Below are 144,179 nucleotides of genomic sequence, written 5' to 3'. Positions count from 1 at the left end.
GAGCCTGGTGCATGAAATTTCATGCAGGGGGGAGTCCCTCAGCCTGGCCTGCACCCTCTCAAAATCCAGGACCCCTTGGGGGATGTCTGACTGCTGGTTTAGGCCCGATCCCAGACCCTGCAGATCAGGCCTAAACCGGCAGTGGCATATCCCTCACAATCCAGGACCACTGGCCCCTAACTGCTCACCTGCCTGCCTGATCGCCCCTAACCACCTCTTGCCTGCCTGATTGCCCCTAACCCAGGGGTGGGCAACCCCTGGCACGCGTGCCAAACATGGCATGCCAGTAACTTTTGCTGGCATGCAAAACCCTCTCTTATAATCTTCCATTTACATTTTTTTCTTAACATCGACTTTTTTATTTTTCAGATAAATTCAGTGTCGGTACATCTTAGATAAATAAATAATTTTACATAACAAGTTATCTTAAAGACCATAGACATGGATTGACAAGAGAGGGGAAGAGCAATTTCTATGCCTCTGCCTTAACTCTTCCTGCCTTCTTAGATCCAACCAGTGTTTTGGTTTCATCCATATACGCTTGTGAATCTTTGTTCTCAGTGATGAATTTTGTTAAATCTCGTAATAGGAGTAGCCTGACAGATGAAAGTAGTAGATTGTGCATATCTCTGAAGGTCATGAAATATAAACCTGATGTAAAATCTGTCATCAGTGATGCAGCAGCAAAAATCCCACTGATAATATCAAATGGAGTCATAAAGTTTTTTGTCGGACTATCAGTGTACATGTATACATTAAAAAATAAATGTATTTTTCATCATCATATACTTTTTGTCGCTTGAATGACTTTTATTATTTCTTCAAGGTTCTTCACATACGTGTACACCTTAAGAGTTATCAAGTAGGCGTAACATGTTCTCAAAAAATTAGGGTTGGCACGCAGAAGAATTTTGAGTCAGAGATTTTGCTGGTTTTGGCACGCACTCACAAAAAGGTTGCCCACCCCTGCCCTAACCACTTGCCTGCTTGCTTGATCATCCCTCACTGCCTCTCCTTGCCTGATCACCCCTAACTGCCTCTGCCTGCCTGCCTGATCACCCCTAACCACTCACTGGGGGACTGCAGGCGGGGGTGAGGGACCGTGGTCATTCTGGTCTCTGGTCGTCCCGCCATTTCAGTTACTGGGCTTTTATTATATAGGATTCTCTAATCTCATTAGCTGCCAGCTAATGGCTTTAATAGAAGGAAATTTTTTTTAAAAAAATTAATTCTCTCAATCTTCAGTTAGTTTTTAAGTTTTTTAGCAAAATTACTTCCTGGCAAAGATTTTGTTGAAAATTATAATTAGCAAACAAATTTATGGTCAAGTTATTTTCTCAATTAATGGAATTCATTTCGATATCAGTTTTGAGACAGCACCAGTCATTTTCTTTGTTTCCCCCCAAATGTACTTTAGTTAGAACTAATTCTGTTCCCTCTGCATTTCTCTCTGATGCCTTGCCAATTGCCTATTTACCATGTGCTTCTGTCTTGCCACCATCCCAACCCATCACTCATCTGCTCTATTTGTGTGCCCTCATAGCAAGTGTCTCTATCAATGTCCAAACTTCTGAATTCACTCCTGGCAGCCTCTGCAGACCTCTGGGATGAGGACTCTGTCTTTAATCATGATCCCTATCTTCCCCTAATAATGCCTCTACTGTCCAAATTCTGGGTAGACCTCCCTGACCTCTTTTCTCCTCTGGTTAGGTTAGGCATGAGCTCTCCTAGCCCCTTGTTCTTAGGAATCTTAGCACTTATTATAAGACTAGAGGCCCGGTGCATGGATTTGTGCACGACTGGGGTCCAGCTGGCCCGCCCCGTTGGGGGCCCATCATGCCAGGCCAGGGGGGGGGGGGCGGGGAGGAGCCGTGGGCAGTTGGCCAGCTGGCCCCACCCCCAACTGGGGTGTTGGGGGCCGATCTGGGGCTGGGCTGGCTGGCGGGGGAGGGCTAATCGAGTCCCGGGTCAGGCTGGTTGGCTGCCGCAGTGTGTGTCATAGCCACTGATTGTTCTGACGTTCTGGTCACTGGGAACTTATATGGAGAAATTGAGTGCAGAGGCTGTCATTTGTTTTTTATCTTTAGGGATTTAATTGTTTTCAGCAAACAATTGGTTCCCCAATAAAGATAAATGGAATGGGGGGAATAAAAAGGAACCACAAGGAACCATTTATTTGTATTTGTTAAAAAATGTGTTTTAGAAAATAGACTCAGATATTGTTATTGAGATAGTTATAAGTTAACTTAATTTTTAGTCTTTTCTCAACTCCCCTTTCCAAGGCTTCTTTCTACAACACCAATCCACCTCCTGTTCTGCACACTGCTGAAGTTTACACTGGGACGGGGTAGTTATTTGGGGGCAGTGTGTATTATAACATTCATCTTTTAGCTGCAATCTCCAGCTCCCCAGACACTGTGGGTTAGAGCTCAGCATATGTTAATGCCTAAGGGAAGCCAGGTTCCTCTTCAGGCTCATTACTTTCAATTTTCCTCTTCACTCTCTATGCTCTAGCCTCACTGGCTTTCACTTACTTTTGTATGTACAGTCATGCCTTTTTCTAGCCTAAGAATATGCTATCTCTTCCAAGATATGCCATCTTCCTCCGGCTCACCTACCTAACTTCTACTCATCTTTAAAGCCTCCACTTGAATATCACTTTCTCCTGGAAGACTTCTCTTAAGTTTTCTAGGTTAGATTAACTTTTGTCCCCCCATGTGCTGCCATATCATCTTGCTCCTCCTGTCCTAATCCTGGGTAGAAAAGGCACAGGCAGCATAGCACATTAGGGACTGAACTTGAGCCAGACTACCTGGGTGCAAACCCATTTTGCTTATTATAGCTGTGTGAACTTGGGCAAATTTTATTGAACTTCTCTATGCTTTAGTTTTCTCATCTCTAAAATGGAAGTAATAGTGCTTATCACATACGGTTTTTTAGAGAATCAAATTAGCTAAGACATAAAGGATTCAGAATAGTGCTTGACATGTAATATATAATACTAGAGGCCCGGTGCATGAGATTCGTGCACTGGGGGTGGGGAGGATCCCTCAGCCTGGCCTGGGCCCTCTCTCAGTCTGGGACTCCTTGGGGGATGTCCGCCTGCCGACTTAGGCCCGATCCCCCCATCCCTCTTGCAGTCTGGAACCCCTTGCTTCTTACCACCCACCTGCAATGGAGACAGGAGAGGCTCCCGCCACCACTGCTGCGCTCACCAACCATGAGCCTGGCTTCTGACTGAGCGGCACTCCCCCTGTGGGAGTGCACTGACCACCAGGGGGCAGCTCCTGCATTGAGCTCAGTGCGCATCATAGTGACCAGCTGTTCCACTGTTCAACTGATTTGCATATTAAGCTTTTATTATATAGGACATATTAATAGAAATATATTATTTAAAATATCCTATCTAATAATAGAGAAATATGGTAATTAACCATAACTTCGCTACCCTTCCCATTGGCTAATCAGCGAGATATGCAAATTAACTGCCAGCCAAGATGGCGGCCGGCAGCCAGGCAGCTGAAGCGAACATGAACATGAGGCTTGCTTACTCCAGTGATGGAGGAAGTCAACGTTCCCTGCCTGCCGCAGCTCAGCTCTGAGCTCCGGATGAAACAATGTTGCAATTATAGAACCTAAACAAACCCCAGAAACCTGCTTTCAGCCAGCGTGGCCTCAGAGCTTAGAGCGGCCAGTGATGGCAACAGAGTTTCAATTATAGAATCTAAACAAACTCAGGTACCTGCTTTCAGCCAGCAATGGCCTCAGAGCTGGAGCCTGCTCTCAGCTCCAGTGACAGCTATAGAAGGTAAATTAATCCCAGAATAAAAAAAAAAAATTAAAAAGGAGAGGCTGGGAGTTTCAGTCACCCACCAGCCTGAAAACAGCCCTCAGCCCCTCACCCAGACTGGCCAGGCACCCCAGTGGGGACCCCCACCCTGAAGAGGGTGTGACCAGCTGCAAACAGCCATCCTCCCCTCATCCAGGCTGGCCAGGCACCCAAGCGGGATCCCCACCCTGATCCGGGACACCCTTCAGGGAAAACTAGCCGACCCCCACCCGTGCACCAGGCCTCTATCCTATATAGTAAACGGGTAATATGGAAACTGACCCTAACGGTAGGACTGGGAATGACTGATCACTATGACACACACTGACCACCAGGGAGCAGATGCTCAATGCAGAAGCTGCCCTTTGGTGGTCAGGGCGCTCTCACATGGGAGGAGCTCTGCTCAGCCACAAGCCAGGCTGATGGCTGCCAGTACAGCGGTGGTGGTGGGAGCCTCTCCTGCCTCCTCAGCAGCGCTAAGGATGTCTGACTGCAGTTTAGGCCTGCTCCCCGCTGGCAAGTGGACATCCCCTGAGGGCTGCCGGGCTGCCAGAGGGATGTCTGATTGCCATCTTAGGCCCAATCCCCTGGGGAGCAGGCCTAAGCCAGCAAGTGGTCATCCCCTGAGGGGTCCCAGACTGCGAGAGGGCACAGGCCGGGCTGAGGGACCCCCCATCCCCCCGAGTGCACACATTTTTGTGCACCAGGCCTCTAGTATAGCATAAATAAAAATGTTATTTTAATATGTAGATGTTATTTATATTATGGGATGTGGTATGTACACAGACATATGTATTTACATTTATTGTTTTTATAATTATCTTGTTCCCACAGGGAATGAGTTTTTATGATAATAGTTTAAGGACTGTGACTTTTTTCTCACTATTATATAGCTAAAAACTTGTGCAATACAAATAGATAAATGACCTTCACAGTTGCTGCTAGCAACTAAATTCAGCTGCTAGCACGGCTTAAGCATAGATCCTGCCAGTGGGAGGCATCCTGTCTGAGAATGGGAGGTGAAAATGAGTTAGAACTTTTATGAGCTTTTGCAGTTGTGGAGGCAAATAACCTGGGCATCCTTCTTAGGAGTATTCCCCTATAGCGACAGGAAATAAAGGCAGACTTCTGCTTGGATGCAAGTCAATAGCGGCCACATCAGTGCCCTCTGTTGTGGTGCTGACAGTAGCTTCCTGCAATTCCTGGTTTCTGTAGAATATGCCTATTCCTTCCATGGCCACCCATCCCATTCCATTTTTGTTCCTATTTCCCTCAAAGTTTTTTGTAACTGACTTGTAAGAAGACTACCATCTTGCATTGAAATGCCTAGACTGGTGTCTGTTTTTTCTAGCTGAATCTTGACTAACACATTATTACAGGAAATTACGTAGACGTTACCTAGAATTTTAAAAAGCAGCCAGATTAATGTGTTGTATTCATTCCCAAGGAAGGAACTATATGTTCTTTTACTAAACATTCACAGGTGGGTAAGAAATGTTATTTATTCAATAATATTTATTAAAAAGGCACCCCATACCAGACACTATTCTACATTATGATGGAATTATATGTAATTTTTTTGGTGTATGAGCATTTGATTTCAGGTTATTCTGGATTATATCATAAACAAAACAGCCCATATATCTTTATCAATAATCCCATACAATTGTAAGATCACTGTGAAGTTACTTATGTGAAGGAATTCTATATTTCTATGTAATGGAATATATCCCTCTCTCCTTTTCTGTATTTTCTTTCACCTGCAATGTCATACTGTCCAAGCTGATGGGCATATTCGAAACTTTTTTCAGAAAAAAATTACCTACATTTCTCATATGATGAAATAGCAATATTTTATGGTGGCAATGTACCAGCTTTGTCACTGCATTATTGGAATGTTATTATGTTCTTGGAAACTGGTAGCTTGTATTACCAGCAGTTAACTTAAGTCTATAAATATGTTAGGAACTTCTCTTCCCTTACAAAACTAACACAACTAAATATTATTGCTCCCTTCCTTTGAAAGACAATTTTCCATTAAATCAACCTGAATATCTCCTCTGAGTTCTAAAGAAAAAGTCTGCCTCTTATTAAAGTAGCTAATTTTCATTCTTGTCTCCACTTCTTTCCAGCTTATTAAGTCAGCTTCTTGCTCTCTGTCTTGCCCTTAAAACTGACAGGATGGCTCCCTCCTATATGCCACCTTCCTGGAAAATGCTATGCAGAAATTTCAATTCTTCTACCTGAGAAAAACAACAGCAATGATTCACAGACTCTAAGAGAAGTTTCAACCCAGCACTGACCTGGAGGGGAGGAAACTGAATTACAATCTTGTATTTACTCCTTACTACCTATAATATCTTCACCAAGTAACCTCGCTGAGCCTCACTTCCCTCATTTGTAAAAAGCAGGTTTGAACTGGATTGTTCCTAATGTTCCCTAGGGCTCTATTGTTCATTTTGTGTGACTTGACTTTAGTTTTGCCATAATGTGGCATGGTAACCTCACAATATCATCAAAGACGCAGACTCCTTCTAGTTTATCTATCAACATCCACATAAGTGCAATATTCGATACAGGACAAAGGAGAAAGAGAAAAGACAAAGACAGGGGAATATAGATTTTTACTGTGTTGATGCCTCAAATACAGTTGGGATTCTGTTTGTAAGGAAGAGCACAGAATGGATATTGAGTGGGCTTTCACATGGGACTAATATTTCCATCTAGTTCTTCAAATATTTATTCAGTGAGCAAATCTTTATTGAGGGCCTTCTTTGTGCCAGGCATTCTCTTTAGGTACTGAGCATTTCATGGTAACAACAGACATCACTTTTCTTTCATAGAGCTCAGTAGAAGCTATTGGAATTAGTAGGAGAGCTATACATTAAAAACAAAGTAAAAAATAAATATACAACTACACTTTAAGATATGTGATCTGATGGAAAATAATTAATCATTATAAGATGGCAACATATCAAATTAAGATTAGAGGGTCAGATACCTTTAGAGAAAGTGAGACTTAAATAGGAGTTGGGTTCTCAGAGTAAAAGATAGGTTGGGTGACAAGAATCCTCAAAGAGAGGGAAGAGTGTGGCTAAAGGCCTTGAAGCCTTGAGAGTCCATAAAGGCCAGTGTGGCTGGAACATGTCGATGGAGGGAAAAGAGTAGCAGGAGATGATTTTGGCCAAGCAGATGGGACCAGATTACAAAAGGAGAGAAAAAGGAGTGGGGCATCCAGGGCAGAGGGTATTGACTATATGGACCAATGTATGGCGGTATCAGCTTTCATGGAAGTTGAACATTGGTGGTTCATAAAGGTTGCGACATGGGGGACCAGAGTTGGGGCTGGAAGATATGATCAGGTTACAGGGCATTTCGAATCATGCTCAGATAATCAGGTTTTATCCTAATTGATGGCAACTTACTGAATGGTTGCCATAGAAATGGTGGGTGCTAGTGGTGATGGATGTATGAGATGCTGTATGGAAGATGGCTTAAATGAGAGGCAGGGAGACACAAAAGAGACTATTAAAAAACACTAGGTAAGTCTAGATAAAGGCACAAACTTAGAACCATTTCCACATTTTTGTTTCTGAACCAAGGGACCATGACAGAACTTACACAACAAAGAGCACAAAGCAGAACATAAGTGTAGTAACAATACCTGCCATTTATTTGAGGCCACCATTAGCTGGGCATTGTTTTAAGGTCTTCCTTGAGTTAATTTAATTAATCCATTCAACAAGTTTATTATCTTTTTATAATTATACTGTTATGCCATTTTACAGAGAAAATAGTGTAAGGGTAAGATCCTCCAGCTTTCCTTGTTTAATAAAGTATCTACTCCTTTTTTTTTTTTTTTTTTTTTTTTTACATTATATTGACTGAAGTAGAATTTTGCAATGAGTATGTCATTATGTTGACTACTCTGATTAATCTGACTAACAGATGATGGGATCATGCCAATTCAATATTTCTCATAAAACATGTAATTAATGTTTTATCAAATATTGCAACCAGTAAGATCAGGCCATGAGGCCAACCTGCCATACTGACCTTATCCATACGATCAATGTTCTAAACATAATTAGCTGAACAAATCACTTAAACCAAAGGGTCAACCTAGAAATCCAGGTAGTTTTTAAATTTAAGTTTATGCTTTAACTTCTTCTAATGGCACACGATATTAAGCCAAGTGCAAAATAATGTATTTATGATTATATGGACTCTACCTTGGTCTATAAGGAAGAAGTCTAGGATGATTCTATAATTTAAAACAGCCCTGGCCAATGAGGTTGACCTGAATTTCTTCTGGGGCTGATGTGGTATCGTTGATTACTTTAGGTAAATTAATATCAAGGATAAATCTCATATATGGTCAACTAACTTATGACAAAGGAGCCAATAATACTCAAGGAAGAAAAGCCAGTCTTTTTAATAAATGCTGATGGAAAAAAATGAATATTTAAATGTAAAAGAATAAAATTAGACTCTTATCTGACCCCACTCACAAAAATTAACTTGAGATAGATTAAATACTTGAATAAAAGATTGGAAATAATAAGACTCACTGAAGAAAACATAGGAAAAAAGCTCATTGGTCTAAGCAGTGAGTTTTTGGATAGGACACCTGAAGCACAAACAACAAGTACAAAATAAGTGGAACTAGTCAAAATAAAAAGCTTCTACAGAGCAAAAGAAACAATCAACAAAATGAAAAGACAACCTACAGAATGGGAGAAACTATTTGCAGACCATATATGATAAAGGTTAATATACAATATATAAAGAACTCGTATAACTCAATAGCAAAAAGCAAAAAAAAAACAATTTGACTTAAGAAAAAAACATGGCAGAAAATCTAAACATGAAAGGAGCTCAACATCACTAATAATAAGGGAAATGAAAATCAAAGACATAGTGAGATACCACTTTATGCCAGTTAGAATGACCATCATAAAAAATACAAGTGTTTTTCTCCACATTCTGCCCTCTATTTCATGTGTAATTTAGGAAATTGTTTATATTTTTATATGCAATTTAATAACTCAAAACTCAAAAGATGTGTGGAAACTATTTTTGTAGTAATTGTTTATGAATACTGGCAGGGATGTGGAGAAAAGGGAACCCTTGTACCACTTTGGTGGGATTATAAATTGCTATAGCCACTATGGAAACGATGTGAAAGTTCCTCAACAAATTAAAAATAAACTACTACATGATTAAGGAGTTCCACTTTCTGGAATATATCCAAAGGAAATGAAAACACTATGTCATAAAGGTATCTGCATGTCCATGTTCATAGTAGCATTGTTTATGATGGTCTCTTATTTTTAGAATAAAATATTTTTCTTTGTCCTTAGCCAGTGCTTCTCAACCTCTGGCCCTTTAAAACAGTTCCTCATGTTATGACCCCCAACCATAAAATTATTTTCGTTGCTACTTCATTAACTGTAATTTTGCTAATGTTATGAATCATAATGTAAATATTTGATATGCAGGATGGCCTTAGGTGACCCCTGTGAAAGGGTCGTTCGACCGCCAAAGGGGTCGCGACCCACAGGTTGAGAACCGCTGCTAAGACAAATAAATGGGAGAACTGATGAAAACATAGATGACATGAAAAATTAGTTGATCTCTCATTGCAAATAAATTTTAAGGGAGGGGGAGACTGGATGAAAGAAGGTGAAAGGATTAGCCAAAGAACATATATGCATGACACAGTAGATACAGACAACAGTGTGATGGTGTCCAGAGGGAATTGGGTAGGGCAGGGCTGGGTGAAGGTGGACAAAGTGTGTGTGAGTGTGTGTGTGTGTGTGTGTGAGGGGGGTGGGGGGGTGCGGGGTGTGCAGGGGAATGGGGGCATCTGTAATAGTGTCAACAATAAAGTTTATTAAAAAAGTTCTCAAACTTTTAAATTCCATATTAAGTAAAGTATTTTATCTCCCAAGAAGATTTGATCTTAAGGAATCTGAAGTTAAAATCCTATCTAATAAAAGAGAAACATGGTAATTGGCGTACGACCACTACCCTTCCCATTGGCTAATCAGTGAGATATGCAAATTAACTGTCAGCCAAGATGGCGGCCGGCAGCCAGGCAGCTTGAAACTAACATGAGGCTTGCTTGCTTCAGTGATGGAGGACTCCAACGTTCCCCGCCTGCCGCTGCAGGCCTCTGAGCCTGCAGTTTCAAACATTGTAACAAATACAGACACTAAACAAAACCCCAGAAACCAGCTTTCAGCGAGCAGGGATCTCAGAGCTGGCGTTGATACAGAGTTTTGATTGTAGAACCAAAACAAACCAGATACCTGCTTTCAGGAGCAGAGGCCTAAGAGCTGGAGCCTCAGAGCTAAAGTTGGCCCAGAATAAAAAAAGAAAAAAAGAAAAAAAGTAGCAGTGGGAGCTTCAGTCCCAGCCTGAAAACAGCCCTCAGCCCCTCACCTAGACTGGCCAGGCACCCCAGTGGGGACCCCCACCCTGATCCAGGACACCCTTCAGGGCAAACCAGCCAGCCTCACCCATGCACCAGGCCTCTATTCTATATAGTAAAAGGGTAATATGCCTCCCAGCACCGGGATCAGCAGAGCTGAGAGGCCTCCTGGCACCGGGATCAGTGTGACAGGGGGCAGCGCCCAAACCCCCTGATCACCCTGCAGCTCTGTGTGTGACAGGGGGGCGAGGCCACAACCTCCCTATCGGCCCTGCTCTGTTCATGATAGGTGAAGGCGCCCCAACCCCCTGATCGGCCCTGCTCTGTGCCTGATAGGGGGGAGCTCCCCAAACCCCTGATCACCCTGCAGCTCTGTGTGTGACAGGGTGCGGCACCCCAACCCCCTCATACCACGGGCCTTGCTCTGTGTGTGATGGGGTAGAGCCATAACCTCCCCATCGGCCCTGCCCTGAGTGTGAGAGTGGCAGCGCCCCAATCCCCTGATTGGCCCTGCTCTGTGTGTGACAGGGGGCGGTGCGCCAACTCCCCTATCGGCCCTACTCTGTGAGTGACAGAGGGGAGCTCCCCAACCCCCTGATTGACCCTGCTCTGTGCGTGACAGGGGGTGGCGCCACAACCTCCCCATCGACCCTGCCTTGAGTGTGACAGGGGGCTGTGCCCCAACCCCCCAATCAGCCCTACCCTGAGCGTGATGGAGGGTAGCATCACAACCTCCCAATCCTCCCTGCTCTGTGCATGACAGGGGGCAGCGCCCCAACTCTCCAATCGGCCCTGCTCTGACCCTAACCAGGGGCTGCACCTAGGGATTGGGCCTGCCCTCTGCCACCCGGGAGCAGGCCTAAGCCAGCAGGTAGTTATCTCCCAAGGGTGCCGGGAGCCGGTCCATCCTTGTTGTTTCAAGGGACCTGGCATATATGGCATACTGTTCTTAATATGTTTGCTCACCTTCTTGGCACTATGTGTTTTAACCAAGGTCACCTCTCTGAGAAAGGTTGTTTCCCCAGGTAGGGATTTTCCCCTGAATTTAGGGAGGGAATAAAACCCCTTAACTAAGTGCCAGGCGGATAATTAATCACTTTAACTACGAACAATCATGCTTAAGCTACATAATCTTTACTCCCTGGAATGGAGATAAGAAACGCCCTAACCTTTGGAATAGAGATTGATAGGATTGGAATCAACTGGTATAAATACAGATGTAACAAGACAACAGGACACAGAACCTAGACACAGAACTTAGACACAGAACCTAGACACAGAACCGACACAGAACCTAGACACAGAACCTACACACAGAACCTAGACACAGAACCTACACACAGAGAACTTCGCTGGAGAGAACATGCAGAACCTACTGGACAGAACCTAGCCACAGACCTAGAGACAGAACTTGCTGGAGAGAAATGGCAAAAGATCCTCGACAGAAACTGGCCACAGAACCTAGAGACAGAACCTATCGAGAGAACCTGGCTGAAGAACCTAGAGACAGAACCTGGCTACAGAACCTGGATAGAACATGGCAAGAGAACCTGACTAGAACCTGGTGACTGAACCTGGCTGGAGAACCTGGACAGAGCCTGGCTGGAGAACCTAGCGAGGGAACATGGCTACAGAACCTGGCTGGAGAACCTGGAGAACCTGGCTGGAGAACCTAGCAAGAGAACATGGACACAGAACCTGGCTGGAGATCCTAACCAGAACTTCGCTGGAGATCCTGACCAGAACTTGGCTAGAGATCCTGGCTAGGCTGCTGATCAACTGTATGCTGTCTCTGTGTCATTCCTTCTTCGCCGACTCCGTCCACACCTTTGGGGACCCCTGGACCTGCTGGGGTTGGACCCCAGCACAAGGGGTCCCAGACTGCGAGAGGGCACAGGCCGGGCTGAGGGACACCCCCCCCCCGCCCCCCCAAGTGCACAAATTTTTGTGCACCGGGCCTCTAGTATAAGATATAAAATTTCTATCACTGAAATACATTATTGAAACCCAGTTCCATTAAATATTATGAATAACTATAAAAATGGTTTCCACACATCTTTTAAATTTTCAGTTATTAACCTGCATGTAAAAAATAGAAACGATTTCCAGAATCACACATGAAATCAATGGCAGAATGGGGCCTGGGATCTTGTTCATCTTACTTTTGAGCCAAGACCTTAACCATTATGTTTTAGAGAAAGCCTGCAACTTGAATCCTAAACCACTTCAGGGGAGATTTTCACACAGGTCCATTTTCATTTGGGGTAAGGCAAGGCAGCTCTTGTATTCTCTTGATTTCTTCTAGCACAGAGAGGGGGGGAAAGCTCTATTTAATTCATAAGTCCTTTCTAGAATATTCTGCCCTCTATATGATTGTGCTAACTCTGCTTTATTAAGTGTAGCATGGTGTTAAATGGTTAAAGGCAACTTTTCCAGCTGTCTCAGAGATTACTTATATGCCTCTAAAGCCAAAAAGACATATCCGTAAGCCATGAAGCAAAGGTAGAGTTTAGACCACATACATAACACTTTCTGAGTGACTGGGAAGCCTTCTCTGTCAAACTTCACCCACCAGCCACATCCACCATACCTAAGAGAGGTTGCAGAGCCTATGACCTTTTTCAAGTGAAGCACAAAAAGACCGTGATTTGAAAATCTTAATTGGGAAGACCCGGGGACTGGTGCCAGGAGACATTCACAGACAAAGGCATCATTTGAAATGCCTATTTGGTGACAGAGAAAAAGGGCTGCGTTGGAAATGAGCTGTAATTTCACTCATGGTGGGGAAACGGGACCTATCTCTTGGGTATAACATGTGCACCCAGCAGGAGTGGAAGCCATATTTAAGAGGACTCCATGTAAGAGTACCTTAATAAAGCCAAGTTAGCACAATCATACAGAGGAGTGGTGAAATGACTCCAGCAGTGGGAGAAACTGCTGGAAGACAGGAAGCAGAGAGAGTCTAAGTCAGTGGTTCTCAACCTTCCTAATGCCGAGACCCTTTAATACAGTTCCTCATGTTGTGGTGACCCCCAACCATAAAATTATTGTTGTTGCTACTCCATAACTGTAATTTTGCTACTGTTATGAATCGTAATGTAAATATCTGATATGCAGGATGTATTTTCATTGTTACAAATTGAACATAACTAAAGCATAGTGATTAATCACAAAAACAATATGTAATTGTACATTCAATATGTGTCTTAGGCGACCCCTGTGAAAGGGTCATTCGACCCCCATAGGGGTCGCGACCTACAAGTTGAGAACCTTTGGTCTAAGTGGACAATGGAGGAGACTCTGCCAACATCAGGGGAATGTAATGAGTCTGAGGAAACTCCATTTTAGGTTCCTGAGCCGGGAGTAGGCTGAAGCAGGAAAACTGAATTTGGAGTACTATAATTGGGCCAGAATTATATTACTTTTTATCTAAAAAACTAGAGGCCCAGCATGCGAAATCACACAGCCTCATCCACCCGCATGTGCCCTGCCCATCGCCTGCCGCCCTGTCTTGACACCCTAACTTCTTCACCCAGAGCTCAAGTGCACCTGGTCCTGTCCCCGCCCCCGACCCGTCTGGCCTTCTCTGGTAGCTTCAAGCCCAGCCCTTGTTCCTGTGAGTCACCTTGGGCTGATTCCACCTCCTCCAGGTGCCTCCCTAGTTCTGCCCCGTCTCTGGAGCAACATGGCAGCTCCACCCCATCATGGCACCGGAAAAGAGCATGGAAGCCTCGCGCCTGCTGCAGAGTTTCGAGTGCCGCTTCCTGGCAGCATGTGCGCTGTGCTCCTTCCCCTGGTAGGTGGCGGACGAGCGCTCTGAGTAGAAGGGGTGGGTAGTGAAGGACTGGTGAGGGAGGTGCTACGGGTTTTCACCCCTGCCCTCCCCACCATGGGATGGTCCTGCCTTCTCCGGGGGCTTCCCTGCTTCCGCCCCATGTATAAAGCAACATGGCGGCTCCGCCCCACCGCGAACGTAGCCTCCTGCTGAACGGTCATTATGGCGTGAGGGCATCATGACCATTAGCATATTAGCTCTTTATTATATAGGATTATATAGGGTATAGGACAGTCATGGCGAACCTATGACACGCGTGTCAGAGGTGACATGCGAACTCATTTTTTTGGTTGATTTTTCTTTGGTAAATGGCATTTAAATATATGAAATAAATATCAAAAATATAAGTCTTTGCTTTACTATGGTTGCAAATATCAAAAAATTTCTATATGTGACACGGCACCAGAGTTAAGTTAGGGTTTTTCAAAATGCTGACACGCCAAGCTCAAAAGATTCGCCATCACTGATATAGGATATAGGATATAGGAGGACTCACTGCGATTTCATTCAGAGGATTGAAAAAAGCCCTTCAATGGAATAAGTTTAATAGAGAGTGAGAGAAAAATAAGGTTGCTCTCTCCATGCTTTCTAACAATTAAACCCATTTGTGATGGGGAAAAGACAGAGATAGACACTGTGGAATGACACGAATTGCCTGAATATTAGTTGTAAAGACTGGCCTCACTAGTCACCTAATGCAAGTATATGAGAGACAAATATCCCAACAAAATATATGGAGTTAAATGAGGTGATAAATTGTGATGAAAACTCCCTATTGCAATGAGTCTTTATACGTGATAAGGTTATGGAGCAATCATATGTCAAATGATATGATAATTATACAAATAGGTTAATTACACCCTGCCCAGTATGGCTCAATTGGTTGGAGCGTCAGCTTGAAAAGTGGCAGGTTCGGTTCTCATCAGGGCAAACACCTAGGTTGTGGGTTGTGGCACATATGGGAGGCAACCAATAGATGTTTCCATCTAACATTGATGTTTCTCTCTCTCTCTCTCAAATCAATAAAAAGCATATCCTCGGGTGAGGAAATTAAAAAAAAAAAGGTTAAATTATATGAGATTAATATAAACTCTGAATAGAAGATGGGCACCACATGTCTACATAAAGGCAGAGAGATAATGGTGCAAATGAATTTTTAGAGGGAACCCTTTGGGAATTATGGGAGCAGTGAAACTATATAGACCTTCAGACAACCAAACTTATTCAGGGTTAACATATAACCTCAACTGCAATGAAAGAGATCACTTTCCTTGGCCAAAGAAATGTGAGAACTCAATTTCAACTAGATATAGATTTAAGTTGAAATTCAGAAGAAAATGCTGAATTCTCACTTAGAAAGAGAATGAACAAATACTTCTGCTAATAAGGTGGCCTTCAGTGGGCTGTCAGAATTATAGTAAATAGACCGTAATTATTGTTGCCACATGGATGGCAAATAGCACCCACCTCCTACTCTACACTCACCCAAAGGAGGTTTGAACGTTGAGAATGATATCACACGTGCACAATGAGGGTATGAAAAGGTTTATTATCTGCACAGGAAGCTTTTTAGGGAGAGTGGGATAGGTGCCCATGTTACTCCCCAGTAGCCTGAGTGAAGGGGGAAGTGAGTGGCTTTGGTTGTTTACTAAGGTTAAAGGGGAGACCCCGAGTGGGACAGGGTTTAAGTAGTTTGAAGTTCCCAAAGAGGGAACTGTAGGCTTTTATTTTTAATTTTTGTATCAGTTTGTCCACAAGTAGAAATGGGGGAGGGGGGGCTGGGAGAGAAGGGTGGAACTTTAAAATTGTCAGCAAACATCAACTGTGGAGTCAGACTTTTTGTAAGACTATATTTTTATTGATTTAGAGACAGAGGAAGTGAGGGGGAGAGAGGAAGAGGGGGAGAGCAGGAGAGGGGGAAAGGGGAAGAGGGGGAGGGGTGAGGGAGGGGGAGGGTGATGGAGAGGGAGGGTGATGGAGAGGGAGAGAGAGAAACATTCATCAGCTGCCTCCTGCACGCCCCCTACTAGGGATTGAGCCTGAAATCCAGGCATGTGCCCTGACCCAGAATCGAACAGGCGACCTCTGGGTGCATGGGATGGTCCTCAATCAACTGAGCCACACCAGCCAGGGCTAGACTTTTTAATACAATAACAAAACCTGTCTTTTAAGTTTTATACACTTAATGTTCAAAATATTTTTATATTTAAGATAATAGAGCTGAGCATGAACTATGAAGAAAGGAAAGGTCATAACATAAAATTGTAGCCCCTAGGAATAACCTGGAGCTCCTGATGGTAGTAATTATGGCAGAGGGCTTGGTGTTTCAGACTGAAGAAACAAAATTTGAACATCCAAATATTTTCCTATATTAACATAAATTGTATATTATTATATGCTTATCTCTTAATTTTGCCACTTCACTATTTAAAATATATGTGCTTTTATTTAAATTAAGCTGCTTTCCCTATATTGCAAATTTCCTGTGGCTTACTCACTGCAGGTTTTCTAAGACTGTTTATTACCTACATTGTCCAACCCCTCTCAAAAAGTACTTTTGCTAAAGATATCACAGAGAAAAGAAGATGGAACTTTGAATGGAAAGGTCTCATTTGTAATTTTAATCATTCACTAAATTAAAGTAGAAGAAATAATGTGATTAGGATAGATAAGGGGAAGCTAGAAAAAAACAAATGATGACTGAGAACATGTAAAAGAAATATTTAATAGATTTTATGACTGGGTTTAAAAAATGATTGTCAATGGAATTTTAGGTAACAAGGATGTTGTGCTGTAGGGCAAGTGACAGAAAACTAGATCCAGGAGGCTACATCCAGACTACTGCCTGTTTTTGTACAGCTCTTGAACTAAGAACAGTCATTACATTTTTAAATGATTATATTCTAATCTATATATATAAAGAGCCAGGGTCCGTAATGTCCAAAACGACCGAAGGGATGACCGAACACCAGGCTATGCATGCAGCAGGCTCCGGTGGGTGAGGACTGGTGAGCAGGCTGAACTGCTGACTTCTGAGAGAGAGAGAGAGAGAGAGAGAGAGAGAGAGAGAGAGAGAGAGAGAGAGAGAGAGAGGTGGGGCTGATCAGCAGCCACCCCAGGCTGCTGGCAGGGCCTGGAGAGAGAAGCAGGGTCTGACCTGCTAATCAGCCCTTGCCTCTCTTTCTCTCCGGACCTCGCCAGCAGCCACGCTTCTCTCTCTCTCTGGACCTCGCTAGCAGCCTGGGGCAGCTACTGATCAGCCCCAGAGATAGGCCTGAAGACACTGACTGGCATAGAAACCAACCAATCAGTACCAAATCTGGGTGAAGTGCCAGGAGCCAATGGCTGCCTAGGAGGTGGAACCTTTGACGCTGACTGGCATAGAAACTGACCAATTGGAACCTAATCTGGATGAACTGAGAAGGCAGAACCTAAGGTGGGGGCTGAGGAGGGGTTTTAAGGGCAGCAGCTGTTGGGTGTAAGGTGTAAGAAAGCAGTTCAATTTTTTAATAACTGGTTTGGCAGTATAGTGCATATGGCTGGCTATCAGTTCAGATATAGGGATTATGTATTTTTGTCTGCCAAGAGCATCTTTTCCTGATGAAAAAGACCTCCCTCCCCAACATTTAAGCAATCCTATCCTATATAATCTATTTATACTAATAAAAGGGTAACATGCTAATTAGACCAGGTTGACCGGCCATCTTCCAGACGTCCGACACGTTTCCAGACAAAGCCATGGTGGTGGGGGCCGAGGCAGTGGCAGTTAGGAGTGATCAGGCTGGCAGGGGAGGACAGTTGGGGGCGATCAGGCAGGCAGGCAGAGGCAGTTAGGGGCAATTAGGCAGGCAGGCAGGTGAGCATTAGGAGCCAGCAGTCCAAGATTGTGAGGGGGATGTCTGACTGCCGGTTTAGGCCTGATCCCACAGGGGTCCCAGATTGGAGAGGGTGCAGGCCAGGCTGAGGGACACCCCGCTCCTCCGTGCATAAATATTGTGCACCAGGCCACTAGTGGTTATATAAATATCTATATAACATCCTTGATTTTGTTTCTTGTCTTGCAAATTCTAAAATATTTATTCTTTGACACTTTTACAGAAATAAAATCTGCTGGCCACACTTTAGGGAATAGATTTACTTCAGGGCTCATTGGGCTAGAATTTTGAAAATAAACAAAAACAGAATTTGGGGACCAAAATAACAAAGGTAAAATCTGTTCAGAGTAGTGTGTTTACAGCTTCCCTTTAATATGATCTATGTACTTATGAAATGTATATGTGAAATGTGATAATCTTGTTATTATGTAATGTATGAAAGAGAAAAAATAAGAAATAATCATTTGTTTCCTCAGCTCCCTACTGTTCTTGAGAAGCAGTTCCCTGGACAGACCTATTCTTTTTTTTTTAATATATTTTTTATTGATTAAGATATTACATATGTGTCCTTATCCCCACATTATCCCCACCCCCGCTCATGCCCTCATCCCCCGCCCCCCATTGTCTGTGTCCATTGGTTAGGCCTATATGCTTGCATATAAGTCCTTTGGTTGATCTTTCCCCCTTACCCCCACCTGCCCCTACCTTCACTCCAAGGCCGGACAATCCAATCAATTCCTCTCTGGACAGACCTATTCTGTGATGTGGTTCAAGTAGTTATTCCTGGAAAACCATCCTAGAAACTTCTCCTGCACCTCTTAAAAGAATTTTAGAAGCACTTAATTCCTCTTGGCCTTTTATAGTGAGGGACTCTCTATTGCTTGAAATGGAACCCTGAATGATAGCAAGAAGGAAGGGTTTCTTTTACTCTTTCAGATATGACTGTAAGGTGTTGATACTGGAACCAGTGATCAGAAATTCTTCCTGGGATCCTGTCTCACGGAATTGAAGAATGAAGCCAAGGACCAGAGGAATTCAAACAAGGCAAGAGTTTATTGCAAGCAAACACTGGCTCCTCACTCGGGGAGAAGATCCAAATGGGTTGCCACCAAAGCAATCTGCTCTTCCCCTTATATCTGCTAAAGGCCCTCTCATAGACATATCTGTGCTGCTCTCTGATTGGTTCCTGGACTTTTGAAAACATTTTATTTTTCACGTGCAAGAAAAACATCCTTGTCTCAAAATACCCTGTTTTTCTGCTATCCTGTTTTGCTGAAAAACATTTTGTGGTTTCAGTTAGCTCCACAATTCTTCCTTCTTCCACCTCTTTCCCTGTCTGCTTAATCCTGCTTCTAACTTCTCTCAGTGTTATCTGACTCTGTGCACTTTGAAGCCAATCCAAAGACCTTAAAGAAAAAGGAAAATAGAAACTTCTAAAGAGGAGGAGGGGTGACCTTGTATTTAAATACATGGTCTAACATGACAATATGCAGCATCAAAGCTCACGGGAAGAGAAAAACACTTAAATTAATAAACTCTCATTTCAGAGCAAAGTAAAAAGAAATCTTACAAGTGTGAATTCACGAGCTTTGGACAAAAAAGAGAATTTTTTTGTTATGCCACAACATCCTCATGACTATTTTTGGTCTAGATTTTGGTCTTCCATACTCTTCTTTAAATAGACTGAAGAGCTTTTTAGAGACTAGATGATTCCATATTTTGAATGGGAATACTCTTCAAAGCCTACAACACCTTATCATTGTCAAAAACAAGAATGCTTTCATAATTGCTTTTGGGTGGTGCATGAAGGGATAAATACACAAGTCTGAGGACAAACTGCTAGCACATAGGTAATGATACACTGAACATCTCAAGAAAAACAGTGATTAAATTAGAACTTGTTGTGTAAGATGTCCACAATGATACTTAAAGAAGACAAATATTGATTGTATTAGAGAAAAGCTCATCAAGAACTGTGAAGGCTCTTAGACTGTAACCCTTTACAAGTTAAAGTAGTCTACCACAGTTTCCCAGGTGCTGGCTGAAGATAAAGGACTAACTCAGAGACAAAGGACTTTATTACTCCTGCTACAGCAGGCAGCATGGTTTTCATGTTTGCATGAGCTCCCTTTTACTCCAGGTGCCCTGGGGGCAATGCAGAGGCAGGCCCAGGTGGATGCTGCCCACACAGTGTGCTTGTGCTACAGCTGAGCAACTCCAAGATTAGGAAACTCTAATCCTTTAAAAGGTCTGCTAGCAAACCCGCCCAACGTTCCCCCAGAGGGAGACATTATTTTAATTATCTTGGTCAGGAAAGAAATCTGTCCTCTGTCCCACACCAGCTACCTCTATCTTCCACATCTGTTCGTTATACAATTATCATTACAAGATACTTCTGAACAATAGCTCAGACAAGACATGCAAAAATGTCCTGGAGAATTTCCAAACAGGGTTGGGTGGATCATTTGGCATGGGAGCAGGTAGAAGAGTTTGAAGCACCATGAGAATGCCAAAGTGAGCTATTGTACTTGGTGGAATCATTATTGTCACCCTACATGGCTGTTAACATTGGAAGCTCTACCGCTGCCGTGAATACCCAGGACTGGGGAAGTCAGCACCTCCTGAGGGCACTTTCTTTTGCTTTTAGATCTGTTTAATCATCACCATAATTTCCATATTCTTTGTTATCAACATGACTTTATATGCTCTGATTGTATCTATAGCCTCGCCTTATAATTATTCACAGGATAATCCTATTGTGTTACACTACATTCTTCAATTTGTAGTTCTATGTGTATTTCTTGCTATTTTGTACCTGCATTCCAATTCAAAATATGAGAATATTAATGTAGTGACATTGTAATAAATCTCTGTTTTCCTATTCTCTTTTTTACCCCTTTAAGGCAAATATAATAAATTTTCTGTTTACAGATGATAACACTGCTACTCTTTACTTTCTAGTGAGATTCTTGATTGCATTCAGAACAAACACCCTCCTACAGGAGTTTGATAAAAGCATATTTGAGAACTAGCAGAGAAAAGAACTCAATTTTATATTATATTCTCTCTCTAAAATAAGTCCTAATGTGTAACTTTACAAAAGACTTAATATTTAACCTCATACACAAAACATTTCTTACATTCCTTACATACGTTTGCAGATGCAGAGACTAGGTTTTAAAAGATGAGAATGTGAGCATTATCATACAAATGTGACAAATTAATCTAGGTTCTCACTTGTTGTACTTGTTGAATGTAAATTGAAGAAATGTGTATAATGGTATCCAATATTAATGACAAGGGCTATAGAGAGGAAGTAGAGCATTGTGGTCAAGTGCATATTGTTTGTAACTGGGCTTTCTGTGATAGAATTATTGTTCCACTGCTTATATAATATGGGCTGTGAACAAGTTACTCATTTATTATATACCTCAATTTCCTTGTCTGAAAATGAGCATATATATATAAAAGAATATGTACTTATTGGTTACAATGAGGAATTGATAAATCTTTGTCAGATAATCAGAACAGTGCTGGACTTATGTTTTTGATAGAATATTTTTGTTATGTTCACATTTAAAAATTTGGAATAGATATTGATTCTGGGATGTGGGGATGAGAGTCTGGATATCTGTTTTCAGAAAAAGATGTGATTTTCAGAGTATATTCTTACACTGTTTACATTTCCTACCAAATTTTTCTACCAATCATATAACTTAATTTGAAAAGACACAAAATAAATGAGAGTACAATCATTAGAATTTCACAACCATAAATTACATTTGCCAGTACAATCACAGAAAAGTAGATGGCAGATACCTGTGATTTTATTTTGGACATTTAATCATATTGTTTTACACTATGAGAAAACTGAAAAACCGAGAAAACTGTTCATTTCAGAAGCACTGTCCTACACTTTAATATCCTATATAATTTTCATAAGATATCCTTCCTTTTAAGTAGTTCAAATATTTTTGGATAATATAAATTTAAGATTTTTCCCTTATATAACTATACTAGAGGCCCGGTGCATAAAAATTTGTGCACTGGCCGGGGGGGGGGGGGGGGTGTCCCTCAGCTCCACTTGTGCCCTCTCACAGTCTGGGACCCCTCTGGAGATAATGACCTGCTGGCTTAGGCCCACTCCCAGGTGGCTGAGGGCAGGCCCAATCCCTAGGTGCCTGCCCCGCAGAGCAGGGCCAAGTGGGGAGTTGGGGCACCGCCCCCTGTCATGCACAGAGCAGGGCGATCAGGAGGTTGGGATGCCACCCTCAGTCACGCTCAGGGTAGGGCCGATTGAGGGGTTGGGGCGCCGCCCCCTGTCACACTCAAGGCAGGGTCGAGGGGGAGGTTGTGGTGCCACCCCCTGTCATGCACAGAGCAAGGCCAATAAGGGGGTTGGGGCGCTGCCCCCTGTCACTCACAGAGCAGGGCCCATCAGGGGGGTTGGGGCTCCGTACCCTGTGCAAACAGAGCAGGGCCGATTAGGGGGTTGGGGAGCTCACCCCTGTCACTCACAGAGTAGGGCTGATAGGGGAGTTGGGGCACCGCCCCCTGTCACACACAAAGCAGGGCGGATCAGGGCATTGGGGCACCACACCCTGTCACACTCAGGGCAGGGCTGATGGGGAGGTTATGGCTCTACCCCGTCACACACAGAGCAGGGCCCGTGGGGGGCGGTTGGGGCGTCGCCCTCTATCACCCACAGAGCAGGGCCGATCAGGGGGTTGGGGCACCGCCACTGTCACACTCAGGGCGGGGCCAATGGGGAGGTTATGGCTCTACCCTATCACACACAGAGCAAGGCCCGTGGGGGGGGGCGGGGGTTGCGTGCCACACCCTGTCACACACAGAGCAGGGCCGATCAGGGGGTTGGGGCACCGAAGCCTGTCACACACACAGCCGCAGGGTGATCAGGGGGTTGGGGAGCTGCCCCCTGTCATGCTGATCCTGGTGCCGGGAGGCCTCATGGCTCCGCTGATCCCGGTGCTGGGAGGCATATTACCCTTTTACTATATAGGATAGAGGGCTGGTGCACGGGTGGGGGCCGGCTGGTTTGCCCTGAAGGATGCCCTGAATCAGGATGGCTGTTTGCAGCTGGTCACACATCCTTCAGGGTGGGGGTCCCCACTGGGGTGCCTGGCCAGTCTGGGTGAGGGGCTGAGGGCTGTTTTCAGGCTGGCAGGTGACTGAAGTTCCCAACCGCTCCTTTTTTTTCTTTTTTTTTTTTATTCTGGGCCAGCTTTAGCTCTGAGGCTTGGCTCCAGGTCTTAGGCCTCGGTTGCTGAAAGCAGGTATCTGGTTTGTTTGGGTTCTATAATCGAAACACTGTTTCAACTCCAGCTCTGAGATCCTGGCTTGCTGAAAGCAGGTTTCTGGGGTTTTGTTTAGCTTCTATATTTTTAACAATGTTTCAAACTGCAAGCTCAGAGGCCGGCAGCAGCAGGCAGGGAACGTTGGAGTCCTCCATCACTGAAGCAAGCAAGCCTCATGTTCGCTTCAAGCTGCCTGGCTGCCTGCCACCATCTTGGCTGGCAGTTAATTTGCATATAGCCCTGATTAGCCAATAGGAAGGGTAGCGGAGGTATGGCTAATTACCATATTTCTCTTTTATTAGATAGGATATTCAATTGTCAGTTTGATCCCTTTTGGAGAGTCTCCTATTTTGGACAATAGGAATGGATTTACAACAGTGTCTCTACAACCTAAATACTAAAGATGAGCTCAGAAAAAAAACAAAAAGCTTTGCACACAGAAATAAAGATAATATAGTACCAGGACAGCTGTGTCTATGACATTATGATAATATTTAAGAAGGGCTATAGTCTATTTGACTGTGGGACCCCTGTGCCCACAAGAGGATAGAATGTTAGGATCAAGCATAGATTTGTAGTACCTTCAGTGGGAATGAAAAGGAGTCAATCCAATTCCCAAGATTAGCATTACCCACACACAAAGCTGAACTATGAGAGAGAGAGAGAGAGAGAGAATGAATGGGACATTGTATTTCTAAATGTTGAATGGTAGAGACTGCTGAGTTGGAAGGAATGAGAAATACAGCAAACTGGAGAGGGACCACACTATGAGCCTCTTCCTCAGCAAGGCAGTTGTCATTCTCAGGGGAAGGAGTGAAACACAGAATTAGCATAGTGGAGAGCTGAAAGCAGGATATTCTCATTCTTGCCTACAGGTTTATTATCTTGCTATCCTTGTGATTTAAGTCATCCATTGAATTACCAATATCTCTCTCTTTGGCATTACAAAAGCTTTAGAACCTCTTGTTCTATTCCAGACTCCCCCCCCCCCCCCCCCCCCCCCCCGCCACACACACACTTTGGCACTAAGCATAAAATATTCCTTAATGGGATTTTTCTTCCAAATACCTCAATGCTTTGTCTTCATTTTCTGGTATCAGACATTTTGCCAAATAGTGTAGAGGAAATGCCCTTCCCTGTCACCCCAGCATGCCAGGTGCTAAATGTTTACATTTTTTTCAGATGGCAGCCTCCAAGAGAACTACATGTTGGTCTTTGAGCCACAGGCTAAGGGTGCCTGTGTATCTTTGCAGTAAGCTCCTAAGGATCATCCTGGTGGGGTTACAACTTACTTTCCTTCCCATCCCCAAGGTTTTGGTCAGTAGGAACAAGAGGTGTTCAAATCTTAGGGAATATGATTTTCTGACTTTTTTATTTGGTTAGCTACTAGAAAATAGGGATCCAAAGTAAAGACACGTGACACAAGTAATAGAAGTGTCTCAGTCAACTTCCAAGGGACTGCTATAACTCTCTATTATTTTTATAAATAACATATGTGAATTGAGTTAATATTTCATGTAATCTAGAATCTAAAATTAGTGCCTTCTAGGCTTCAGGCCTCTCTTACCTTCACCCCTATGAAGCTATATACCCTGAAACTTCCTTCTGCTACAACAGCCACAGCAAAGCAAATGAATGAAACCTGCCGCTGTCAGGAAGTACTTCTGTGGTGACAGTAGGTGACGAATCCCTTCTTTTTGTTATAGGGATGACTAATATGGATTTGCCTGGGGACCACTGGCTATGAAAAGGCAGTAATGCACAGCATTCAGGACATCTCATAGCATGGACTCCCATGTAACTGAAGTGGCAAAGTGGGTCCTATAATTTAGGATGTGGAAAGTGTATCAGAGAATCCAAATTCCTAATTCACCTTCTCTTTAGATGCCTGTTCAGAATCACTTTATTTGAGAGCTTAGTTTATACATATTTAATGTCTTAACATACCTTAATATTATGAAAACTAGAATTCTACTTGCTACAGAGATGTTTTCAGCTTCTGACAAAAATAAGAGAAGGGAAGAGAAAATAGGATGGTGCTGTAGGCCCCAATGGAGCTAACATGAAAAATATATCAGCTGGAGTTGCTTTGGGGCTCGAAATACGGTGAGTTCAGAATTCTTTCTCTATAGACAACTACCTCCCTTGCCTTCCCCTAACACAGAATTATATGGATTCCACAGCACTGTTCACAACAGAGCTCAGGGATTTTCTTTTAACTCATTTCTTACCCACAAGCATTTAATAGCCTACTGCCATACTAGGTTCTCTGGGAACAGCAAAAAGGGAGGCTATAGATGTGGTTCCAATATTCATCTAGTGAAATGTACAATCAGAAAAATATTTTGGATATAGAAAAGAAAGACACAACAGAGTTTTCTGCATAAAAGAGGTTCTGTCATAAATGAGGATATAGCTTATCATAAAGGAGACGGCTGTATCTGGTCTTTTTCAAGGATAGGGGAAGAGAAAGAGATGAACTGGTAACTTTTCCCTAAATTATATGCTTGGAGTTCTTGTATAATTGTAAGAAAGAAAAGACCAGTCCTTAAAAAGAAGAGAGGAAGCAGAAGCATGCTGCCTCCTCCTCTGAGTTTGGGAAGCTCTTTCCATGGCAGGGGTCAGCTCCACGTTTCCATGGTGGCCAGGAGTTTGTTCCTGGTGATCTCTGGCTAAAGGGCATTGACATAAGCTGATATATGGGAAGTGCTTAGGCAGTTGGCACTCTTATTATGCTCAGCACACAATACAGGGCTTGGAACATCGGTAATCAGTATGTATTTGTTAAATAAATAATTCAAGACATGCTGGGCTCATGTATCATAGATGTTCAAAATATGTGAATCCTGGGTTGCAGATGTATAATCATGGAAATGAACTAAGGAAAGTAATGGGTCAAATCTGTAACTGTTAACGTATGGAGCTGTGTGAAAGGGAAAATTGAGAATTTAGAGTCTTTCTGGGCTGAGAATTTTAGCTCTATTTTGAGATAACGAATATGCAAATAACTGTAAATAAACTCTGAAACATAATATTTACAAAGGTTTTAAAAAACAGAATACAAAGTATGTTTGATTTTACAAGTGAGCCTAGATGAGAGATATAAAAAAGTAGGAGTAAAATAAACACACACATAGTAGTATATTAATGCTCACTGGGATATGTACTGTGTTTTTAAATGCTCTGGAAATATTAATTTTTTTAATTATGCAGAGTATATGGAAGATTTGCAAATTCATATGGAAACAAAAAATGAAATGTAGGTCAATATAATTACAAGAAGGAATTCTCCTTTTCAAAAGGTCAGAAAGTGAAGAGATAAAAAATATAAAGCAGGGAGAATTACCATGCAAAAGGATAAAACATAAGGTTTAAAGAGCAAAAGTTGATATTCTTTACTACACGCTCAATTAATTAAGTTTTAGGCTAGAAAATTAAAGGTGAAGATATTTAGACAAAATAGCAAAATCACAGAATAAAAGAGTAATTTTGCAGAAAGGTTTAAGGTTATGAAAATAGCAGATCAAGAAAGATTCAATATTTAATGATTGTCCAGGACAACTTCCGGGCACAATTAAAATGTGGTAAGATATAAAACTGTAAATAGGTTGGCATGAAAAGTAAAAGAAACAAGAATAATGAACATTAATACATTAGAAAGGGGAAAGAGAGGGTATAAAAATTAGTATGATTATAATATTCTATTCAAGAATGTTTTGGGCGACAAAAGTAGCCCAAATCTGAGCAACCAAGGTCCAGCAATACATAATAGACCCCAAATAGATGATTTCCATGGGAACTTAAGGAAAATGGATCAAAGTATGGAGTGGGGACAATGTTTAAGTTTAGATCACCAAAATGCTTCTGCTTCAGTAAGTTTTGGTATTCTCTTTAAGATCATGATATGCTAGTTATGTTAATGGAAAATTAGATTTTTTTTACTAAAGTAATCCTCTATATCATAGTACATGTTACTTTGATAGGCAAGGAACATAATGGGATAAACTGAACCTTATGTTTTGACATGCCTGGCTTAAACTCCCACTTCAGCAATATTTGAGGTAAATGTGTATCACTATGTGATTTGGGGTTAAGTTCAATTTTTTTGAGGTTATAATTTTTTTCACCAAAAAAAGGTTACGAGGAGTAGAGATAAAATATGTAAAATAAATTGCACAGAATCTGTTCAAGGTATTCAATAATTTTTTCTTCTTTCCTCTCTTCCAAATTGCACATTTTTCTCTACCTTCTTTCTGAAATTGGGATGTATCTTAGAAATGTCAAAAGAAATTTGCTGGCCACCAGGACAAGGAGTAAGTTTCTATTGCCTTTGCTTGTGGTGAGGTTTCTTTTTACAGAGGTTCCTTTGATTCTCACCTCAATAGAGTCACTTAAATTGATAACTAATTCCACAGGCAATAGAATAAGTTATTTCTAAATTCCTAATTCTTGCTTAAAGTGTCTTTGAAAAGACTGCATTGTGATGCCGCATTGAAATGTAAAGTTACATTGTGTACAGAAGATTACTTGTCACAAGCCAAGTAATTTAATGACAGAAGAAATCTCTCAGAATAGAACATAGAAATTTTCAAAGCTAGAAGAGGTTGAAGTGACTGATTAGTGTGTCACAAAAAACCCTATCACTCAGATGCTATCAACGATCTGTCAAAAATTTCCAGGTGACTAATGAGAAGTGTTTAACTTCCATTGATACAGACTTCAATTGATGAGAGAGAGAGAGAGAGAGAGAGAGAGAGAGAGAGAGAGAGAGAGAGAGAGAGAGAGAGAGAAACTTAATAGGAATAACAGGGAGAAAAGCCCAGAATTTTTCAATATGCCTTATTGTCCAGTAAAAACAAAACAAACAAAACAAACAAACAACAAAAAAACAGAACCCCCAAAACATAAAAAACAGGAGCTACAATAACTATGAAAATCTGTAGTCTCCATGAGGACTTTTGTGTTAATTTTAAATTTATTTTAAAGTTATGTTTGTAATAGTTACTATGAGCCAGGTACTTCTATATATTATCTTAATTACAAACTAACTTATTTAATCACAAATTAACTCACTTAATTCAGAAATATAAACTCAATTTTTCTAACAAATCCATTTATGAATGAGGAAGTTGAGGAATAGAAAAGATGAAAAGGTCACAGAATGAGTAAGTGGTGAAGCCAGGATTCAAACCTCCAGAGTCTATGTTCTTATTCTCTAAACTGCTGTTTTTGAGACCTGATAAATAGGGAAACTTTAGTCTCAGTCTATCTTAACAGGTTCTGTTCTTAACATTTTTTAAAATGTATACATAGGTTTAAATCTTGCAAGTTCAGGAGGTAGATACAATTTCTTAGAACTACACAGAGGTGAGGTAAATTGTCTTAACAATTAGGCTGAGATTTGTACTTAGGCAGCCAACCTGGCTTTAGACACATGCCTCTAAATTGTAAAGCAAGTTAAGAAGAACTTAAGTAATTAAAGATGCATTACAACTCTAGTTATCCAAACCTCTGTTTATTGCCACAAGGTCTTCTCTGTACAATTGATTTTCTTCACAAAATGGAAGCATGACAGTGGATTACTGCATATACTAGCCCTAAGTACTATGCTCACACTAGTATATTTATTTATTTATCAACTCTGCTATGAAGAGGAAAATTTATCTCACCTCATGATCTCCTTTTTCATCCTTCAAATGTTTGTTATATTATTGGCTACTTTGAAATAATAAAAGTACCCCTATTTTGTGTTTAATCAACATTCCTCAATATCTTGCCACAACTCGATATAAAATAAGAATTATCTGCTGTAACCAGTTTGGTTCAGTGGATAGAGTGTCAGCCTGAGGACTGAGGGGTCCCAGGTTCGATTCTGGTCAAGGGCATGTACCTTGGTTGTGGGCACATCCCCAGTAGGGGGTGTGCAGGAGGCAGCTGATTGATGTTTCTCTCATTGATGTTTCTAACTCTCTATCTCTCTCCCTTCCTCTCTGTAAAATATCAATTAAAAAATATAAAAAAGAATTATCATATCTCCTTTCTCTATTTTTACTTCCTACCTTCTGTCAGTTATACTTTTACTTTTATGTTGCAAAGGCTACCAATGTTTACATTCTATTCTGCAACCCAAACCAAGGATTAGTGCATTGTCCACAGGTTGACTTTAGATGTTGAAAATTGATAAGCACACCATTTATTTTATTACTAGTAGCCCTGCGCACAAATCGATGTGCCAATAGCTCATCAGTAGCTCGCTGAGGCCCTCCAGTAGCTCTCCGCCCACTGTCCTACCCTCCTGTAGCTTCCTCCGCCCCCCCATCCCCCTCATAGCTTGCTGCCCCTCCTCCTCCTGTAGCTCTCTGCTTCCCGCCTGTAGCTCACTGTCCCACCCTCTTGCTGACTGTGATCTGGTCTTTACACTGTCGGTCTTACGCTTCACAGCGTAAGGACCATTTTCATATTACATGTTTATTATATAGGATGACACCAGATATGTTTTATACCTAGAACAAGAAGTATTTATTCAGTATTTACTAAGTGCCTATCATGTGTCAGGTACTGTTTTAGGCACCAAAGATATAACAGTAAACAGGATAGGTAAATAACCTATGTCCTTAGAGGACTTGCATTTCCTTGAATTTTTCAACCCTGTGGAGCCAATGTCACTGTCATTGCCTACTTGAAGGAAATGTTTCTAACAAGAAGGTTTAAAGTTTTCTTTCAATTATATCCCATTACTTACTTCAAATCATACCATATTTTATTTATTAGTTTATTTTTAATGGAAATGATGAGTAACTAATTTAGCACTTAATATATGACAAGCATTCTGCTAAATATTTCATGTATATTTTTATAACATCTCTATGAGATAGGTATTGATATTATCATTATTTTATAGATAAGGAAAAGGAGCTATAAAAACGTTAAATATGCCACAGAAGGGATGTTGAATCTATAATCACTGAACAGAATCGCACTGAAATAAATGAAAAAAAATTCGTAAAGATATAGGGAAATATTTTCAGAAATGTAATCATATGGAGAGCTTTTTCAAGCTTTAAAAATAAATCTATAAAGCATGTCAGAAAATAAAGGTGCTAAATAAAAAGGTTTATTTGAAATCTATAAAGAAAAACTCATAATTTATAGGGAATATAACCTTTCCCATGTAGCAATGGACTAATTATAAACATTTTATATCGTTTTAATAGTGATTTAAAATTATAGAACACAAAAATTTATAAATTCCATTCAAGAGTTATTGAGACTATATAAATTGATTCTTTTCCCTTCTAGCCTCCTTTCCTGCTGTTTCTTTCCTGGAATAACTAAGCGATGACCAGGCCCCAACATCCATGTTGGAACACGAGGACACTGAATTGAAAGTCACCCGCTTAGGATGGACAAATAGAAACATAGACACTGACGACCAAGAAACAGTAACATCAGTCCTGGCCTCTGTTTCGGGACTTCTTTAAAACGGAGAGAAAAACAGCCCCACATACCTTTAGCTAGTAGTACTGCTGGATTCTGTTGTTTCTGTTACATGCAGCTAAATCTCATTCTCACCGATAGATAATATTGCTGTCATTTTTCTTCTATTCCCAAGCTCTAACTAAAATAATCTAAGGCGATATGGCCTATAGCTGGTATTACCTTTCAAGTAAGGTCTTGATATGGGAAACAAAAGATAACTCTAGCTGCTTACCCACTGCTTTGTGTAGACTTATAGGGGAGGTCACTTAGATGCATAATTCCTCATTTTTACAATTACACTCCCCCCTCCCCCCATCTATGGGTAATATGTTCCAAGACCCACAGGAGATGCTTGAAATTGCATAGTACTGAAATATATATATATCCTATCTAATAACAGAGAAACATGGTAATTGGCCTACAACCGCTACCCTTCCCATTGGCTAATCAGGGCAATATGCAAATTAACTGCCAGCCAAGATGGCAGCCGGCAGCCAGGCAGCTTGAAACTAACATGAGGCTTTCTTGCTTCAGTGACAGAGGACTCCAACGTTCCCCACCTGCCGCTGCAGGCCTCTGAGCTGCAACTCTAAGCAACTATGTAACAAATATAGAAGCTAAACAAAACCCCAGAAACCTGCTTTAGTCCGCCGGGCTTCAGCCAGCAGGATTGCAACATTGTAAGCAAAGGCCAGAAACCTACTTTCAGCAGCGGAGGCCTAAGAGCTGGAGCCAAGCCTCAAAGCTAAAGCTGGGCCAGAATAAAAAAAAAAGAAAAAAAGGAGCGGTTGGGAGCTTCAGTCACCCCCAGCCTGAAAACAGCCCTCAGCCCCTCACCCAGACTGGCCAAGCACCCCAGTGGGTACCCTCACCCTGAAGGATGTGTGACCAGCTGCAAACAGCCATCATCCCCTCACCCAGGCTGGCCAGGCACCCCAGTGGGGACCCCTACCCTGATCCAGGACACCCTTCAGGGCAAACCAGCCGGCACCCACCCGTGCACCAGGCCTCTACCCTATATAGTAAAAGGGTAATATGCCTCCCAGCACTGGGATCAGCGGAGCCATGAGGCCTCCCTGGCACCGGGATCAGCGTGACAGGGGGCAGCGCCCAAACCCCCTGATCGCCCTGCGGCTCTGTGACAGGGGGCGGGGCCACAACCTCCCTATCCACCCTGCTCTGTTCTTGACAGGGGAAGGCGCCCCAACCCCCTGATCAGCCCTGCTCTGTGCCTGATAGGGGGGAGCTCCCCAACCCCCTGATCACCTTGCTCTGTGTGTGACAGGGTGCGGCGCCCCAACCCCCTGATCGGCCCAGCTCTGTGTGTGACAGGGTATGGCGCCCCAACCCCCCTCCCCACGGGCCCTACTCTGTGTGTGATGGGGTAGAGCCATAACCTCCCCATCGGCCCTGCCCTGAGTGTGACAGTGGCGGTGCCCCAACCCCCTGATTGGCCCTGCTCTGTGCATGACAGGGGGCAGTGCCCCACCCCCCTGATTGGCCCTGCTCTCTGTGTGACAGGGTACGGAGCTCCAACCCCCCTGATGGACCCTGCTCTATGCGTGATAGGGGGCAGTGCCCCAACCCCCTGATTGGCCCTGCTCTGTGCATGACAGGGGGTGGCGCCACAACCTCCCCATCGACCCTGCCTTGAGTGTGACAGGGGACGGTGCCCCAAACCCCTAATCGGCCCTACCCTGAGCGTGACTGAGGGTGGCATCACAACCTCCTGATCGCCCTGCTCTGTGCATGACAGGGGGGCGGTGCCCCAACTCCCCAATCGGCCCTGCTCTGAGCCCGACCAGGGGCTGCACCTAGGGATTAGGCCTGCCCTCTGCCACCCAGGAGCAGGCCTAAGCCAGCAGGTCGTTATCTCCCGAGGGGTCCCAGACTGCGAGAGGGCACAGGCCGGGCTGAGGGATCCCCCTCCCCCCCGAGTGCACAAATTTTTGTGCACCGGGCCTCTAGTATATATATAATTTTCCTACACATACATACCTATGATAAAGTTTAATTTATACGTTACACACAGTAAGAGATTAATGACAATAATAAAATAGAGCAATTATAACAACATGCTGTAACAAAAGGTATCTCAATGTGGTATCTTTCAAAATACCTAACAGCACTGTCCTCACCTTCTTGAGGCGACACGCGATGATAAAAGGCCGGAACAATTCCTGAATCTGCGGGACCAGCCCTTCCTGTGGTGGAAGGCTCCCTGTTCCCTCTCCCAGGGGACCCAGTGGTGGAGTCCTGGCTCGGCGCTTCCTGGCGCCACCTGTTGCCATCACCCAGAAGCGTTTTCTGCTCCTGTCCTCCAGCCACAAACGGATGCCTTCGGCACCGTGGCTGTCACTTTGGCAGCTTCAGGTGAGACACGAATTTCTTTTTCCTTCTTCGCAGGTTCATGGACAGACAATCCCCCCTGACCATAGACCTCAGCAAATGACGTTGTTTCCTAATTACATCGAGAATGTTCACAGGAGAGCAGCGCCCAGGGCTCCCCTTCACATACTGGCATCGAGCACCACTAATTCGCGCTTTGGGGCCCTTGTTCAGTAAAGTAAGCGTTACCTGAACACAGGCAGCGGGAAGCCTCGCAGCGAGAGTTCACCAGGGGTTCTCAAACTACTGCCCGCAGGCCACGTGCAAATACAAATATTGTGTTTGTTCCCATTTTGATTTTACTTCAAAATAAGATATGTGCAGTGTGCATAGGCATTTGTTCATAGTTTTTTTTAAAACTATAGTCCGGCCCTCCAACGGTCTGAGGGACAGTGAACTGGCCCCCTGTTTAAAAAGTTTGAGGACCGGAAAAAGGACCCCGGTCCAGGCCATCCAACAGGCAAGATGGCGGCCGCTGTGCGTGCCTGCGGGGTGGGAGGTGTGCGGGTTCCCGTCCTGGGAAACCTCGAGAGAGTTCATCCTGTGGCTCAGAATGGTGTGCAATTGAAAACGCACGAATTGCTTATTTACGAAATGTTCCACGTCATATTTTTTGGGCCACTGTAGACTGTGGGTAACTGAAAGCACAGCCATCAAAACTGCAGGTTAGTGGAGATTGCTGCTGTCATAACCTCCGCCCACAGCTGCTGAAAGGGCTCAACTTCGGCATTACCTCGGCTTCCGTAGCAGAGCCAGTAAAACAATTTTGAGGAAAGGGGGTCTGAGCAATCTCTGTGTGACTGGAAGTTATCTGGTGTTTAATGTGTTTCACAATAGAACTACAATTAACCTTAAATAACTAGGTTTCTGTCAGAAGTTACACGCAATAGAAACATATGTTTGAGAGGTAAATGGAAAAGAAATATGGTACTTATTCAGGATCCGTTTGGGGGAGGGGTACATGTCGCCATCTCACTTAACCATGAGTATTTTGTTAATCATTAAAATAGTCTCAGCCCTTAGCCGGTTGGGCTCAGTGGATGGAGCATGGGCTACAGACCAAAGGGTCCTGGGTTCAATTCCCGTCAAGGGCATGTACCTCCCCAGCCCAGGCTCTGGTCAGGGCACGTGCAGAAGGCAACCAATCCGTGTGGTTCTCTCACATGGATGCTTCTCTCTGTATTTCCTCTCTCTAAAAATCAATGGAAAAACATCCTCAGGTGAGGATTTGGAAAAAAAAAAAAGTCTCAGTATACATGAGCATTTATATATTTTCAGACCACGGTAGACTGTGGGTAACTGAAACACAGAAATCAAAACGGCAGATAAGTGGAGATTGCTGCTGTTACAACCTCTGCCCACCGCTGCTCAGAGGGTTCAACTTAAGCATTACCACGTCTTCCAAAAGTAGAGCCAATAAATATTCTATCCCCTCAGTGCTCTTGTTTTCCACTTGAAAAACAAAACAAAACACGTATTACAGATTACTCATTTATACTATAAAAATACACACTTTACATAATCATTTTCCTACTTAACACATTCAAACACACTACTGCAAGACCGACTTGAATGAGAAGGATAAGTGAATAGATGTGTTGCTGTGATCTTTTTGACAGGACTGCAATTAAGCTTTCAGCAGCTAGGAGAGAGAGAACACACGTGCACTCTGTGTTTGACTGGAGAACGCTGCTCGAGCAGAGCACATTAGGTGCAACAGATTCACGGAAGCAGTCCGCATAGCTGACATACAATGGGTGGCGGGCGTGAGATGTGAGTCCCTGGAAACAGCTCTACCGTAGAGCTTACTCGCTTCACATAGTCTGCATGTATGCATGTTGACCTTTTATATCTGAGTAGAATGAAAATATAAGCACATCTAAAAATTAACACTGTAATGAATAGGCTGAAAGGACAGAACAGGACTGATAGCTGTGTTCCTAACTCCTCTTCCAGCAAAAGCCATAGAATGTATCAGTTACTCAGCCTGCCCTTATCTCAGCCAATGGGAATGCAAGGGAAAACAAACTCAAGGCCGAAAGTATGCTGAACACCCCCCTGTCTTTGTGTAACCAGACCCTAACTGCACCCTGCCCTTGCGTCACTAGCCCCCGGCCCTCACTCAACCAACCAGAATTGGCCAAATCAGTGGTCCGAGTGTGCCCCCACCCCCCGACCCCAAGCCCTATAAATTCTTTGTTCTCCTGGGACTCCGGGCTCTCTCTCTCGCATCCAGTAATGGAGGCAGAGGGGGACCAAGCTAGCTTGAATAAAAGACTCTCTGCTTTTGCATCAGATTTGGCGCTCCCTGGTGGATCTTTGCGGGGTCTTGAAATCTGGGCATAATAGGCTTTAGGGTGAGTGATGATTTGAATGAGGACTTCCTTATTAGGTCTCCTGCACCTTGTAGTGTGTGTTCAGGCACCAGAAGGCTGTCATATTTGACACCTCTGAGGTCTTAAAGCAGCTATCTTTTGGGGCAGGATAACTGTTTCTCATGCTTTCTTATTAGTATCTTTGTAGGCTCAGAGCCCAATAAAAGTTATAAGATTTTATTTTTCAATGGAGATGTTAGCAGTTTGTATTATCTGAGAAGGTTGCTAGTTCTATATACTCAGGCCCTGCAGGTGCTCCTTTACTATAAGCCATATTTTGTTCATGAATATAAAATATCTATGGAAGATTTGGAGGATAAAACAGATCTTATAGAAAAGTGGGAGCAAAATCAGCCTACCCTAAAGTCTGTCTTCAGTAAAACTTAGACTTCTTTTTAAGTTTTTATATTTTTCCTTGATGACATGCCATTGCTCACCTATTGTTTCGGCTTCTAAAGGACTCAACTGGAATGAATGTGTTCAGTGCCTTCTTTAGAGATGTGTCAGCAAAGTCATTAAAAGATGTAGGTTCTCTTATTTCATAAAAGATGAGCTTAAAATGTAAAAGTCATGAGTGTGAAATATCTAAAAACTCTTTAAATGCAATTTTGACGTGAGAGGCTTTGGAAAAGGCACATGTGGTAGTTAATTCTATGTGTCAACTACAGTGGACTATGGGGTGACCAGATATTTGGTCAAATATTCTGGGTGTTTCTATGACGGTGTTTTTGGATTAAATTAACATTTAAATTGGTAGAGTGAGTAAAGCATCTTGAACTGCCTCCCTAATATGGGTGGGCCTCATCCAATCAGTTGAAGGCTTAAATGTTTTTAAAAAGGCTGAACCTCTCCTGAGTAATAGAGATTCTTTCTTTCTTGATGGTCTTCAAACGGGGACATGAGTTTTTTTCCTGCCTTCAGACTTGAACTAAAAACATTGGCTGTTTTGGGGTCTCTAGCCTGGTGGCCTTTGGATTGGAACTACACCACTGGTTCTCCTGGGTTTCCTGCTTTCCAAGTCACAGTGTAGGTCTTGGGACTTGCCAATCCATGATCGTATGGGCCAATTCCTTAAAATAGTTCTTTTTATATATCTTCCTATTGCCTCCATCCTTCCTGTATCTCCCCTTCCTGTCTGCCTAATTAAGCTAGCTAGCTAACCCTTATCAAAAGGCCATTGAGAACCTGCAGATGCTGGAAAAGCTCTAAAAATAGGATACACTTTACTTTTGTAAAAAAAAAAAAAAACATTTAAAAAGTAAATTTCTAATTGTATAAATTTATCAAGAAGAGGAGTCCTCTTCAATAACTCTTACAGTGGAAAAGACAGGGACTTACTATGCATAATAAGCCTTATTAAAGCAATCCTTGTTTCCATACTTTCCCTGATCACCTTTCCATAATTTGTGTACTTGGTGATGGCTACTGCCCATGCAGCCTGTGAAACTGTCTTACAAAAAGATGTCTAGGTGCTGGAGAGAAGAAAGAGCACAATGCCAAACCTGTCTGAGCGGCCAGGATGATAAACTCTTGATTTTGCTGCTTCTGTACCAGTCTGTGGATTACCATCAAACCTTCTTTTATTTCACCTCAGAATTAATGTTTGCTTTCTTTAAATGGGCTAATAAATATGCCAGAGTCACACAAAGAGACGGGCAAGTGTAGAAGCTTTTAAAATGGTTGTACCTGAGATGATTTCACTCTACACTTCTAATAAACCTCCTAGGACAGCAGTTCTCAACCTGTGGGTCGCGACCCCTTTGGGGGTCGAACGACCCTTTCACAAGGGTCGCCTAAATACATCCTGCATATCAGACATTTACATTACAATTCATAACAGTAGCAAAATTACAGTTATGAGGTAGCAACAAAAATAATTTTATGGTTGGGGGTCACCACAACATGAGGAACTGTATTAAAGGGTCGTGGCATTAGGAAGGTTGAGAACCACTGTCCTAGGACATCCTACTTAGTATTAGCACTGGTAGAATGTTTGTCTCTGCCAGGAAATTGTAAATCCCTCCAGAGTGAGACTCATTTTGTTATCTCACAACTCCTCCATGGTACCTTATTCTGGGCCTTATTTAGTCTGTATTGCATGATTTATTTATGTGTTTTTCTCCCTTTTACTAGATTGTGAATTCCTGGAGGACTAGGTTGTGTCATCTTCATCTTTGTGTTTCTCATAGCACCTAACACTACTTGATACGTAATAAAGCTCAAAGGTTGTTTTGTTAAATTTGAGCAGTATCTCCTTAGGGTAATTTCATTTATAAAACATTTATACTTGAATAGGACTTGTTTTATCAAAATGATTTACTTTGAGGATTAAGATGATTGTGAATGAAGCTAGGAGACATGGAAAACTTTAAAGTATAGCTTCAGACTTCATTAGGGTTTAACAGGGTTATACGGTATAGGATGGCAAGATGAACTGATGCCTTTTGGTACCTAGTCATTTTCAGATTGTGTTTCTTATGAGAAGGTAGGTAAGGTATCCCTTGGGGGCTTTTTACAAAATGGGGAAGAAGCCCTAAAAATCATATTCTTTAAAAGACCTGCATTCTTTGTATACAAATTTTAGCAGTGATGAACTTAAGTTTAGACTATTCAATAGAAAAGAATAGCCAGGAAGCTATGCTAAGCACTCCACTCAATCAATAATTGAGTTCTCAGAGAGAAATGTTTACTTACTTAATCGGTTGTCTGAAGCTGATGTTTGAGGCAGAAAACCTTTTAGTCAAAGGTAGAAGGACAATGAAGGAAGTTCTAAAAATGACTTATATTTTTTAATTCTTTTATCTTCAGTTCTATTAAGATTTTTTAAATGCCCACCTGTTATTTAAAATATACTCATTCATATATATAGATTATGCTTTTTTTCCTATTTTGGAACCTCTGCTTTAAAAATATCACTCTGTATCAATTTGTAGATATCTATGAAGCCTTTATTAATTTCACTTCAGAATTGATCATTGATTTGTTTGACCATTCTATTAAGATAACACTTTGACATCATTGGAATTATCAAAATTAGTCCTTGAAGTTGGAGAGAATCAGGATTTAAATCTTATTCATTGTCTCACCCAAAGTCCAGCTGGTCCCCTGGGGGTCAGGAAAGGCCCAGCCTAGAATAAATATCACCAGCATTCAATTGCTCTGAACTCAGAATGCTTGAGGACTTTGGTATTTGAACAGGTGAGAGAGTATGCAGTTTCCCAAGGGGCCTAACTAATGTTACAATGTACAGGAATCTTCTTTTAATAGTAGCAGTCAGAAGTTAGCCTACATCTCCCCTGAAGAATTTCTCCAGTGAAAACCTGCTTATTATGAAGTCCTGTGGGTATAGACCACCTCTGTCTTTGAAAAGAGACTTCTCTCATGTTAAAGTTAGACTTCACTCTGCTTTGCTGATGGATATGGCAAACATAATTGCCGGGGTCCAACCCCAGCAGGTCCAGGGGTCCCCAAAGGTGTGGACGGAGTCGGCGAAGAAGGAAGGGCACGGAGACAGTGTTCAGTTGATCAGCAGCCTAGCCAGGATCTCTAGCCAAGTTCTGGTCAGGATCTCCAGTGAAGTTCTGGTTAGGATCTCCAGAGAGGTTCTGCTTAGGATCTCCAGCCAGGTTCTGTGTCCATGTTGTCTTGCTAGGTTCTCCAGCCAGGTTCTGTCCAGGTTCTCCAGCCAGGTTCAGTAACCAGGTTCTAGTCAGGTTCTTTTGTCAATTTCTGTAGTCAGGTTCAGTCCAGGATCTTTTGCCATGTTCTCTCCAGCGAAGTTCTTCTGTCTCTAGAGAACGTTCTGTGTAGGTTCTGTGCCTAGGTTCTGTCTCTCTTGGTTCCGTATACTAAGTTCTGTGTTCTAACTTCTGTGTTCTAAGTTCTGTGTCTTGCTGTCTTTTTACATCTGTATTTATACCAGTTGATTCAATCCTATCAATCTCTATTACAAAGGTTAGGGCGTTTCTTTTCTCCATTCCAGGGAGTAAAGATTATGTAGCTTAAGTATGATTGTTCATAGTTAAAGTGATTAATTACCCGCCTGGCACTTAGTTAAGAGGTTTTATTCCCTCCCTAACTTCAGGGGAAAATCCCTACCTGGGGAAACAACCTTTCTCAGAGACCTTGGTTAAAACACATAGTGCCAAGAAGGTGAGCAAACATATTAAGAACAGTATGCCATATATGCCAGGTCCCTTGAAACAGCAAGGATGGACCGGCTCCCGGCACATAATTTCTCATCCAAATTGAGACAATGAGAGTGAAGGGCACACCGATACTACACCCAGGAATCCCAGTCATAAACCAGTACTGTCTCAGGCCGTATATGGTCACCACACCAACAGAAATTCTTATAGTATGCTTGGTTCTGTTACTACATGAATCAGATTGTTTTCTTTTTTTACTTGTTTTATTTTTGGGGGATTGGATACCAGATTGTGACTTTATCTAGACTGGTATCTGATTGGGAGTTTCTCAAGGCAAGACATTATCTTAATTTCATTTTGAATAAACTGCAGAGGAATCTTGTTTGTTTGTTTTTTTATTCCACATACATCTATGTCAGTGGTTTTCAACCTTCCTAATGCCGTGACCCTTTAATACAGTTCCTCATGTTGTGGTGACCCCAACCATAAAATTGTTTTCGTTGCTACTTCATAACTGTAATTTTGCTACTGTTATGAATCATAATGTAAATATCTGATATGCAGGATGTATTTAGGTGACCCCTGTGAAAGGATCGTTTGATCCCCAAAGGGGTCGTGACCCACAGGTTGAGAACCGCTGATCTATGTGCTAGTGTAACCAGACAATCAATGTTTCCCTGCTGCCTGTCACTACTTGAGTCAATTAAGCAGAGACAGGGTTGAATCATATGAGCATTTATTCCAATACTGCCAGCAGTATGGGAGAGCAGCAGGTCATCCACAAAAATCTGCTCTACCCTCCCCATAAGCCAGCTGCTTATATTGGGTAGAGGACAAAGATTACAAAGGGCATGCCAAATGGGAAGTTAGGTAATGCAAAGACCCGAGGGTATGCAAAGGGCTGGAGGTCTTCAAAGAGCTGGCATCTCTGGTTTCTGCAACAAGGTTGTTAATCTTTCCATGATAATAGGCAGCTCCCTGATAGGGAGGATGGGCTGCATTTCCAGGTGAGCTTGCAGGTCCTACATGCAACTCCCAGCCAGGTTAGAATGTGTCTTCTTTAATCAGAACAAAACAATCACGATTAACAGAGCATGATTAATATTTCTTATGATTATAGCCTGCCCCCAATATTCTATTTCTGCCCCTATCAATGGGAATAAAGGAACATTTCTTAGAAGTCTTTTTCTTTCCTTTTTACCTCCATCTCCTCCCCAAACTTGTTCTCCCATTTAGCCCAGGTTTCTAAGGAGGAAGAATGACTTGTAGCTTGGTCAGCTAAAAGTCTTGGTTGTGCTCACAAGACTCTAAACATACTGAATATAGGAGTAGGGACAGTTGAAGAAACTGAGAGGATATAATGATCACCAGTACAGGAAATACCAAAGAGAAATTTATCTGAGATTGGAAGTCAGGGGCTTTGATAAATTTTGCAAATAGGAATGCTTTAGAGACTCCAGTTGCTGCTATTTAAAGTGACACTTAGAGGGAGTTGGGAACGTTTTACTGTTTAATGTGGAAAGTAATTCCAATACATTTTCAACTGAACTGTAATAAAGGTCAGCAATATTCTTAATGTTTTATGGAGCTGGACTTCTATATCTTTATTTTATTTTTTAATATATTTTTATTGACTTCAGAGAGGAAGGAAGAGGGAGAGAGAGATAGAAACATCAATGATGAGAATCATTGATTGGCTGCCTCCTGCATGACCCCCACTGGGATCGAGCCTGCAACCTGGGCATGTGCCTTTGACCAGAATTGAACCTGGGACCCTTTAGTCCGCAGGCTGGTGCTCTCTCCACTGAGCCAAACTGGCTAGGGCGACTTCTATATCTTTTGAATGTGATAAGATAACATAGTTTTGTGTATTATATCTATTAAGCACATATCAGATAGCAAGCAATCTATTTGAGGAGGCAATGTTGAATAAGGCATATGTAATAGCGGATGTTTGTTGAGTGAATGAACAATGAGTGCATGAATAAATGACCCGCGTGGAAGATCAGAAAGTTTTTCTCCTCTGGAAAATTTAAGGCAAAGTTGCATACATTATGACCCTCTACCCCTAGTGTATTATTTACTGGATCTTCTGAGAAGTTTTTCTAAATCTTAGTAGACTCTATTGGTAGCTCAGGAAACAATAGGAGGTCTAGACAGATTTAAATTGGTGTGAGCTTCCGAAGGTACCTAAAAAGAAAATTTGCAAACTCATTACTGACAGGTCAGATCCAAGATGCAAGACTGCAATTCCTTGCTGCTTATTAAAATTTTGATCCTTTCAGTTAAGTTAAATAAGTTTTTAATTAGTTATTAGCATTTAACATAGAGATTCTGGCTGCTCTTTAAAATATGGAAGAGGTCAACGGGGGAAAAAGAGACATATGTAATGCTTTCAACAATAAAGAATTAAAAAAAAAGATATTCATTTACAAGGCAACAATCTGCTGCTATAGCTAATAAGCTGCTGACCTCTTTAGATGAAGTATATGATTTGGTCCCCCCCTCACCTGTTTCAATCATTTATATTCCCTGCCTGGCTCTGGGAGGCATTTGAGTTTTTGACATCTCTTTTAAGGGCTTGGAAGCAGCCCGTTTCAGGAGGTGGAAACAGGGCCATGCCAAGGTGATAATTGCCCTCAGAGAACACACAGAACTCGGGGTGTTTCTTCTGTGGCTCCTTTGCCTTGTCCCCCGCTGTGGGTGATATTTTCTTGAAAAAAGGATGGATTGACGGACTGACCTCAAGAGTCACTGTGACTCCTTAATTACAAACCCCTGAAAACCTTTCAGCCTCGTGGAGCTTACGCTGTCTGTTCAACTGGCAAGGCTTCCATTTGCTGCTATTGGACTGGCCGTTTCCTAAAAGGGGACCAGTAGAGTTAAGGAATAAACATGGAAGCCACTGGGTCGATCAGAAATATAAATGGCTTCATGTCATGATCTTGACTAATACTCTTTGGATTCCTGTTGCAAATGAGTAATGTCTACACCCCTCTTTAGCTGCTCCCACTGCTCCTGGCCCTCTCAGTCGTAGCTCCATTATAATCTTATGCTACTTTATCCCATTCACTTTGCTTCAGGCAACAGCTGTAGGTCTCCTGCAGGTTTTGGATGTCTGCATTAAAGGTTTGGAAGCAGTCCCTTTGGAGAGGTGGAGAACAGGGCTATTTCAGTGTAATAATTTGCTCTGAAAGGACATTGATCCCAGCGTGTCTTCTTCAGGTTCCTCCAGTCTCTTCGTTGCCTATGGGATTGGCTTTTACTGTCGACTTTCATCTTAGCTGTCTCTTGTTCTCTTCTTATCTTGTAGGTCTCGGCTTAAATGTGCCATCCTCTAAAAGGTCTTCTTTGATTATCATATTCAAAGTGGGTTCACTCATTTACTCCTCAACATATTGATATCTTTATATTTAACCCAGCTATTAATTAACTGGAAAGAAACAAAGGGAAACCCAAATATTATAGGCATTCCCAGTAAAGTCTGGGTGACTCAGGAAAGATAGTTGACTTTTGGCCACATCTAGAAGCAGGTCACTGACCAGAATGGGTGTGGCCACTGCAAGGGTGGGAAATCTGCGATACATAAGCTCTTGAACAAAGGTCCCTCTTTTATACCCTCGCCTGCTCTTGCTGCTCAGCCTGACTCCTGGCTTGCAGTGCTCTCACACTCTGCACTCACCCACAGGGCCCACAGCCATGTGGACCCCACATACAATGGACTGATGGACTCGAACTAGCCTGGTGCTGTGCAAGGTCCTCCATGGAATGGAAACTTTGGACTCTGACTCTACTTCTAGCTCTGCTCAATCCCCAGCTGCACCTTTCCCAGGACTGGTTTAAGGGAAAAGGGACTTTGCAACTTGAGGAATGTAATTCCACGCAAATAAAGCTTCCTATCACATCCTATTCTCCTGTGGGGGCCTCTAAGAATTCATATTCTAGTGGCACCCCATGAATCCTACTCCCACTAACAACAGAGAAGGGCAATCCACCCCATTCTCTGATAACAATATCACCTTATTTATTTTTATCTTAGCATTTATCACAATCTGGAATTATCTTTGTATTTATTTTTATTGTCTATCTCTCTACCTCAGATCTGTATGTAAACTCTCTGACCACAGCAACTTTATGTATCTTCTTACTGATATATTCTTAGCACCAAAACAGTGCCTGGCTTATAGCTGTCATTTTGAGAAAGGTAATAGAATGAATAAATATGTACCACATGTTGAGTCTTTTTTGTTACTTTGTAATTTCTGTCTCCAATTTCTAGAAATAAACTATATTATTGGAGGACATTATATTAAATATTTTCACTCTGGGTATAAACTAAACTGAGAGTGCCAAAGTATGGAAGAAGATTATCATTTACTCGAATTAAATACTGATTTAATGTTCTTAAAATAGAAATCAACAGTGCCATACACTTCTACTTCTCCCATGATTCCTTTTGAAGGTCATAAGTTTAAAAACACGAGAGTAAACTTTGTGGATAAGATTGTGTCAATTTAATTTGAAGCACATTTATTTGAGAGGCATGTCACATGAACACTATAATTACCAAATAGGTTTTAATATATAATTAAAATTATTTTAAGTCAAATGCTGAGATTATAACAGCCAGTACTTTATTTTCTACATTCATTGGCATTCTATAATTCTAAAATAAATTTATTCTTTTTAAAAGTCAAGTTGACTTTCAGAGGATGTTGTAGGTCTTGAAATGCTCACCTTTACATTTCTCTAAACTGAATCTATTCAACCTCCTCTGTAGGTATAGACATACTCCATACTTAAGGATAGAAAAATTTAGGAATCTGTGCCTTTGCATATCCACTCAGTATTGAGTCAGCTTTTGCTGTTTCCAATATAACATGAGATTCCCCAAGAGTTAGTGGTAAGATTTACCACCCCAATGCCATGGTCAGTCGGCTCCTTTTTTGGCTGTGTCCATCTTTTGGGTCATCTATCCTTTGCCTTCCCCACTATTGTTCTAGATCTTAGTTTTTACTCCAACTTATATCAGTTTTCATCTTACTCTATACCCATAGGACATGCAGTCATGTATATGGTTGGTTTTTCACACTAGTCTACTTTTATTGTGTTTCACTTGTTTTTAGTTATTATATCAAGCTTTGAATTTCTCTTACAAATAATCCCAAATGAAAAATACTAGATATCATTATATTTATATAATGGACTCTGACTTTCAAGTTGAGTCTCATTAGAAACAGAGTGTTAACGTTTTCAGGTGTCCTTATATTGATCATGATTCCCCTGGTGAGTTAATCTCTAGTCATCTCATTTTGATCATGGTTCCCTTGGTGAGTTACTCTGTAGTCATCTCATCTCTTATTGACTTAGCTTTCTTGTTTCTAATTTTCTTAGGTCCACAGAAATGCCATTGCCTTCCTTATTTATGCTCACAGCATTGCCCGATACAAGTTCCATAGGGGATCTCATCTAAAATCAGACCAAACACCAGTGTTATTCTATCTCAAAGTATTTTCCTTCACTTCATTATTGGTTACCTTGAGTTCTAGTTTTAGCAAATCTTTATTCCCTGCAATAGTGCTTGTTGACTATCAAGCTGGGAGGGTTATTTCTGTGATTAAAATTTCATAGTTTCTTACATCTAAGTTCTTTGCTAGAGAGAACATTGAATATTCTCTGGAGGAAAAAGAAACAGCACAATAATTTTTTTGTGTGCAGAAATTTACCATTACAAATTCTAAGGCATGCTCTTTCATTAGTTCTCTCCAGGTGAATCAGAGTAATGGTAATAAGCTGCTTAGCTAAAATCAGGTTTGACAATTTGTATTTATAATAATGAAATGCTCTGTAATAATATTTTTGATATATGCAGGATGATTTTTTTCATTCAGATTTTAATTTTCTGGACCAAATAGAAAATAAAATCGAGACAATTAAAACAAGAATATGCTATATGAAAAATTTAGTCCTACACTATGCTATTTCTAGCCTTTCTATGGTTTGTTGATTCTGCTAAAATGATCATGTTCCTCAGAATTTTTTCTTAATTAAACCGAAGATATTTTGTGCAATTAAAAATTTGGAGGAGGAACCTTAATTGAATTAAGAATTGACTATAAGGACACATATGTAATACCTTAATCAATAAAGAAAAAAACTTTTTTATAATCCTGACATGTGCCTAGTTCTATATTGTTTACTACAGGAGTGGGCAAAAATAGATTTATGGTTGTGAGTACACAAAACACAGAGTTTATTCTTGTATTATTATTGTGAACAACTATAAACCTACATTTTCAAACCCCTGTATGAAGAAATTCATGGTCTTTGCTGCTGTAAATTTATTAACCATGACAAGGAAACAAGTAGAAAGTGCAATTCATTATAGATATTATTAAGTTCTAGTTTATAACATAAAAGCTGAAAGATTTTTAAAAGCCTGCATGTTGGAATCTTAAGGGGACATTAATTAAGGGGTGTGTGATTTTGATTATCTTTAAAGGGATGTAGGAATTAAATTACTGGATGGGTGAGGAGGAAAAAAGAGGATGTAGTAGAAAAGAAGCCAGTTTCCATCAAAGGGTGTGCAAACTTTTTCCTTCTGGGGCTGTAAATTTTTGTCTAATCCCCAAAATTCATTCGACCAACCCTCCACAATGTGTATAAATGCTTCCTTCAGAACTCTAGGATTTCCAGGTTTCTTGCTGTTCATAGGAATGAACAGGCTTCATGGGGTGATTTATACCAACTGAATTAGAACACCTTCAATGTTTTTCAATTTTTCCACATGTGTTGAGACACAGCCTTAGCTCTGGAAGTTATTTAGATTTTATTTCAATAATAGGAGGTTAACTGGTAAGGCCACATTGTGACTCAGAGAGGAAAGACAAAATGTTCTGAGCCAGATAATGAAATAAAGTGAGACATATGGTCAGGATTGTTTCAGGTACTAGCATCTGAAACATATTTTGTATTTTGGAGAAAAACAACAACAAAATTTGGTGAAATATGTCATACGAAAGAAGTAACATGTGATGCTGACAATTTTTGCATATAGCATGCATCAAATTTTAAGTAGCTCCAAAGAGGAGGGTTTTTTAAAAAACATATTTTTATTGATTTCAGAGAGGAAGGGACATAGAGAAACATCAATGATGAGAAAGAATCATTGATCAGTTGCCTCTTGCATGCCCCCTACTGGGGATCAAGCCCACAACCCGGGTATGTGCCCTGACCGGGAATGGAACAGTTACCTCCTGGTTCATAGTTTGACACTCAACCACTGAGCCACACTGGCTAGGCAAGGAGGGGGATTTTAATATCAAATAGAAATATTTAAGATTAGTGGCTTCTGGGAAGTTAGGGAAAATGATTTAGGACCATTTAACTTGGAATTTGTTCTCTTGTTATCAAAATTCAGAAGCTGTAGGACCTTCCCAGTGCTATGTTGTATATATGAAAGAAATGGAAAATAGAAATGCAGAGGTACAAAGAGGATTAAGCTAACTAGAGACAGAGTGAAGTGAAATCTGCTGCTTGGCATGCCTGTGGTTCTAGACAGCCTAGTCATTCTCAACCACTTTCAGGTTCACATTCTCACAATGCTCTGGGGCTTCTCTGCTATTCTAGTCCCTCACACCTTTCCCTGTGAGTGCCATTTGCTGTTCCTCATCCATGATCAGCAAAATATTGTATAGCCTCAGTGTCTTCCACATGTTTGCCTTAAGCTGACCTCCTCCTGGTTGCTCATCCGCTCACATTCATCTCTAGGTCAGATCATATGAAACACTTAAGCTACTATGCCTCGGCCACCTGCCTGAAGTGGTGTTATTTTGTCCACCTGAGAGTTCACCTCCCCATGTTCATCCTCTACCTTTTGTTCAACCTTAAAATAGCTAATTTAGAAATTTCACTTAAGGCCACGACTTCTTATATTACTTGTAAGCTTATATAGCCTATTGGCATAATTGTTTTTCCCCAATTTGATTAAGATATAATTGACATATAATGTTGTATAAGTTTTAGAAGTATACTGTACCAATTTGATTGATAGGTGTAGATATTACAAAATGATTACTACAATAGGTTAGTGAACACATGTAACTTTCTCATGTTCTTCAGTAACTATTTTAGAATTTTCCTCTATATCCTTAAGCACCTTACTTCCATCTTACTCTCAGCAAATGATTTGTACTACTTGCCATAGACATTTAGATCTTTCCTTCACCTCAAACCGAGTATGAGGAAAATATTTTTTAATCTCCCCTCCTCCATCAAAAATACCCCCCCTTCAGTGTTCTCTGTTTCACTCTTGTATCCTTACAGTCTATTTTCTCAATATTTAAAAAGTGTAAACCTGAAACTCTCCTGTCTGTGGGGATCCCATTTTCCTATTAGAAAGTCCAAATGATTAGTAGTCATACCGCTGCATAAGCTGGCTCCCACCTCGCTATCTCTCCAGCCTCACTGCTAATCTTTTTGTTCCATCCATAGTCAGCATCTTTTATTTCTTCTAATATACTCAGAGTCTTTGCACAGGCACTACTCTCTGTTTTCCATCACACCTACCACCTTTTCAGACTTCATGACTCAACTAAAATATCCCTTCTTCTAATGAAATTTCCATTGACCAAGCTCCAGCAGACTAGGTTAGGTCTAGTTGTTACACAGTATTAAAAAGTTGCATGTCTCAATTAGAAGTATTGATTAAAATCTCTTTCCCACCTCAACTTATGCTCTATAATGGTAGAGTCCGGATCAATTTTGTTTACTCATATATATGATCAATAACATCTGTGAAAAAAGTGAATGGCCTGGTTGGCGTGGCTCAGCAGTTGAGTATTCATCTATGAACCAGGACAGGAGGTCATGGTTCAATTCCCAATCTGGACACATGCCCAGGTTGTGGGCTGGATCCCCAGTAGGGGGCATGTAGGAGGCAGCTGATCGATAATTCTCACTCATCATTGATGTTTCTATTTGTCTCTCCCCCTCCCTTCCTCTCTGTGAAGTCAATAAAAAATATACACTTTTTAAAAAGTGAAGGAATGACTTTAAATCAGCCTGTTTACTACACTTTAAAAATTGCAAAATATTTAAAGAACTCATACAACACAATAACAAAACCCCAACAATCTAATTAAAAAATGGGCAGAGGACCTGAACAGACATTTCTCCCAAGAAGACATACAAATGGCCAACAGATATATGAAAAGATGCTCAACTTCCTAGATTTTAGGGAAATGCCCAGCAATCATATTATATTTCCCCGAGGCTGATCACCCTCCACTCTCCTCTTGATACCACCCCACACCTGCTAGAATGGCTATTATCAACAAGATAAATAATAGCAAGTGTTCAAGAGGTTGTGGAGAAAAAGGAATCCTCATTGACTGCTGGTAAGAATGTAAAATGATATAGCTGCTATGGAAAAGAGTATGGAGGTACCTCAAAAATTAAGAATACAGTTACCATATGACACGATAACCTATTTTCTGGGTATCTACACGAAACATTTGAAAACATTTATTTGTGAAGATATATGCACCCCTAGGTCATTGTGGCATTATTCACAGTGGCCAAGACATGGAAACAACTGAAATGTTCTTTGATAGAAAGTGGGATAAAGATGTGTTACATACATACAATGGAATACTATTCAGCCATAAGAAAAGATGAAATATTGCCATTTGCAACAACATGGATAAATCTTGAGACTATCATGCCAAGCAAAATAAATCAGACAGAAAGAGTAAAGAACCATATGATTTCACTATGTAGAGCAGGGGTCCTCAAACTTTTTAAACAGGGGGCCAGTTCACTGTCCCTCAGACCGTTGGAGGGCCGGACTATAGTTTAAAAAAAAAACTATGAACAAATTCCTATGCACACTGCACATATCTTATTTTGAAGTAAAAAAACAAAACGGGAACAAATACAATATTTGTATTTGCATGTGGCCCGTGGGCCATAGTTTGAGGACCCCTGATGTATAGTATAAAACATAAAGTTACAAATGAACAAACAAGACAAACAAACAAAAAGTCATAGACACAGACAACAGTATGGTGGTTACCAGAGGGAAAGGGGAGTGAGGGGGTATTAATGGTAAAAGAGGTCAAATATATGGCTATGGAAGGGAATTTGACTTTGGGTGGTAAACAGTGCAATACACAGATGATGTATCATAGAATTGTACACTTGAAACCTATATACTTTTATTAACCAATATCGTCACAATAAATTTAAAAAAACACCCCTACAATTATTTCCTTTTTATTGTGACTAACAGCAGTATAATTTTCTTTTCTCATAGAAGACATAAATAACTGCAGCCCTTCTATTTTCTCAATTTCATGCCTTGCTCTTGGGTCACTAGCTCCTATTTTTCCAGCTTACTTTCTTTGTTAATCATATTCCATCAAAATTCTGTGCCTATACCCCTGAAGCTGAGCATGACTGGAGAAAAGCACACAGCCATGCTGACTGTTCCTAGTTTAAATTCATGGCCACAGACCTTGAAGTAAAGATTAATTCTGCCCAGCAATCATATTACATTTCCCCCAGGCTGCTCACCCTCCACTCTCCTGGAAGATTTTCTCATCTCGTCCTTTCTCAGGATTTAAAAAAAAATCTTTACTGTTGAAAGTATTATATATGTCCCCTTGTATCCCCCATTGATCTCTTCTAGCCTGCCCCCTCCCCCACCCCCAGCCCCAGCCCTTCACCACCCTATTGTCAGTGACCATGGATTATGTATATATGCACACCAGTTCTTTGGTTAGTCTCTTCCCACCTACCCAACCTCCCTTACCTTTCCTTTGGGTTTCCACAGTCTGTTCTTTGCTTCTATGTCTCTGGATCTATTTTGTTCATCAGTTTATTTTGAATACTTACCTGTGGACTTCCCCCTCAACTGACATCCTTGCTTCCTTCTCCCCTGAGAACACTGAAGCATTCAAAGGAGTGCTTCCCTATGTCCCACCACCATATCTGCTAATCTACCAACACCTGTAGCTAAAAGCTCTGACAACACATTGGTGCATGAGCTGCCCCTGCACCTGATTTAGGTGGATCCTTCCTCTGGTGCATTTGACCTCAGCTCCTCTCACTCAGGTAAAGACATTGCTCCAGAAATCTGCCCCCCACTTCTTGTATTATGTTTTCCCGGTTTACACTGTTATTCTCAAAAAGTGTGATGTTATTTTTCCCATCTGAAAAAAATATTTAAATCTTTGATCCCACTTTCCCCACCAAATACAGTTCCATTCTTCTGCTCTTTACAGAATCTCATGTTTACTGACTCAAAATCCCTCACTTCTAATTTATCTCTTAACCCCCTGCTTTCCCTCTCCCAGCCAGATGTTGGCCCTTCCATTGTCTGACTCTCTGGCTAGAATTTAATTCCCTTAAGATCACAGATTTTGATTATTTTTGATCATTTATGCATTTTACAACTCAAGAAAAATGGCTGTCAGAGTAGCTGCTCAGTAGGTATTTATTGAATGAACTAATGACTAAAGGATTTGTGTTAAGATTTAAGCTACAACAAGTGTAAAATATTTTTTTTAAGTTGAATAAATATTAGTTTTCATATTTCGTGATATGTAGAGACTAGGATGTCAGACTTTGGAATGAGTTAACCATGTGTTCAAAGCTGTGCTCTAGTATTAACTACATGTATATCCACTCAATTAATCTGAGCCTCAATTTTCACACCTTAAAATAGTCATCATAGTACATCACAGGGATTCTGTACAGATTAGGGATAGGTTTGCAATGAGCACAGTGCTAGGTGCATGGTACATGTTCTGTACGTTTTAGGCAATATGTCCAACTTAATAAAAATCTAATTATTGACTCTACCTTTCAATTACAGCTTCTGGGTAAGATGACTGTAGCTTTCAGTACTGCTTCTCCCTTATTATTCAGGTAATAGCATTTGTGTATTCTGGGAGGCATCATTATGTAGGCTATAGTGTGATTGATGCCTCTAGGAGTTGTGCAATTTGGTGGCTTGTTTGTGTCTTGCGTTTCCATAATGATCCTTACATATTAGGTCTTTTACTTTCTGGTTTGTGTTCCCGTCACTGACTCAGGTTTAGTTTCCCATTCAAAGTAACATTTTCAGTCATATATGAGCTGAAATTTATCAAAGAAAAATAGTTGATCATGAAAATACACATAAGCTAAGCAATTAGACTCACTAAATGCATTCACAGTGGGAACTGATTCTGTTTAAGCAATATACACTTGCATTTGGAACTTTGGATGATTATTTTTTTATTATTTGGGAAGAAAGTGAGTTCAAAAAACATGAAAACTGTCAAGTGTCTTATTTGTGGTTACTATTCAAATTTTTGGTTGTATTCTCTGTAGACATTAATGAACATGCCTTCCCTTTGTTCTGTATTATTTTATGTGAATAGAAGAAAAATATTTAAATATAGCACAAAAAGGAATTTTAAACAATCCACACTAATAAAAGACAAAGATGCTAATTGACCGTACCTTTGCTATGCCCACCAGCCAATCAGAAGAGTATGCAAATTAACCAAACAAAGATGGTGGTTAATTTGCATACACAGGCGCCCAGTGAAGACCGAAGACAGTGTAGAAGGAAGCCAAGCACTGCAGAAGGGAGCCAAGCGGCGGAGAAGGGAACGGATCGGAGGTAGCAGAAACGGGAGTGGAGCCGAGGTAGTGGACATGGGAGGGGGCAAAGTGGGGGAGAAGGGAGGGAGCCGAGGCAGCGGAGACGGGAGGGAGGGGAAGCAGAGGACACGGGAGGGAGCCGAGGCAGCTGGGAAGGGAGGGAGCCGAGGCGGCGGGGAAGGGAGGGAGCTGAGGCGGCGGAGACTGGAGGGAGTGAAGGCCGCCTCTGGCTTCGCTCCCTTCTCTGCTTCGCTCTGGCCTCAGGAAGCCCTGTCCTTGCAGGAATAGGCCCGAAGAAGCCCTATTCTTGCAGGAATCTTCCTGCAACAGGCCTCTAGTAGCATAAATAATGACTTATCCATGAATTGGATGTTTTTCAAATTCTTTCATATACACCAGTGGTGACAGCCCAAAATTACCTAGAAAATTGTCAGTATAACAACTCATACATTTTAAGAGTTCATTAATTTTTAATTACATTTGCTTTCTACTTCTCACATGTTTTTCAATGTATACATTTTTCACTCATCTATAGTATAAATTGTCTTTACAGATTATAACCTAATATTATACCTTCTGCTTTGCAGAATGGAGATCAGTTTGAGAGGTGGTCATAGAAAGAATTTGTCTCAATTAAAAAGAAAACTAGAATAGAAACCTCTATAAATCAATTACGAAGACAATTCTAACAGAAGAATGGGAAAAAATCTTAAAACAATGAAATCCAAATTGTCAATCAATATATATGAAAAAATGATCAATACCACTAGAAAAAAATTTTAAAACACTGATGAGATACCATGTTTGTCATGTGCAAATTGGCAAAGATTCAAATAATAATGCCATGTATTTATCAGAGTATTTAGAAACTCATGTATTGTTAGTGGGAATATAGATTTTTATTATAAATATATACATACATTTTATTATAAATATACACATATATTTACAATATGTATTATTGTAAATATAAATGTATACACTTCCTAAAAATTAAATATAAATGCTTCCTGGGGAAATATTTAGAAATATTAACAAGAAGTGACCATGTGTTTTCAGAAGCTTAGATTTCAATCAGGCTCCCCCATTTTTTGGAAGTAAAGACTTAAGCAAGGACTGACAAGTCAGATCATCGACTCTTCTTTACCCTGCATTATTCTATACAGATTTATTTATTTGCTTCTTTGAGCTATATTTCTTTCATAACAATGATTCTAGGTACAGAACATCTGCTTTTTCAACGAATATAACTTCTTTGAGCCAGTGCTGTATTGATTACCTAGTTGCTACAAACATTCCTTATGAAAATATTTTTTGAAAATTTGAGGCAGAGCAGAAACAAACAAAAAGTAACCCCAACTAATGGATCACCTGCTAAGGTATTTATAGGGACTTTTTACAGATGAAAAAATGTAACTAATATGTGTAAGTGGTATTTACCTCTTTTAACACTTGACTAATGATTGTTTAATTACCCCTTAATGGAAATTATCCAGGACCTTAAATTAATAATTTTCTGAAAAAATGTATGTATTAAGTAAAGTATTTAAGACAGTGGTTTTCAACCTTCTGGCCCTTTAAATATAGTTCCTCATGTTGTGACCCAACCATAAAATTATTTTCGTTGCTACTTCATAACTGTTATGTTGCTACCATTATGAATCGTAATGTAAATATCCGATATGCAGGATGGTCTTAGGCGACACCTGTGAAAGGGTCATTCGACCGCCAAAGAGGTCGCGACCCACAGGTTGAGAACCTCTGATTTAAGATACAGACAGTTGCTTGAACTGTTGAAATATTGATACATGGGTTACACTGCTCTCTCCTGAGTGCCAAAAAGATGACTAATAAAGAAACACTTAGCAACACAGATGTCTCAAAATTAGATATGAAAAGTTATTTTCTTCAAAGACAGACAAAAATAATTTATATTCACTTTATTTATTTTTTCAAAATACATATGAAACAGTAAAATTATATTTCAAGTGCTTTTCCATTTTCTTTTACAAAAGTAATCATAAACTGTACACTTCATAACAGCTTTGAGGTTTCATTGTTACATAATTCATCTGAACCTGACAAATATGTTCACACATTCTAAAGAAGACATTGTAAAAATACTGAAATGTGTACATCTTTTAAAGGTGGTTGCAAAACATTTGTTCTCAGAAATACAATTATATGCTGTCAAGTTTCACAAATGGCTGGTTACTGTGTACAAAAGCCAGAAACACGAATTTCAAACGATTTTAAAATTTTTCTTCTATAATACGGAAGTCAACGATATTGATTTGAACAATGGTTACGTATTACATCACAAAATTCAGTTAAAAAGTCACCTTATGAACAATGACTGAAGGATACAAAGCAGGATTAAATATGATGGATCCAAATTATTCAATTTTCATGGTTGCTGTCAGTTTAGAATAATTGGAAAATATATTGTATTATTCATTAGTGAAATCACTACATTTACAATGTCAGGCAGTTTTTTTCTATTTTGACTTCTTCATTCTTCATAATAAAATGAAGGTCTCACTTCATTGTAATCCATAATTTATCCCTATTTTGCAGATAAACAAAATCACATTTTTCAGTTGAAAAGGTCAATAAAAAGTTAATGCAAATGATATAAACCTGGGTTGAACTTTCTGTTTACAAAAAATTATAAATGCAAATATTTTGTGTCTGGTCTACTTGCTTCTTTCTTATACAATTATAGAATTTATAAAGCTAGTCACACTGGGGGTTATTGTGTTTTTTTAAAATAGAAAGCTTAGAGGGTCTTTTTAAAGAAAAAAAAGCAAAGATTTATAATAAAACCCACAATCTATATAAATATAAAAAAACATGCAATATTTATAGTAAATGATTCTATGGCCAATTTGCACATAGCTTTAGGAATGATAGGGATATTTTTGGTTCACAAACTTTATTCTATAGCAAAATTCTAGTTAAACATAATTTCATGTATTGGTGTTCAAATGGGGAAAATTTTCTTTGAAAGACAGAAAAAGTCAAAAATCCAATGTATTTATCTTTCAACGTTGAGACTTCTCTTAACAATTTCGACTCATTTCTATAACATGCATTGTTTTCTAACAAATTAGTTTTTGAGGGAACAAAACATGAAATTGAATAATTGAAATCCACCAACCTGTACAGTAAATAGGGATTCTGTGCATAGCAGATGCAAATCACAACATAATTTCCAAAGAAAATGGCCTATTTTTACCCTTTCATGACAAGATCAGGCATAGTTTGCTCTTTGGAGAGGTTCTCTTGACCCAGGCGAGCTTAAAAGTTATTGTCAGTTTGAGATGAAAGTGTTTCCATATAAATACTATCTCCATCTCTAGATCAGTCAATATCAAGTTACTTCCAGTGTTTCAGCATAGATAAAAATAGGATTATTCTCATCAATTCCTCCTTGTAGGGGTATATTTAAATCATTTCAGGCAGGAAAACATCTGTTTTTCTCTTAAACATCTTCCACTTTTTCTTCCAATCACCATTTCTAGTATTTAAAATGTTGGCATTCAATAAATCATTAAATCCCATCTCAAACCTTAATTCACTGATTTTTTTAAAGTCTCTATGGCATGAAATTGTCATCCCATCAAGTCAAACCCTGGTTACCTATCTTCATGATGAACAGGGCAAAAATAAAAACAATTCTTTACTTTGATGAGAAACACTTGAACTGAAATTAGTTAAATGCCTCTGTTCAAATATACATATTTTTGGTGAACTGTTAATGGCAGAAGACAATGCATCTTTTATTAAATTACAATTCACTCTAATTAATTTAGGATTGAGTCAATGTAGGAAATCTTTTAATGAAAGCGAAAATTCTTACTTTAAAGAGCATCACTGAATAACGTATTAGAAACAGCATTTAGTTTAATTAGCTCTGCTGCCTATGTAAAATTCAAATTCACTATTTTCTTTACATAATGGGTCATAATAGGTTCAGATGAATCATATCCTGAGCCATTTCACTAACTAATGAAATACTGTGTCATGGGTTGCTGTTTTTGGAATAATATTAGAGGATTCACTTTGCATTAAAAGTTAAAATACCAAGGAGTTTTTTGTTTTGCATTCAAATGTGTTTATTTCCATATGCTATAACGCATTCGTTTACCACTTATTTATATAGATTCTTACTTTATTTTATGTTCCTTGCTTTTGTATAATTTCTTATTGGCAGCAATACATTTTTAGCCTGGAAACTGAGTGTATCAATTGAAGTACCTTGGAATAACTGGAGTTGTTTCAGAAACAAGTTGTAAAGAAAACAGATCTCCACATTTTCACTTAGATTTAAGAGAATCTCTTTGTTACATCCTTATCAACTCTAGTTTTCTTTTTAAAATTATCGGGTTATTAAATTACCTGATCATAGTCACAACTAAGGTAGCAAAAAAAGAAAAAATTCACATGGAACTCCAGTCTATGAAAACATTCATTCTGAGATAATAATATCAAGTACTCTTTTTAAAGAAGTAATTTAAGAAATTACCACGTGTTCAATGTTAAGATTTTGTATCTTTTTATTTGTAATAGTCCTTTGGCTCTTTGGATAACTCATTCTGAAATAACTTACAATTTGTTTTATGGATAGTAAAATTTGATAAAACAGCGGAAGTTTGGCGTTTTCATTTTTGAAACAGTTAATCATTAAGTGAAAGCCTTAAAGACATTGATAGTTCTTTACCGAGTCTGCAAAATGTTTAAATAATAAACATCACAGGAGAATAAACACAGGTGAAAATGTCAATTAAATATCACAACCAAACAGGTTCAAATATATTTGCTTTTATCTAAAACCTGAGTCAGTATTGATCAGTGTGATCTCCCTGCAGTAACTAGAACATGCACTCACTCCCCAAAACAGCATAAGAAAGTGGGTGCTTGGCTCTGCCTTCCTGTGTCTTATTCCCTGGCAAAAATCTGGGTGAAATATTCACTCAACTGTGAATATTAATATCATGAGTTTTGCATGTAAATAAAGTACCAGAAACAGAGCTGGTCTGACCAAAAAATTAAAATTGTCAAGAAAAATATTTTTAAGGAGCCAGTGTAAAAAAAAAAGTCCATTGTTGTGAATTCTGTGAGATTACATATTCCACAAACACTAATGCTCTTTTCATATTCAGTTTCCTCATTCTTCTGATCACTTAGTGAATCAGGTAAAATAAATAAATAAATGACCCCAAAAGAACATCGGTGTTGTTATGCGAATGAATCAACATTGGCTCCTTTTTCCTAGACTTAAGTTTGGCAAGTCCCTGAATAAATCCCTGAAAATTAGGTATTCATTACATACCTGAACTGCAACTTCATAATGTGTCAGTGTTATCATTAAAATGTGGTATCCCACACAAACTAGTGGAGGAAATCTGTAACATCAAACCTTATTTTAAACACATTTCCCCTTCAATCACAAGTAGAAAGAGGATACATTCTGGTTGTATGAACACGTGGCTGTGTAGAGTGAGGAGGTGTTGTATTGAAAAGTGGTGGGATTACAATTTTATAATATGAACTATCATTTTAAATGATTATGCTTTATCAATATGAGTGTAAACCTCTCTCATGTATTGCATGAAAGACGACTTGTGGTGAATTTTCTCTCCTTAATCCCTCTTGCAGAATTAACAAATCCTCTGGCATCAAAGATTTAACAAATCCTTCGGCATGCTGAGTTTATTTTAATCCATGGGAAATATTTCTTAAAAATTATCTTTAAAACTTATTTTAATCTACAATCCTGTTTGGCTGATGGCATCTTATTTGTCATCACAAGCACTGGCTTTTTCTTTATATGAGGCAAAGAAAAGCATGAGCTTTAAGAATGAGTATACAGTCCTGAAAATATCTTTGCAGATGAAAATAATTATTATACTCACTTAGGAAATATGTTTACTAATTAATTGTAAGCTTCAGCTACATCTACTAACAAAACAAGTGCCTCCAAAAATGTCATTTTATTAAGAGGATAACTTGTCTTTCCATATGACAATTGTTATTTCCCAGTAAAATAAAGAATTCCAAAATGGGAGTGTCATATTCAGTGATTCTGTCTACAGCAATGATTCTTTTAGGCTTGATAAAATAGCCAGGTATTTTCAAACATGTTTCTTCTATAGTTTTCAATTAGAAAATTTGGCTAGAAATACTCGTTTTCATTAGGATGGTAGTTTTCATTAGCATTTGAAAAATTTTAGGAAATTGTGTTTGCCTTTAGAATGTTAAAAGTGTAAATTCCATCTTAATGAACAGTGATGCCATCATTTATGAGAGATGCCAATAAACAAAATTTCAAATCTTTTAAAACTTTTTATTTTTTAATATTTAGAAATATGGGATAAAAATTTTATAATTCCTAGTACAAATTTCTCATTTTGATGAAGGTGTTTTAATATATTAAGTACAGATTTTCTTGCCTTTTTGTTGTATTCTTTTAACCTCCTATCTTGGTATAAACTTGAAATATGCACTATCCACAGTACAAATCTCAAAGCAAGGTTGGGTTGTTCAATATAGATACCTTCCAAGAGGGCTGAGAAGTACGACAATAAAAAGTTGACATGATGTAAAAGAAAGTTCTGTCTTGTAAAAACATTTGCATAGTTTTTACCGCTAGTGGCCTGATCCTTGATCCTTATTTCAGGCAAATGCCTTTTATGAAAGGACTGTGGGTCTGGGCCGTCAGAATTTATTTTTATTAAATGTTGAAATTGTATTATTTATGGTATATTTCTATAATTTGCTGAAAAATAGGTCATCCTTTTCTTTAAGAAAATACCCAATTTTAACAATTAGCTTCTGATTGGGTTTGAAAGTCACCAGTACTGTGTGCAACCTAAATGACGATGAGCACAGACATTTATTGTACCTTTGGTGTCTGTTAGTATGGTCTGTCAGAAACACAAGATCTACACGAACGCTTCATGTCACAAAATATACATCACAGTACTTGAAAACCTTACGAACACAAAAAATGAACAAATTCTAATTCTATTCTTTTAAGAATACTAGTGCTACATTTGAGATTAAGATTATTAGAATTTTAAAATATCAGTTAAACAGTGTAACAGATGTGTGAACTAATGTAACATTATGACGGTATAAAATGGTAGCCCAAGTGGCTCAACCTCCACTTTCCAGTTACTAAATATTACTTTTTACATTTATATTCAAAATGTTTCTTTAAATTATAGCTTTAACTGTATGTTTTAAACAATATGCTTGAGAGACAACGTTCTGAGTTTAGCAGAGCCAAACCTCATCAAGAAAATAATTTTTCTGAGAATGAAAGATTATCAGAAAAGTAACATTAATTTGATGGCACAAGGATTTAATCCTGTGCAAATTACGTTCAAAATTTCCATTAAAGCTTATATAGAAATATGTGCATAATGAGAAATGAACAGCTTAATAAAATCCAAACCATACATATGTGATGTGCTACTTTATATAATAGCAGCATAGACTATATTAAAATTTAGATAAGTATCGATTCTTTTTTAAAATGTATTTCTTTGCTTATTCAAAGAATTACAACTTAATAAAACACTCTGTGCTAATAGGCATGTGACAAGAAGAATAAAACGCCTCGTGGAAGTAAGGACTATCTGTTTTCAAGTAAAGTATATCAAGATGTCCAAAGTTAATACACAGACAAAAAGTAAATGAAAAATTGCACAAGTTCGTTTACTACCAGGATATATTTTAAATGAGGAAATCAAACCTTCTGCTTTTTTTTTGATCTGATGAGCACATGTCCTGGGTCCTCACGACAACGATCTTATTTTGGAGGCATTATGGTGTGGAAGGTGGTTTGGGAGATGAACAGGATCCTTGACTATCAAAACTGTTTGCCCGGCCAGGTAACTGAAAGACAATAATTTCATAATGTATGACCTAGTATAAAAATAAAGTGGATAATCATTGCTACCTTTTATTTATTTTAAAAAAATTATTTTTATTGATTTCAGGGAAAAAGGGAGAGAGAGGGAGGGAGGGAGACAGAGACAGAGACAGAGACGAGAGAGAGAGAGAGAGAGAGAGAGAGAGAGAGAGAGACAGAGAGAGAGACAGAGAGAGAGACATCAATGATGAGAGAGAGAGGTAGAAACATCAATGGGCTGCCCCCTGCACTCCTCCTACTGCAGATCAAGCCTGCAACCTGGGCACATGCCCTGACTGGGAATTGAACCTTGACCTCCTGGTTCATAGGTCGACACTCAACTATTGAGCCACACTGGTCGGGCTGTTGCTACCTTTTAACAGTGAATATTCACTCATGATATGCAAACCTCTGAAGAGAAAATATACATAACGCCCCCTGCCCTCCACAACCCAACTCCTCAGGGCACATGAGAGGACACAAATATCATAGAGATGTAGGCAGGGTGTGGTACACAGATGGTATGCAGAGCAGCCTGGCATGGACAACTATTCCTTTCACATTCTATGACAGGTGCCTAGTTCTTATTGTAAAGTAATTATTGGTCTACTATAATGGGGAGGGGGCAATTGCTAGGTAAATGCAATAAGAGATTCTAGACACAAGAGACTGCATTTCGCTGGCTCTAAAGCAGGAAGTGACTTTTATAGGAGCAATTCATGAGATGACAGGGACTAAGTTTGGCAAATGGGAGCCAGAAGTGATGAAGAATAATTTCTCTCAGTCCCCAAATATTATGTGTATTTTAAAAGTTTAGTTACAACAGAATAAATTCGTGATTATCTTGTAGAAGTAACCAGATTTTCTAAATGATGCTTTAGTCTCTGTCCCACCAACTTACCCAGCTCTTGAATTATTCCCTTCTAATTTTAATCCTTTCTCTGGCAACAAAACACATAATTACACACGCATCACTTTCACACAGTGCAAAATCCAGCCAGTTCTTAGGACTCTAGTCCATATGTTCTGTTTGACCATTGAATGTAGGTACAGGAGTTGGAAAAAAGGTGCTGTTTGCTGGAGAAAGTATATTTACATAATATTTTAGTCCACTTGTCCTCTGATACTCCACTGCTAGAAAAATATCTGGGATTTTCTGATATCCATATTGCAGCTTATTTTTCCTGTATATCTTACAATGACTGACACAAACACATGCCTAGTCCATAGCTCCCCTTCATCAGATAAATGTATAACTGCTTATTAAATAGTCATATGTCATTATCATATGCCCTGGGTTGCACAACATATGCCCTTTCATTAAAGTTCTTGCTCACGTTACCTCATTTCTCCCTACATAATGCCTGTGAAGTCTGAGGGGCATGCATTTCCATTTTCATTAACTCTGGAGAAATGCAACTGTTGGCAGAGTGAGTGGTCTGCCCAGGATTATCCAGCCAGAGGAGCAAGGATTAGAATCCACGTCTCCCCTTCAGTGTGGTTCTCTGCCCAGCAAATTTTACTCCCATGTCGAGATTCTTAAAATTAATATATACTTTGCACCCAGCCAGTGTGAACCAGGGATCACTGGTTTGATTTCCACTTGGGGCACATGCCCAGGTTGTGGGCATGATCCCCAGTGGAGGGTGAGCAGGAGGCAGCCCGTTGATGTTTCTCCCTCTCATCAGTCTTCCTATCTCTCTATCCCTTTCCTTTCATCTCGCTCTCTCTTTAAAAAAATCAATAAAAACATATTTTAAAAAAGAAAATAAATTAATATTCACTTTTCAATCCTTAAATAAAAACAAAGATGAAAATCAGGAAAATGATCGTAAATGTACAATAAGCAGTAGAGTATACTTTAGACAAAAACACTGTTGAAATAAAATACAACCTTCCCAAGGCTCACTGAAATATTTAGAGGATATATTGTCTATCTTTCTGAACCACTCTAGGGGAAAGTGCTGTGCACATGTGTATTTGTGTAAGTGTCTGACTTTTAAATGATGATGTGAGGCAAACGTGTGAAACACACACATATAAGCAGATATCTATGATGGCAGTTCACCTCTGTTATCTGGGCATGCAATATTCACACCACATTCATCCAGTTTTCTCTATCATGTCCTGAGTAACATGGCCAAGGTCACATTTTTGTGACTAAGCTAAGATTAGAACCTGAGCCCGTTGACAGTTAATAGTTAATTACACTGCACGCAGTGCCAGAACAAGAAGCAGAATTGTAACCACAGCGAGACAGCAATACATCATCTACTTACCATGTGGTTATCATAACTGTTCTTTTTATTGAACTGCATAAATTCCATCATCTGCCACAAATCCTTTTGCCAACATGCATCACCTTTCAGTTAACTAGGCCAGATCAATGACTTACTCTGTGACTCTCCCAGAGGCTCCGGCAATTGCCTTTTCATCTAGCAACATTCAGTGTTTCCAGTAGACTGATAATTAACTTTACGGCTAAAAATCCGGATAGAAGCCGGTATCGATATCCATTCTGGTTAAATAACCTTTTATTATAATCAAAGCTAACACTGCGTCACACTCAGGGCTAAGAATTCAACATTCGGCCTTTCATTTAGTTTTACTCTCTCAGTTTACTACTATTACAGAGTCATAGCGGAGCTTAGGTTAAAGTAACTCGCCCCAAGCTTCTCCAATATGTAGTCACACAGCACAGGCACGCTTTGGTCTCAAGCAAGCTGACGCCTCTATATTTAAAAAATCTGTGAGCACTTTTACTTCCTGGCCAGAGTTGGGGTAGATATACCTGTCCTTTTACATAGATGAGTGGTATTCATTGACAGGACCTCTATTTAGGGTTTCTGGAGAAGTTTAGGTGAGGTGGCAGTTTTCACAAAAGAAAAGCACCGACATTCCTTTTCCAGTTAGGAATGAATTTACTGGAGCGCCCCACCATTCAGTGATGTAAGTTTTCCCACTATGCAAAGAAAATAATAGACTTGCAGTTTTTAGGGGCTTACTGTCCAAAGGAATTTCAAACCCAGAAAGTTGAGTGTTTTTGGGGAATCCAACAAGACACACAGAACTTTGAATACTGGATGACAGAGTCTCTGGGACAAAGCAAGAGCAACATCGGTGTGGTGTTTTTTTAAAAAATAGGTGAATATATAAAACATCAGAGAATGGTTAGAGATAACATATTTAAGCAAAAGAGATTTTAAATAGAGAGTAGGTGTCAGGGAATCACGCTCACCTCCAGCAAGGGGTGCCAATGTGTTATTGGTTTTCGGTGATAGGCCAGCATTTCATTCCAGTGGTCTCGCCCAAGGCCCTCAGCGTCCAGTCCTGTTCTACACACCCCTATGACCTCATTGTGTCCTACCCTGCAATTCAGAGAATGTTACATTTTCATTTCCATATTCAAAGATACATGGAATTTCACACATCTTAGCAGAATTTTAAACATATGATTAAAACACTAGATTTTGTGGCAGGTTCTAAATGATTTTGCAAATCAAATTACTTAGGGCAAGTAAAAAAAAATTAAGTAAACTGAAAGTTACTAAACAGAAGCAGCATTCGAAAATGAATTTGTAAAGGTGCACATACAAACCATTTTAGTGCTCCGTAACTTGAGCACGTTGCACAATAATAGACGTCGTGTGAATGAGGAATGACAGCTGGTCCTTACCTATATGATGAGTTTCTTTCTTGGAAGCAATCCAATTAACATTAAGTGATGTGAATCACAATCTTGTTCTTTCCACAAGGCTTAGTGTTTTGTAATGATGCTCATATTTCTCACCAAGACCTCAATATCCACTTTTTTTGGTATAAATGACCATATTTAATTGACTAAATGATATGTCAGTGAATGTTATACTTGTACTATAATTAAACAGGGCAAGGCTATGTTCAATACCACAAAACTTGATTTATCATTGCATAGCAGCAGAGCATACTGAACAACATTCCTATTTTCCATCCATGTCCTGTTTTTACAGCAACAAATCAAAATAATAATGACGGTTAATAATTTGGGAGCTTATTATATGCCAGACACTGTTCTAAATAATTTAAAGGTACTGCCTCACTAAATCCTCCCACCAAGACAACGAATATCATCACCATCATCTCATTTTACAGACAGAGACAAACACCCCGAAGTGCAGGGACCTGCCTGCCTTTACACACTTAGTAAAAGGTCGAGGCAGCATTTGAATTGAGACAATGGACGCAAGTGTGCAAGTGTTTAGGTTGCTTCTCAAGAATGGAGTATAATTTAAAGGCATTTCTAAAGGTTATTTTGACAGACATCTCTAAGAAGACTTTGAGATGATTTTTTAGGACATTTCATTACTTTCTTCCTGTCATTGATATTGATTTTTATGTTTACTATCATTTTCCTCAATATTAAGTTTCCCAAACAAACATACTTTTTTAAAAAATATATTTTATTGATTTTTTACATAGAGGAAGAGAGAGGGATAGAGAGTTAGAAACATCGATGAGAGAGAAACATCGATCAGCCTGCCTCCTGCACACGCCCCACCGGGGATGTGCCCGCAACCAAGGTACATGCCCTTGGCCGGAATCAAACCTTGGACCATTCAGTCCCCAGGCCAATGCTCTATCCACTGAGCCAAACCGGTTAGGGCCAAACATACTTTTAAAAATAAGTTGTTTTTTTTTCATCTTCCTGTTTTGTATATTGTCAGGATCCATTTCCCTAAATTTGTCTGAATGACAAATTCTCAATTGGATCTCCCTGCAATCACTGTGGTGAGAAATCAATAGGAGTCATTTTCTCGGTAAAGCAGGACAAGGGCTACCAATGAAAACAGCACAACATGTTTAGCTTTTGAAATTTCAACGACTCAAAAGCGCTCTCTTTCTTAGGATAGCTTTCTTTGTAAACTGTGATATAATTTAATTTCAAATATTAGATGATACAGGTCATTTTATTTTTCACTGCTTCATTTTGTTAGCTCTGAGCCAGAAGATAGCATATTAATTTCTCAAGGTTATAGGGTCCTGGTTACTACCATTTTCATGGTCCTATACAGATGACATTCTTTTAAAATATTTATATATGTGTGTTCCGTTCCACTTGTGTTATTATTAGAACAAAATAAATGTAACAAGATACTGTCTATTGCTGATAATTTTGTAGGTTAAACATACAATAGTCCTTTCCAAAAAGAATTTATAAATATGAAAAGCAAAACAATAGAAAGAAGTATAGAGCAAGGACCAAAGAAGAGTTACGAATGTTTAAGGTGGGACAAGAGTTCAGAGGAAGAAGAGGCAGGTTAGCGGAGAAAGACACAGAAGTGGTGACTTGAGCAGGGCTGTAAGGCATGGGTGGCATGAGATACACAGAGCAAGGTGATACTATCTCAGACACGGGAAGGGTGGGAAGATAAAGGTTAGGGCTGCAGTAGGAGGAACCTTCAGAGCTGTACCTGGGAGTTTGCAATTTCTCTCATGAAAGGACAAGTGACTCCGTGTGTGTGAGCTGGAAGAGCTGTCCACAAAGCAATGTTTTAAGATAGATGTCAGAGCATCAAGGCTGCATTCCTATGGCCGCTATTCAACTTCTCCTCTTAATGCTCACTGTTCACAGTTCCATATTATGCTGATGTTTTACAAACGGGAAAAGCAAATCCCCAAGAGATTGCAAAACTCTCCCTTTCACACAGCCAGTTAATGATAGAGCTCTGATAAGAATCATAATATTCATATTCCAGCCCAGTTGGGAAAACAAACTCCGTTGATTTTAATTTCTGTTGTCACTGTCAAAAGGCTTCACACAGTGCTTTCTATAATGTGCTCCATACTGCGTCTGTCTGTACCCATTCTTTCACCAGCCCCAGGTGTCCCATTCTTCAACTTAACAGTGACTTCTTTTGGAGAAGAAGAAAAAAAAAGAAATATTATAACATGGAATAAATGAGTTTTGAAGGAATAACTTTTTCCTCTTCCAATTGACATTAAAACCGCTATAGTGGACTATGGTTTGCATATAACTAAACATGACTGTTCATCAGTGAGTACACAGATACACGTACCTGTCATAATCCATGACCGCGATGGAGAGGCTGACCTGCTCCACATTCTCCGGAGGGATGTCAAAAATAATGGCCTCATTGTACACAGGGTTTAGAGTGTTTTTCTTTGTAGTTGTTTTCCTCTTTTTTAACCTTCGACCCTCACACATCAGAGACACTTTGACATAAGGATCTAGGAGTGGGAAGGTCATTTTGTTAAAATAAAAGTAATGGTACGAAGTAGAAATAAAATTGCTGTTAATGGTTACTAAGAAAAGTGGCATTTAAGCTATTTAGTATTACCAGTTTTAAATTCAAATGATTTACTTGGGGGCAGTAGACTCTCTAGGACTTCTTACTTTAAATAAAAGCACTTATCTTGAACGAACTTGAAAATAATTAACTTGATCTCACTATTCGTACCATAACAGAGAAAACTCACTCATTTCTCAAGAGCCAATCCAGAGCTATAATGTCACAGCTATTTGCGGACACAGCTTGTTAGAAGTGATTTCTAAGGAATGGAATCCTAACAAGTAAGGTTAATTATATTAAAGTTAATTTCTTTCAAAATAATTTATAATAAGAATACTAAAACGTATGAAAGAGCAACACTATCTAGACCAGTATATATAATCACAAGTTGAAATTAGAAAGCAACAACTACGATAGCTGGCATTTTCTTCAATCGCTGGAAAAGATACTACAATCAGAGGTCTCATTTTAATCATAGCAGTAGTGCTTAACAAAGAGCTCAGATTGAAGAAATGATTACTACACATAATTATTAGGTGCTCAAGAGTATACAAAAAGAGGGCAATATGTGCCTTAAAGATGGCCACAAGGCAGGTTTCTGTTATGACATTGTTTATATGATGCCAACTGGAAAGAGAAAAATTTAGTTGGGTTATATCTTTATGGGCCAAGGGATCTTAACAAGTTTTGCCCAGCTGATTGTGTCTACTGTCTTACTCCTGACGCCTTATGTAGAACAACTGTTACAGTACTATAGAAAGCTATGTAGTATTACACAAAAGTTTCTTTAAAAGCCTTTACTTTTTTATAAAAAGGAGGCATGGCTTTGGGAAGGGGTGTTGGCATGGTAGATGGTTAAAATAATCCATTTCTAAGCTCTATCTTTATGTTTTTATTTTCTGGTCATCCTTCAACTATATAGCACCACCACCTTTTCTCTTTCCACCAATGTAATAATACATCTTATTTCCTTAGAATAGGCCAAAATGATGGCAATATTAATTTAGTTGAGCAAATTAATGTTTTTTGAGCTCTAGAAAAATGTATCTATGTATTTTATAAGCATATCCTCCAAGGGTTAAAAACATATTTTGTGGCTAGAATTGAGGTATGGAGAAGAAAACAAGGTGAAAGGACAATGTTCAATGGCTGTTTTCACTTATTTTTATCTATTTATTTTGCAAAAAATAATAATATATGTGTATATATTTAGATTTTTCAATAACTGGAAATATGTTCTAAGAAAAAAGTCCATTTTTTGTGATCTATTTTTGTGTATGAGCCCATAGGCCTAGGCATTTCATTAACAATGGGAGCAAGTCCTGATTTATCCTTCCATGCCCCCATCATGTCTCTGATGACATTTCTCTACTCTACTCATGACAAAGATAATTTACCGGCTCCTGAGTTGATTCACAAGCCTTTTGTGAGAATTAATGAGGTGGTGTTCTCAAAGCACGCACTCATCTCATAAAAAGCCTCATATAAATAAAAAGTAATCTTGTACTTAATTACAACTTCGATGCTGTTTGCTTGTCTCAAAATTTGATCTCTTTTGATTCATGGTAGAAAGAATAGAATAAACAATAATTTGTGAGTACACTGTTTAACTGAAGTTCTTCAACATTTGTTGACCCAATAATTTTTCTTGGGTTATTTAAAAATAAATGTGGAATTTACTTACTTTCTTTCTACATTTATATATCAACTATGTATTGCAAATTTTGAAAAAATGAATAGGCCCATGAACTCAGACAGTGGGCTGGTGAGGGCCTGGGGTGGGTAGTGGGAGTGGGCTGTAAGGGGTCAATGGGAGAAAAAAGGGACATATGTAATACTTTCAACAGTAAAGATTAGAAAAAATAAAATAAACATGAACAATAAAATGGCAACAAATACAATAAATAAATAAATAAATAGTAAATCATGACATAGCTCAAAAGTCAAGTTGCTAGAAAAGGATGTGCAATAAGAAGTCTCCCTCCCATCTGTCTCCATACCTCTCAACTCCAACCCCCATTTTTTTGTGTACCACTCCAGTACTTATTTATGCAAATTTAGCAACATGAACATATATCCTAAAAATTCCCATTCTTACATAGAAGGGAGCATGATATCCATACTTACATTTGCATCTCATTCTTTTAATTTACATACTAAATCCTGTCCCTCTTTCCACACTAGAATTTAGAGTTTCCTCAGGCTTTTTGTAATGCAAATTTAGGGGGCATTTTTGTTCTTAAGAACCACAACATTATAAATTGCCCATCCCCATGTCATACTTTACTGTATCTCCATTACTATTTGTTATTTCTGTTCATTTCAACAAATGGTTACTGACCTCCCTACTCTGCTCTCATTTTTCCTCCCCCAGAGTATGCCAAAGGTCACATATTTAGCTATAAATAATCCTCCAGAACTGCAGTGATATAAGTGAAGGGATAAAAAGAGCGATGTGGCTTTAACACTAACAAAGTTAGCACACACAAAAATTTCCTTCAAGAATGTTTTTAAGAAACTTCAAGAAGCATTTATTTATTTTATTATTTCTTTCCATCCCTTAGAACATACTTCCAATTATTGGCAAATTTTTAGTTAGGTAGTAAGAATGCAAATGCAAATGGTGGTCTTGAAACCTGGTTATTCCTCTGCAGATCAGGTTGGGAAATAAATTCAGTCTAAATATGTTTTCAAGTGGCCCCCAGTCATAGACTAATGCAAGTTCGAAGTGCATGCCTTCAAGTCCAAGATTCTTCTTTTATAAGCAAGTGATTAGCTGAAAGTAGGGAAGTGGATGGTAAATCACATACTTTTCAGAAAGAGTTAATCAGTAGAGGAAGAAATAAAAATAAAAACCCAAGTTCAAAGTCAATCTATTTGGTAATACCTTTTAAAAATTTTGTGATGATAATGCAAATAAAAGAGGTGATTTGGAGCACTTCAGTTGGTAATCTCTTTTTCCACTTTTATAGTACCCCAATACAGACAAATGAACTCATTAATTCCATCACTACACATACTTTTGGGTAGGTACATGTACTATTTTATTTGGGAATGTATCCTTCGCTCACTAACCACTTGTGTGCATACCTGATGCGCCAGTAATATCCATAGCCTTCAGATTTCTGCACTTGATGACTGTCAATGTCATACGTCCAGCAGTTGGCAAATAACAAAGGGAAAACATGATTTCACCCAGGTCTACGCTTTCCTAGAAAGGCAATTGGTAATGTTAGCAATTTCAAACACCAGAGAGTGAATACAAAATGTAACTAAAGGGGTTAAGTAAAAAATCACTTTAATAGAATATTTGAATGTCAGTTTAAATTGTTTTATTGAGGATACAAATAACATTGTGAGAAAGCTGTTCCATGTGGAGAAAGAAAAGAGAATATATCCTATCTCAGATACTTACTTAATATCTCTACTTGTATTTCTTTTTTAAAAAATATATTTTTATTGGTTTCAGAGAGGAAGAGAAGGGAGAGATAGAAAGATCAATGGTGAGAGAGAATCACTGATTGGCTGCTCCTACATGCCCCCTACTGGGGATCTAGACTGCAACTGGGAATGTGCCCCCACCAGGAATTGAACTATGAACTCCTGGTTCATAGGTTGAAGCTCAATCACTGAGGCATGCCAGCCAGGCTCCACTTGTATTTTTAACAGGAATCTCAAACTTAATAGAGTCAAAACCAGACTGGTGATTCCACTCATTCCCTATCATCTTCTGAAACCAATGCCTCTGTCGGTCTTTTCATAATCAGCAAATCCTATCTAATAAAAGACAAAAAGGGTAATTAACCTTACCTCTACTACGCTTCCCACTGGCTAATCAGGGTGATATGCAAATTAACTCCCAACAAAGATGGCGGCCGACAGCCATGCAGCTGAAGTGAACATGAGGCTTGCTTGCTCCAGTGATGGAGGAAGCCAAGGTTCCCCGCCTGCCGCGGCCCAGCTCTGAGCTCCAGAAGCAACAATGTTTCAATTATAGAAGCTAAACAAACCCCAGATACCTGCTTTCAGCCGGTCGCGGCCTCAGAGCTGAGAGCGCCGGTGATGGCAACAATGTTTCAATTATAGAAGGTAAATAAATCCCAGAATAAAAAAAAAAAAAAAAAAAAAAAAAAGGAGAGGCTGGGAGCTTCAGTCACCCGCCAGCCTGAAAACGGCCCTCAGCCCCTCACCCAGACTGGCCAGGCACCCCGGTGGGGACTCCCACCCTGAAGGGGGTGTGGCCAGCCTGAAAACAGCCATCAGCCCCTTATCCAGGCTGGCCAGGCACCCTAGTAGGGACCCCCACCCTGATCTGGGACACCCTTCAGGGCAAACCAGCTGGCCCCCAACCCATGGACCAGGCCTCTATCCTATACAGTAAAAGGGTAATATACAAACTGACCCTAACAGCAGAAAGACTGGGAATGACTGGTCACTATGACACACACTGACCACCAGGGGGCAGATGCTCAATGCAGGAGCTGCCCTCTGGTGGTCAGTGTGCTCTCATATGGGGGAGCTATGCTCAGCCACAATCCAGGCTAACGCCTGCCAGTACAATGGTGGTGGTAGGAGCCTCTCCTGCCTCCTCAGTAGTGCTAAGGATGTCTGACTGCAGCTTAGGTCTGCTCCCCACTGGCAAGTGGACATCCCCCGAGGGCTGCTGGGCTGCCAGAGGGATATCTGATTGCCAGCTTAGGCCCAATCCCCCGGGGAGCAGGCCTAAGCCAGGAGGTGGTCATCCCCCAAGGGGTCCCAGACTGAGAGAGGGCACAGGCTGGGCTGAGGGACACCCCCCGCTGAGTGCACAAATTTTTGTGCACCGGGCCTCTAGTAGTAACATAATTCATCCAGAAGCTGGATCCAAAAACCTAGCAGTCACTTTTATTCTTATCTTCCCCTCATGCCTACATCCAACCAATGTCTTATCTACATTATCTACAAAATGTATCCCAAATTACTGAGTTTCTTTTCAACTATATCACTACCATTCAAGTCAGTATCACCTCTTACCAGGATTATTTCATTAGTCTCTAAAACTGATCTCCCATTTCAGGAGTTAACCTTCATACAGTGGTCGATGAGGTTATTTATAAATACAAATCAAATTATTTCACTTTCCTACTTAATACCATCTAAAGGCTCATGACTATATTGTAATAAAATTAAAATGATTTACCCTGGCATATAAGTGGGGTAACTATAAATCCTGGTGTACCTGGGAAATTCTGGCTTTCTACCTATTGTCTGGTGTAATTATTAAGAACATCCCCTTTAATTCTTATATATGTCTTTGTTTGGACAATGCATTACAAGGTTGTACATGTAGGGCCCCGTGTGATTTGGACCATGCCTATCTCTCTAACTCTATCTCTTGCCTCTCCCCTCAGCTCACTCTGATGCAGATACAAAAGCCCTTTTTGCCTTTTTTTCTGTTGTTCAAATGAATTTTGTTCTTGCTTTTGGTCTTGAATTTTCTATTTTGTAAATCTTCACATGGCTGACTCTTTTTCACCATGTAGGACTCAGCTCAAATAGCATCTCTCCCGTGAGGCCTTCCCCCTTCCTATCCTACGCTCACCCTACTCACAGATCCCTCACATTTTTCCCCATAACAGTTATCATCATCAGAAATCATCCTTGAATTTCACTTTTGTTTCCCTGGTTCCCATATATAAGAGCAGGGTTCTTGTCTGTCTTATTTTTGCATCCCACTGAAGTGGCTGGTGCATAGCTAGCTCTCAGTGCATTTTTTTTTTTTTTGAAGCAATGAAAAGATTATTAAGTAACCTGGATAAAAAATGACCTACTTTGTTTCATTTATAAACTGTCCACAGTGCCCTGATACAGATATATTTGCTGTCATTGGCACATAGATTGTGGACAAATGAAAATGAGTGTGAACAATGCACATTTAGGATGCTTCTCAAAAAGTCATTTACAGGATTTAATCAAATCATTCCTAGTTAAGACAATTTGTGGTGGATTTAATTTGGGGGGAAATAGGTTGCTATGCATTTAGGTCAAAGAAGTAGGCTCCCAAAAATTGTTCAGGAGAAGCTATTATCATTTATTAGACATATTCTTACAGATCAGGTTCTGATTTAGGTATTCCCATTTCTTTATTCATGGTCTAGAAGTGGTAAAGCCAAATAATTAACAGAATAAACTTTGAGTCAGTTAAACTTGGTTTTGACTCCCGTTTTCTGCTCTTCACCTGTGAGATCCTACAAAAGTTAATTAGGCTTTGACTCTCTGAAACTTAATTTTTAAACTGAGGAAAATGCCCATGCCACAGGGGTTTTAAAAAACATGCTCTAAACCAGTGGTTCTCAACCTTCCTAATGCCGCGACCCTTTAACACAGTTCCTCATGTTGTGGTGACCCCTAATTTCATTGTTACAAATTGAACATAATTAAAACATAGTGATTAATCACAAAAACAATATGTAATTATATATGTGTTTTCCGATGGTCTTAGGTGACCCCTGTGAAAGGGTCGTTCGACCCCCAAAGGGGTTGCGACCCACAGATTGAGAACCGCTGCTCTAAACAAACCCCGTTATTTAACAGTATCTGGCATCTGGTAACAGATGCCATTCATTGCTGTATTGCTATCACATGGAGCAGTGCCTTACACATAAGTACTGGATAAATAAAAAAAATTAATAAGGTGAAGCAATTATTATTTTTCAAGAAAATTATTAAAAATAAGTATTTTATTAAAAAGTTATATCCAACTGGGTCTCCTCTGTGCTACTGGATTGTTGCAGACCCAAAGTAGTGAGCAAGACCTAATAGAGGAGGCCTGCCAAGAATTCATTCTTTTCACCACCAAGCAAGTACTGGGCTCATGGTAGGTGCTAAACACCAAGATAGACATGGCAGGATTCTGCCCTTGAAGATCTCAGTTGAAAAGGAAGAGTAGTCTGCAAAGGGCAAATAAAATAATTCTGAATTATACCTTTATCTGATGATTCTCTCCTTGTTTCACTTTCTATCTCTTTTTCCAAATGTTCCTTTAGGCTTAGTCAATGGGCTGAAGCTTCCTGTCGGCAGCCATCCCCCTCCTGCACTGGGTATTCCTCCTCCCAGAAACTATCAATCAGAGTCAGCATATTGCGTTGTCAGCTGGCAAAAATTATGAAGGTAAAGCAAGGTATCAAGTTCCACCAAGAAACATGGGGGTGAGAGGTGGTGATGGAGGAGCAAGGAATGAAATAGGAGACACGATCTCAGACATGAAATGCTTGGAATCCAATGGGACGTGCACCAGGTGCAAACTCGAAAAAACTGTGAGGAGGCATCTAAAGGGATTCGTAAATAAAACATTTTCATGTGTCTGACTGACATGGATTTACTTTTACACATTAAATAATCAGAGGGAGTAATTTTGTACTTCTCTGGGCATATCACATGCTTACTAGCTGAAACAAAGAAAGTTCATCATGTTTGGTCCTATCTCTCAAAGACCCTTTCTTGGATCCATATGCAACATAATTTTGACCGTTATTAACAGGTATTAGTAAACACAGAGTCTAAAGTGAGGAGTTGACCAAAGTACTAGCCCAAATATATGGAAAACAAAAAGCATGATCTCTGAGTAGCTCCAAATAACAAGCTAGCTGGCTTTATGCCTAGTACAGTAATAAGAAACCTACTTAAATATTTAAACTACATGTAGTCAGGAGTTGTTTGCTTTTTAAAAAAAATTGGAATGAACTGGGTGGTAAAAATTAATTTATAATATGCACCCATAAAAATTGCACAAAAGTTTCATTCTTCAGTAGACTAAATGTTCCCGTCAGGAAATACAGCTGTGGAAGAACTAGAACTGCCTACATACTGAAAAGGGCAGAATGCTCTCTAAGGTAAATGCCATTATTCTTCAACTTTTAAAATCTGGAAGCGATCAAAGAGATAATCATGAAAAATGAACTTAATTAAGAAAAATGGCTATGGGACCTTAAAAAAGGTCCTCCAGCAGATGTAGCAGCAGAATTCTGGATTTTGGCCACAGTGCTCTGAGCTGGTGTGCACTGATCCCCACTGCCCATCACCGAGTCTGTCCTGGTTGATGGCCCAACTCCAAGTTCTAATTGCTGCCTCTTCCCTCTCTGCTCCAGACCACTACTGTTTATAAGGCCACACTCAGACTCAACAATCTGAACCCTCTGATGCCTAGCAAAGAACCAGGAAATAAGTTGAAAGGTGTTTGAAGAACCAGCAAAAATATAAAAAGTTATGCAGTAAATAAGCCTCTTATTTAACGAGATTATATCATTTCTTATTCAACACCCATTTACTATTATTTTAGACAAAATTCTAACTAGAATGTTTACTTAGTATATCAATATATATCAGGTCAAAACTCATGCGAAATGTGGAAGTGGGGAAACGTATAGCATTAGGTCTAGTGGCGATAGAAATAAATGATAGCTGCAAAGAAGCCATACATATAAAAGAGAAGCCAATATTCTGAAAAGGATAGCAATCTAGGTCATTTTGTATCATGGGGAACTAACACTAATGCCTCAGTAACTTAAAAACACGAGTTTGTTGCAGACTTGAAAAGAAATTAATATTCAAAATGATGACTCTGAGTCATTAAGCTAAGGGAAAATATCCTAAATGTTCTATTGAAGAAGGTAGAGACATGTACACTATTTTTTACAGTTATTTTTATCCAAAATCCTTAAAATGTTTGAAGTGGTAATTTTGGCTTATAGTGAAAAGCTTTGAGTTTCTGAAATTTTTATTCATGGGTAATTTTACTTACTGCAATTCTATATAAATATGAACTTTACATAGTAAATTTTAAAACACTGGTATCTTTGGGCAAATAATCATTTGAAAGCTGGCTATAAAGTCTAGGGCATAGTATTCTAAGAACTTTCTTTCATTTCAGACACGCTAATGTATTCGGTTGAACATTCATAGAGACAGTCTTCCGGCTGGGTCAGGGCTTGTACATTTGATTTCTTCACCCTGCCTCCACAGACAGCTGGGTGAAGGGCTATCGTCAACCTCACAAACGAAGTCACAGTGATAAAGTTGTTTTGTTCCATGCACTGTCTCACCAAAATAAAAACCATTGGAAAAATAAATTGATATACAAATGGTTGCATTGCGCATCCTATTTTAGGACTAACAGAACTAACAGCAAGATCGAACTACAGCAATTGAGTGTAAGAGACCTAGAGAAGGCACTGAGAGCTCCATACTTGAGGGTGTGATAGCCAAGAGAAGTAGTCCAGGAGGAGAATAATCATTACACTGGGGTTCGAAAAATTAAACAGATGGGATTGAGAGGGAAGGCGAGGAATCATGTTGTATGTGAGAACTACAGTTAGTAAGAATGGTAACAAAATTTGAAAAATGTTTCTTTATTTTGAGGAAGCTAGGTTAGGATGGAGAAAGAAGAGAGAGGGCATTGAAGTAAACAGGTGTGGGAAGATGCTGGCTGAAGAAAGGTTTGAATTCAGTGATATATTAGAAAGTAAAAATCATTAAAACTTATTGGGAAAAAAAACCCCTTTAAACAAGCAGTTGGTTGCCAAGGTGACAACAGCCATCACATCCACTTAGCACCCTAAATGCAGCCTGCCTTGTACATTTCCTGGTTGGCAAGAGAACGGATGGTTTTCCACACAACGTTAAACAATGTGTTATTAGAGCAAATGAGATCTTCATCAAATTACTTTAGTCCTTCATCCACCTGCTCATAAAATGAAGCTAGAGTGAAATGCAGACTCAGAAAGGTCTACTGGATTCAAAATACCCTGATATTTTTATTTCTCTCTGATGCACACCTCCCATTTGCCTAAAAAACATTATGGCATTTAACCTTGAGCAATACACTTAACCTCACTTGATCTCAGTTTGTTTGTTTTTTTTGGTGTAACATGAGGGTGCTCAAAGAGATGAACTAATTTATCTTCCGTTCTAAAAGTTTGTCATTTTAAGCACTGGCAACATGAAGATTACTTAGCACGTATAGCTCAGGCATGTTCAAGAATGTACGGACAGGCATTTTTTAAGCCCTGTTTGCTATAGAACTGGTGGAGCCTCATAAGAAAGACCACAAAGGATCAACTGGTGCTAATAACTTGATTTCAAGTTCAAGATCAGATGGTCATACAAAATGGCTATCATGCTGATTTCCAGATGACACACTAGATGAGGAGGATGCAATCCTTAAGGCAGAGTGCATCCGGGTTGATCTGGTTGGTGATCATGAGGAAAGACCTTACAGGATAATGAACGTGCATTGTCATTTATATTGTCTCCTGGCTATGCTAAAAATCTCAAGGGGGTTGTTTTTTACTCTCTGAAATGTGTTGGGCACACAGGGGCTAAAATATAGAGTCCACCCTCCTGCACATTACACATGTGGTTCCTAAGAATCTGGTCCCTACGTGTTTTTCTACATTCATCTTACAAATTTCTCATGAAGTTTCTGCAACTCCAAAACTCGGCACTCTAGTGATATCAAATACCATGTCAATCTCTAAACATTTTTTCATTCATTAGTATACTCTTGTTTATTGAGAGCATCCAGAATGCCAGGCAATGTTCTAGTTATTGGGGGAACACTGATGACCAAGACAAATTTTTTCTCCTTATAGGGTTTATATGTGATTTTTAAATAAAGTCACGTAACCTCTCAGGATATCATGCAATTAATCAGGAAACAAGCTAGCAGAAACACATAAGTCTGCATAATTTTACAGTACATGCTCTTTTTTTGTTGTTGTTGATTTTTTTTTTTTTGGATCCAGTGTTGCAAGGGATTTCTAGAGAAATTCTTGGGTTTTAATGATAGGAACAGAGATAAAAAATACCCAATTCTTCCCATGAGGATCTCGGAGGACTTCAGAGTAATTAAATGCGTGACATTTAATCTGAACCTTTAAGAATGAGTAAAGGTAAAGGGAATTAAAAACAGAGGGAGATGCATATAAAGAGGCTTTGAGGGTTGGAATGTCCCACAAGGACCAGAAGGCAAACAGAGACCACAGGCTCTGGCAATGGCAGAGTATAATTTAAATGGCAACACACTGACTGTATTCTCAGGACCCCTCAGAATACTTATTCCGGTCAACCATGATTTTCTCTGCAGTCAGGATGAGCTCCATTTCCATAGCCAATAACAATTTCCTGGGTAGGTTGCATTTAGATTTAAAAGGGCTAATATAAAAACATAATGTATGTCATGGGTTTCATTTGCTGCCTTACACATAGTAGATATTCAAACATTACCATTTTTTTTTTCTTGTTTAAAACAATTCTTCTGTGGTCAGTGACTGGCATAAGGTTGATGCTTTATACAAAGTTTATTGAGTGAAGAAGTGAATGAATAAATGGAAAAAGCATCAGCCCTGATCATGATGCCAATGGCAGCAGGGATGGCTGCTCAAAGAGTGAAGGCTACTCAGTAAGCAGGGGACAAGTGAGCAAATTGCAACACTGTTTGTGGGTGTTGTGGGCTTTGTGAGTGGGACCCCTGAGAACTGTGCAAGGGCACGTCCATGTATCGTGGCCCTGAGAGTACAATAAACTAATAGTCATAACAGTTCTGAGCCATTTAAAGATATATTTATGGTTTGGGGAGCTAAAGTTAGAGGACACTTATTGATTAGTTTTACTGAACTTTATTTCTCTACAGGTCCCTCTGGTCTAGTGTGATTTGGGATGCTGTGTGCTATAATTCCATCGCACGTTGGCATTTGGAGCCAAATGTATCCCTGAGGCGTATAAATTGCTCTTTGTCTTTGAACATCTGGCCACCTCCTCCAACCTGCCAGCAGAAGCTGTCTAGTGACTCTAAGAGGCACACGAGAAGGAGGACGCTGTTTGATATGCTTCCTACCTTGATACACAATTAGGAAATGTAATTAACACTATAACCCTTCCTCACTTTCTAGCGCGCTTCCCTCCTTTTCTTTCAAGGAACTACAATTTTCACACAGCACATCCTCCCTGCCCTTTCTTCTCCCGGTGATTCTGATTAAATTAGATTTCATCGTGTTCAATGAGGGTGGGGGCAGGAAGAGGCAAAGGAGGGTCCCCTCATAAAACCTAGTTAGATTCCTGGAGTTTTCGATCACATTTCCCATCATGGAGTCTTTCCTGCCGTCTCCACGTGAAGACAGAGGAAATGCTACCAGGTCCCCTTCAGTAGGACCTGCTTGTGTTTCTGCAAGAAGGAAGAGATGCACTTTGGATTAAGCACAGACTATTAGGAACTGTGCTTGGCCATGGTACACAATCCAGGTGAAATTTTCTGAACTCAGGGCAGAAAAGGGCAGAGAACATGGCAGTGTTAGAGACGGGGTAATTACAAACCCCAATGAGCATTAAGCGATTAACAGTCGCAACTCAGAGCAATTGTTGCCAGGGATGCTATTGAATCCTGCCATGTGGCTGCTCAGTGGGAGAACCATTTTCAGCTCCAATGCAAGTGGGAAATATCTCTGCCTGCCAAAACGGGTTAGCTCTTATTCTATCCTACACAGCTGTAGACTTAGCTACCACCAGCCACGAAGTGCTCAGGTTGTCGAGATAGAGCGGAGGCCTTAAAACAGCCTTTCCTGGATTTAGCAAATCGAGTCTCCTAACTCTGTAATAAAGAGCCTGAAGCAAAGAGGGGCCTGAAGCAAAGCCCAATACAGACACCTGGACCAGGGCAATCTAGGACATAAGAAGGGGACACAAATTTGATGAGAACTCTTCTCTTTATCATACTGGATAAAAGCTATTTTAAGCTTCTTGGTGAGCGGGGCTAGAGGCTTATTCTCAAACCTTAATCATTATTTATAGATAGGGGCATAGAAACTAGTGTAATAAACTGTATGCAGCTCTCTTTAGAGTATTTGATGCTTTTAAGTGTCTTTATGAAATCCCTGACGAAAGGAATCCCTGTCAGTATTGCTGTACATAACCTTGGACTGGATGAACTTGGCTTCACAATTCTCGAGTCTACCTTAAATTGGTTCACATGGCATCATTCCTGCTCCTCAAAGTCTATTCTTCACATAGTAGCCAGAGATTTATTGATCATGAGACGACGGCTCACTTCTGATCAAAAGTCATGAATAATCTCCAGAGGCACTCAGAATAAATTTCGAAGTTCTTTCCATGGCCTAAGGCCACTCAATAATCTGACCCTCAGCTGTCTTTCTGATCTCATCTGCTATCACTCTCATCAGAGGCCTTATCTGACCACCCTATCAAGAGTGTCCCTGCCCTACAACCACGTCCTATCCCCTACCCTGCCTCATGTTTCTTAAAGCACTTGCACTCATTGGGCATATTATATATTTCCTTTGTTATTACATGTCTCCTTTCTTACAAAGTAGGACTCAGAGAATGGGGACATTGTATGTCCTGTAACATGCAGGAGAGTGGGTGGTAAATAGAAAAACTAAACAGAAGTTGGTTGAATTGATGAATTTAAAATGCTTGTTCTACAAGTGGACAGAGCAGGTAGCAAGCCTCTATTACAAAATGTTTATTTAGCCATTATTTTCTCTGGATGAGCAAGATATAACAATTGCTTCTCTCTATACAACCAGATCACAAGTTAAAACATTTGCAGTCTACTTGGTATGATAGCAATCTATTTAGCATAATTTTCTGCCTTTGTTCTCTATGCTCTTCTGTAGACTGGTATTTGATAGGTGCCTACAACATTTGTAAAGCATCCCTTCACTTACTATGGGTATGGGATTGTGCATAGTTTTTAAAAATTAAAAGCACCCCTGAAAACATCAATAAAATTGATGTTCGGTCAGTAAGATCTTTGGTTTACTTAGTTTGTGGAAAGACTTCATGCAATATATGCCATGGTATAATCTTTTACAACATTGTTGTAGTTTATTCAATTTCAAGATTGAGTTAAAGAGTACAGAATAAGTATCTTTCACTCATGAAAAAATACACAAGGGTATACTTTTAAAAATTTAAATATTAGGGTGAGACATTCAAGACATGAAAGTAATTGGGATGTTAGTTATCAATTGGGTAGCAAATAGTTGTTTTCTTTATGTGCAAGATTATGACACTTGGCAACTTTAAATTTTACAAAAATTTCACATTTATTATCCCATTTTATTTTCAAAATATTCCTATGGGTTTGATATTATTATAAACCTCTTTTTTTTTAATGGATGAAGTAACAAGTTCAGAAATGCTAAGCAGCTTACCCAGTAAAAAAGAGAGAGAGAGAAGGCAGCAGAGCCAGGATTCTAGTTAAAGAACACCCACTTCACTTCCTGGAGTTTTCTCTTTCCCTCCGCACCCTCCCTAACGGAAACAGTGCTTCAAATGTGACCAGTCAGGAAAACAAATAAAACTGTTTTCATGTCTTAGATGTCAACGCCAGCAGATGAAAAACGTTTAGAAATTAGAAAATCAGTTATTTGACTTATAGGAAACTGTTTAATGCAGTCTATTATGGAGAATATTTTGAACATTCACACTTATAATTGAACTGCATATTCTTTTCACTATACAATAGCATATTTATAATTAATGACTAGTTAAATGCAAGAGAGCTAGGATAACTCAACAGTACCTTTAGGAATATTCTAAACTCCTAAAACTTGCAGCAGACCATATATTACTAAAACACTGGGGCTAAAAAGCTTCTCCTTACCTCCTACAACCTCCAAGCTGTAAAATACCGCAAGATGCAAATGATCCAGTTAAATTATATCCCCAATATAAGGTTTTCACTAATTACATTTAAGAGAAAAACATTGCCTAGAAATTTCCTGAAGTAACACTGATACCAACTGCTTGTTTGAATGCTGCTCAGAATTATTGCTTAGTTCTCCATGAATTTAGATAAAAATTGTTAACAAGATGGATTTTATAAGATTGTAAGTTGTAAAGATCATGCATATATATATTTTGTCGTAAGTATCATTAACATTTTATTTAATTTAAATTATATAAGTATTCTGATATTTCAATTCTGTAAGTCAAAAGTTGAACTTTCATGTTAAAAAGAGTCAATTTCTTTTTAGCATGGTGCTACTTTGATATAAACCAAGGCAAACAACACTGAACTAAGAGTTAATTAAAGGTAGAGCCTAGTTTTTTTAATCGCCTGAGTGAATTTAAGTGATTTTTTTAAACTATAAAATGGAATGATCACACTTGAACTCTACCAGATCTATAATAATATGCTCATATGATCTAGACATAAGACTTCTCAAAAATTCTACTCAACTCACACCCATGAACGTTCAAGTTAATATGAAAACACTCCTGACCTGTTACAAGTCTCATGCACTTTATTCTGAGAACAAGATCTCAGGGCATTGTTTAAGATTTATTTCTTTTATTTATACACAAGTCTCCCAACTTAGTGTTTTATTATACAATCTGAAAGCAACAAATTGGAGATGTAAAGAATGCAGGAAGCGTGTACCTTTATAGTGGAGATAAAACAGCGTAATAGAAGAGCAATCAACAGAAATAAAAGCCTGCCTATAAAATGTATTGTAGCCCTGACCGGTTTGGCTCAGTGGATAGAGCATTGGCCTGTGGACTCAAGGGTCCCAGGTTCGATTCTGGTCAAGGGCATGTATCCTGGTTGCGGGCGCATCCCCAGTAGAGGGTGTGCAGGAGGCAGCTGATCAATGTTTCTCTCTCATCGATGTTTCTAACTCTCTATCTCTCTCCCTTCCTCTCTGTAAAAAATCAGTAAAATATATTTTAAAAAAATGTATTGTAATGGTTACTGGTGCTAAAGATCACCACTATTAAGAAAAGGGTAAATTATTCAGTAGATTCTACTTAAAAAGCAGGGTCAGGTATATCATTTTAGAAGTAACACTGAAATTTTTATTTTAAATTTCTAAAGTAAGACATTGAATAGATAAGTCTGTGTTCTGAAACCTATAAAATTAACGTAAAATTATTTTTTCCAGATTGTTCTAAATAAATAACGTATTATTCTTGATTGAAATCTAGAGTTTAAGGGACAGGAACTCTAGCTTTTTGGAATTTTGATGAACTGTGACATTCTAGTTTAAGGAGTTCCATTGAAATTTTCTGTGTAATAAAGATTTAGAAGGTTATAGCAATGGTCAGGGTTCCCTCTCACTTTCTGTGGTGGAAGAAAAGACTTGTCTTAATATCAAGATTTTAAGGAATTAATTTGGTGCCTCCCAAGGTAATGAACACACAGAATATCGTAGGTACCTGGCACAGTCCCAGGTGGTTAAAGGAAATGAACCTGATTGTAATCAAGAATATTTTTCTTTCTTCAGGGTATTAGTCAGGGATCCAGGAGGAAACAGAAGGCATGCACAAATTAGAGTAACTCCATAGGGCCTAACCAAGGGACCACTTACAGAGATGTGAGCAGGGAGTAGGAAACGATAAGAGTTGGTGCAAGTGTTCTGAGGCTGGTGACAGGGGAGGCTGTAAGGACCCCTAAGTCTGAAAGGACAAGGGAGGGGACAGTTACCTGGATTCAAGAGAGAAGTCTACTCTGAGAAGAACTACCTCAGGTGAAGGACATACCAGCCCGGGGTAATCTCACAGAGGAAGATCTGAAGAGAATACATCTGAATGTCATTCTCCTCCTGACCTCACAGGAGGAGGGCAGAGAATCTTGGCACCAAACAAGGCAGCCTCTTGCGGCACCAAACAGGGAAGAGAACAGTGGAGAGTGAGCTTAAAGGGAAACACTCAGAAAATACCCAGCATCCATAGCCCCTTGAGGCTTTAAAAGGTGCACTTTATAAGAACATGTACACACTGGTGAAGGAAGACAGAGGAGGAAGTGCCTAGTAGAAAGGAAAGAGTGGGAGATGAGGGCATGCTAGGTGACAGAATGTATCCTATATAATAAAAGAGAAACATGCAAATTAACTGTCCCTCTGCTATACTCAAGCCACGCCCACAATCCACACCCACCAGCCAATCAGGAGCGAGTATGCAAATTAACCCAACTAAGATGGTGGTGGCCATGGAGCTGGAGTGAGCAGGAGGCTTGGGTTGCCCCCGGCAATGGAGGAAGCCAAGCTTCCCGCCTGCCCTGGCCGGCCCTGGGCTCCGCTCAAGGCTACAAAGTTTCAATTATAGAAGAGAATAAATCCCAGAAACCTGCTTCCAGCTGGCCAACTGCCGCTGCTCAAGGTTACAAAGTTTCAATTATAGAAGATAAATAAATCCCAGAAAAAAAGCAAAAAGCAAAAAAGGAGAGGCTGGGAGCTTGGCCACCTGAAAACGGGGGACTTGGCCACCAAGTTGCCGGGGGACTTGGCCAGCCTGAAAACGGCCATCAACCCCTCACCCAGGCTGGCCAGACACCCCAGTGGGACTCCCCCACCCTGAAGGGGCTGTGGGCAGCCTGAAAACAGCCCTCAGCCCCTCACCCATGCTGGCCACACCCCCATTGGGGGAGGGTCCCCACTGGGGGGCTTGGCCAGCCTGCAAACAGTCATCAGCCCCTCACTCAGGCTGGCCAGGCACCCCAGTGGGACCTCTATTTTGATCCGGGACACCCTTCAGGACAAACCAGCTGGCCCCTACACATGCACCAGGCCTCTATTCTATATAATAAAAGGGTAATATGCAAATTGACCCTAACAGCAGAATGACTAGGAATGACTGGTCACTATGACACACACTGACCACCAGGGGGCAGACGCTCAATGCAGGAGCTGCCCCCTGGTAGTCAGTGTGCCCCCACAGGGGGAGCTCTGCTCAGCTACAAGCCAGGCTGATGGCTGCCAGACAGCGGTGGTGGCTGGAGCCTCTCCCGCCTCCTCAGCAGCACTAAGGATATCCGACTGCAGCTTAGGTCTGCTCCCCACTGGCAAGTGGACATACCCCGAGGGCTCTTGGGCTGCCAGAGGGATGTCTGACTGCCAGCTTAGGCCCGATCCCCTGGGGAACATGCCTAAGCCAAGAGGTGGACATCCCCCGAGGGGTCCCAGACTGCGAGAGGGCACAGGCCTGGCTGTGGGACCCCCCTGAGTGCACAAATTTTTGTGCACTGGGCCTCTAGTATACATCATAAAAAGAAAAAACAAAACCAGTATCTACTCACAGAGTCACAGCATACAGTAACTAAAAAGATTTAAATTACTCCTCACACAAAACTTTCTGACCCAAGTAGAAAAACACAGCCTAAAGGTAGCTCCTACCCTATTAATAGGTCAGCCATGTTTAGCAACAAGATCTACTTTCCTATTTAAAATGTAAGCTACATCAACAACCAAAAACATATCCTGAGATATCATTCTGCTAATACTTTGCAGTTAACATACAGTCAGAATTTACAAATGTCTGGTTCTGTGCTAAGGACGTATCTTATTTAGTTTATTTAACAAATTATGGTTGGCCTTCTTGCCTTGTCATAATTCCCATTGTACAGATAAAATAATTACAACTTAGAGATTTATTAACATGCTCAAAGCCATATAGGGTACACTGCTTCAATGAGAGAGAGAGAGAGAGAGAGAGAGAGAGAGAGAGAGAGAGAGAGAGAGAGAGAGAAGTGTGTGGAGGGAGGGTTAGATGGCAATTGTAATCTTTAGAGGTAGGACAATGAAATTTAGATTGTAAATTATGTAGATACAAAGAATTTGGAAAAAAATCATCTTGCTTTATAATCAACCACAAATATCATGATTAAAATATGGTTACCTTTCACTACCAAGTTCTGAATGACATTCTTTCACTGAATCAAAATATCACACTGTGCTTACCTAACAATTCTGTATTTATTTAAAAAGCATGGCATCAGTGTTGAATTAAGTCTAAATTTGGTGGCACAAATTTAAGTTTTGTTTTGTGTTCTTTTTAAAATATATTTTATTGATTTTTTACAGAGAGGAAGGGAAAGGGATAGAGAGTTAGAAACATAGATGAGAGAGAAACATCGATCAGCTGCCTCCTGCACACTCCCTACTGGATATGTGCCCGCAACCAAGGTACATGCCCCTGACTGGAATCAAACCTGGGACCCTTGAGTCCGCAGGTCAACGCTCTATCCACTGAGCTAAACCGGTTAGGGCACAAGTTTAAGTTTTAAATATGCTTAATTCTGATTTTTTGTTTGGTGAAATAGAACACTGTAATCAATATTACAGAAATCTACTGCTTAAACTGATATTAGAAAGGCTAATATAATCGTTGTAGGCTATTTTAAAGCCAATTTATCTTTAATTTTTCACTTGAAATGCAAAATATAGTCAAAACAGACTGAATGGACACTGAGCCTTGTACTCTAAATGTACACAGGTGTGTACATAAATGAAACAAAGTTTCTTTTAACAGTTGGCCTGGGTTGAGCAAATATTAACATCAAGAAGAATCAGGCTTTAAAACTCTCATAATTTTGTGATAGTCTATGGTAGACTCTATTATTTTAAACTTAATTTAAATTTAATTGTGTATTGCAACATAGATGCTTCCTATTAATGCCTGCAAAATGGCTAAAAGACCTGACAGATAAGGTCCTGGAGTTTATTTGCATCATTTGCATTAATAATTGGCGGCAGCCCGTTAGCAGATGTGCTATCTGTGACATTCCAGGGTCAGGTTTACAGCAGAGATGAAATAGGATATTAGGAATGCCCTCAGGGGAACAGATGTGGACAATCCGCAGGCCTGTGGCTATGATACTGCCGGCTGCACCAGGGAGATCTTGCAAAACAGCTCCTGATCAAAAAGATCGATTCCTTACAGCCCTGCTTTCCACCACACTGTTTTCCTTAGAATGAGGTTGGGATTTTGCCTCCCCCTTTAAAATGTTATTCCATAGTTAACAAACTTTATAAGAGAGTTCACTGATAGCTAGACACAAAAAAATACAGTATTATCCTAATCTTGAGGTTGGTCCAGGATGGTTGGGGAAAGAAAAATATTCACAGAAATAAGAAAAATTAATTTTTTAGACGTTTAAAGAAATGTTAGTAATCTCTATATATAAAAGCCTAAGAAACCAGCTGACTGGCTGACTGGCCAATCACTAGCTATGATGCACACTGATCACCAGGGGGCAGACACTCATCTCAGGAGCTACTGAGCTGCAGTGACTTGGCAGCTGTGGTTCTTGGGAAATGCACCCGGAACCAGAGAGGAAGGAGTCTAACTCTGGGGCGTGTCACTCAAGAACCGCCCTCTCACAATCCAGGACCCCTTGGGGGATGTCAGAGAGCTGGTTTTGACCCAATCCCTGCAGGCCAGGCCTAGGGACCCCACTGATGCACAAATCTGTGCACCAGGCCTCTAGCCCATTGGCTCCCCACTTCAGGTCTGGATCCCCCGGGGCCTCTAGCCTATTGCAGAGGTCATGGATCTGGTCCTTACAGAAACTTTTCAACTCGATTAGCTAATGATGAGATGTGCAGGACCTACTGGCTGTGGCCCCAATGTCTGGTGCCCGCGCTGGCCCATCCACTTAATATTGATTTCCAGTGGAGGTAGTGAATTTTCCCCACTACCATTATCGGCTAGGAAACTGGCCATGGCTTCCCTCCTACCGGGCAGACAGTAGCACCAGCAGGCAACCTCCGGGGAGGGAAGGAAGCGAAGGAGCAGCTCAGGTGGGAAGGAGGTTCCTGCCACAGGACTTGGCCTGGGCAGAAGGGCCTGGGCGGGAGCCTGATATTGAGCAGGGTCCTGCCCTAGGCCAACCAGATTCCATGCTAAGTAAACCCTGTTTGCTAAATAATTGCATTTTGTAACTAAATGCTCACAAGTCATCAGTTACCACCAAACTTAGGGTAAAGTGAGATGAAAGAAGCGTGACAGATACAGAGAGAAAGTGACATAATATTGGGAGAAGAGAGGAGGGAACCGGATTCCGGGGTGCATCACCCGGACCCCTCGGGGGATGTTGGAGAGCCGGTTTCAGCCCAATCCCCAGAGGCCAGGCCGAGGGAACCTACTGGTGCATGAATCCATGCACCAGGCCTCTAGTGTGAAATAAAACACATTACTTTAAACCAAAGCTCAGCTAGTGCATTTAGTGCTCTGAATGGTTGGTACAATGGACACAAGTTTCTTGTATTTGTCATGTCAAGGCCTACTCTTTCAAACAGTATTTGACAGATCCTTAGAAGGTAACACATTCAAGCATTTATAGCTGCAAACAAGGTAAATGTGGTTATACATATACACCTTCCTTTCTTGTGAGAATTCCTGAGTGTCTAAAACATGGTTGGTGCTGAAAAATGTTCATTGGATGGATGAGCAAATAAATAAATAGGCAAAATAAAATTAGTACGGTTAAAAAAAAGCTTTTCCTTTACTTTCAATGGCTTCTTGAGTGCATGAGAAGACTATGTTTAAATATTAAAAATACATTAGTCTTTATAATGATTGACTTTCTGAAAAAATATTTTTATACTCACAGTTTTAAAATAAAATGTATATAAAGAAATATGTTGGCAAAAGCATTCCTTTTCTATATTCATTCCATTTTTACCATTTTTCCAATAAGTAATTAATATTATTAAATTCTTGTGGGTTTTTACATAGATTTTTTTGTATATATAATTGAATGTAAATAAATATTTCTCTTTCACATTACAGACATAGGTACACATACACACCATTCTTCAAGTGATTTTTTTTTCCTAAGTTGGAGGTATTTCTGTTGTGCAAGAGGTGATTGGCTTGCAATATTTGTCCTATATAGTAAGATAATCCTAAAGTAAAAATTATTTTTTGGACATAATATTAAGACACACCTTTATTATTTCCTTTGTCATTCTATTTGAAATTTAAAAATGCCCGATAATTTCTGTTAAAAATATAAATCCTCCTTATATAGAAATAATTTATTAGCAAGGGAATTATGAATATAAAATGTGTGACTCTTGTTTCAATTTGATAGAATTTTTGACAATAAATTAAAAATATTCTTGGTTTATTTTACAAATAAGTTTATGCCATAGACTGACTAATAAAAAAATAACCTGTCTATAGAAAGTAGTTAATGTTAACAAATATAACTAAGCATACGTTTATTAATTCGTAATCAGACGGGTAAATCACTACATTGTTTTTTTTTCCAGTGGTAGATTTGTACTTACATACATTCTTACACTTGACCTTCTATGAAAATTTGTTTTAAAATTAACCACAAAGTGCTCATATATGCCATGCAGGGTGCAAGAGATGCCTAAGATAATTGCTTCTTCCAGAAATCAGTGGCAGACATAAAACATACACTTCTAGAATGTGGACATAAGTGCAACAGATAATGCTTTCATTATCATATATTACCTTCTTTTCATTTCCATTGCTCCCAGCCTCAATCAGACTTTATTTCATCTAATTTACACTGCTGTTAAACTCTTTCCCGACGTCCTCTATTTCATAATCCTCTACTCCTATCCACTAAACACACCAAGATGCCACACAAGATAATATTTCCAGTAGTTTCACTCCTCTAATAAAAAACAAAATAAATGTGAGCCCCTATGGTATTGAAGGTCCTATTGATTGTAGGTAAAATATCACATTCTACTTTGGGTTCTCTTTCGTGCCTTCATCCCCTATTCCCATTCACAAGTCTACTGTTTTTCACCCTGAAAACATTCTAGTCTCAATTTATTCTCTTTACCTCTGCTGTTTTCTCTTCAGGGAACATCTATCTCCTTTTATTCAGAATTCTATCATCATCCAAAGGTGATCTTAAATACTATTTTCATCTGAGATACAATCTGTGCCAAAAGTGTGTGTGTGTGTGTGCGTGTGCGTGTGTGTGTGTGTGTGTGTGTGTGTGTAGACAACACTACGTTTGTGGATATTATCAGGAAATGATTAGACAGTATTATTTATATGTTGACATATACTCTATTTTTTGGTACACTGGTTCTTCCATTTGATTAAATTTATTAGCCAAAATTTGTATTTTATTAGTTTTTATTTCCACTTTGAAGAAAGTATAAACTTAACTTTGTACATAGAGGATTCTCAGTAAATATTTATGTAATCAAACTGAAGTTATTTAAATCAAATGCTATAGAAAAAATAATTTCATTTAATAAACTGGCCTAGATAGATTTTTTGAATAAGACTTTGGGCAGGCCTTTGGATATATGGAAAAATGTGACAGATTCCATGATGAAAATTTGGTGGTGTGAGACACATACAATAATTAAAAACAACAATTTGATAAAAAGCAGCTACTCTTATTTCCACAAAGTTCTATGTTCAATAATTATAAGAGAAGGGAAAAAAAGAGGTCCATAGTACTGATATTAATATGCTAGTAAAGCAGGACTTGATATTCATGATATTCATTAGAAATTAAAGATATATCAACTATTTCTTTACAAATTGATGACAAATGTTTTTTTCTACTAAATTTTGATTAAGTTTGAGATTTGTAGTTACATAAAGACACTCTTTAAAAACTCATACATGATTATTCTATATAATAAAAAGCTAATATGCAAATAGACCAAATGGCAGAACCGAACAATTGGTCGCTATGATGTGCGCTGACCACCAGGGGGGATGTGCGGAACATGGAAGGTATTGGCTGTGGCAGGATGGTGGAGCAGGTGAGCGGGGGAACCAGACCAAGGTGGGGAGCCAGTCGCTGTCATTGGGGAGAGCCTCTGGGGGTTACTGAAAATACAGACCTGCCCAGCACTCGCACCTGCTGCTGGCACTGGGCCCCCTCGCACCTGCAGCTGGTGCCAGACCCATCACTCACACCTGCTGCTGGTGCCCGGTGCCAGCCCCGCTCACTTGGCTCCATCAGCGGGTGTGAATGGCTGCTACTGGTCCTGATTGCCCCTGAGGGCTCCTCCACCTCCCCCTGCTCCTGAGTGGCAATCGGGGCAGCAGCCACTACTCGCAGCCACCGACAGTGCCAGCCACAATTGCTCTGCGCTGTCAGCGAATGGGAGCAGTGGCGGCAGACAGGGGACAGGGGAAGGGGCAGGGCGGGGTCACAGAGGATGGACCAAGACCCAGTTCTGTGCCTACTGCAGCCTCACAGCCCACAGTTCCTTTTACGGTGCACGAATTCGTGCACTGGACCCCTAGTTTCAAATAAAAAAGTATAAGAATGTCTTTTTTTCAAGATCTGTGCTCAAGTAGGTAGTTATTTATACTGTCATCAGTGTCTCCTAATACATAAATAGTAAATATATTAATTCAAATATATGTTTTATTTGGTATGTAAATTCTTTTATATCTATGTTTACATAGCTGGATTACCTAGGTTTCCACAGGATTTGGGTGAGTGAGGGCATGTTATTATATTTCTTTCTTTCCTTTTTCCTTCTTCTTTGTATAAATGTCTATAATTTATGTATAAATTTAAAGTTAAAGAAAGGTTACAGTTGAAAGTTTCTTAAGCAAATATCAACCTATATCATTTTTTCTCATTTTATAATCTGAATATATAAAATTGTTTCACGATTTTTCAAAAGTTAAAAGAGGTGTGTTTTTTTTGTTTGTTTTTAAATATATTTTATTGATTTTTTACAGAGAGGAAGGGAGAGAGATAGAGAGCAAGAAACATCAATGAGAGAGAAACATTGATCAGCTGCCTCCTACACGCCCCCCACTGGGGATGTGCCCGCAACCAAGGTACATGCCCTTGACCGGAATTGCACCCGGGACCCTTGAGTCCACAGGCTGACGCTCTATCCACTGAGTCAAACCACTTCTGGCTCAAAAGTTAAAAGAGGTTTTTAATTAAATACTATGCTAGCCATGAAAATGATAGTCCTGTATATTGTGGATTTTGGTCCCATAGCCAAGACATTTAGGTTTCATTATTATCTTCTCAATAAAAAACTCATAAGCTATATTTGGAACTGTGTGTTGCTCAATGTTCCAGTTAAAGGGAAATGTCATTTGACTAGAATAATATAATAATACATTTCATTATCTGCTTATTTACTTTTCTTTCTAGAATACTGAAATAAAACTGTCCTTACACGTGGTATGCAGAATAAAGGCACCCCAAAGATAGCCACATCTGATTCCCAGAATCTGTGAATGTTACCTACATGGCAAAAGGAATGTTTCAGATGTGATTAAGATTATAAACCTTGACCCTGGCCTGTGTGGCTTAGCCTTTGAGCATGGACCCAAGAACCAGGAGGTTACTGGTTCAATTCTAGATCAGGGCACACGTCCTGGATGCAAGCTCAATACCCAGTAGGGGATGTATAAGAGGTAGCCGATTGATGATATGCCTCTCTCATCAATGTTTCTCTCTATATATACCTTCTCCTTTCTTCTCTCTCTAAAAATCAATAAAAACATATTATTTAAAAATGATTATAAACCTTGGGATGGGGATATTATGCTAGATTACCCAAGTGGGCCCAATCTAAACAAAGGAATTACTGTGGCTCCTAGAAGCAGGAAAAAAGGAAATGGATCTTCCCTAGTGACTCCCGAAAAGAATACAGACCTGATTTTTATCTAATTAGACTATGTCAGACTTATAACCTACAGAACTGTAAGATGATAAATGTGTTGTTTTAAGACACTAAACCTGTAGTGAATTTTACAGAAGAAATAGCAAATTAATAAATCAGGCATATGGAAGAGTTGAAAATAAAACTGAAGGTGTTATTAATATTTACTGAAAACAAACATGTCCAAATTGAAGTTTCCACAAAGAATCCCTACTTTCTTAAGGACCAGTTTAAAACACAAAAACTTACAAATGTAAAAAAAAAAAAAAAAAAAATCCAGTATCAATTTCTTAAAAGGTTATACTATTTTTAGACTTCATTTGTAGGTTACTTACCCCTGATCTTAAATATATGAACAAAACATGCTTCAAATAATCTTTGGTATCACTAGTACTTAGACCATGCCAAACACTCAAAATATTTGTTGAATGAATTAAAGGGGAAATAATATAAGATTGGGGAATCAAGAGAAATAATGTAACAATTAATTGTTACCTGTTTTTATAGAATTCTAGAAGGTATTATGTTTTTTACAACAGTAAAAATAACTGCTCACCATTTTTACCCTAGTAGAAGTATCTACACTAATAAAAGAGAAACATGGTAATTGGCATACGACTGCTACCCTTTTCATTGGCTAATCAGAGAGATATGCAAATTAACTGTCAGCCAAGATGGCGGCCAGCAGCCAGGCAGCTTGAAACTAACATGAGGCTTGCTTGCTTCAGTGACGGAGGAAACCAACGTTCCCCGCTGCAGCTGCAGGCCTCTGAGCGGGCAGTTTCAAACATTGTAACAGATACCGCGGGACTTCAGCCAGCAGATTCGCAACATTGTATGCAAAGGCCAGAAACCTACTTTCAGCTGCTAAGAGCAAGCCTCAAGCTAAAGCTGGCCCAGAATAAAAAAAAAAAAGAAGAAGAAAAGGAGTGGTTGGGAGCTTCAGTCACTCCCAGCCTGAAAACAGCCCTCAGCCCCTCACCCAGGCTGGCCAGGCACCCCAGTGGGGACCCTCACCCTGAATGGTGTGTGACCAGCTGCAAACAGCCATCATCCCCTCACCCAGGCTGGCCAGGCACCCCAGTGGGGACCCCCACCCTGATCCAGGACACCCTTCAGGGCAAACCAGCCAGCCCCACCCATTCACCAGGCCTCTACCCTATATAGTAAAAGGGTAATATGCCTCCCAGCACCGGGATCAGTGGAGCCATGAGGCCTCCTGGCACCAGGATCAGCGTGACAGGGGGCAGCGCCCAAACCCCCTGATCGCCCTGCGGCTCTGTGTGTGACAGGGGGCGGGGCCACAACCTCACTATCCATCCTGCTCTGTTTGTGACAGGGGAAGGCGCCCCAACCCCCTGAGCAGCCCTGCTCTGTGCCTGATAGGGGCGAGCTCCCCAACCCCCCACCCCCCACGGGCCCTGCTCTGTGTGTGATGGGGTAGAGCCATAACCTCCCCATCGGCCTTGCCCTGAGTGTGAGAGTGGCGGCGCCCCAACCCCCTGATCGGCCCTGCTCTGTGGGTGATAGAGGGCTGTGCCCCAACCCCCTGATGGACCCTACTCTGTGCATGACAGGGGGCAGTGCCCCAACCCCCTGATTCATCCTGCTCTGTGCGTGACGGGGTGGCGCCGCAACCTCCCCATCGACCCTGCCTTGAGTGTGACAGGGGGCGGTGCCCCAACCCCCCAGTCGGCCCTACCCTGAGCGTGACTGAGGGTGGCATCACAACCTCCCAATCTCCCTGCTCTGTGCATGACGGGGAGGCGCCCCAACTCCCCAATCGGCCCTGCTCTGAGCCTGACCAGGGGCTGCACCTAGGGATTGGGCCTGCCCTCTGCCACCCAGGAGCAGGCCTAAGCCAGCAGGTCATTATCTCCCGAGGGGTCCCACACTGCGAGAGGGCACAGGCTGGGCTGAGGGACCCTCCTCCCCCCCGAGTGCACAAATTTTTGTGCACCGGACCTCTAGTAAATAATAAGGTAAAACAATATGAAATCAAGAGTCATAATATCTTTGAAATATGTTCCAGGTTCAAATTTCTTCTTTGTTACTTAATATACAGATCACAATGGAGACCATAAAATAAAAACACAACTGGAAATGTTATTATTATCTAATGCAATAAACTGGCAGTATAAATTTTAAAATTAACTTATCATATAATTATAGTGAAAATATGATCCCAAATACCGATTTTAATTAGTAAAATATTGATAGGCAGAAAAACATAAAAGGAACTACTTTGAATTTAAGTATAATGCTCTTATTTTTTAAAAAAATAATGCCTCGCCCTGACCGGTTTGGCTCAGGGGACAGAGCGTCGGCCTGCGGACTGAAAGGTCCCAGGTTTGATTCCGGTCAAGGGCATGCACCTTGGTTGCGGGCACATCCCCAGTAGGTGTGCAGGGGGCAGCTGATCAATGTTTCTCTCTCATTGATGTTTCTACCTCTCTATCCCTCTTCCTTCCTCTCTGGAAAATATCAATAAAATATATTTACAAAAAAATAATGCCTTGTCTATATTCATAACTTCTATATTTTAAGCTTATAAATTATGGCAATACTTAGACAAAAGATGGTAAATACATAAAGACAACTTGGTAGTAAAAAATTAAATTCCTCCCTTTAAAAACCAACAAATAAAAATAATTCAGCAATCTAATCTATGGGATCAGCTCTCTAATTCCATTTCTATAATTTTATCCTGGACAAATAATTTCAAATAAAAACAAACAAACAAATGTATAGCCCTAGCCAGTTGGGCTCAGTGGATGAAGCACCGGCCTGTGGACTGAAGGGTCCTGGGTTCAATTCTGATCAAGGGCATATATCTTGTTTGCAGGCTAGATCCTCAGCCCTGGTTGGGGCGCATACGGGAAGGCAACCAATCAATATTTCTCTTTCTCTGTTTCTCCCCCTCCTTTTCACTCTCTCTAAAGAGCAATAGACAAATATCCTCGAGTGAGGATTAATAAAGAACAACAAAAAAACAGTTATATAAAAAACACAATAATTTTTAGTATAACAAAATTTATGCCTAACTCAAATGTCCAACAATAAAAGAACGGTTAGGTAAATGGATCATAAATGTAAACATCATGCACCAAAACAAATATAGCATGAAAGAAAATAAGTGGAAATATTTTAAAACTTAGTTTGATCTTAGTAACTTTAAAAATGCATTAAAAAAATTTAAAAGCAATATTTCATGATATTATATATAATTGATAGCATTATAGAGTCCTTTAACTCTGTTTTTTTCCAAATTTTTCATATTAAAGTTATTTACAATCAGTAAAAGCATTTTGTAATTAAAACTCTAATGTAAAAAATCACTTGTTGACCATTCAGCATTTCAAATACTGTGTGTCTACTCCAAAAAAGTTTTTGAAGGAATTGGCTGTTTTAGACCAAACCAAAGACTTTTCAAAATATTATCAAAATACATTTTAGGCTTGATTTGAGGAACACATTCATCTTAAATAAGCCAATATTAACTATGAGGTAATGAAGTGCTGGGAATAGGTGACAAATAAGTATTTTATTTTATTTATATTTATTTTTAAAATGTATCATTATTATTGAAAGTATTATAGATGTCCCCTTTTTAAAACCTATTGACCCCCTCCACCCTGTATCTCCTCAGGTCTTCATTGAACTATTGTCTGTGTCCATGGGTTATGCATATATGCATATAAATTCTTTGGTTACTCTCTTCCCACCCCCTACCTCCCCTCTTTCCTCTGAAATTCATCAGTCTGTTCCATGCTTCTATGTCTCTGGATCTATTTTTTTAGTCAGCTTATCTTGTTCATTAGATCCCACATATAAGTGAGATCATATGATACTTGTTTTTCTCTGATTGACTTATTTTACTTAGCATAATACTCTCCAGGTATGTCCATTATGTCTCAAAGGGTGAAATCCTCTTTTTTACTGCTACATAGTATTCCATGGCATAAATGCACTACAGCTTTTTTATCCATTCCTCAAAGGGCACTTGGGCTGTTTCCAGATCTTAGCTTTGTAAATAGACCTGCTATAAACAGAGGGGTGCATATATTCTTTCTGATTGGTGTTTTGGGATTCTTAGAAGAACTATTATTTTTAGTAACTTGTAAGAACTTTTTTAAAATTTATCTAATTACTAATGTTAGCTATATACTCTTAGATACCTGAGTTAATACTTGCATGTAATCAAGTCCTACCTTTGCAGGTTCTTTGCACATAAATTCCATGACTTTGTAAACTTACTTTAATAAGCTGGGTAATACTTTGTTTTATATACCACTGCAGGTCAAATAAAAAGCAATATATTAGTAGAACTATTACTTACTGCGGTAGCCCAATGGATATCTCTCCATACTGTGGCTTCCCTGGAGAGATCAGAGATGTCAAACAAATTATCAAGAATCACTTCTCCAATCATGTCATGTCTAGAAAATCTGTCAAAGTCATAAACACTGAAATGCAGTTTTCGGTTGCTTATTTGATCATATGCTACTGGAAATTGAAAAGTTTCATCAAATTGAGGATTTAAAGTCTTTCTGTGCACACGGGTCTGGAATTTCTTTTTTCTATCTGGGAGAAGATACATCTTCACATACGGGTCAGACGTTCCTGTGAAGTCTTTAGCAGGGAGATCTAAAGCTTTGATGAGTTTAACAACCAGAAGTTCATTTTCATAATCATACTGGAGGGTAAAGTTAAGTTTCCCACAGGTTTTGACATCTTCTTTCCTGTTGCCCTCAGAGTCGACTGATTTCTGTTTGTAGAGCTCTGGTTTTATCCTCCCAATGCTGGTTGTTGTTTCTCCTCTTTGTAAAACGGGTTCTGTGCCTATACTAAAATCGACACTGGACACATGCATTTGCCGTGGTAGGTGTCTCTTGAAAGAACTGTGGCTGCACACACAAACATACACAAAGATCATTTAGGTAGACTATTGGTGACAATATTTAATAGTGGCATATAAACTGCCCCCCCCATGATAATGGAAGCATTATATTTATACCAATAAAAGATACACACACACACACACACACACACACACACACACACACTCACACACACACGGATACTTTAAAAAACCCAGATATGCAATATTCAAAGGAAAGGTCTCCTAAAATTATAGAAACACTGGAAACACACAAATGAAAATATTTATGACCTTTGCAATTTTGTAATTTTAGTTGTCAAGAAAGCAATTACCAACCAGGTTCAATATTTCACAAAATACTATGAATCATCAATTGTCTGGGCATATCTAAATGTAAGCATTGTGTAGAAAAACCATACAGATGGCTGGTTTCTTTTCATCTGGATATTTATGTCTCATGGATTCCATGTTTCAGTGACTGAGCATTAAAATGAAAAATATAAGTCCACATTTTCTTATAGAGGGTTAATTATTTCTAATACTTAAGATAACTAGATGACTATTTACTTTTAAAAAGCATATATAGTTGTGACAGCCCAAATGAGTCCTTTTTTCAAGAGAGTGGGCTTCAGAAATTCTAAGGATTAAAAAAAGGTAGAGTTTTAGAATTTGGGACATAATAACATAATCAAGTTTTAAAAAATTCAAACTGATATTCTTATAGTTTCACCGAGTCAATATTTCCAGAACATTAGCTCCATAACCGTACTAGTGTTCTGTAAATGTGACTGTCATTAAGGTCTGCTACTCTTATACTTCCTCCCTGATTTCTGGCATGAGCCATGTCAACTATGTCTCTCCTCAAAACTTGGTCCCAGGTCTTTTGTTCTTTTCTTTCTTCATCTGTCCATTAGACTAATCATCAGTTCTTGGACTACAATTATTATCTTGAATCTGATGGTTATCTAGATATACTCAGATACACACATTTCTTTTTTTTTTTTAAATATATTTTATTGATTTTTTACAGAGAGGAAGGGAGAGAGATAGAGAGTTAGAAACATCGATGAGAGAGAAACATCGATCAGCTGCCTCCTGCACATCTCCTACTGGGAATGTGCCCGCAACCAAGGTACATGCCCTTGACCGGAATCGAACCTGAGACCTTTCAGTCCACAGGCGGACGCTCTATCCACTGAGCCAAACCGGTTTCAGCAAGATACACACATTTCCAGTTCCATTCTCTAGTATCTCCAAGAGAGGTTTCTAAATGGATGTCCTAATTTTGTCTCAATTTAAAACAAACTCATTATTTTCCCCGATTTGCTCTCAAACTAGGTCTCTCTTCTAGTCTCTGACAATAGCGTTAACATTTTTTTATCAGTCACTCATGTTAGGAAACCTGCAGTATGCTTTGAATCACCTTTATCCATGGGATTTACTGAATTTTCTAAGTCCTGATAATGTTTGCATTGAAACACCACATGTAAGTGCCCATTCTGTTCCATTTTTATCGCTACTCAATCCAGATCATCACCTTATACTTCATTTTCTAGAGTAGCTTTCAGCTGACTTTCCTTTCAGCTCTCTCTTACATTTAAAACCTATCTAGCACTTACTTCAAAATCCTTTACTTACCTGTTGTCTAATTACATCAGGTCTACATATTTTACTAGTATAGCACAAATACTGATGACACTGTTTAATTAATACATGATCCATTGATGCACACATAAGGACTCATTTAAGAATAAAAAGTAAGTATCCAGAAGTAAGATACCTAACCATGATACCATTTGAGAAGTAGTTAGAGGATCTGACACTGTTAAATACAGAAAGAAGATTAAGAAGCAGGAGTAGAGAACAAAAATGGGGTTAATGCTGGCCATCTTCTAATATCTGAAGTATTGTCATGACATAATTAATAGGACTTATGGGAGTTAAAGGTAGCCAGACTTTGGCTTATATAAAGGAACATTTAAACATATTTAGAGCTGTCTAAAATGGAGAAGTAATAAACTTCCCTAAACAGCAAATGTAGAAACAAAGTTAGATGTTGAACAAAAACATTTCTGTCTCAGGTGAGATGCTAGACCTCGAAGTGTTTTCTAATATTTAATTTCTATGATCCTCTGTCATTCTGTGGTTCTTTGATAGTTTTATGGGTCTGAATATTTAATATATCATTATTATGTATATTAATAAAATGGAATTTAAAAAAATAAGAATTATAATCTGAGAACGTGTTCCAAGTTCATTCTCTTACATTTAATTAGCTTATTTTCTCTAACTGGACTGAAATACTGAACAATTAATTGAACACCATAAAAAATGCTTAAGTTGTATTGAAACAAATTCAATCTCTCAATAGTCTCCTTTTATACAGATGAAGAAGACAACCCAAAATGTGCTGTGCGAGTATCAGGGACTTTTTGCCTTTTACTGTATTATTTATATGGGCTTCTCAAAAAGCTAGAGTGTTGTAATTGCTGGGGGTGGGGAGGTAAAGGGAGATTTAATTGGAAGAAGGTAATAGGGGAGAAAATGATGGAAAAAATAAAAGAAAGAAAGAAACAAAAAAGGAACTCTAGTTCAGCACATAGGCTGCAAATTAAGGTAATGGTTGAGGCTGGTAAAGTGAAGGAAAAGACCACAGGTGAAAACACACTGCAGCATTCTGCATGATCTTCTCCTCATGCCCAAGATAGAGGTCTTCAGTGTGATGTCTTAGAGCAGCCGTGGGCAAACTACGGCCCGCGGGCCGGATCCGGCTCGTTTGAAATGAATAAAACTAAAAAACAAAAAGACCGTACCCTTTTATGTAATGATGTTTACTTTGAATTTATATTAGTTCACACAAACACTCCATCCATGCTTTTGTTCCGGCCCTCCGGTCCAGTTTAAGAACCCGTTGTGGCCCTCAAGTCAAAAAGTTTGCCCACCCCTGTCTTAGAGACTTCTATTGAAGAGAGAAGGCTTAAGGAAAAAAATTATATTCCAGTATTTTGAAGAAATAATACTCAATGAAAATATGGATGAAATAAAAGATTATTAAAACAGGAAAAAATGAAAAGTAGCCTAATATATAAAAAGCCACGGGCCGTCACGACCAAAACAACCAGACGGGTGACAGGCCATTAGGGGGATTAGTGAGGGATGACCAAATGACTGAATAGCAGGCTGCGTGGGGTGACCAGCCCGCCAGGGGGGTTAGTGAAGGATGACCAAACAACTGAATAGCAGGCTGCATGGGGCGACCAGGCTGGCAGGGGGGCAGTTGTGGGCGACCAGGCTGGCAGAGGGGGTCAGTTAGTAGTGACCAGGCCGGTGGCGGAGGGCAGTTGGGGGAAACCAGGCTGGCAGAAGGGGACAGTTGGGGGCGACCAGGCCAGTGCGGGGGGGTAAGTTAGGGGCGATCAGGCAGACAGGCAGGTGAGCAGTTGGGAGCCAGCAGTCCCAGATTGTGAGAGGGATGTCCGGATTGGAGAGGGTGCAGGCTGGGCTGAGGGGACCCTCACTCCCATTCCCCTGTGCACGAATTTCATGCACCGGGCCTCTACTATGCTATAACATTTTCACAATGAAAAATTAAAGTGTGATCTTCCTCCTCAGATTTTGCCAGTAAAGGTTAATATAGCATTGAGTGCTTACTATGTGCAGGGTACAGCTGTAAATTCTTCATCAACTCACTTGGTCCTCATGTAACCCTATAAGGTGCTTAGCATATGTTCCCCATTTTACAAATTAGGGCACTGAGGCATAAGTAATAAGTAACTTATTTAAAGTGACATAGCTAGGCAGGTGCTAAAATTGAAATTTGACCAATTTGTTTGAGGCAGTCTGAGTCTAGTAGCCATGCCCTTTAACCCTGTGCTGACATAGTGGTGGCCCATTTGACTGAATTATTTTAAGTAGCCATCTATATATATAAAAGGCTAATATGTTAAGTGTCCATCTGACCGGTCGCTATGATGTGCACTGACCACCAGGGGGCACACGTGCAACGTGCCATGATGTGCACTGGCCATTTACAGAGAAAAGGTACCATGGACCTGGTGCCCACAAAGCAACACTCGACTTCCCCCAAGTGGGACACAGGCCCCACCACCACCCCGGAGTGACACCCCACCAAATCGCAGCCAACGCTGCCGAGATCCCATGGCACAAAATGCGGCCCACAGCCCAGCCCAGCCCTGAAATGGTAGCTGTGGGAGCCAGGTAATGATGTCACATGGCAACACCCAGCTTCCTCTCTATAGCGACTAGCTTCCTTCCAATTTCTTCAGCCCAGGAACACGGCTTGCTTTATAGCCAGGTGCAAGCATTTCACACTTAACCAAATGTCTGTGAAGCATTTTCCTGTGCCTCACCTCATTTGATCCTCACAGAAGTCCTGGAGTAGGTAGATAGAAGACTCAGTGGAATCCTATTTTCTTTTCATTAGCCAGAAAACAGAGATTTAGAAAGCTTAGAAACTTGACCTGGCTTGAATTAATAAATGGTGGACCTTGAAAATGACTTCAGGTTTCCTCACTGTGCAAAATATAGTCAAACTGCAGTTAAATACTTTACCCTTTGTTCTCTCTGCATGATCTACAATAATAATCTGCTTTGTGTTAATATTTACTGCTGTGTTGCTGACAATTACCTGAAAGAGAAGTTGGGATGCTTCACTGGGCTGGAAAAAGTTTAGGTAAATGAAAAAGCAGGTCTAATTAAGCAAGTTTATTCTTTCTATATAAAAGGCTAAGTTGACTCGTGCATGCACGATACATATAAAGCTCTTCCTGGCACCAATCTCACACGTGTGTTTCTATCTGTCATTGTCAATCATGAATTTGGTTGACACTTCTATTATAGAGAAAGGGCGAATAGTGATATTAAAATATTTCTTCTAATTAGTTTCCTTTCAATGTGCATGAATTCATGCAGTGGGCCACTAGGATAAAATACTTAACAAGATTTATAGTATATATTTTATTAAGTCTTTCTACTTACACATGAAATATGACATTATTTAATCCATTAAAGTACAAAGTTTACTTGGTTCAAATAATTTGTGATTTTTTTTAAGAGCTGTTTTAAACATTTTTGGCTAGTTACCACAAATTGAAAGGAAGCAAATATGTTTAATTCATAAGTTATGATCAGGCATATACAAAATTCTTATTAATTCTACAGTTTTTATATTATATGAAACATGTTTTGAAAATACTAAGTACCAAAAAGAAATTTGTAAGGTAATTTATGCTGTATTATACATTGAAAACTAATTAAGATATGATAATAATAAAAAAATTATTTCTATGTAAAGAAATATAGTAAGACTATTCTATCTCATACTAGAAGCCCAGCACATGAGAATGCATGCACTGGAGGGGGGGGGGGGCTGCCCACTCTCACAGTCTGGGAGCCCTCCGAGGCGGGAGGCGACCCAGCAATCAGGGGACGGTGACACCCTATCACACCTCTGCTGCTGCCACTGCTGGCAGCGCAAGCCTTGGTCGACCCTGGTTACCTGAGCCTCGGGCAGCCCCAGGCGGCTGAACAGCTGACATCTGAAGCTTGCCTGTGCCTCGGGCTGGCCATAGATGGCTGGGAGGCTGAGAGGACTGGGGGACTCCAGAGGCAGGTGCACCTGCTGCCCGGTGGGGCTGAGGGGACTGGGCGCTGCCATCTTTGAGGGCATGGCAGTCAATTAGCATATTCCTTCCTTATTGGCTGTGGGCGCCACCATCTTTGAGGGTGAGCCAGTCAATTAGCATATCCCCTCATTGGCTATGGGTGCCACCATCTTTTGCGATGGTGTGAAGGTCAATTAGCATATTCCCTCATTATTAGATACAATGAGGGAATTAGCTCCTAATTAAAACCATACTGAGTTTAAGACCCAATATTTTAGTTTCTGCATGTATCTTTTTCTATATCTATCTAAATCTATCTATCTATATCTATCTATATCTATATCTTTATTTATTTATTTATTTTTGCAAAGGATTTTTTTTGTTTTGTCTTATTGCTTAAAGTATTACAAAGAGTATTACATATGTCTCCTCCCCCCCCCCCCCCCGCCCCTTGACATTCCCCTGGCCTCCCCTACCCCCCAGTGTCTTGTGTCCATTGGTTATTCTTATATGCATGCATACAAGTCCTTCGGTTGATCGCTTACCACCCCCCCAACACTCCCCAGGCTTCCCACTATAGTTTGACAGTCTGTTCAATGCTGCTCTGCCTCTGTATCTATTTTTGTTCATCAGTTTATAATGGTCTTTATTATCCATAAATGAGTGAGATCATGTGGTATTTTTCTTTTATTGACTGGCTTATTTCACTTAGCATAATGCTCTCCAGTTCCATCCATCCTGTTGCAAATGGTAAGATATATATCTATCTATATCTATATCTATATCTATATCTATATCTATATCTATATCTATATCTATATCTATATCTATATCTATATATCTATATAGATATCTATATATCTTATGCACCAATTTTTATCTTTGTGAGAAAAAAAAAAAAAAAAAAAACCTAAAAATAATCCCTCATTTTTTATAGATTGGTTCCATAACTTCACACTCACTTATACTTTTCAATATAATGAAATTTTAATCTTCCATCCTCTCCCTAAAAATCAGTAATTTCTTTCTATGCCTCAGAATATAACTGTACAGCTGTAAAGAGCCCCTTTCTAACAGGAAATCAGGGTAGTAACACTTTTGTTCTAGTAAGCCAGTGCCCTAATTATAGGGTAAATAGTGCATATTCTAAGTCACAGTTGAGCTAGTCAGCTAAGAGAAGCTTTAATTATTACAATGTTAAACTATTACCATGACAACACAGATCTTCTTGCTTGCTTTTTCTTCTCTTCTTTCTTTTGGAATGACAGAGATAAGTGGCTAGTTAGTGTCACACAAATATTCAACCAATCCAAGTGTAGGCCATTCAATTATTTCTGATCCCATCCTTACCCTTCAAATCCAGGAAAGCACCACCCAAGTACTTTTACAGATGGTGAAGGAAAAACTTTCCCCATTTTATCTGAACACCTGAAAGTTGCTAGATATAGTCAGTATTACTTGATGCATGCCTCTCTCTGATCAACATCTCATGTCTTCTACTCCAACTTAGATAACTTTCCCAACTCAACAGAAACTTCAATCCACAGATCTTATTACCATTTCATAATCTCTAATGCCTTAATATAATTCCCCCTCTTTACCTAGTTTCAACCCCACGATTAATTATTAAAGCCATTCTATGCATACATCCCCAATTCCCTTATTGCTCTCTACTTTCTTAGTTCTAGAGCAAAACCACAGAACCAGTTAAATTCAATTTTCCATCATTGCTACACCTGCACATGTGCACATGAATTTACTGGAGTAAAACATAAAACAACTCTGATGGTTTCACTTTATATTCAGGATCACATTTCTCATGTTGACCCTAATGCTGCATAGCAACCCATTCTCTCTCTTAAATCTCCTAGATCTCAAGAAGACTATTTCACACTTTTCCACCTTTCTTCACACATTCACCAACTTCTTCCTCAGTCCCTGTCTCCATTAATGACCAGACTTTGCACTTCACTAAGAAAATTGAGGCAAAGAGCAGAAACCTTCCAGACTCACAATACCTCATCAACCCTCCTATCTGAATCTGTACCCATATATTTTGCCTTCCAGTTGATATTAAATTAACCACCCATGCTCCTATCTAAAGACAATCATTCCACTTGTAGACTAATTCCCATTTTTCTCTCACATTACCTTCAAGAATGCTCCTCTCTAATTCCTGCATAATTCTCCCTCTTTATTAGATTACTAGAGGCCCAGTGGACAAATTTTGTGCACGGAGGGGGGGTGTCCCTCAGCCCGGCCTGAATCCTCTCCAATCTGGGACCCCTTGGGGGATCGGGCCTGTAGGGTTGGGCCTAAACCAACAGTCGAACATCCTTCTCACAACCCAGGACTGCTGGCTCCTAACCGCTCACCTGCCTGCCTGCCTGATTGCCCCTAACCACTTCTGCCTGCTAGCCTCATCACCCCCTAAACGCTCCCCTGCCAGCCTGATTGATGCCTCACCGCTCCTCTGCTGGCCTGGTGGCCCCCAACTTCCCTCCCCTGCCAGCCTGATGGCCCCCAACTTCCCTTCCCTGCCAGCCTGGTCACCACTAACTGCCCTCTCTGCTGGCCTGGTCCCCCCCAACTGCCCTCCCCTGCAGGCCTGATGGCCCACAACTGCCCTCCCCTGCTGGCCATCTTGTGTTGGCCATCTTGTGATGATATGAGGATGCTGCGCAAGGACACCAAGGCTTTTATTAGTATAGATTACCATAAACATAACAGCATACTCTGATTTCTCCTATCTTAAAGGAACCTTCTATTCCCCTCACTTTCTCTCTCTGTACTGCTCTGTTTCTCTAAAACATTTGCAGCAAACTCCTTGAAAGAGTTAAAGATGGTATGTTCACTGTCTAGTTTATCTCTTTCCAGTCTATTTAAACCCACTCTAATTAGCTTTTCACATCCCAACTCCAGCATAACTAATGAGAATGGCACAATGTCTCCCCCATATTACTAAACTCACAGGTCAGTCCACAGTCCTCAAGCAAGCTGGGAAGATCGGGGTCACTCCTGGTTGTTCACATACTCTCTTTGGCTTCTGGGTTATTTCCTCCTGGCTTCCCTCCTACCTCATGCATCTCTACTTCTCATTCTACTATGTTGTTCTTTATGTCTTTTAACATTAGAGTCCCTCAGAAATTCACCTTTGATTTTCTTTTTTTTAATCCATAATCATCTTTTTGATAATATCATCTCCTGTTTTTGGACACTAGCTGTATATACCTGTACCTCAAATTTATATACATATCACAGATTCTCTCCAGAATTCAAGTTATTATCCAGTTGCTTACTCAACTTCTCCACTTTGATTTCTAATAGAATTCTGAAACTCCACAGAAATAGGTCTCCCGTTCTTGCCTCTCAAACTCACCCCATCTACAGTCTTGTCTATCTCAACTTGATCTTTCCAGCTGCTCAGGCTAGGGCCTTGGCATCTTCTTTGACTCCCCTCTTTTTACTCATATGCCACGGCTAATCTGTCAAGGTATTCTGTTTAGTCCAGCCGGAGTGGCTCAGTGGTTGAGTGTGGACCTATGAACCAGGAGGTCATGGTTCGATTCCCAGTTAGGGCACGTGCCAGGGTTGCAGGCTTGGTCCCCAGTGTGTGTGTGTGGGGGGGGGGAAGGGGGGCAGTTAAGGGCGTTAGGAAGGCAGCTGATCAATGATTCTCATTATGATGTTTCTATCTCTCTCCCTCTCCTTTCCTCTCGGAGATCGATAAAATTATATTTAAAAAAAGATATTCTGTTTGTTCTACCTTCAAAATAGATCTTGAATCCAGCCAGTTCTCACCATCATTAATACCACCTTCCTGGTCTCACCATCACCTGTGGTCTGGATTATATAGCCTCCTTACTGAACTTTCTATTTCTATCCTGGTGCCTCTGTCAATGTTCATTCTCAAAACAACAGAGTTATCTTTTCAAAGCATAAGTCAGATCATGCCACCGCTTTGAATAAAAACTCTTTAGTGGCTTCCCATTTTACTCAGAGTAAAAGCCAAAAATGTTTTAGCTCAAATGTTTCAGCTCCTGTTACCGCTCTGATTTTTCTCCCAGCATTCTTCGTCTTGCTCTCTCTGCTATAGCCACTGGCCTCCTGGCTGCAGTTGGAACACAAGTGGCAAGTTCTAGCTTCAGGGCCTTTGCAAGAGGAGCTCTCCCCAGGCACTCTCATGCCCACCCTCCCACCTTTTCAAGTTTTTTCCAAAACATCTCAGCATTTCAAATATGATAGTCTGTACAGACAGACTATCATATTTGAAATTACAATGCAGCCCCCTCTCCCATTTAGTCCCACCCATATCTTTATTTTGCACTATTATTTTCTATAGAACTTATTACCTTCTAATACATCATGTAATTTACTTAGTTATGTTGTGTGGTTCTTTTTCACAAGAATGTGGGTAGGAATTTTTGGCCATTTTGTTCCCTAATATATATCAAATGTTTAGAAAAATGCCTGGCACATAACAAGTGTTCAATAAATATCACTGAATTAATAAATTCATTGAATTCTTTTTTCCCAAAAAATTTAGACATCTTATAAACAATCCAATAACAACAAAAGTTATTTAGAGGGAAAACTGTTTTCTTCTCAATTATGCAATATAATAATTAAAATTCATTTAAGTAATCTATTTTTATTCTGTTCAAATAATTTACCAGCAATCTATAAATTAATAGCAATTAATAAAAATAAAGGTTCAAACAAAGGTTAGTTATTCTGAAAATACTTGCTTCCTGACCTTTCTTCATGTTAAAAAAAAAGTATAAAAATCATAACAGGTGATAAACAATTGTTTTTGCTCTAATATATATTTACAGAAATGCCATGAAACTATGAATTAGGTTGGGAAATATATCTTGGTAGTTTTCAATCTACAAATAAAGTTCTGAGAACATATTTAATATTACTAAAAAGAAGCAATACAAAATGAAGCCTTAAACATTAAAAAAAAACCCTCTGTAATAATAATACAGACAAACCTCTGGTCAAAATAATAAATCTAAGAACATTCTATTTAGTATAACTAGTTCTTTAGAGGGTCTTTTGACCTAAACTATGTATTCTAGCTTTACATTTCTAGCTCAGTGTGTCTGCTAGTTAACAGGAGCCTACTTCCTGGTGAGCACAGCTAGGTTTTGGAGGAGGAAAATGTGTTAGTCTTCCCACTGAGTTCACCTGCCACCCTGGGTGCACCTCTTCTATATTTCACATTTCATTGAGCATACTACAAATAGTGTATTAAAATTCCCTGTTTTCAGATTAACATTCCATTCTAAAATCCTTTTACTTGATTGTGTTCTTTTAATGGTGCAGTCAGTAGTATTCATGTTTTTATCAATTCATAATAATATATGCTGGAACTAAGGAAATGCCATTTGAAATTTGTATCAAAATAATTTAATTAACATTTCTGTGACTAATAGAATCAACCTCCCCCAAACATTGTTTGTACTGTGAAGAAGGAGGGCCCAATCAATTTAAAATCAGTGGCTTTTAAAGAGATGATATTTATCAGTGCCAGAAAAACAAACTCTTCAAGTTTGAATCTACTTTGTAAGGTTTTATACCTGACTTTGATTGATTCAAAGAGGCATCCCATTTCAGAAAAAAAGTTAATGGGTACACCAAATGCATATCCTATATAATAAAACCCTAATATGCAAATCGACCAAACGGTCATTATGATGGTACTGACCACCAGGGGGCAGATGCTCAACACAGGAGTTGCCCCCTGGTGGTCAGTGTGCTCCCACAGGGAGAGCTCCGCTCAGCAGAAGCCAGGCTCATGGCTGGCGAGCGCAGCGGCAGTGGCAGGAGCCTCTCCCACCTCCGTGGCAGCACTAAGGATGTCCAACTGATGACTTAGGCCCACTCCCCATGGATGGCATAAGTCAGACATCCCCCAAGGGCTCCTGGACTGTGAGAGGGCTCAGGCCGGGCTAAGGGACATCCCCCGACCCCCGAGTGCACGAATTTCGTGCACCAGGCCTCTAGTGTTTCATAAAGGGGATTATTTAACCACTTCAAGCATTTGTACAGCTTGATTCATGCAATTCTATTTCAAGGAACTAGATCTCAGTTTCTCCCATTGTTGTGGACAAGTCCTACTTCTTGATATCCTAGTTAACTATAAACTTTTTTAAAAAAAGTATTTTTAATTCCTTTTTAGAGAGAGAGGAAGGGAGGGGGAGAAACATCCATGGGAGAGCAGAACATGCATCAGTTGCCTCTTACACAACCGGGCATGTACCCTAACCAGGAATCAAACCAGCAACCTTTTGGTACATAGGATGACACCCAACCAACTGCGCTACACTAGCCAGGGCAACTATATACCTTTTAAACTCTCCCTTGGTGTTACATGTTGCTTTCCAGTCCTTACAGTGTCCTGGAATGGATAACTGCAATTTTGGCTATCTTTTGAGAGAAATTTAATTTAAAAAATATCTTAAAGAATACTATGCAATCCAGTTTTACATATTTTACATAATTCTTCACCTCTTGTTTAAGAATATACATTGAGTGTTCTTTCTGACCTTGTGTCTGATGATTTTAAGACTTACTTTTCTAAGCAACCAAAACTAATTATTAATCCATCAGCACATATGAGTCAATGATTTCTTTCCATGTACATTTTTCTGCTTTTGTTCATTGGGTCTGCCATTAAGTTTCCTAATTATTTTCAGTAGGTACTTAGAATCCTCTCTAATAGTGCCTAACCTACGTTACTCATCATCCTCAACAAATTATTTTGCCACTTTTTATTCACTTCACCTTAATACCACTAATGAATGCCCGGGAAATTGGTCCTCAGACTCATGCCTGAGAGTATACCACTATTAACCTCTTTTTAATATGAGCACAGTTTATATCACTGCCCGATGATGCTTTTAAAGGAGAAAGTGAAGTGGAGAGATGTCAATCAAAAGTATTCACTTGGTGTTTATTATGTACCTACAAAACGATGGAAATCAGGTTTCACAGCCTTGTTCTCTGAGAATTTAGGATGTAGTTTGGCAGAACAGCAGTAGTTCAATATTAGGACAATAAGCATTAATTGCTACATTGTAACTATGACTTTAAATAATACAGCTTATGATTGGGCAGGAAAAGTAGACTCTCAGATGCATTTTCTTTAAAGATCTTACAGAAAACAAAAAGGGAGGTCATCATTCCAGACCAAGGAAACAGCAAGTGCAAAAAGCACAGAGGCAGAGTTAAGGTCTATTGGAGGATGATAAAAAAAACACCAGGGACCCTCCTCATTGGCAACCATGAAATATCTTATTAGAAAAGATAAGATGAAGTCATTACGTTCATTTGTTGTTGATATTTTTTATTCAACAAATACTGGGTGGGGCAAAAGTAGGTTTACAGTTGTTTGTATGGAAAATATAGGTGTACTCTTGTATTATTATTTATTACTATATTATTTTCCATACAAACAACTGTAAACCTACTTTTGCCCCACCTTATTTACCCTGAGTTCCCATAGTGCTTTGTCAAGGTGTCAAGAGCAATACAGAAAAGAATTTGGCCAATTCTCTGCCTCAGAAAGCAGTATAGTGCTATGTGTGTGGAAGTACCGAAAGTGCTATAATGGTAGTTTGGTATCATCAGATTGTAATAGTTTGAATGTCAGGCTTTTAAAATGTTTGGACTAAACTTGAAAAGACTAACATGACACTTAATTTATTTTTTATAAGGGATCTTACATTCTCCCTTTACGACTTTTCTCAGGTTTCTGTCTTTTTGTTGTTGCTTGCTACTTCCTGATTTTTATTATGCTTTAAATACTGTATTAGATACAAAATACTAGTAGATATCTTCTTTTCTAGTCTATCCTATGGACTTTTGCCAAATTTATTTTCCTAAAACACAGCTCTTACTCAAGGGAGTCTTCTGCAAATATTTTTGACAGGACAGACTTGGAATGTCTTGACTATGATTTCTCCTCACACTTTAATTCCAGCTGATTTTATTTTCTATTATTCCCCTATATTCTGATTAAGGTAATTTACCTGCTGTTTTCTTAGAGAGTTTTCTTGTTCTATGTCTTTTCACATAAAAGGTTTCCATGTGGGATGCACAACCCCTCCCAATTGCCATTTATGTAAATTCCTAGTTTCCTTTAGCCTCAACTTACTGGCTGGCACTCCTCCGTGCTTCAGCGGGCAATGATTTTCCTATTATCTGAATTTTGCATTCTTCACTATACAGTTTGCACTTGTAATTCCTTATATTGAAGTTGGTATTAAGTATCTTATCTCTGCATTATGTAGCCTATTTTTTTTCCCAGCTCCCTAGAGTTAGCAGAGTGGAAGAGTGTGTAGAATACACTGTCTATTCCCAGAAATAAGTATGTACAGAATAAGCCTACTGGATGAAAAAAAAAAAACCAATCAATCAAGATGGATGCTAGAAGAATGTGTAATGAAGTTATCACATGAAAGTCCACTGGGTTGTTTGGTTGCCCAGCAGGCTGATGGGGCCAGTGCCCAGGTATTTGAACAGGGAGATGAGAAACTGGAAAAATGTGGCAGTTTCCAGCAATGCTGTTAACTTCTGAACAGCTCAGAATGTTAAGTATAGAGACAATTAAAACTTGAAAGAGTATGATGTTTGTCATCTATTCCCTGAGCCAAATATAGAAGAGTAGCTGGGATATCTTCATAAGGTGAGGAAACCAAGCATTAAAGTTAAATTCATTTTGTGTGTGTGTGTGGTTTGATGTTGCTACATCTCAGTGAAAAGTGAGCATCAGAGCAGAATAATCTGATTTATAATAATGTACCGTTGGCCTCTGTGTCGAAGTGGACTACGTAACGAACTCAGCAACTTCCTCTTCCTCTCCGTATAAAGGTAATTTCTAGCATGATAAAGTAATTTATGTAGACTGGGATTTCTGAGAACCGATATAATCAAATTTTCTGCATGGAATTCATCCCAAGGCCAAACATTAAAATCATGACTCTAGTCATTCATAATAACCATAGATAATTCCTTATTTCTGAGTAGGATGAGCAGAATGATACTCTCATTCTCTAACCTCCAAAATATCTGTCCTGAGCAGACTTATAACCAATATCTTTGCAAAAAAATGATATCTGCTTGGCTTTATTGCTTAAAATGTATTTCATCTAGATAAATTTAAACTCTAACTCGCCAGCTGCATGACTTTGGGCAAATTTTGAAATCTCTCTAGGCTTCAGTTAACTCACAAGTAATGGGGATAATTAACAACACTTACTTCATGCAGGTTGGCAGAGGATTTGTAGGAAGGTTGCCTGGCAAAGTGACTAAATTGCAAGCAAAAAATTAATATTTTTTTCTTTCTTTACCCGCCACTCATATAAACAAGAAAATTCAAAAGGGCTGGTGAAATATTAAAGTTCTAGAAAAACTATGAATCTCTATTTCACTTTTTCTTTTAGTAAATATGAGATGTGTACAATCCAATTTTATGTTTTCTAAGATTCAAAGAAAAAGTGTTTTCTGATTTATTCAATTGCACATAATTACTGAGAAAACCAGGTCTAGAATGATGTGTCTTCACCCCTATTGTATATTGTTTCTAGAAAGTAATTCTGTAGCCAAGACCAAGTCTTCACACGTGTTCTCAGTACATATTCTTTCATTCTCCCCTAGCTAAAAATAAAAAGGTAACCCAACTCTTTATATTCAAGAGATAATACCTTGAAGATAGTATTTTTTCTGAGGTTTCCAAAAAGCTTTTGGGCAGAGAAAAACAAGCAATTTTCATGGCTTACCTCAATTTTTCTTCATGAACTGAGTGTCCTTATGGAGGATGTACTTCTCGACTAAAAGAGTTGAATAATTCTGAATGCTAATAAGGCAGTATATATTCATGGCTTTTGTTAATATTTTTTAAATTTTTGTAATTTAATTGAATATTTTAACTGAAATTCCTGAGTGTCTTCATACTTTATTACATATAATATTTGGCCACAGTGTGCAGCAATGATAGTAGTGATTACCAAGAAACTACATGAGATAATTTTAAAGCAGCTTTTCCTATAGATATTTTAAAAAGTGGCACATGGGATAATTATTTTATAAATATCCATAATAAATGAATTTAAATAAATATATATTGGGTCATGTTACATAAACATCATAAAAATTTTTTAAACATAACCTTAAGTGCCACCACTCAGGAAAACTTGTCAAAATAATAACTAAATATGAGGCATATCTTGGTTATAAAATTTAAATAGAAAAGTACAAAATTGAAAAGATACCCCTTTATATCCTCTTTATCCCAAAATTCCTTATCCCCCCAAACAATAATTATTTTCACTTATACCTTTGGAGTTTATTTCAGAAAGAAGAGGATTTATTGATAAATACAATTCTTTTTTACTTCATAAAAGATATATTGAATATATTCTTTCAATTCTAGTAGCAAACATGACCCATGCCCAGTTTGTCAACTTGATAGATTTCTAAACACACAAAAATATGTCATGTCAGAAAGCTAGGCTGCACCTTCAATTTAGAGAGGTAGAAAGGTAAGATCAGAAAGTCAGCTAGCAATTTACCTGTAGTACCATTTATTACCCCCCGCTAGGTTAAAATTAGTTACTACTTCTGGGAAATAAAGAAAAACTGCTACTAGCATGTTGTTCATTTTAAGGATTGAAGACCACTCACACTTAGTAGAAAAAAAATGACTCCTCATAAGAATCTCTTTTTCCATTATAGTTAACACAATCTAAAATACACTATAACAACTTATTTTCATTCAAGCAAATTTTAAATGATTTTTTTCCAGGCTGAGGTAAAATGTCACTCTCTTTGTTCCTTTCATGTCTGTTCCTGATATTCAACAGAGCACTCGTGGAACTTACCAATCTCTGTTCAGTATAAGAGTATGGTCTATACAAATTCAAAGAAGCAATGAACATTTCCAGCAACTCCACGTTTATGGTGTCGTGCTAAACAACTGTAGACTAAACCTCTGTTCCTAGGCTTTGATTGTGAACTTCTAGATGATTTCATGCCATGTCTGTTTTCTTGATATTTATTGGTTGAATTCAACTAAATTGAAAGATTATAAGCAGTAATTATCAACTAATAATATTTCAAGGGAAAGAGTAAATAATAATCATCTGTCCTACCCATTCCCTCTATTCAATTATGTTTCATATGTATTTCACATTTCTTCTGTTTATCTTTTTTCTCCTTTCCCACTGTTTTTCTCTCTTCTGAAATCACACAACACTCACACAACACACACACACACACACACACACACACACACACACACACACACACACAGAGTTTTAAATGTTTCAACTTCCCTTACCGGGTTGAAGATGCAGGCTCAGTAATTTGTCTTTGCACACGTGCATGCTTAATTAAATGTTCTTTTAAAGCAGTTTGAACTTCTGCTGGGATATCAGGGGAAGTGTGGCTGATTTTTATTGCAGGCTCAATAGCTTTCGGTGCTGGCTTTCCATTTTCTTTAAGCTCTTTCTTCTCTTCAGTCTCAAGCACTTCGGCAGGAGCACTCGCCGGGGCCTGCGGAAGAGCATTATTGATGTTGCAGGTCACGGGTTTGCTCTTCCAGCAAGGCCAGCACAACTTCCAGAAGACAAAAAGAGAGACCACCAACAGGGCCAGGCCACAGAAGCTGACGACGACTGCTAACAAGCTGACCGAAATATCTGGGGAGAAATTACAATGTGAAGAAATACTAGTTCATTGATAAGTACATAAAAGAGCAGAAGTGGCGAGGTGATTTTACATTATAACTACTAGTAACAGCTTCCTCATTTAGAGTTTCAAAAATTTAATTTTAAGTTATCTTGGTAGGGAGAAGAAATTAGTAATTATGTCAGAAAATTCTCAAAAGAGATGTTTGAAAAATTCCATCCCAGGGAAATTTTAGGTTGTATACCAAAAAAGCATGATAGATGCATATTATTTCCAAGGACATGATAAGGGGTCCAAGAGTTTGCAAAATGAAGGTTGGCTACTTGCAACCTGCCATGAAGACATGAAGCTTAAGAAACTCAGAAACTGCATAAGCAGAAAAGGCTTCTGTTTCCTTCATCTTTAATTCAACCTTCTCTCTCTCTGAGCAGGAAATAACATTAAATGTTTGTATAAACCACTTTATTTAGTGTAAATGAGAATAACATATTACTCATAGAGAATGTGTGCACTATTAGCTGTATCTTCAAACTCTATAGTTTGATAACCTTGTATGCTCCTAATTTCCAAAGTCCAAAACTAGTTTAGGATTTGTTATCTAAGTCCCTTTACAATATTCTTATTGAAAAATATTTACAAATTAATACATACTTATTATGTAAAATGATTCAAAGAAATATAATAAAAACATTAATAAGATCGACTAAATAAATAGGAGAGAAGTGACCCATCTCTTATGAAGAAGAATTACAAACAATTTATGTAGATATTTTGCCTTCAGGAAGGTTGAGCACATGCCCTAACTCAAGTGTGGATTGCACAGAGTAACTTCCTGCCAAAAAATACAGTATGGAAAGGGGTAAAAAAGGCGTAACTTTACAGTGAAGAAACCTCACCCAGGTGGTCAAGTTGAACATCAAGAGTGATAAATCATATCGATAGCATGTACACTTCATATGACATGATGGAAATGACACTTTACCTCTGTGGTCTTCCTGCCTTAGACCTGTAGCCTGAGTCCAATTACGAGAAGAACATAAGACAAATTGTAGTAGTAGAGCATTCTACAAAATACCTGACTAGTACTCTTCAAAATTGTCAAGGTCATCAAAAATAAAATAAATAAAGTCTGAGAAACTGTCATAGCCAAGAGGAGACTAAAGAGACATGACAACTAAGTGCAATGTGGTAGCCTAGATGGAATCCTGGAATAAAAAAGGATATTAGGTAAACACTAAGGAAATTTGAATAAAGTATACACTTCAGTTAACAATGTTCCAATACTGGTTCATTAATTGCAATAAGTGTCTACTCAAACATAAAATCATAATAAAAGAAAGTTTGTATTATCTTTACAATTTTTTCTGTACATATAAAACCAGTCTAAAAACTAAAGTTTATTTTTAAAAAGTAAATATCTCCCGACCTGCTTCCATTTTCATATTCCTAGGTAATCAATGCTAGCAATCTGGTGTTCTAGTGTTCTTCAAGTTCTGAAGACCAAATAGATTTCCTATGAAGGAAAATTGTTCTAGATTCAAATAACTTCGCAATTTATCTCACAAATTTAGTTTAGCCTTCGTGTCACATATGAATCCAATTTCTTTCATTTGTTTTAAATAAAAATGTTAGGAGTATGTTATAGGCTGAATTATGTCTGTTCCTCTACCCCATCCAAATTCTTATGTTGAAGTCCTAACCCCCCAGTTCCTCAGAATGTGACTGCATTTGGAGACGGGGCCTTTAAATTAGTGATTAAGGCAAAATAAGGTCATATGGATGGACCTTAATCCAATATGACTGGTGTCTTTCTAAGAAGAGGAGATTGGGACAAAGACACTCACAGAGGGATGACCATGTGAAGACAAAGAAAGAAAGTGGTCCTCTGCAAGCCAAGACGAGAGACCTCAGAAGAAATCAACCCTTCCTGACACTTTTATCTCAGCCATTCAGTCTGTGGAACTTTGTTTTGGCAACCTTAGCAAACGAATAACAGAACAAACCTAATTCCCTTTAACTGGCACTGTAAATCCAGTGGTTCTTTTCCTTCCCAGAAACAACCACTTATCTCAGTTGGGTGTGTATCTGTCCAGGCCAAGCACTAATAAACAAAGATACCTCTTGAAAAACATAAAGACACAGAATTGTTTAATATACTCTTTACATAAATGGCTTACTCCATATTTACTTTTTACATAAATGGTTGACTCCATATTACTCTTCAATTTGCTTTATTTTTTTTATTCAGCAACACTTGTGGTCTAAGTTCATGTCACATAGTACTCCATAATACTTCATCATGGTGGATATTTAGTTTATGCCCAGCTATTACAACACAGCTATAATTACTGTCTTTGTACCCTCTTCCATGTGCATATTTGGGGATGTTTCTCTAAGGTTAATATCTAGAAATAGAATTGTAGAGTCACAGGTTATGCACATATTTAGTTTTACTAGATATTTCCAAATTGTGACTCCAGAGTGGCTGTAACAAAAACATCATATGAGTTTATCAGTTCCTATAATCTCAGAGAAATATTGTTGTACTTTAATTTTCACTGATCTGACGGGAGAAATGATACCTTGTTTTAATTTACATTTTCCTGATTAGTAAGATAAAATGGTTCTGTTTAAACTCCCAATTTGTAGCTAATGAAAATCCATTCAGAAATTAAAAATAATTCCACGTTTTTACTGCTACTTAATTATAAGGATAAAAATTGATTTGATATGATGTGATACAGAGACATTAATATTTTCCTTACTTTCCAGTTGATTATCAATAATTGAATATATTTCCCATTTATGTTCCCTTGGTGAAAATATTTTATATTTTGTACTTCACTTTATTTTTACTTTTGATTTTCATCAGCACCATACTTGTGGGAAAGACAAAAAGTATAAAATGAATGTGCTTCCTGAATATTAACTGTGGTTTTAAAAATGGAAGAATAAATATGACAGTTATGGCTTCCTAATCTTCATGTATTTTCAGCTTCATTTACATTGTATTTTATGAATATTTTAACCCAATTAACTTCTCCAACAGGCTAACTTCTACCCAGTTAGAGCCAAATGCCAAGATATAAGAAAACTGGGACAATGTGAGGTAGGGAAAAGGAGGGGGGTAGTTTTCAGTCTATAATGGAACACTCTTCCTTTCTTACTAATGGGGGTCAGACATTAGAGACCTTTTATTACTCCAACCACAAGGATTTTATGAAATTCTTTTATGCCCTTGTTCCTTAGTGATGGGCTTTGGCATTCATACATTTGTTCTCATCTTAGAGAAAAGCCCTGTGGAAATCTCTGACCCCAGTTCCATCTTGCCTATTGCTGACAATTTTCTTTCTAAAATCAATATCTGGTTCTATCATTTGGGGGAGCCATAAAACATTTCAACCAAGTCACTTTTGAAAGTGAAAGGCTGTGCTATCAATAATTCCAGGGTAGCATGAAGAAAAACCAAGTTATGTCCTGGCAACTGAGTTATATACTCACTGTCTCAGCTCTCTTAGCCTAACATCCTTCCAGGTCACCCCTTAGCCAAAATTCGCATGGCATTCCATAGCATCTTTGTGATTTGACTCTTGGCTATTGACCCACCTTCATTCTTCTTCCACTCTCCTACCTATACTTCTTACTCTGACTACACCATTACTCTCTCATGAATTTGTTCAGGCTGTTTCATGTAGCTCCACTATATTTTCTCCTCCTATTTGGCTGCCTGGAAAATTTCTATTCATTCTTCAATAATGAGATACAATAATGCCTCTTGCCTGAAGCTCTCTCTGCTTCTCCTATTCCTACAGGCTTTTAAAGCACACCCACCACTCTGACACTAGTATTATAATAATTTATTGGCCTATAAATCTTTGACCCACACTCTTAGAACATATATTTCAAAATTATTATTATTTTCTTTTGGATATTACAAAGGTAACATGGTACACACTATCCGGGATAACATCTAGTAATTAAACACATTAATATATCTATAATGAACTACATGAATTAGTTAACACTGAGTGGGATGATTGAAGACTGTAAATAGTTAATGCCAATTCAGATGAGGTGTTAATACCAAATTGTCATAATTTACGAAATAATGTTCAGTTTTCAGGATTTGAGGTTTCATAATTATGGATAAGGAATTATGGATCTGTACTTATTTTGCTTTTCTAAATGTTCCCATACTGCCAATACACTCACTCCCCTATCCTTCAGAACAAAATGCAAATTTATTCACTTTTTTATTTCTAGTGTCTGGTATATATCACAAAGTCAAAAATGTTTATGGAGCTACCGAGTATATATTTTGGGAGTTGTCTAAAAAGACAATAAAATGTCTGTGGAGTTCAAGGTGGCTACTGACATAAAGTTGACTGATTTGGAGGGAATATGCAGAAATCCTTCTACTAGGAAGATAGTAGAACAGCTTGTACTGTGGAACAATTAAGACATGGATTCAAATGTCAACTCCACCATTGTGTGATTTTGGGCAAGCTGCTTAGGTTTTAAGAATCTCAGTAAAGTAGGAATATTTATTTCATAGAAATGTTGTGAGATTTAAATAAGAAAATGTATATAAAATATTTAAGTAATTCACATAATATATATGAAAATGGGTTGCTATTATTATCAATTATCTTTTTTTTAAACCAAGAGTAAGTACTGAGGAGAAAAGAGGCAAAGACATGGATTGGGTATAAATTGAATGGTGGGTCACAATTTAGAAAGGAGAGGAGAGACTCATCTTATGATGATATCTGGTACTGAAGAGTGAATTTTTAATAATGGAGACCAATATTTCTAAGTAAATGTTAATGTGTAGGAAGCTAATAAATAACATTCTATTTTCCTACTTATTTGTGCAGAGCACAGCTGAGGGACAGACACAGTATTCAAGCTGGTAGCAATTAAAATACTTGGGAATATCACCTTAGGTCTATTAGAAAATGGATGTGCTAATATATCACCTTGAATTAATTAAACTTATCCATACAGGCACAGGCCTGGCTGGACAACGATAGCTGTTCCCCATCAGGACTCAATCCTGTAAAATTCACTACATGGAGGAGCAGAGAATATTTGTTTCCTGAGCATACACCTCAAAGGAAGAGTAACAGCTAAGTCATATCTCAGAGATGGGAGTGGGATAAGGTCCCATAAATATTCCCATCTTGGATCTCCTTCTATCCAGAAATACAATGCAAGGGGAAAAGGTATTTCCCCTCAATAGCAACAAGTGAAAGAAGGTAGATTAAATACAATTTTATTTTGAAAGATAAAACAGACTATAAAAATAAGCTACTTGCATTTTATATAATTTTACATTGCTTGCAATTATGACAAATCATTAAAAATATTTTAAAAATCTGTTTAATACTTAGATCTTTATGACATGATTTTTTAAACAAAATCTGTTTAACAAAATAAAAATAACCTATCAAAAGATTATGGGAGGATTTATAAAGTCATCAAAATGTTTTAATGACTCTTTTGTGATTGTGATTCAACAGTTAACCATGACATAAAGAATATTATGACTTTGGATTTAGTGCAGTGAAAAACAAGTAGCCCTAATAACATTTTTAAGTCAATTACTGAAATGGTCCGGTATACATTTCAGAAATGATGCTCTGGCTAAGGAGAAGAGTGCAAGCCAGAGTAGAAGAGGAGAAACTAGGTAACAGAATTACAATAGTCATCCACATAAAAGATTATCGCAGCTCCAAATGAGGGTTTCTCAAATGGGGGAAAAGATCAGATTCCAGAGATAATTGGGAAGTCAAAGCTGTAGTGAAAGAGTGTGGACTGAAGGACAAGAATGCGACACTTTAGGAGACAAACAGGATGATGACGTAAGGAAGACCATGACTTCAGCTTTGGCCTTACTGAGTTTCCAGTACCTGTGGTCATGCCAGTAGAAATTCTGAGCAAAATGCAACTCAAGATAAAATTGAAGGACTTACTTAAATAGTGGAATCCAAATCCAAGAAAGAGAAGATAAACTCCTCCACAAAAGCCTGATTACACCAATATTTAAGAAATACAACTTTAAGGAACAAAAAGCCTGCATGAATAAAGGTTGGTAAAGAGTAAGGTATAAAAAGAATCAGATCAATGTGTTTTCGTAAGTTTGGAGGAGAATAATTTGAGGGTTAAGTAACCATTAAATTTAACAACTAGGTGTTTAATGAATTCAATGATGCCAGTGAAACAAAGGTTGTGTTAACTAGATTAATGTGGTTCAATGAGACTAATGAAACAAAGGTTAATGGAGTGAGGATGTGAATTCTATGAGTAGATAATCCCTTCAGGAAACCAGATTTAGGAAAAGAGGAGAGTTAGAGCAACAACTAGAGTAGAATGTGGTGTTGATGAAGGTACTTTTAGTAGGATGTGTAATACTTAAGTATGTTTTAAAACTTATGGGAAGGAATGAGTAGAGATAGAATGTTAAGCAGAGTGAATAATTAATAATGAAGTCCCATAACACATGAAAATGGATGGGGCCTGACTCAAAGGTAAAATAATTGGATCACTTCTTCCTTTGTAAGCAAAGGAGGGTGGTTCTGGAATGAGTTAAGTTTATATGTCTTTGGTAGGAAGTCTAGAAAATTCTTGTTTGTACTTTCTCTCCCAAGTGGAAGTTAGGGTTAACTGCCAGTTATTTGGGAATAGTTTGGAATATTTAAGTAGAGTGTGAAAGTTTGAAATAGGAACATAGAGAACAAAAGAAAACTCAATAGGAAAAAATATGATTTTTTGGTCAAAATTGAAGCTTCTTTTTAATTTTGTACTAACAGAGTGATACTAGTCGGCCTGGTTTTAAAATCGCCTAATTATTCAGTTGCTTTGGTGTAGGGATAGAGAGACAGATGAATTCGTCCACGAATGAGGTCCCTCCCTATCCAGGAGACTATGATAAACCTCAAAGGAGAAAGTGATTGCAATGATGAAGGATGCCTATAAGTGTGATGCCATATTTTATTGATAGGGAATTCACAGAGAAGTAGAAAGGTGAACGTTTTGAAGTTTCTACATGAGAAAGATGAAATCATAGGAGCTTTTGGTTGTAGGCTGAGATACCTGAATTTATAATTCTAAGACAGTATTTTTTCAGCATAATAGCAAGGGTTTGGGCATGATCATAAAGAAAAGAGATAAGGTGGAGAAGAAGAGACGATCACTGTAGAAAAGGTGACACCAGGGAGTCCAGGGTGATAAGTATGAATGGCTTGCCTTTTCCATATGGACTATGAAGTTGCTCACTGCAGTGGGCCAACTTGATGAGCAGGACTTGCTGGCTAAAATTTTTAATGTCTTTGTATAATTAAAAAGAATCCACTATATAACATTCACCCTATTATATCTTGGTAAGACTAAGAGTTAATGAAATTTTAAAAAAAATTAGAGTAGGCTCTAAGATAATTAGATTTAAAATTGCTCAAATTCTGGTTTGCTTACCTACACATATATAACCATTGTTCTACCACTTTCTGTCTGACTGTATATCTCTGACTCATTTTTTTTTCTATAGGAATCATACTCTGTGATCACATCTTGGTATCTTGAAATAAAGTGACACAGTTCTGAAAAACTGAGAAAACAGAGTAAGCCTAAAAATGCCAATTTCTCAGAAACTTTTACCAAACTCTGTATAACCAGATCATAACATCTACATGGTCCTATTCACTATGGATTGTGAAAACTGTTAACTCTAATTACCTACTCCCCATGCAGATGGCTATTATAGCACAGAAACGCACAGACCAACTGGCAAGCTCTGAATTCCCAATCACCACTGCTTTAGTTGATACTCTTATCTGCACTTTCTGTATCATATGTTTCCAAATTTTTAAATGCTAGTACATTTTCAAAATGTACAAAAATTTATTTCTCATAATTAATCAAATTCTAATTTAGTTCACAGATATTCCTAGCCTTTTGTTTTTATGGTGTTTTCCCATTGTTGCCTGACCACAGACCACATTTATGACATCATTCTGTCAACAAAGAGGAGGAATAAAACTTAAATCAAAGTAAAACTCCTATTCAAAAAAGCTGAAGTGAGGTGCCTCAGGGAAGTTGAGGCAAGCTGCTGCTGCTAAGATGAAAATTTGGAATTACTTATGGTAATACTATTGTAATAGGGCATTGGCATACTTCTGATTTCTATAACAAGGGACAAAATTAATAGTGGTTTAAACAAGATAGAAGTTTCTCGCTCAGGTAACTGACTGTCCTGGCCTAAGCAGGCCAGCGCAGTACATTAGCTTCAAGGTGTCTGGAATCCTGGTTTCTTCTGCATTTTTGCTTTGCTATGCAAAGGGTTTTGCCTTTTCCTTAAAGTCCAAGATGGCAAGACACCATGCCCACATTCCAGGCAGCTGAGTGGAGGAAGAATAACAAGGGAAAAGGGATGATGAGTGACTGTCCTTTCATTTTAAGGGCACAGTCTGGAAGAAGTGCACATCACTGCTGCTAACATTCCAAGGAACAGAACTTAGTCATATGGCTGCACAAACTACAAGCAAGACTGAGAAAAGTTGTCCTTTTCAAGTTGTTGTTTTTTTTAAATTTAATTCTGCCTCATGCCACTTAAAGAGAAAGGATTCCAACCTGTGAAACGGAAGGGGAAAGTGAATATTGGGAAACAACTCGCAGTCTTCCTCATCTACAAGTTCAATACATAATCATTCAATGTACTTAACCTTGCAGCAATGCCACTTACAGTTTCCACTTGAATAGTACTGACTTCTGCCTTTGTTTTGAATTTCAGTAAATGATAAAAAAACTTTATATCATACTAGATGCCCGATGACGAAATTTGTGCAAGGGGCTCGGCATTTGCAGCCACAGCAGCTGCCTCAGCCCTCGCAGCCCCGGCTTCCTCCAGAAGGTCATCCAGAAGGTTGTCTGGAAGGTCATTCAGACCAGTCTAATTAGCATATTATGCTTTTATTATTATAGGTTTGATTATAAAATCAATATTTTTAAATATTTTCTCTTCCTGAAATCAGAGTGAATATCAGTATCCATCGCTTGTTACAATCACTAATAGCCAGGAAGTAATGGTGCCATCGCTTTCTCTATGTATGCATCACAGGAAAAGCATCATTACTGAAGGCCACTGAATGAATCTCACTGGCTGGGAAGAAAACATTGGAGAGAACAGTGAAGCATACCTTTGACCCTTTACGCCAAACTTTTGTTCATATTAGGTGGGAAAATAGTGTGTGTCAGATGAGTTTGGCAACATTGCCTACATTCCACATAACTGTACAGCTAGCTTAGGAGCACAACAAAAATAGCCTTTGTGTTTTTGTAAATTATTTTAAGAAAAAGCATCAATAACTTTCTTGACAGCACTCTTGATGGCACACAGTCTAATAATGAGTGGATTAACAAAGGCATCTTCAATTCTGAATCAAAAAAGCATTCAGAAAGATTAGACTCAGAACTTTAAAGTTACTTTAACCAATTTGGTTGTTTTATTTTTCTGGTACCATGTAAAAATAATGGTGCATCTCATAATCAATAACATCTTAGATTCAATAAGAATTAGATTAGGCTCTAAAACAGTGGTTCTCAACCTGTGGGTTGCCAACCTGTGGGTTGCCAACCTGTGGGTCGTGACCCTTTGGGGATTGAACGACCCTTTCACAGGGGTCACCTAAGATCATCGAAAAACACATATATAATTACATATTGTTTTTTGTGATTAATCACTATGCTTTAATTATGTTCAATTTGTAACAATGAAAATACATCCTGCATATCAGATATTTACATTATGATTCATAACAGTAGCAAAATTACAGTTATGAAGTAGCAACGAAAATAATTTTATGGTTGGGGGTCACCACAACATGAGGAACCGTATTAAAGGGTCTCGGCATTAGGAAGGTTGAGAACCACTGCTCTAAGATGATTTATAACCCGTGATTGTATATTAATTACATATTTAAATTAACGTGTACAACTATGCACAGCATTCAATTAATGGTATCAGTACATTTTACTATCTGGAACAATGGCTTTCACATAGTAAGTGCACAATAACTAGTTGTTGAATAAAAGTACAAGACTAAAACCACTTCGTGTATACATTAACAACTCATACAGAAACATATTAAGAATGATAGTAAGCTTTTTAATATTGTTATATCAATTATTCCTTAAATCTATGACTTCTGAAACAGAACTATGGGGATAATGAAGGCTGAAGAGAATACAATAGTCCTTGCTGTTCATTTAAAATAATCCTGCCCTATGAACAAACTGACATTTGCAAGATTTAAAAAATTGACTGTAATTGTTCTCTGTTTAATGATAAAATGTTAGACAGTGGATTATAACACACTTCAGTATGTACCTGAATGAAATAAATAGTTATTTATATCAGTTGCCTCCCCATCCTGTCCCAACCACCCCAAGATGATTCTACTTTTTTAGCTCTGAGGCCATCACAGCACAATTCCAATTATATGTGGTGTTTTGTTTTCTAATAGTCTACATAAGTCATGTTAATGTAAGCTCTCACAGCTTCAGTGGCCACTTAGGATATTTAATGTTATGAGGAAAAGAAAAACTAATGTATGAGATAATAACAAGCAGCTATCTCTTCAGTTAGGGATTTTGTTTCTAAACTTGGCCAGTGCTGGGTATTCCACCAACAAAACAAATTGGTATTGTACAAATTAGATACAAGTAAAATAATTTATTGATCTTTAATAACACTCCCTATCAGGAGGTCTAGTTTTCTTTGACACATTCATACCAATCATACTTTGGAATCTTTAAATAGATAACTCTCAGCTCTTTTGTAATATTCTGTCTTCAATGTTCATAATACTGAATTTTAATAATAATATGAGCTGTTAATTACTTAGCTAAAATATGGTAGGAAAATAAACCAATGCAATTTTAATGTATTGTTTTTCTAATTAAAAATGCCTTAGCCGGCTTGGCTCAGTGGATAGAGCATTGGCTTATGGACTGAAGGGTCCCAGGTTCCATTCCAGTCAAGGGCACATACCCAGGTTGTGGACTTAATCCTCAGTGGGGGGCATGCAGGAGGCAGCCAATCAATAATTCTCTCACATCATTGATGTTTCTATCTCTCTCTCTCCCTCTCTCTTCCTCTCTCAAATCAATACAAATATATTTAAAAAAATTAACTGGTAATTTACTATCTGCTTTCATTATGGGATTTTTTATGAACATATAAAAGGAGTTATGTTTATATCAGTTCAAAGTTGTGTATTGAAACACACTAAAACCTTTTACAAGATTTTACTGTTGAAATAAAGCAATTATATTTGGAAGAAATGAGTAAACAGTTGTTATACTTAAGTGCATATGCATGCATATATTCAAGTAAAAAATGAACATTGTATCTTATATTTGGATGACAGCAAATCTAATAAAAACGTTTAGGGTTTGGGTCATAACTGTACACTAAGAAATCTTACTGATACCTTATGGTATACCACTAATTACAGCCAACAGTATAGTAATAGTTAAGGGTCTATCTTTGCAAACATTTGTTCCAGTGCTCTTTAGCACCATGAATGCCCCTAGGATCTCTTCTTATTCCTACTTTTTGTTGAACCTAGGATCTTAGGAGCCCTGGGTTCCTAGTTCCATCATTAACTAGTTGTGATTTGTGGGGAAATTGCCAACTTTTCCTGCATTAGTTTTCACAACTGCAAAACAATGTTTTCTAGTTCTAACTGGAATGACTAACAGCAATTTGAATAATGATATATTATTTTCAGGCTCATTTCTACTTAAGGAAACAGGTTTTCCTTTTACTACTATACATGGATATATTAAACAGACATATGCACTTTAGTAGAACTTCAATAAACTCATACATTTATTATACAACACAAATATAGTGACGCTGTCCATTGCTTTTTCATGAGGATGTTGCTCATAACATTTTAGCTTCTAAATGCCTCAAGTACTTTAATTCCTGTCATTCCAGAAAGTAAATATTTTAATGCTTATCTACATAGGATACTGTATTAGAAATTGGAGGCACAAACATACTATATACAATTTCTTTATAAAAGTGATTTGGAGATTATTAAATACCACCCATAATTTTAGAAATAGGAAAGTTGAGGCTTCTTGAGGACAAGTTCATTGATTCAACTATTCATTCTTTCATTCATTGAGATTCTATTAGGAGCTATGGATTTTTCTAGGCACTAAGGACAAAACAGTAAACAAACAATTGCCCTCAAAGAGTTATATTCTATTGACTTAATGCGCACATCATTAGTAGATTAAAATGTAAATCAGGAAGAACACAATTACATTTCCAAGTATAGATCATTTTAATTGGCATTGGAAATTTTATTAAATATTTATGATGTTTGTTTTCTGCCAGAATTTTATTCAACAAATGAATGCAGATATACCTCCAAAATAACATTATTTTTTGCCACGAAACAAAATTACAATAATGATTAGGCTTTAAAGAAAATGTGATTTGAATAAAATGGGTAGCTATATACTTTGTACATAAAATCAATCTTGTAAGAATCAGATGTCAGAGACTTACTGCTTAAATAAAGAGAACTTACGGATCTTAATTTATTATAAGAGAAAATATCCTGCTAATACTGCAAAAATATTGATGTTTTAGAATTAAGAAAATTAGATGCTTGCTGGGACCTGTTTAGCCTTTGAAGGGAGTTGTCCATTTATCTTTAGAGAAAATTAGACAAAGCACAACATGTATTGATGAGCAAGCAAAAATGAGACCAGAAATAGTAGAACCAGGTCATTCATCAGTGGAGTGACAATGGAGAGGAAGGACAAAATCCTCTTATACATCTTCTTCAAATGGTCCATACTTCTGAATTCATTGTGGTTTACTTGCTTTTTTCCAAATCTACAAGTCACAAGGAAAAATTTCCACTGTTTCTAAATTGTAATTCTTTATACACTGATTAGAATGTGTAAAACTCAGCAGTTTAATGATATAAAAATTATAAATAAATTAACTGAGTAATCATTGCTTTATGTCTGTAGAGAAAAACTTATGAAGTCCCCTTACTCATTTTAAACTCTTTTGTTAAAATTTAAATTCCTTAATTACAAAGGAAAATCATGATGTAACTTTTAAAATTTCACGTAGCCATCTCTTTTCTTAATAATTAACTTCAATGAAATTCTTTGCCATTTGCCTACTCAGCACTACATCTAAACTTTTATTTTAAAATTTTAGTTTCAAATTAAAAGTGAAAAAATGCAAAATTAAATCACTGATGTATTAAATGTTTATTTCAACTATTTATATTAAGCCAGATCTATACAATTGTGATATGACTAAGTTATATCACAATTGGGTTTGGTTAGCTATGATTTATGAGGTCTGCCTTGCAAACAACCTAGTTTTCTAAAACTTTAAAAGCATTTGGACATGGAGCAGTAATTAAAGACTGACTGGAAATGAACCCAAATCCAGCTCAGAAAATATTACATCTCTTTAGTCACAGTATATCTAAAAAATAATATTTGAGACCAATATATTGTTTTGTATTTTTCCTGTGTTTTAGTATTAAATCATATTGTGCATTACGATGATTTAGTGGGTGACATATCTTTTTTATATATATACTAGAGGCCTGCTGCACAAAATTTGTGCAAGAGCAGGCCTTCCTTCCCCCTTCTGCCGGCACTAGTTTCCCTCTGGCACCCAGGACCCGGGCTTCCCTAGCAGCCCCGACTATGTCCAGAAGGTCATCCGGAAGGTCGCCCAGAAGGTTATCTGGACAGTCATTCCACTGTTCGGCCGTCTGGTCTAATTAGCATATTGCACTTTTATTATTATAGCTATTTACTGATTTCAGAGAGGAAGGGTAAGGGAGAGAGAGATAGAAACACCAATGATGAGAGAGAATCATTGATTGGCTGCCTCCTGCACACCCCCTACTGGGGGTGGAACCTGCAACCTGGGCATGTGGCCTTGGCTGAAATCTAACTCAGGACCCTTCAGTCCACAGGCCAACGCTCTATCCACTGAGCCAAACCAGCTAAGGCAAACATATCTCTTTAAGGGGAGGAGAAAATCAGTGGTAAAAAGACTGTGAAAATCTGATTTTCTAAAAATGACACATACTGAACTTTCTAGTGTACTAGTGATGTTGACATCAGTGATATCTTTAACAAACTATTCCAAAAGAGTAAATTAACTAGTGTTGGCAGCTGCAGGAAGTCTAAGTCTTTACAAATTTTACTAAAATATGGAATCGGTCAACTTAATTGGTAGACCCTCAATATCAATCACTGCTACTGCTGTTACAGTGAAAGGGATGGTGAAACTTGCTCTTTATTGGCATTTTAAAAGCCAGGAGGATAATGTCTTATTTAAATATGTAATTCATGACTTCTTTAATGCAGATTGAGTTTAATTGGGATTACCTCAATTTCTCTCCCTCCACCCCATGTGAAGGCATCTAAAAATACACACAATCTGGATGCCTGCAATTGTCACTGCAACCTTAGAGTAACTGACACCATCTGGGCAGTGCTGCTTAACATTCAAAGTAAATAACCACTGTACCATTCAATGTCAATGTCCTCCTACCAGTAGTACTGTGCTTCTAATTAGGTGAACAGTGAGTAGAAGGATCACCTACTGAAAGTGTTATTTTGGGACCTATGATAAAGGGCACAGGTGCATAAGTTATAAGAAAATCCACTTTAAAACACGTGAGGCTAAGTGGATTAATACAATTAAAGATTTGGTAAATAATCCTAGAATTCACTCATCGATACCTCTTGATATTGGGAGTTTATTTGCCAATTAAGGCATTTTACTTCTGTTGCCTAGATTTACAAATGGAAAGTGTGATGAAATCTGGTGCATCTTTGTATCTCATACACATCCTAGTAGAGTGTCTTCTTTAGTGACAGCCACTAAATATATATTCATATGTCAAATTAAATACCACACTTGAATAGCATATATTTTCCTGTAAGGGGAAAAATGTCCATGTATTTGTTTTAGACTAACCTCCCCTTTTTGTTCCCAAGGGAGAGTCCAAAGGAATTAGGATGGCAACTACTTCTAGTAGTGCTTAGGCTAAGCTCAGAACCCCTTCTTCAATTCATAGTCAGCACTGTGTTTTACCTTAGGCTAATGGAGTTGTGCATTTACAAAGATTTAGAAGCTAGAACTATTTGGTTTCCAACCCTCACAAATTGTCCACATTATCAGCCAGCCCGAGACCCAGGAAAACACTACTTGGTGTATGATCACAAAGGGGGAAGGAAGGGAAGAAAGTAGTATTTTTCTGCACAGCATCAACTGTTAAATGACCCTCCCCAAAACAGGTCTTTAGACGGGTCATTTCTTCCACTGTACACCCTTTTCTGAGTCTAATCTTTAGCATGTGAATCCCTAAAGACATTTCAGAAGAGCTTATCCAGTATCACCACAGAGAACGTTATAGTCACACGTTCCCCATGCTTAGCAAACCATACACATGACACGCATATATGTGATGTTCACCCAGTCGCTTTCCTCTAACAGTTGAGTTTCATACATTCCTAGGAATTTAACACCTACTGAACAAATGGAAAAGACTTCTGTTGTGGTTACTATGGATTCATAAAACGTCTAAGTTTCCAGCACGTGGGCAGCAGCAATAACGGATCATGCTGCTCCGGGGTCCAAGGAGCAACAACTCCTCAGGTTCTGAGAAGTGCACACGGAAGCCTCTCTAGGTTTCTCTTACCTGTGATCAGAGAATTCAAAACCCCGCAGATATTCCATTTAAATCGCGGTACGCAAAAGCTAAACCAAATCTATTCCCACCTGCATCCCCTCTCCCTCTGTTTTGGTGGTGGTGATGGGGGGGGGGGGGGAGGTTGTGCACCCTTCTGGCCTCCTTTCCAGCAAGCAAGGCCCCCTGCAGTAGCGCTCCTCCCAGAGCTTAGAGGTCCAGCTCTTACTTGTTGCCCTGGCTATCTGCAACGCACAAAGCCCCCCTGGGAGGCTAAAGGGACAGGGAAGAAAAGGAGAAGAAACAAGACCCTCCAGGAGGATTGGAGACCTTTCAGCGCTGTGCCCCAAATCCCATAGCCAGTGTTTATCACCCAAAGCAACAAGTGACTCTCTCGGGGGACCCTGGATAACACGCGAACCACAAACCCGGAGTCCATCTCTCCCACGTGAATAGCACAGCAGGCTGACCCCATCATTGCGCAGGTGGTTAAGACCCTTGCCCCAAAGCGTGACCAAAACAGGGGTTCTGAGAAGGTCCCTCCCTCCGTCCCTCCCTCTTGAGAGAAGTCTGCCACCTGTGATTTCTTCCCATCTCCAGATCTCTGATGGCCAATGTCCTCCTTCATCCCACCCCATTTATTTCCAAGTTTCCTAGAGGGGTAGGAAGATGCCTGTATGTTGGGGTGTGTATGAGAGCGTGTGCGAGGAAAGGATTTATAACCTTTTTCCCTCTCTTGCACTCACTCTGTATGTGTCCTGATGGGCGATCAATAATCCCTGCTGCTTTGCCAACGTTGACATGAAGCCCTGGAAAATCATATATATATGAAAGGGCTTTGGAAACTATCAAGTGCTCAACAGGTTGCAGCTTCGAGTTACCCTTTCCAAGATCCTCTCTGCCTTCCGAGGCTAAGGCAGCCCCTGGTGCAAGGCACATCCCTGCCTCCAAGCACGGACGCCAGGCCCCTTCCCCACGCCCGCGCCACGGGGCCAGGTCGGGCAGTCCCCCCGGCGAGCGGTCCCTGCGCCGAAGCCCGCGCCGGCCGCTCCGCTCCCGGAGGGAGACGCGGGGCGTGGGAGTGCGCGGCGAAGGGGCGCAGAAGCCGGGGAGCCAGACGGCGGGCCAGAAGCAGACCGGAGAAGTGGAAGGAGCCAGGCGGGTGGAGATGGGGAGACAACACAGGAAAAGCCCACAGTCCAAGTAGCCAGCTGCCGAGTAGAAGGAAAGGAGCAAGGTAGGAAGGCGCTGCGCCCTAAAGCTGCCGCCAGCGCGGCGCGGGAGGCACAGAACTGGGAGCCCCGAGGGGAGCGCGAGGACGCGAGCGGGGCCCTCCCCTCCCCGGTTACCTGTGCTGCCTCCGCCCTGGCTGCCTCGGTCCGGGGGGAAGATGCCCGAGCACTTCTCCCACTCCACCTGGCCCGCGAAACACAGCTCGGTGACGATGTGCAGCGCCTTCTGGCACAGGCTGTTCACTCCGTCCTTCTTTTGGAAACTCATCGTGCGGCTTCTTTTTGCCTCAATTGGCTGCCCTCCCCTGGCCTTGACCTCTCGGCTGGCCCCTCTGGCGTCCTAAGCCATAGCCCGCCCGCGGGGACTTGGGCCGGAGCGCGCGCGGCTGAGAGGCGGCAACTCTTAGGAGCCGCAAGTTGGCCCCATGGCGGGAGCGGAGGGCGCGGGAGCAGGCGGAGAGGCTGGGCGGGAGCCCACGCGAGGCGGCTGCGGCGAGGTGTGCGCCGACTCCCGGCCGCTGAGAGCAAGCCGAGGCGAGCTGCCTAGAGAGCCGGGGCATGGAGTGCGGAGGAGAGGGGGAGACGGAATGAAGCTAAAGCCCCGGACTCCCAAGAAGGCCCCGTCCACTGCCCTCCCCAGCGCTTTTGTGTTCCTGGCGGGTGCCTGACGATGGCGCGTCCAATCGCAGCTCCGCGCGGGTCCGGACGACTCCAGGGGGAGCGCACAGCGCCCCTGGCGCACTCGGCTGGGGCGGGGTGGGCGCCCGAGGGGGCGGTCCGCGCTGGAGCTGGGCCTCCCTGCTGGGCCTCCCTGCTGAGCCCGGGGGTGCACAGGTGGGTGCGCAGCGGCGAGGAGAGATCTCAGTTTTCTTGGTCCTTTTCCCCAAGCTCAGACCCCGCCCCCCCATCCTCCGGTCCTTTCAACTTTTCTACAGACATGTCCTCCTGTGTTCTCTCCGCTTCTCCTTTAATGAAGCGTCGATCCAACGAGAGACAAATGGAAAAAGTTAAATTTTAAAAATGTATAGGTGAATAGTCTAACCAGACGTCCATAGAAAGGAGAAAGACATCCCTGGAAAGCATTTAAAAATGATTTCTAACGGTGATGGTTTAACACAGAATATTTAACCTAGAGGTCTTATTATTAATGGTAGTACAATTCAACATGAGGTGCATTTGTTTTTCACCCAGTTCAGTTTTTCTTTATGCATAAATACAGTGAATAGGCAAATTTAAATAGCTCACTTTTGATTTTTTAACCCTCTTAGAAGATCACAAAACCAAGTGTGTTATTTGTATTAATAGTCAGAATTCTGTCGATTAATCCGTAATTGGCAATTGAGAATGCACAACTTGACAAGTCCCCTTTGTCACTTTTGCAAGGGACTTAAGTATGGAAAAGACAAGGCATGTGTGTTAAAGGGGAGAAAGGTTACCCTTGAAGAAATTGCTTTCAGGTCTTTATCTCAGTCTGTAAATTGAGGGGCTTGGACTTTCCTGTTCTTATACTTCTTTAATGTAAACGGGTGCAACTTTCTTATGGAGCTAACGCTACAAAATAATGTTATAAGCATGTACCACAAGGTTAGAGTACATGCATTTACCTTGTTTTTAAATTGTTTTTAGGCAGAGTTTGATTCCATTTTGTAACCTGAGGATTGATTTAACATTTAATTAGATGAGGATTCTTTATTTTTGAAGTGGAATCTTCTGAACTTGTTAGCATATTTTTTACTAGTAGAGTAGATCATCTTATTTCTGGTCAGTTTATGATAAATTATTTCCTCTGTAAGGACACTATGGCAAAGCTTACTATAATTATTAGGCACAACCTGCCATTAGGTAAGCATTTATTAGTTGAATCATTTGACCTGATTCATAGGACAATTGCTATAACTAGGACTACTTTTATCATGAATGAAGACAAACTAAAAAGGCTTCATTTGCTTTGGTCTTTATGCACATTGATTTGGGTGTTTTTTAGGTCTGATTGACTAAAAAAATAAATTCACTGTCAATTAAAATATTAAATATCTGCTGTATGTTTGAAGAGAAGTAACACACCTTAATAAGGCCCTCTCTGATTGTCCTTGCTCTCCAGTTCTCCACAATCTAGACTGAAATGCAGTGCTGTGCTTTGTTTTTACTGTATGAACAAACTGCTGTGTGGAAGGACCAAATGAGTACCTTATACTACTTGCAGACTCTAATTGCTTAACTGGAGTAATGCAGAAGGTCTGTCTGATATGACCCTCCGATGTTTGATTTCAGTGTTAAATATTAAGCACATTCAGAAAATAATTTTTCTGGTATTTGTTTATGCTGTTCCTGACCCATTGCTGCTCTTACTACTGTTTCCACAACAAACAGAGTTAATTTCATGTGGATATTCATTAATTTTTCTGAATTTGCTTGAAAAATTTTTGTTTTCATCTAAAACTAATACCATAAGGTTTTGATGTTTTTTTCCTTTGTTCTTTAGACTATCTCACAGCTCATTAGTAGGCGAATCAAACCAGTTTTTCTTATTATGTATTAACAGCTCAGGTAAGGGTTTGGGAAAAGTAGAAATTGCATTCAAGATCATTTTTTTTTTCAACGATGAAGGATAAGATGACAAGAATTTCAATTTACAATCTTTAAGAAAATCACCAATTATTTCAACTAGCAAGAGCTTGATAAGTATGCCAAACAATACAGATTTGCATATTCTTCCTCACCCACACTTTGAAGTTGCTTAAACAATAAAGAAAAGGAGAGCATGTTAGACTGATACTGAGCACCATTTGCTGTGTGAAGTGCTCTATGAGACATTGATAGTAAAAAAATATGCACTGTAAGGGTGTCTGCCTCAGCTTCCTTCTGAGTGACCTCTGCATTAAGTAGAGGAAGAGTTGGTTTGGAGGGGAAGAACCTAAGAGAATCTCCTTGTGAGCTAACCTAATCTCTTGAGTGATAAACTTGAACATTCAACAATCATTTCCCTGCTTGCTCAAGCCTCTTCTGATTCTTTCTTTCTCCCCTTCCCACACCCCTGTCAAAGTCTGGAGGGGTAGGGGTTATCTCCTCAAGCAAAGATATCCCTAGGGCAGCGGTTCTCAACCTGTGGGTCGTGACCCCTTTGGGGGTCAAATGACCCTTTCACAGGGGTCGCCTAAGACCATCGGAAAACGCATATATAATTACATACTGTTTTTGTGATTAATCACTGTGCTTTAATTATGTTCAATTTGTAAAAATGAAAATACATCCTGCATATCAGATATTTACATTACAATTCATAACAGTAGCAAGATTACAGTTATGAAAGAGCAACGAAAATAATTTTATGCTTGGGGTCACCACAATGTGAGGAACTGTATTAAAGGGTTGCGGCATTAGGAAGGTTGAGAACCACTGCCCTAGGGTAAGGGGAATTTGGGAATCATTTCTGAGATTATAATTTCAAACATTACTTTACCCTCAAGACAAGAACTAAGAGGTTGGGTAAATGAGGAAATCTCATAACAGCTGAGCTTGGTCTGGATGAAAATCCAAGACACATATTAAATTTCAGTTTACCTTAAAAATTCCGTAGTGAGCACATGGTGCAATATACAGGTCTTGTAACAAAGAAACCCACACCTGAAACCTGTATGTTCATGTTAACTAATGTGACCCAATTAATTTAATAAGAAAGAAAGAAAGAAAAAAAGGAAGGAAGGGAGGGAGGGAGGGAGAGAGAGACAGAGAGAGAGAGAGAGAGAGAGAGAGAGAGAGAGAGAGAGAGAGAGAAAGAAAGAGAAAGAAAGAAAGAAAGAAAGAAAGAAAGAAAGAAAGAAAGAAAGAAAGAAAGAAAGGAAGGAAGGAAGGAAGGAAGAAAGGAAGAAAGAAAAGAGAAAGAAAAAAGTTATAGGCCTGGGGGAAAAATATCCCTACCTTACTTCTCTGTGTTCTATAGCTAGCTCAGATTCATAAGATGCCAATTCTAACTTCCTGTACACACTTGGCCTGCTCCTGTATTCCTTAATTCAGAAAAATGAAGGACGGCCATCATTCCAAGTGGTGATGATGATCAAACTTCTGATTTGCATGAATGGGTATTGCTCCTGAGAAGTTCAGTTCTATTATAACTCAACTCTGAAGGTTTGGTGTCTTCTCATTGTGCATTGTATTCACTTTGTTCATTCATCCTGACAGGTGCTAATCATTTCAGAGACTCAGGTTTGAGTTCTTCAATTTTGAGAAATTCTATCGATTTATTCCTACAATAATTATCTGACTTGCATTTTTTTGTGCAGTCCCTCTCTGAAACTCATTTATGTTGGATTTTTTACTACCAGAATTGAATCTCCAATTTGTATGTCTCTTCTATTTCCATCTCTATCACCTTTTACTCCTTGTACTTGGATTTTAGGTTTCTTTGACTTTTTCTTCTGAGCCTTCTAAATAATGATATTACTATGGTTTCAACTATTAGCTATCATAGCTTTAAAATATGCATGCTTTTTATTTATTGATTTTTTGTTTTTTATTTTATTGATACACTAGGGGCCCAGTGCACGAATTTGTGCACCTTGAAAGGAACTGTGGGCGGCGAGGCTGCAGTGGGCACAGGGGCAGGTCTCAGCCTATCCTCTGTGACCCCACCCAGCACCTCCCACCACGCCCCCAGTCCCCTGTCTTCCAGCAGCCCTGCTGATGGCGCTGGCCCCTCTTGCACCTGCTGATGGTGTGGAGCGATTGGCTGCCCCAATCACCCCTCAGGAGCAGAGGGAGGTGGAGAAGCCCTCATGGGCAATCAGGGTCAGCAGCTGCCGTTCGTACCCGCTGACAGTGCCAAGTGATCGGGACCAGCACCAAGCGCCGGTAGCTGGTGCAAGCAGTGGTTCTGGCATCGGCAGCAGGTGCAAGCAGGGCCAGCACCAGCAGCAGGTGCAAGCGCCCGGTGGGACCACGGCACATGGGAGCAAAGAATTTTCAGTGGCCACCAGAGGCTTGCCTTGATGACAGCAACTGGTGCCCCGCCTTGGTCTGGCACCCCTCTCACCTGCTCCACCATCCCACTGCAGCTGACACCTGCCATGTTCCGTGCTCGCCCCCTGGTGGTCAGTGCATATCATAGTGACCAGTTGTTTGGTTGTTCAGTTGTTCTGCCATTCGGTCTATTTGCATATTAGGGTTTTATATATATAGATAATCTGTGCTTATTTCTCTAACCATATTAACAATGTATTTTAGTTTACTCTCCCCATTTCTGTCTTGTGTCTTTTTTCTCTAAATAACATCCTGTTGTTGTTTAGTTGTTCTTCACGCTGTAGGATTTTTTCAGGTGTCTGCTGATATAAATGACTAAACGTAAATACTTTCCACTTATATTTAAGAGCCATATAGTATAGAGTTGAAGCTTCAAGTGCATTAGTAAGGCTTATAACCATGGGCTTCACTGATGGGTGACTCATGGTATTTTAATTGGAGAACCCCCAAATATTAAAGAGGGACAATTTAATAATTCATTAGGGATATGGAGTAATAATTAAAACCTCCCTCTTGTACTTAACCCTCCATTTTCAATCTGGGACCTCATTCTGCTCTCTTGTAGTTTTGGTGTCTTGAGTTGGAGCCTTTCTAGTTTAATAGTGTCAGGGATAGACTCTCTTATTTGCAAATTTGGGGAAAGGTAATTACCTGACTAAGGAGTTGTGTGATTGGAGACTTGAGCCTCAAGAGGCCTTAAGAATTACAACTCCAACCGCATCTCTTTCAGCCTCTCACCTTGCCCCATCTTTTTCAGAATCAGTACAAGGTACCTCCATTTCTGTTTTTGCCTGAGGCTCTGTGAGGTGAAGCACTAGCCTCCCATTGTTGTCTCCCAGAGGTTTAGCTCCCTCTGCTCAGCAGTTTCTACTCCTTCACCTGTTCCATCTTCTAAAACTGCTGAGATCTTTTGGCCTTTTGTTGTCTTCTGTGTCCTCTTCTATTCTTTTTTGTTCTTTTGGATTTATAGCTTTCATTGCTCTATTGTCATTTCAGTGTAATTTTAGGTGGGAAAGGAACGCCTGCATGTCTCTAATCCGTCATTCTTAATTAGCTGTTTAAAGGGCAATTCTGGTTGTGTCACTTCTGGTGCCTTCCCATTGTGCTTTAGACACATCCAGCACCTTGGATGTGGCCTTCTTGACCTGGCCTCTATTTCCTCTCCTGAATTCTTTGACTTTGTGCTTTCTTTTTATTCTCTATTTCCTTTTTGTAGCACATGGACTTTAAATCAAATAATTGGATAAACTCTGTTAGGTAGAGAACATTTTTTTCCTTTGTCTCTGTTCTTTCCCAAGTGTCTTGTACTGTGCCACCAATAATAGTCACTAAGTAAATATTTGCTAGGTGAATAATGTAGGCCATTTATTAACCCTATCTTTTCCCCTCTAGTTGTCAGCAATAAAAGCCTTATCCTTGTTTCAGGAATACCAGGTATAGTAGAAACTAAGAAATGTTCTTTCCAGGGAAGTTGGGAGAGGAAGGAGTGAAGGAAGAGTGAGTGGTAGTAGTGGAATATGTCCTTCAAAAAGGAATAACATGGCCATTTGTATCTTAGGCACAGAGACTAACTTTGGAACACCTGCTCTGTGTCAGGTCTATTATTTATCTTATACATATGATTTGACAATAATAATCTATATTTGCCATATAAAACTAAGTACTTTGTGAGCTCATTGCTATAGTAACTCAGGTACTAACATTTAGAACAGTGACAGGCATAGTTCTAAGCTTTTTAGTATATTAACCCACTTAATTCTTACAATAAACTTGTGAGATAGGTGCTATTCTGTCCCCATTTTATAGGTTTGAAAACTGAGCCACAAAGAGCTGGAGTAGTCTTCCTTAGGCCATGCTGCATTGGTAGCAGACAGGGCCTGGATTTGGAATAAGACCTTAAGGTTATAGAATTTAGGTTCTGAACTATTGCAGTATGCTGATTTTCTTGTAACCTCATGAGATGATTATACAGTAGGCAGAATGAGATTAAAGTGCTATCCAGCTTAGCAGCTGTACTTGATAAAAACATGTTATGATAAAAGTATAGTATGGCCTTTACCTACTTCTTCATTCACATTAGCAACCAGTCCTTGCCTCCAATAATTATGCCATTTAAGAGGTTTGCGTCCATCTTGTCAAATTATTCTCCTCTCTCGTATAATTAAAAAAGCAAGTAGGTAGATGTGGAGATAAATAGGTGTTGTTCTGTCATTGTCTGTTTTCCCAAAAAGTGCAGTTCGTACCCAACAATAATCAATGAAATTCCTTCAGTTCAACTGGGTACCTTTAACTAGTTATTTTAAATGACTATATGTTTTTCAATGGGATGATTTACTAGAATTTATTCAACTGTTTTCCTACTCATGGGGATTCACTTTATGTTTCATTACTCACCGCTGTGGGTCCTCTGTCATGCATTCACACATGTTGTAGTAGTGCATAGTGGTAAACATCCTTGTAATATTTATTTACATTCTGAGATTTCATTTATATGATCTGGATTCCCAAGGAAGAGAATTCTGCTACAAGAAATCACATTTAAATTCACATTTCCACCAGAAATATGTAAGAACATATTTTCTTAACAATCCCTGCTTACAAAAATAGGTGCTACTACTTTTGAATTCTTGCCATTATTTTGAGTATATTTTTCAAAGACTGCACTACAAAACTGTAAGTGATATGGCCATATGTAAATATTAATCTATATAATATGTATATGTATAAATGAAGTTAATATGAAACTTCAAAATATTTATTCTTAATTTTTTAAAAAGGATATGGGCCCTGACTGGTTTGGCTCAGTGGATAGAGCATCGGCCTGCGGACTCAAGGGTCCCAGGTTCAATTCTGGTCAAGGGCATGTACCTTGGTTGTGGGCACGTCCCCAGTGGGGAGTGTGCAGGAGGCAGCTGATCAATGTTTCTTTCTCATTGATGTTTCTCTCTATCCCTCTCCCTTCCTCTCTCTAAAAAATCAATAAAGTATATATTTTTAAAAAGGATATGGAAGTAGGCAGAATTTCCTGGAATGCTTGTTAAAATAAAAATTGTGGGCCCATGAATAATGTATGTCATTTTTTAATTCTGGGCCCCACTTCCAGAGTCTCTGGTTCAATAAGCCTGAAGTGTGGTTGAGAATTTGCATTTTCAACAACTTCCCAGGTGATGATGCTGCTGGTCCTGGGACCACACCTAGAGAGTCACTGTTCTGTATGGCCTCCTTAAAATAAAAAAAGTATTCCTGACAATGTACACCAGAACTCAGTTCCCCAACATTCATAACTAGTCATTTCAAATAACCAATCTAAAATAGCAAAAGAGTGGGCGTGTTAGTCAAATTAGATAGAAAACCTTAGTCGTGGTCTGGGTTCTATCATTTGCCAGCTGTATGGTATATAATTTACCCAGACTCTTTGAACTTCGATTTACTTTTCTACTATTAGAATAATATTGTGTTTTACTTTTATCAAAGGATTGTCCTGAGACTCAAAAAAGACAGTTAGTTTGAAAGTGCTCAAAAACCTATGGAACACTATGCCAATACAAATCATCACCATCATTCTTTGGATTAGGATTACGTGATATATGAACCAGTTACAATTTAGCCTTGTTACTCCCTGTCAAGGCCTTTCTCAAATCAACATTTCATTCTAAAGTAAAACAGTTGAGACCCACAAAATCCTTTTAGTAGCAATGCACATTTCTCAAGAGGCAAGAAGTGATGAATAACCTCACACAGCACATCATTAACCTCCCTAACATTATTCTTGAGGCAATGTTCTCCAGTTTCTACTCTCTGAGAAGGATGCAGTTTGGTTTTCGTGTGTTTTTTTGTTAATCCTCACCCTGAGGATATTTTCCCACTGATTTTTAGGGAGAGTGGAAGAGAGAGTGAAAGACAGAAACATCAATGTGAGAGAAACACATTGATTGGTTGCTTCCTACACACGCCCTGACCAGGGCCCAGGCCTGGGAGGAGCCTACAACCAAGGTGCATGCACTTGACCAGAATCGAACCTGGGACCTTTGGTCCGCAAGCTGACGCTCTATCCACTGAGCAAAACTGGCTAAAGTGAGGTTTTGAATCATACTAGGATATCTCTATAGCACTAGCCTCTTTCTGAAAAATATATTTTTAAAAAAAGATGTATAAGTAGCATACAATATCTTATGTCAGGTGTACTTAATATGACTTGATATTTATATATATTACAAAAGTATTCCCATGATAAGGTTAGTTGCATTTGTCACAATAGAAAGTTAATTCAGTATTATTAATTTTATTGCCCATGACTTACTATTTTATAACTGGAAGTTTGTACCTCTTGCTCGCTTGTTTATGTGTTTACATTCTATCTTCCCCATACTTGAGTACAGACTCCATGAAAGCCAGATCTCCGACTTTTTCACCCACTACATCCCCAGAATTGAGAACAATGATGGGCAAATTAGGAATAAAACAACAATTTAGGTTTTTAGTGATGAAATGAAACTGTATAATATCTTGTAAGCAGCTTTTATCTGGGACTGACAAGTTTGAACTAGGCGCTTAAGTGTGCTATACCAATTTTTAAACATCAGAAAATTTAAACATTGCTAGTTTATTTTGAGAAGTGCCATAGGGAGGATATATTGACCAAAGGCTTCGTAAATTTACTGTGATTACAATTTCTTCATTGAGCAAATATTCATATAATTTATACATGATAAAAAATAACATGTACATTTTCAGCAACTTTTGAATTCCACGTCCTGTTCTTGTGAGAAAGCTAGCCTAGAAAAAAGCAATACTAACTTGGTAGACTTCAAGCGATTCTCCTAATATCAAGTGTACTTCCCATCAGAAATATGGGAAATTGTGTTCTGCTCTTGAGAACAGAAATAGGATAAAAGGTGTAGGTTCCAGGAAGGCAGCTTTGGGTTAACATGAGAAATGACTTTCTGAGAATGATTATTGTTCTCACAATATTTCAATTTTAATTTGTTGAAGCGTTTGTAATATTCTTGGCTCCCAACATTAAAGAATAAGTACTAAAATGTAGAATGTGCCTATCAAGTAAGCAGTATATTATTGTTCTGAATAGTTATTTTTATAGGGTTACCACTGATTTCCATATTGCTACATTCACAAAAATATTTTTGGGATTCCTTCTTTACCTGTTATCAGGAAAACCCAGAGAACTTCAGGATAACACCAATATTTTTAAACCCAAATTGTAATAGTGTAATCTGATTAAATATTTTACTTATCAATCTTGAATACTGGCTGATAAATATGATGGACTTTAAAAACAAATATATTACAAACCTTTCATGATAAAAATATTCAGTAAACTAGGAATATAGGGAGACTTCATCAACCTAGTAAGGGGCGTACATAAAAAACCCCAGCGACATAGTAATGGTGAAAGACTGAACGCTTTCCTCTTAAGATCAGGCTACTTGCCCTATTTAGTCAACATTGTACTAGAAATTCTAGCTAGGGAAATTAGGCAAGAAAATGAAATCAAAGGTATCCATATTGAAAGGAAGAAGTAAAACTATCTTTGTTTGCAGAGAACATGATCTTAAAAATCCTAAGGACTCTGTATCAAAACTATTACAGCTAATAAACAAGTTCAGCAAGGTTGCAGGGTGTAAGACCTATATTTTAAAAAACTGTGTTCCTGTACTGTAGCAATTAACAATTCAAAATGAAATTAGGTAAAATGTTCTATTTATAATAGCAATAAAAGAATAAAATACATAAGAACACAGTTAATGAGAGAAATGCAAGAACAGAACCCTCAAAACTACAAAACATTGTTGAAAAAATTTAAAGACCCTTAATAAATGCCGAAACCGGTTTGGCTCAGTGGATAGAGCGTCGGCCTGCGGACTAAAAGGTCCCAGGTTCAATTCTGGTCAAGGGCATATACCTGGGTTGCGGGCACATCCCCACTGGGAGATGTGCAGGAAGCGGCTGATCGATGTTTCTCTCTCATCGATGTTTCTGACTCTCTATCTCTCTCCCTTCCTCTCTGTGAAAAATCAATAAAATATATTTTAAAAAAATAAATAAATAAATGAAAAGTTCCCCATGTTCATGACTCAAAAAATTGATCTGCAGATATAATGCTCTCCTTATAAAAATCCCATCTGCCTTTTTGCAGAAATTGATGAAACATTCCTATAATTAATATGGAAATATAAGTCACTCAGAATAATCAAAATAATATTGAAAAGAAGAAGGAAGTTGGAGGACACACACTTCACATTTTTAAACTTACTGCAAAGCTTGACAGTAATTCAGTAGTGAGATATTGGTATAAAGATAGACACATAGATCAATGGAATAGAATTGGGAGCCCAGAAATAAACCCTTATATTTATGGACAATTGATAGTTAAGAAGGGTACCAGTACAATTAAATGGGAAGAATATTCTTTTCAACAAATGGGGCTGGTACAACTGGTATCCACATACAAAAAAATGAAGGTGGACCCTTTTTTCACATTATCAAAATTACCTCACAGTGGATCATAGGCCTAAATATAAAAGCTAACATTATAAACTTTTTAGAAGAAGATAGGAAATTATTAGTGACCTTTTGTTAGCAAATGATTACTTAAATATGACACCTAAAGCTCAATTAATGAAGAAAAAAAAGGTAAGTTCAACTTCATGAAAATTAAAACTTGTGCTTCAAAGGAAACCATCAAGAAAGTGAAAAGGTAACCCACACATGTGGAGAAAATATTGCAAAACACACATTTAATAAGGGACTTTTTAATCCAGAAAATATTTTTAAAAAGCTCACAAGTCAACAATAAAAAGACAGATAACACAATTTTTAAAAATGGGCAAAGGATTTGAATAGATATTTCTCCAAAGAAGATAAATAAATGATCATTAAGCATATGAAAAGATGCTCAACAACAAAAATAAATAGATAAAATATTTTTTAAAAGATGGTCAACATTAGTCATTAAGGAAATGCCAATTAAGACTATAATGTTAACACCACTTCAAATTTAGTAAGACAGTTATTTCTAAAAAGACAAACATAATATGTTTTGGAGAGAATGTGGACAAGTAGAACTTTTATACATTTCTGGTGGAAATATAAATGATGTGGTCACTTTGGAAACTAATTTGAAACTCCCTACTAGGTATCTATGCACTAATTCACTACTTAATATCTACCCAAGAAAACTGGAAACATGTGTTCACACACAAAAAATTGTACACTGATGTTAACAGCAGCTTTATTCCTAGTAATCAATAAGTGGTAACCTCTATCAGTTGATGAATGATAAACAAAATGTGGCATATCCATGCAATGGAATATTTTTGTCAATAAAAAGGAGTAAATTATTGACAGGTGCATAGGTTAGCCACAAAAATTCGTCTTAAATGAAAGAAGCCAGTTCCAAAAGAGTACATATTGTGTGATACTATTCATACAAAATGTCCTGCATGTAAATACATAGAGACAGAAAATAGATTATAGGCTTCCAGGGTCCAAAGTGGTCAGAGAATGGCTGCTAATAGAGATGGGGTTTCTTTGTGGAATGATAAAAATGCCCCAGAATTAAATAGTGGGATGTTTGCACAAGTCTGTGAATACACTAAAGCCCACTGAATCACAGACTTTTAAAGGCGACTCATGGTACGTGAATTATATCTCACTGAAGTTATCTTTTTAAAGCTGATTTATCACCATAGAGCTCATTTAATTTTAAATGCCTTAAATACGTAAAATTATTTATAAAATGAAAATTTCTTTTAGAGAATCTTAAATTGTAAAAATTGAAACATATATGACAAAAATATACTGAAAAAATTCCATTAAAAATTGAACTGAGAATAAGTGAACTCTTGCATATAAGTAAAAAAGGTTAATGACAATATTAAAATAACATCTTAATAATAATTAAAGATCTCTTACAAATTAATTAAAACAAAATCCAAATTTTAATAATGAATTAGGAAACCATATTTTTAAAAAATGCAT

General features: G+C 39.1%; 1 protein-coding gene across 1 annotated transcript; it reads right to left on the bottom strand.

Annotated features, from left to right (window-relative positions):
* Positions 1-59,710: 59,710 nt before the first annotated feature.
* On the bottom strand, positions 59,711-131,503 carry SYT10 (synaptotagmin 10). The gene is made up of 7 exons (XM_036302071.1): positions 131,283-131,503; positions 113,829-114,189; positions 96,315-96,882; positions 69,636-69,756; positions 66,312-66,483; positions 63,494-63,623; positions 59,711-60,239 (listed from the first exon to the last, which is right to left on the bottom strand). Exons 1-7 carry the CDS (start codon positions 131,431-131,433, stop codon positions 60,168-60,170), a joined length of 1,575 nt encoding a protein of 524 aa, XP_036157964.1. The 5' UTR covers positions 131,434-131,503; the 3' UTR covers positions 59,711-60,167.
* Positions 131,504-144,179: the final 12,676 nt, after the last annotated feature.

This window comes from Myotis myotis, unplaced genomic scaffold (genome assembly GCF_014108235.1).
Source record: "Myotis myotis isolate mMyoMyo1 unplaced genomic scaffold, mMyoMyo1.p scaffold_m19_p_3, whole genome shotgun sequence".
In the NCBI taxonomy this organism is placed as follows: Eukaryota; Metazoa; Chordata; class Mammalia; order Chiroptera; family Vespertilionidae; genus Myotis; species Myotis myotis.
This window is presented reverse-complemented; position numbering and strand designations above follow the sequence as displayed.

Coding starts and splice junctions, on each gene's coding strand:
- SYT10 (XM_036302071.1), bottom strand. CDS start 131,433: ATGAGTTTCCAAAAGAAGGACGGAGTGAACAGCCTGTGCCAGAAGGCG. Junction 114,190..131,282: donor CCAGGGCGGAGGCAGCACAG/GTAACCGGGGAG, acceptor ATTTCTCCCCAG/ATATTTCGGTCAGCTTGTTA. Junction 60,240..63,493: donor ATTGGCACCCCTTGCTGGAG/GTGAGCGTGATT, acceptor ATTGTCTTTCAG/TTACCTGGCCGGGCAAACAG.